The following is a 144,179-nucleotide window of genomic DNA, read 5'->3' on the forward strand; positions in this document are numbered from 1 at the left end:
TGGTGAACACACACCGACATCCCCGCAAGGCATGCTGGTCGTCAGCCGCCGCCCCGCCCACGCCACACTGCCCCCACCCGAGCTGTGACCGTCCCTGGTCACCATGACGGACTTTGTATTGGAGGCATGGGAAACAGTGGAGCCGGTGTCCACGAGCGCCCGCAGTAAGACGCCGTCCGGCACACAGTCGATGTAAAGCCCCGCGGGGCTCCCCAACCGTCCACCCGGCGCTAGGTTAGCGGCTGCTGGTGTACGCTGTCCCTCAGGCCTGAGAACGTTGAAGCGGTAGTCCGGCTGTCCCTCAGGCCTGAGAACGTTGCAGTGGTAGTACGGCGGTCCCTGGCCTCGGCGTCGTCGCGGAATCTCGGAAGCGGTGTCGAGGCCTAGCCGCGACGGGTAGCCCTGTTCCCGGCTAGGTTCACCTACCAAGCGCCACTGAGCTGCGGGCGGTCGCTCGGCTCTTTCGCCGTGATGTGCCGCCATTATGGGCTCAGCGCGCTCGACCTCGCGCAGCGCCTCCTTACGGTCACCCGCGCCGTCGCCTCGCCGCGAAACGTCGGAGAGCTGCTCGTTGCCTAGCCGCGACGGGTAGCCCTGTCCCCGGCTAGGTTCACGAACCGAGCGCCACTGAGCCGCGGGCGGTCGCTCGGCTCTTCCGCCGCGATGTGCCGCCGATATGAGCTCAGCGCGCTCGACCTCGCGCAGCGCCTCCTTGCGGTCACCCGCGCCGTCGCCTCGCCGCGAAACGTCGGAGAGCTGCTCGTTGCCTAGCCGCGTACATTTTGATTTGGAAAACAAGCAAGTCTTGCTTTACGAGCACCGAGTATCATGTATCTATTAAGGCTACTACTGCTAAGTTGAGAGGGCTGAAGCCACATGACACTGTGTCCTCACACTCGGAGGACAGTGCTATCTGCTCTTTTTGCTTGCGTGAGCTCACAGACGACCCTGATTGGCTGTAGAGCTGTGATTAATGTGGGAGCAGAAGGTACCCCTCATCCTTCCCCTCTGAGAGAGCTCGGTCAATCAGCTCTCTCTAGACCTCCGGCTACGAGAGGTTACAGCATCACCCGGGAACCGAACCAGCAATCTCCGGATGATAGGGCGAGCACTTTACCACTGCGCCACTCAGAGGCTCTCTTTACCACCTTTAGTGTGTGTGTTTGTGCACGGTCTCAAACTACGTGTATGCACACACATAAGGACAGACCCAAACACACACACACAGCGCCTGCGCGCATAAATGAAAACACTTATCTGTCGGGATTTATTATACTTTATACTTTTTTTAAAGGTAAAGTGCAGGTTAATTTGTTTTATTTTTACCTTATATTTTGTATAAATTTTTTTTCTGTATTTATTTTTTTGGGGTGTGGAACGAATAATTTGACTTTTCATTATTTCTTATCGGAAAAATCAATTTGGTTTACAAGTGTTTTGAAATACGAGCCTGTTTCCGGAATGAATAATGCTTGTAATCCAAGGTTCTACTGTATTATGTCTAGGAGCTCCATACTGCACTCAGAGAAGACTATATTGTTAGTTACAGTCACTATGTCTGTAGTGTAGGGCACTTTACATACAGTATAAAAAATGAAGAGAGCATGTCCCTTAAGGACACGGTGTAGATGCTGCATACTTGCACTTTACTGGGTGTAAGTGTACAAAGTGCACAGGAGACATTGTTCTTCATTGTTTGCAGCACGGCTATAGAGGAAGAATTGAACTAGATGTGTAAGTGCACTATAAAGAGTATGACAGTCATCAGATCGTGCTCAAGACCGGCTGTTACATCGTTCACACTCTTTTTATTCGGGTATCTTGTGTAGTGAAAAACGGGTGCCGTCCGTCCCTTTAACCTCAGTGCTTCTTGTTAAAAAGAAGAGAGAAGAAGAGAAGGAGCTGTGTAGCTGATTCGAGAGAAGTTCTTTACCTTGTTTCGCAGGAAGTGGGTGCTGAGAAAAAAAGAGAAGCAACATGTCGAGCTTTAACCGCAGGGCACAGGCCAAACTTTTCACCCCTCTAGTTTCGGCTTGCTGAACGGGAAGTGCTAGAGAAAATGAAAATGGCAGAGACACCAGCTCTGTCTGTGCATTCAATCTGTCCCAGTGTGTGTGTGTGTGTGTGAGATGGATGCAGTGCGTTTTCAATAATAATACTAATAAAAATGTCTGTAGTTCTCACTAATGAAAAAATATAATATTTAACCAAATCCCTTTAACCATCCATGATCAATGTAAACATTGTTTGTTTTTGTTTGTTTGTTTGAAACATACTAGTGTTGTTTATTATGTATGGGTGTCTTTTATTATTCAGAACAGCTCTACATACATATTACATAACACAGTGCAGATCTTACAAGGAGATAAGAGGAATAGGAAGAGGACGTGAAACAAACCAACAAGACGAGGCTACAGACAGACAGCAGCACTTTTTTTTTCTTTAACCCTGTGACTCTCATGTAAAGCAAATTGAATATTACAGAAATAACTCGGCTCAGCATGAACTCATCCGCCATGAATTTTCTCCGTTATAAATGCTGTTGATCAAACAGGCTGCCTTTTTAAACATGTGTTTGCTTCTTTAGTTCGGTTACATGCTTTTGTAGAAATGGTAGCGTATATCACTTAATAATGTTCTATAAATATCTGACTTAAACCACATTCATATCAAACTGTGTGATCTGACAGGTTTTCACACAACTCAATGAGGTCAAGGATACTGTATGCCACTGTAAAACTATTCTCTGAGATGTTCTATAAGCAGACGCTCATTAAAATAGCTGACTTGGACACACACATATGCATAAATCATTAAATAAATCAACACAAGAATGATTTTTCTAATCTCAGTGGATATCATTCTGTCCTCAAGTCCCCCCGCATTGCAAAGAGTAATACCTGAAAGTTTACTTATGACATTATGGAAATCATGTGAAGCGAGTATGCAAAGATGTTTTCGGTGAGATGAACTGGCCTTACTCGTTAGCTACGTTATCACTGTAGAATCAGTGCAGCACTAAAGAAGTAAATGTCACACATCAGACATGTGCTGACTGAAAATAATCATATGAATCAAGTATGAGAAAGAGAAATAACAAGAGTTTTAGAACAGATGCAGAATAAGATTTAAACTAACGTAAAATAAGAATCAATTAGAGTGAGATTCAGGATAAGAATCAGGTTCAAAATAAGAATCAGATTTAGAATAGAGTGCGTTACAGTTAAATTCAGACTAAGAATCAGATTCAGAATCAGTTAGAATCAAACACAGAGTATGAATCAGTTAGAGTCAGATTCAGAATAAGATTCAATTAGAGTGAGATTCAGGATAAGAATCAAATTAAGAATAAGACTCAGAGTCAGAATAAGAATCTGTTAGAGTCATATTCAGAATAGGACTCAGTCAGAATAAAAGTCAATTAGAGTCAGGTTTAGAATAAGAGTCAGAGTCAGAATAAGAATCAGTTAGAGTCAGATTCAGAATAAGACTCAAAGTCAGAATAAGAATCAGTTAGAGTCAGGTTCAGAATAAGACAGATTAGGGTCAGATTCAGAATAAGACTCAGAGTCAGAATAAGAATCAGTTAGAGTCAGATTCAGAATAAGACTTAGAGTCAGAATAAGAATCAGTTAGAGTCAGATTCAGAATAAGACAGATTAGAGTCAGATTCAGAATAAGACTCAGAGTCAGAATAAGAATCAGTTAGAGTCAGATTCAGAATAAGACTTAGAGTCAGAATAAGAATCTGTTAGAGTCAGATTTAGAATAAGACTCAGAGTCAGAATAAGAATCAGTTAGACTCAGATTCAGAATAAGAATAAGAATCAGTTAGAGTCAGATTCAGAATAAGACTCAGAGTCAGAATAAGAATCAGTTAGAGTCTTTTAAAGTAGAATCTTTAAAGGTACAGTGGTGTTCAAAATAATAGCAGTGTGTTAAAAAAAGCTCTTCTTCAAATTCTATTCTGAATCACAACATGAAGAAAAATGTGCTAAATGTATTATTAGTTTAATGTAAGTGAAGAAAAACTAATTTTAGCCTGTTCAAAAAAATAGCAGTGTCATCACTCATCTTTATGAAGTGATGAATTTACCAGTTAAACAAAAATGCTTGAAGTTTAATCTTTCTTGTGCATCTTTGAACTAATATTTAGTTGTATAACCATGCTTTCTGAGAACTGCTTCACATCTGTGACAATTGTACTACATGCAACAATTCCTCAGCATTTCTTGGTTTTGCCTCAGAAACAGCATTTTTATTGTCAGCCCACAAGTTTTCTATTGGATTAGGGTCTGGGGATTGGGCTGGCCACTTCATAACCTTAATCTTGTTGGTCTGGAACCAAGATGCTGCTTGCTTAAGGTGTGTTTGGGGTCGTTGTCTTGTTAAAACACCCATTTCAAGGGCTTCTTTGGCATAAGGCAACGTGACCTCTTTAAGTATTCTGATGTACTCAAATTGATCCATGATCCCTGAAATGTGATAAATAGGCCCAACACCATAGTACGAGAAGCCTCCCCATATCGTGATGCTTGTGCCTCCATGCTTCACTGTCTTCACAGTGTACAGTGGCTTAAGTTCAGTGTTTGGGGGCCTGACAAACTGTCTGTGGCCTCTAGACCCAAAAAGGGCAATCTTGCTTTCATCAGTCCACAAAATATCGCACCATTTCTCTTTAGGTCAGTCAATGTGTTCTTTAGCGAACTGTAACTTCTTCAGCACATGTCTTTTTTATTAACAATGGGACTTTGCGGGGGCTTCTTGCTGATAGTCTTCTAATAGTACCAGTACTCACAGGTAACTTTAGATGTTCTTCGACCATGCTGGAACTGATCATTGGCTGAGTCTTTGCCAATTTTGTTATTCTTCGATCTATTCGAATGGTAGTTTTCCATTTTCTTCCACATCTTTCTGGTTTTGGTCTCAATTTTTAAGCATTTGATATTATTTTAGAAGCCTATCGTTTTCTGCACTTCTTTGTGTGTTTTCCCATCTCTAATCAACTTTTGAATCAAAGTACGCTGTTCTTCTGAACAGTGTCTGAAACGACGCGTTTTACTCTGATTTTCAGAGGGAAATGCACAGGACAACCTTTTCTGCATTTGTCCTTAAATAAGGGGAACTTGTTTAACACCTGTTTTTTACAGAATAATTTACCTCTCTAATTGAACTCCACACTGCTATTTTTTTGAACAGACTAATATTTGTTTTTCTTCACTTATATTAAACTAATAATACATTTAGCAGATTTTTCTTTATTTTTTGATCCAGAATAGAATGTGCAGGTGGTCCAATGCATTTATGTGATTTAAATTAAGTGTTATAATACGAATATGGAGCTTTACTCACTTTTTTCATCACACTGCTATTATTTCGAACACCACTGTACATTAAACATGGCACTTTTAGGAGAATTTCCCTTTAGGGAGTGTTTAAGCAAGCTAACAAACTGGTGAAGACCTGGGTGAATGTATATGACGTATGTCTGATTCCATTCTCTATAAATTGATGTATATTAATAAGTAAAGAAAATATTTAAAAAATCCTGTCTTGTCATCTAGAGACTGGGCCGTTGTCGTGTTCTGAGTCGAGTTTACAGAAAAGTGATTAAAAATAAGACAAATCTGCACTTTCCTAAACGGAACTGAAGAATAACAGGATGTGCAGCTTCTCTCTGCAAAACATACTGAAGATCATTTTCTCTCTCTCTCTCTCTATTTCTTTCTAAACGTGCATAAAGACAGTTTAGCTGTATGTTAAATGACTAACAGCTTTGTCTGTCTGTCTGTCTGTCTGTCTCTCTCTCTCTCTTTCTCTGTGTGTTTTTTGATTATATACATCATATATTTATTTATTTATTTTTTAAAAGGTTTTATTCATACACGCCCATCGCTCTGGAATAGGGAGAGTATTATTCTGAATCTGCACTCACCAGACCACATGACCGTTTTTCATCCTTCCAAAGTCCAATCTTTAAGCTCCCTAGAAAGTCTTTCATTCTGATGAGTCTCACGAGTGGTTTTCTTAGCAACACACAGCTGTTTAGTCCTAATTCTGAATGTTCTCATCACACTGCGTGCGAATAGAAATGCTCTTACTTTCACTCTTAAACATAGCTACAGGCTTAATGTCCTTTTTTGTACTATGCAACTTCACCAAGTGTTTAAGTGATCACCAATTACGATCATTCATGTTATTTTTACCACCCCACTTCTTGCATTGGTCAGTTATTATTCAGGTTTCAGTAACTCTATAAATCTTTTTACTAGTTTTCTTGGCCTGATTCAGGACAATAATTTGACCCTTTAGAAACGTGACTGTTCTTTCAGTGTAAATATCCATGTTATGTTAGTGCACGCACATCATGAAAAGTTGAACTAGAGTATTTCCACAAGTTCTCATTTTATTTATTTCCGTCCGTCTCTCTGAGTCTCTCTTTCTCTGTCGCTTTTTCATTCAGTTTCCATGCCAACAGCGAGTGTGTGATAGTCATGTGATATTGAAGTTTAATGGATTAAAATACTTTGTGTGATCATGGCACAAGCAGAGCATGAACTTATTACTCATAATGCATAAACTTTTAATCTTCTTTTGGAGACCAAAACATGCTCATGATTTTTGCTGAATGATATGCGAACAGTATACAGGATGTTTAGCATTCCATAAAAGTAAAATATTTGCCTGGGGTCTTAGACCCAAATAAATTGAAATAGTTTTCTATAAATAAAACCTCAAATCTTACAAAATAAAAAAAACTAACTGGAAAAACAGCCTTCCTTAAACTGTTTTAACTGTTCAAATGTGTTACTGCAGCTAAGAGTCACATCACCGTGCTGTGCTTAAAGTCTTCTGTAAATATCAATCTTTTTTTTTTACCGCCTTTATTCACCAGAAATTTCATCACAAGTCCCGGTTTGACTTGAACAGCTCTTGTGAAATATTATATTTAAGTGAGGAAGAAAATAAGAAAATATTAAAAAGGTTGTATAAATCATTACTTTACAAGCATATAGTGCTATATAATCTAATTTATTATTTTATTGTTCTTGGATCAAAGGAATAACTTTAAACAGACACTTCCTCCTATTAGTATAAAGTCATGATGAAATGAATTAGTATTACATTCCTATGGTTTTGTTCACCATGTCCTACAAAGCATGAACGAAAGACAATTATAAAAAAAAAAAACCTTAACTCTAAATAAAAGGAAAAAAACAACAACAACTCCAAATCAATCATTAAGGTTTTTTTTTTTTTACTGCTTTTTACCTGTTCCTGTGAACGTCACCTCATCCCATTTTTATTACTTTACTTTTCCCAGAAATTAAAGATGCCGGGGGTTCCTCTTTGACCTCTCGTTCATATTGACACTTCTCCTCTCTCCATCTCTTTCTCTCTTCATCTCTGCCTCCTGTTCCCTCTCTCTCACGCTCCCTCCATCCAGGAGCCGAGGCCTGAGCAGCTGGAACGCCGTGGACGAGGGTCATAAAAGTGATGGGTGAAAGAGGAAGTTCAGAGGGAGCTCGTGAGTTATTGCCCCTTAATACACATACACACATACACACACACACACACACACACATATATATGGGGCATGGGAAGAGACGCGGTTCTCACCCGTTTGCCCTTGTCTGTGGACAAACAGACAGACAAACAGACAGACAGACAGACAGACAGACAGACAGAAAGACAGACAGACAGAAAGACAGACAGACAGACAGGGTTCATGAACTCTTGTTCATGAAGTTTCAAATGATCAGACATCAGAGGTGAAAAAAAAAATGAAAACATATATTTTAAATGGAATTGTATTATTTTGTTATGTGATTATTTTTACATTTGACATAACATAGTTTAAAAATAATAAATAAATTACAGAAGAATATTTGCATGCCTTTAAAGCAATGTATTACATGTATACAAGTAAGTATTACATGACAGATGAAGTTATGTTATGTTACGTTTGGAAATAGTGAATGGTTTTGTACATAATACTGTAGACATGATAAACTTATATATATATATAACAACACTTATACTAAAGATAATATGCATAAGACTTTTTCAGTGTACTGTACATCAGGGTGACTTTGAATTGTTGACCCCAAAACAATGTTGCAAATATAACCTCAAAACAACAGAGTTTCAACACACACGCACACACACACATACACACACACACACACACACTCAGTTGGGACATTTTCTACTTGTATTTCACTTTATCTATTCTGTACCTACTGCTTATATTCACTGCATGTCCATGTTACATAATTTGTTATGTATATATATATATATATATATATTACAGTATTTTCATTCATTTCTACTTTTTATTTGCATTTTTTTTATTCTACTTTCTTATAGTTAAGCTATTTATTTCATGTTTCTTTACTTATTTCTTGTTATTTGTTTTTAAAATTTATCCTGAAGTGCTCCTTCAAAACACCCCAAAGTGGCTCAATAATATTTAGATCTTGTGACTGTGCAGGTGATGGGAGATGTTTAACTTCACTTTCATGTTTATCAAACCACTCTGTCACCAGTCTTGCTGTGTGTATCGGTGCATTATTATCTTGATACACAGAACCACCTTCAGGATACGATGTTTGAACTATTGGGTGCACATGGTCCTCCAGGATGGTTCGGTAGTCCTTGGCAGTGACACGCCCATTTTACACAAGTATTGGGCCCAGGAAATGCCATGATATTGCAGCCCAAACCATCACTGATTTATCTCCATGCTTCACTCTGGGCATGCAACAGTCTGGGTGGTACGCTTCTTTGGGGGCTTCTCCACACCCTTAACTCTCCCAGATGTGGGAAAGACAGTGAAGGTGGACTCATCAGAGAACAATGCATGTTTCACATTTTCCACAGCCCAAGATTTTCGCTGCTGGCACCATTGAAACCGAGGTTTGGCTATAGCAGCCCGGCCATGTACTGTACCCTGTCGAGCTCCCGACGAACAGTTTTGGTGGAAACAGGAGAGTTGAGGTGCACATTTAATTCTGCAGTGAGTTGGGCAGCTGTGGTTTTATGTTTTTGGGATATAATCCGGGTTAGCACGCGGACATCCCTTTCAGACAGCCTCCTCTTGCGTCCACAGTTACTCCTGTTGGATGTGGTTCGTCCTTCCTTGTGGTATGCTGACGTTGCCCTGGATACCGTGGCTCTTGATACATATATTTCCACTTCTGGTAGAAGCTAAACTGCATTTTGTTGCTGAGTCCCTGTACTATTGCAATGACAATAAAGTTCTATCCCCTTTCTTTCCATTTCCTTCTTGATTTAAAGCTTTCTTAAAATGCTGTTGTGTTTTTTTTTTTTTTTTTTTACTTGAATGAGTTTTGTTGGACAGTTTTGCATTTGTTAGCAGACTAGCATTCAATGCTAGCTCCCAACACACACACATACACTCACACACACACTCTCACTGAACACACTCAGCACTTCGTACACAGGAGGGTCACTTGCTCGGACGGTGTGGTTGTTGTTGTTGATCACTGTGGGAGTGATTTTGTCGTGTGTATGCATGTGCTCATCATGCGAATGTGTGTTCGAGGTGTGTATTTTTAGCGTAGCCACGGTGTGATGTCGCAGTGCTGGTGGAGCGAGGAGCAGGCCGAGGTGTGAATACCAGCCGTAGCTATCTTTTGGCTGCCTGTGGTGTTATAGTACACCAATTAACCCCCGGAGGTGGGAGAGGGCAGGCACACACACACAGCGCACACACACATGCAGTGTGTTTCAATGGCGTTATCGTTGCTAAGAGGTGTGAAATGACTAAACACACTCGCCACATTACCTCAGTTTTTATGCTCTCCTGCTATTTTTCTCTTCCTCCACCCAATTTTAAGTCTTTCTTTGAGTCACACACACACACACACACACACACACACGAGAGCAAATGTACTGTGTGTGTGTGTGTGTGTGTGTGTGAGGCTGTGGACCGTAGCAGATTACTCTGACCTCAGTGTACTCCTGTGCCAGAGGGACCAGCAACTCATATCCAAAGAGGTCCCTCTGTATGTGTGTGTGTGTGTGTGTGTGTGTGTGTGTGTGTGTGCTCACCAAATGGCAAGTCTAAAGTGAAAAACCATATAACCACACTAACACATTTGTACAGTAACACATTCCACAGGCCACTGAGCCACTTGGTTTTATACATTATATAATAGAAAACACACACACACACACACACACACACACACACACACTGTGTTCTTGAGTGTGCATTGATGATCTGTGAACAGTGCTAAAGATTAGTGCAGGATGGTGGCGCTAATCCGTTTGTTCTGCGAGTTAATACGCTTGGAGCGGCGCTATAAATTCCCGCCGCTATAAACTTCTCGAACTCTGCATTCTGATTGGTCAGAAGGCTGTTGATTAATTTCCTGTGACAGCAGCTCTGACAGTAGCGCAGCTTCAAACCGCGGGAGTATATCGGATTACTCGTTTCTACACACAAACTCACACGGCGAAGTTTTCCTTGAGGAGACGTAACATTTAGGGAAGGAGTCTCCAGTGTCAGTACTGCGTAACAGCCAGAAACAAAGTTGTAACTGTAACTGCATTTTTTTGTCTTATTAACTTCAAGAGAAAACTCAAAGATGCTGTCGAGGAAGCGCTGTTTTGTGAACATTAAACATAGCCATAAACGTATAAGATTAATGTTGTGGTGTTGTTTAATGAATAAAAATTGTTTGTAAAGTTAGAGGAATAAAACTTAATCAACTGCAGTGTTGTCTAACATGTTGTTTATTTTGTATTGTTGTGTGTTAAGTATTAGGTTTTGTGTGAAGTGTTAAGTAGTAGATCTTAAGTACTATGTAAATGTGTGTTAAATGTAAATCAATTATTGTGATAAAGTTATTAGTGTACGTAATATGTTACCTGTTAATTATTGTCGAGTGTTAAGTGATTAAGTATTGTGTGCATGTATTCTGTGTAAAGTATTGTGCGAAGTGTTAAGTACTGCGTGTTAAGTATTGTGTGTTACAGGGTACTGTGTGCAAAGTGTTTTGTGTCTTATATGTTGGTATAGGTTATATGTTGAGTTTTCCACATGTATGATCTGTAATGTTGCAAAAGCAGCCAATGTAACAGCACACACAAACTCGTCTTTTCTCTTACCAGAAGTGTTTGATTTAAGACGTTACAGGTGTACACAAGTGCACAGCGGTTGGTGCAGCAGTGTAGTGCACAGGGCATAATTTGAGTTGGGCCTTCTGCTTTTGATGACCTCATCATTACCCCATAACCACGTACAGCATCATAGTACAGTGTGAGTGTTAGAGCGCGCCGGATCACACCATACACACACTGCTCTCTGCCCAACTCATCATTTTTCCCACGACGTAGTATAAATAACCAGCTCACCTTCTGTATGCGTGTGCATGTGTGTGTGTGTGTATGTGTGTGTGTGCGAGTGTGTGTATGACACAGTGAGTGAGTGAGTGAGTGAGTGTGACAGACGGATGGACAGGATCCCACACCCAGCAGCAAATTCCACTAACCTGCTGCTTGCCAAACACTTACAGGACGGACACACACACACACACACATATATATATATATATATACACACACCAGTGATTAATCTGTCAGGTGTGTGTGGCAATTAATGTTCAGTAATTGCTTCATCTTGTTTAGAATTGCTCTGGATCATTTCACTTAATTTTTCATTTTTATCTTTTTCTTTTCTTTTTTAAGCAAGCAAGACATGTATTTGTGTGGGATTTTTGTAGATTAGACACTCTGTGAGCAATCACATAATAAAGCAGGTCATGAATCATTACGCAAACCTGCAAACTGACATTTATGCACAGGTTATAAACATGAATAATGATGTATGCAAATAATCTCAGTTTCATTTCCCAAAAGCAAGTTTATCTTAAAGAGAGAGAGAATGAAAAAAGATAAAACTATTTCCTAGAAAAAGTTGTAGCTCAGCAGCTATGCTCATACGTACATAGGAGTAACATGAATAAAACCGTATGAGTCATGATTTCGGCCTCATCATAGCACAAAGACAGCGCTGGTTAAATTGGTAAATGACCTCTTACTTATCTCTCATCAAGGTTGTGTCTCCTTGCTTGTGTTGCTTGACTTTAGTGCAACTCTTTACATAAACGATCATACTACAACAGCTCTCTCCTGGCTTAGGCCTGTAGATGTAAATGGTGACTATTCTATGTCTATTAAAGTGAAGTTTGGCGTTCCACATGGTTCTATTTTAGGCCCACTGTTATTTTCTCTTTATTTCCTTCTTCTAGGCAACATAATCCGTAAGCATGGTATAAGTTTCCACTGTTATGCTGATAACACACAGTTATATGTCTCAGCAAGGCCAGACAAGTGAGAGATACAAGCTTAATAATGTTAAGGAATGTGTGAAGGACATTAGACACTGGATGCTTATAAACATCCTTATACTTAATTCTGACAAGACAGAGGTTCTGGTTCTCGGAAAACATGCAACTAAAGAAAAAAATCTATTATTTGTATTTTTTTTGCATTACCCAGTTAAGAAGCTGGGGTCAGAGAGCAGAGTCAGCCAGGATACAGTTCCCCTGGAGGAGATAGGGTTAAGGGCCTTGCTCAAGGGCTCAACAGTGGAAGCCTGACTGTGCTGGGGCTTGAAACCTCGACCACCTAATCAATTTTGCAACCCTATAACAATCCTATTGTAATGTCTTACTCTTTGGATGTTCTACTCAGTGCATAAACAAGTTCCAGTTAGTCCAGATTTCAGCAGTTTGTGAGCAAATTTGTGAGTTCTTTTTAAAGCCTGGAGATATGAGGACCTAACCTACATAGATCTTATCTACTCGTCACTGGTATTCAGTGAAATGTCACATTGATTTAAAAGTGCTACTATTTAACTTTAAATCTCTAAATAGGCTCATAACACAGTACCTGAATAAACAGTTTGTTATTTTATAATTTGCCAGGCCTCTGTCATTTAAAAGGTGCAGGCTATTTGTTGTACCTAGTATAATAAGGCAGCAAGTGGCAGATTTTTTTTTCCAAAAATGTGGACGTGGCAAAATGCTTTAACTTCAGTTACTACAATTTTGTCCCAATGTATAAAAGAAAATACAAAACCTTAAAATCCATTATTATCCTTTTTTTCCCTACCAGTTTTAGTTTCATTTAATATGTTTTTGATAACATCATCACCTTTTCCTACTACAGGGATAAACTGTATAAGCTCATTGGGTATTGACCTACTACCTATAGGTGTGAGGTCCCGTAAGGTTCTAATAGATTTCAGAAATTCAGAATTGAGAATGGGGGATAGTAGACATTACGAGGTAAAACAAATGCATGTATCATGTACTGTACAGTATGTAACCCGATCATGCATCTCCTGAGTGTGGCAGCATTATCTCTCTGCTAAATGTATTTTCTAAATATTACTACTGTATATATTAAAACGCATCATGGCTCAAAAAGACAGCAACATCAGTACTAGTTTAAATCTTCAAAAAGAAAAAAAAGCAGTAATTTTCAATAAAAATCTTGTGTTGTAGACTACCCCTGCTACACTATTGCACTAATCCCAGCATTTTACTAGAGCTTGAATGTTATCAAGGTATGATATGACTGCCTACTTCTTGTCGAAAATGCTGGCCTCCCAGGAACTCCTCGGAGACAAATTATCTGTGGATTTTCATGTATCAGGCGTTTCACTCTGAATGTTTACACTGACTGAGTCACCTCGGCCAGTATCTTTAGAATGTTTGCATCGTTTAAATGTTTTACTCTGGCTAAGAGTCTCATCACCGTACTGTGCTTGAAGTCTTCTGTAAATATCAAGCACCTTTACGCCTTTATTCACCAGAAAGTTCATTGCAAGTCCTGGTTTGACTTGAACGTTGCTCTGAGAACGGAGCAATTTTTCCTCTCACTCTCCTTCTCTTCCCCTGTCTCTATTCTCATGCATTTGCTTCCTTAATTCTTCACAACCACATCTCAAGAACTTCTATCTTCTGGTTACCACAAGCTTTTCCTCGGTATACCTCATTTTTCACACCACTCTCTATCTATCTATCTATCTATCTATAAAGTGTTACGGATGCTTTTTTGCATAGAGACGCAAGATCTCTGACGAAGGTCAAACTATAGAAATAGCAGTGAAAGTTTTGCATTTGTCTATTGAACACTGCGCAGAAAAAGAAAAAAGACAGGATGAATAAATGATTTATCATAATTTTTTTTTTTTTACATTCAGGTCATGAATCAGTAACTATGAATCATTCTGCGACAGCCGGTAACTGACGCTTATAACCGAACTCCTTGTTGTTGTTTCTAAAGCAGCTTTACAGTAATCTCATGACTTTTAAAATTAGTGTATTCGCAGTGGTGTTTCACATTCGAAAGTGTGTGTGTGTGTGTGTGTGTGTGTGTGTGTGATGTTATTTCTACCCATCTTTATCCAGCTCTATCCGGTCAGTGTAGTGTGGCACACACACACACACACACACACACACACTATACGCAGATTATACACACACTTCCCGCGGAAGTGTTAAGGAGGTCATATGGACAGAGATATAATCTGTCCTAAATATACCGCTGTCTCTTCCTGTGTCCCGCTCTCTTCTTTCAATTTACAAGGTGATGATCAGACAGTGTTTCCGGATGTCTGTGTATGTGTGTGTGTGTGTGTGTGTGTGTGTGTGTGTGTGTGTGTGTATGAGATGGGACACCGAGGATACCAGCTGTCCCTGTGCACTCAGCATCTTTGGAGAGTAAATATATACATTGACGTGCAGAATCAGGACAGTGAGGCTGTTACACTCAGGGTCTCAGGGGTGAAGATAAAAACATGTAAATGAGGGTCAGAATGTAACACTTTATTTACATTTATTAACAGCTGTGTGTGCGTGTTTGCGTGTGTGTGCATTTTCTTACAAATCTGTATGGACATGAAGGGACATATACATCTAAAAATGTCTGACTGTTCATCTGTTTCTCCACGTGTTTGCTGATCTTGCTATGGTTCCTGTTTATCTAACTTTCTGTTTGTCTGTCTGTCTATCTATCTATCTATCTATCTATCTATCTATCTGTCTGTCTGTCTGTCTGTCTGTCTGTCTATCTATCTATCTATCTGTCTGTCTGTCTGTCTGTCTGTCTGTCTCACTGTTTTTCTGCATGTCACTCTATCTATCTATTTATTCCTCTCTCTCTCTCTCTCTCTCTCTCTGACCCATAACTTCCTTCTCATAAAACTAAGGTGGTATTTCGGAGTCTCAACTTTCCCACGATATGGATGGAGGGACAGAGAGGGAGGTTGGTAGGTAACTGATGCTGTGTGTGTGTGTGTGTGTGTGTGTGTGAGGGAGAGAGTTAGAGAGAGAGAGTTAGAGAGAGAGAGAGATTGCTCTTTTGATGCCATCTAGTCGCAGTATATCACAGTTTTATCTGGCCCATGACACCAGTGCCATGCGTGATAAATCCCTCTAAACTCTGACCTCGTCACGCCAGCAGCAGAGTATTTACAGAGTCGTTACGGCTATTCACACACACACACACACACACACACACACACACACACTGCTGATGTTACAGACCACTAACTCCTAACTAAGCCAGTATCATACCTTGTATTATAAAAATCACAGTAAAACAAATCTGATTTAAAATTAAAATCTATTCTGCAACATTTCATCTCTCCAGGAGATCAAAAGGTTTAAAGGTGTAGAAATTTGAGAACTTTCTAGCAATCATAAGATATACAGCATATCATATCATGCGTATACATAGTGATATATAGTATAGTATAGTATAGTATAGATTTTGTGATGTATAATATTTTATCTATATCACAAACACAAGTAACACAACATTCCAGCAGAACTTTCTAATCTAAGACAAAGGTTTCTAAAAGGCGCAACAGAATTCTTGACATTGCTTCAGCCACCCGTGGCCAGGACTACAAGAAGGTGGGAGGGAGGGGCATACACACCTGTCAATCATAGCAACACTAGCCAATGACAGGCATCTGTGCACTCATGATTGAGAAAGTGCTTTGCTGCAAGTGTGAAAATAGATAAACCCCAGATAAACGTGCGCGTGAGGTGGTTTGGAAAAAAAAAATCATTCGGATTTTGTTGTTCAGAAACTTTAAATTACATTCGCCTAAATGTTTTGCTATCTAAGTGTAACTTTCTGACACAGATGGAGTTGTTAAATATTAATAGTGAAAAAAAAAGTTCAGTGCATAAGTCTGAGCAGTTTTGTCAGGTCCAGGTTAACAAAACGGCTGTAAATATAAATAAATATCATATTCTCCCTTTATACTGTTTAAAATGCCTAATCTTGTTTTTTTTTATAACTAAGACCCACACAAACATAAAGCATATGTCCATTTTTACGAAGGGGTGGCATTTTGAGATCTGAGTACACAACTCATAATTTCATCATGTGAAGGGTTTTCCCAGGCCACCACACACACGTTCAGAATGAAACTAGTAAAAGTATAATATCAGTTACAAGTTAAACCATATAACATTGTGAATTAATGTGGTGTTGTAATTTCCTGACACATGATCTGAGATCGTATGAAGAAATATACGTATGATATAATAACGCAAATCGTAAAGGTCGGCTCTCTACGAGTGTTTCCCTGATGACTGGAGTTACCGTTATTAGACGTACGGGGATTTCTGGGAAAAACTTTAGTTACCAAAGACTTTAGATGGAACTGAAAATTTTAAGCATGCTAATCCGCTGATGATTATGTTGTAATGTGGTTTCTCACTGTTTTGTAGGCTTAAGGAGATTTCGAAAAGATTATAAAATGGCAGGAAAGGAAATTGCTGACTGATGGGTTTCAGCATTAATATTAATGAGTCTTGATAATATCTTGTATATCACTATGGTCAGAGGATATTTATGAGCTTAATCAGGGCCTTCAGCTCAATTATTTCAAGGTTACTTTGTATAATAATATGATTAAACTGTGATGTCCCCATGTTGTTGCCGCACATAAAAAAAAACAGAGCTTCTCCAGATCTTGGAAACTATGCACCAAGCTGGGGTATTAAAATAACATCTCACGTCAGCACAAAGTTTTCTGCTTGGCAGCAGTTTGCAAACTGCAAAATGAATGCATTATCTACAGTTTGAATGATCTATAAGACACCAATAGGACAGATATATACAGTATATATGTGCGTGTGTGTGCATGTGTGTATATCTGTGTATTTGTTACAGTAATGCAAGTTAGTGCACGAGTATAAGCCTGTAAGGGTGGAGGGCAGGCATACCTGCTGTTTATTAGGTATTTTCCAAGAATTAATGTTGATACACGCACAGCATATTAGATCTTCCATGAAGACAAGAAAACCCCCTACAATTCCGTTTAGGATAAAAATAATGGAGGAGACGTGGGAGGCTCGATTCCCATCGTTAGCAAGCGAAAGTGATTAACTGTTAAGTCAGTGGCTAGGTTTGTGTGTGTGTGTGTGTGCGTGTGTGTATTTATTTATACTAGTTTCATCTACTTAATTTTCCATAATATGTGTACAGCATGCATGCCAATATTGTTCAAGTCAAACTGGGACTTGTAATGAAATTTCTGGTGAATGAAGGCGTGAAAGTGATTGACATTTACAAAGGACTTCAAGCGCAGTACGGTGATGAGACTCTCAGCCGGAGTAAAACATTTGAACGGTGCAAACCTTTTAAATAAGGCCGTAAATACATGAATGACATAAGTGACAAGCGATAAGTGCAATAGTGTAGCAGCAGATTATACAGAGAAATATAGGAATTTTTTACTCTCATCAACATATTCTGTTATTTGGAACAATCAAAGGTTATCTGGAACGCCCCTCAAATATACAGTATATCAATATACTGTCGAATCTAACAATTGCTCAAGCGACTTGACTCCCAGAAATTGCAGACTGTAAGACAAGGGAGGGGTTTCCCAATTTCTGATAAAAATTAAATATAGAAAATAGATTTTTTTTGGTGTGACTAATTTTGTAGTGATTTTAATCAAGTTATTTTATTTTAAGCTGTTGTTAGGACTTACAGTATAAAACACATCCATAATATTTTCCATGACATTTCTACAAAAACCCTTTACAATGCTAAAGATAAAATTTTTTGTTTAATGTTGATTTTGCTTCAGTTTGTTAATGCATTTTATGTAATCCCCTCAACAGTTGTACCCACTGTATATTTGTATAGTTAAACAACTTTCTACAGTATGTGAGACTTTCCCCACTAAATGTCCCTAATTTAAGCCTGTGTCAATTTAGAAAGCTGGCAGGGTGCCGGGTCTAACACCTCTGGAGTGTTAAGTGTGTCAAGTCTCCCAAAGAGTCTCCTAACACCAAAAGGAAGTCTAATGTGTTTATTTAGACCATCTTTTGTTTTAAAGCTGTTTAAATTAACCAAATGTTGCATGCCCGTCCTGTTATTTACTAAATGCAAATATTTTCAGAGTACATAATGATGTTTAAAATCTTAGATAAGACAGCCAGACATTTTCTCTCCCATTTATAATTTAAATATTATATTATAATGAATATGTTACTTGTTTACATATACTACAAGGATTGTTAAAATCAAAGTGGGACTTTTGAATAGCAGAAAGTTCTAAGAGTAAAAACTCCCTTTATTTCTCTATATAATCCCCTGCTACACTAATGCACTTATCCCAGCATTTCACTAGTGCTTGGACACCATCAAGGTAGAAACTTTTCTCTGTAGACTGCGCCATGATCAGACTGCCTGCTTCACGGCAGAAACCCCGGCCTCCCAGGAACTCTTTAAACATTTGAAAATGTCTTGGAATGAGGTCAGGACTGTACGGGGGATGAGGCAATAACTCCCAGTCAAGTTCCTGTAATGTGCAAGTGGTGTTGGTGAATGATCGTGTCTCTTCTTCATTACAAGTTATCCATTGATTTTCAAATATCGGGTGTTCCACTGGCTAAATGTTCACGGGAATGACTGTCATGTGCGATATTCTTTAAAACGTTTGCACCGTTTAAATGTTTTATTGCGGCTAAAAGTCTCATCACCATATTGTGATTAAGTCTTCTGTCGCTTTTACGCCTTCATTCAGCAGAATATTCATCACAAGTCCCAGTTTGACTCAAACACTATACACTGTAATTTCTGGGTGATAGTCAAGATTTATGAACTTGTTTATTAAGTATGATTTTTGGCATGACACATCCTTTCCACATGTTTGATTTTTAAAGACATTTTCGGCTTTGTATTTTGATTAACTTTTTCATTATGTATTTGTAAAATAAGCAAGACCATTAGAAATTGCTAGAAATTTTTGTATACTCAGTATATTATGTATAGAGAGACAACACACAGCACACACACAAATATTTATTTATTTATTTATTTTGTGTGTAGTCATCATTTCAGGAAGCTTCTGTCACTAAAACAAATTCCTTGTATGTGCAACTGTACTAGGCAATAAACTCTTTATTATTATGATTCTGATTTTTTTTTTATTCATATATTTATAATTTAGCTTTGGAAACTTCAACATCATCTGTTTCCTATTTTATTTTAATTTTTAATTAAACTTTTTAAATCCTACTTAAAGAAATAATTTGTAAAATATCATTCGGAGAAGTGGTGGGTGGTATTTTATATATATATATATATATATATATCCCGTCAACAGGGGGTGAACATTTTCGCGTTATATTTGAGTCATGGTTAAGGGTTAAGTCCCTATCAGCGTACTTCCCTACTAAACAGTACGTCACGTAGTGGGCGCTGTGGCGGAAGCAGCGTTGCGCCCTCAGCCTACTGTTTAGTGCGCTAGTATGGCGGATTCGGTCGGACTTGAAAATGAAGTAAAGGAAATTCCTCCGCCAGTCGTCTGCGACGGTATGATGTGAAAATACATATTTTCACGGTTTGAAGCGTGGTTTGAAAACAACCTTGTCGTGGTTTTTACCACAGACGAGTTATGAAATGTGTGAAAAATCGATTCGTTCGGTCGAAAACGTCGCGATATTTGCCGCACTATGGTGCCTGATGTGAACTTCGCGCGGAAGGATACAGCTCCTCCGCGCTCCTGTATGGGGAGTGAAGCGGTTTGCTCGAGGGAAGAGAGAGCGAGAGAGAAAGAGAGAGAGAGCGAGCGCGAGCGTACGTGCGCGCGACAGCGAAAAGTTGCGAGTTCTCTCAGAGAGCTGCTGCTTCATGGACGGAAGAAAAAAGTTTAAAAAAATCTGCGTTTGGATGGATTTACGCGCTCGAAACGGACACTCTGAGAACGAATGAGGGGTTCGGAACCAGTTTATAACATTTTCATGCAGAAAAGGTGAAGATTAGGTGCTTTTAAAAACAAATTTAGTCAGTCAGACGTTAGTCCTTGAGGTAAGGCTCGCCTCGCGCGCGAGACGCTTATGAGGATTTCTTACAGAGAAACATGGGCCGATTTCCCGGTGTCTTCTCGGGCAACGTCATTCTAATCATCGTTTCCTGGACTCATCTTTCACACGGTAAGTTATCTCGTTGTTTTTCGGTTGTTTCTTTAAAGTCGGAAGAGATGTTTTTTTGTGGTTTTAGGTCGACTTTAAGGTGAGCATCACCGTCATTACCGTGGTGTGCGCGCGAGCGCCTGAGTACTCACTAACTGTAACTGTAACCAACTCTATCTCAATCTGCACTTCTTAGGGGGTTAAAGAACTTTATATTTCACTTGCAAGTCCCAAAACTCTTAAAAGTAAACAAAATTAAAAGTAAAGTGTCTAACCTGCTAAATGTATTGTTTAGGTATTTGTATACTGTATATAAATAGAAAGGCTATATGTGGTGGTGTTGTTGTTTTCTTCCCCAGCCCATCTCTGTCCAGATGTTGATGTTCTTTTTTTTATCAGTTCATTTTAGTATTTATTTGTTTTATTTTCTGAATGTTCAATTGTACTTGATTTGCTAAAAAGTTGAACTTGAAACCCAAGACACGCTTTTATCATATTATATTCAAATCGCTTACAATTCTTGATTCTGGTCCTAATGCCTTACCCAAATTTGTATTTTTCTATTTTGTCCAAGTAAGAAGTTGTTTTTTTGTTTTTTGTTTTTGTTTGTTCGATCTTTATTTGATGATCTGAATGGGAAATGTGATTTTATTTTTTATTTTTTTATTTTTTTGGGGGTGGGGTGGGGGGGATTTCAGGAATCAGGATACCAACAAAACAAAACATAGAATGCAATGCAGATAAACAAAGATGCAACTCAACTCCTCTGGTTAGTGATTTAGATGATGATATAGCGTTGAAGAACGTTTGTGAGGTCTTCAAGAGTGTACAGATGAAGAGAGAGATGGTTTGTATAAGTTAAGGAACTAAAGCTCCGCTGCATTGGTGTCTTTAGCTAGAGTTGGGTGGAATGGGATTATGGGTACACATATTAATCAAAGATAGATTTTTGTTTTTTAGCTAGTTTTAATTAGCTAAAGGTGTACTCGTGAAATGTAGAAGCACTTGGGAATCATACATATTATCACGATACTTACTGTAGGTGCCGATTCTATCTGTATTGTGATATCATAAGTATCCCGATTTTATAAGTGTCGTAAGTTTATTCATTTGTTTTAGATTTTGTCACAATTCCAAACAAGTTTAGGAAATAAGTTGTTTTTTTTTTACCACAAGGGGCGCTGTGCTGCCTGCCAGTGTGTGTATAGTTTGGGGTGCATCGCTTAAAGGATTATAATGAACTGGAACATGTTACTATCTCAATTATACACGGATTACCTTACAAAATATTTGTGATTACAACCAGGCTTGATCCCCCCCTCAACCACCCCCATCTCGACTGTTTAGTATAAAGGCAAACGTTAACACTCTTATAAAGGTTGAGTGGAAAACAAAACAAGGATACAAACATAGTTTTGTTCTTCTTTGTAGCTTATGTGATAAGCAGATGTTTAGACTATATCGATATATTTTCAAAATACATTGCAATTTAACTGTTTAACCCCAACTGCAGCAGTCCAAACCAAAACCTTAAAAGGTCCGGTCAGATCCCAGACCTACGTTTGATTGAGAGTGTGCAAAGAATTGTTAGGAAACGTCTTCACCAGAGTTCTCCATGTGATCAGCCAGACTGAAAATATAAGAATCCAGATGTGCAAAGCTGATTTGGACCCGTTTCTGATGACTTGGAGCCTAAATAAAAAAAATGTGGCTCTAATGAGCGGAGGAAATATACTTGTTGTGCAAGAAGTTAATGCCCGCTTTTATGTTTTTAATTAAGTTTTGTGTCATGTTAAGAGGATACTTTGCAGCTTTAAATGTTTGAAAAATAGTAGAAATGTCAATACGTTTATTTAAGTTATATCTAGTTAGTAATATTTAGCTTTAATAAACTGAGTAAAGAAGAAAATTATTTATGTAATGCAAATCAGAATATCACTATATTTTTGTCACTAAATTAAAACAGGAGCTGTCATTTTTAATAGATTTTAATAGCTGGTTTGTTTTAAACAGGTCTGATGTTTTTGATCATTTTATAAGTACGACATATCCTGAGTTACAACTTTAGACTTTGCACGTGAGGAAATAAAGATTAAAAAAGCAAATGCTACAAGAACAAGTCTGAGGTTATTTACGAGTCAGTGGAAATGAAAATAGCTCTCAATGATTGTTAAAAACCAACATGTCTGCTTATGTGTGTGTGTGTCTGTGTGTGTTATGTAAATGTTCTTTGACTCTACAAATGTACCAGAGCAAAAACAGACATAATTATTTACATATTCAACTGACAAAAGGTTGATTTGTTTGTTTAATTGCGTGTTAAAACAAGACGTTTTAGTAACTGTTTCAGTTCAGAGGTGCTGCTTAAAAGAAAAAAAAAAGGCCCCATTTCCTCTGCAGACTTTTTGTGTCATGTGTGTGTGTGTGTGTGTGTGTGTCACTGTAGAGTTTCCACTCCCCTGCTGGTTGGTTTTGTGTTTTTCTTGTCTCGTCTGAGGACACGGACGGCGTCACGCAGCGCTCACGTTTACACACGTTTTACATTACTGAATCATGTTCTTATTATGGGATGTTGTGTGTGGATTTGCAATTTGTATTCCAACTGATCTGGAAATCTAGGCAACGCAGATGCAGCTGGAATGCTGCTGTTGGTGTTTCACATTCCTTACTCTCACACACGCGCTCAGCGCTGAACCCTACCCATTGTACCCAGTACACTCTGTTGCTTCTTGCTGCGCTGTATTAGATTTCCTCCCTAGAGGTAAACTCAAAGCCGTGTCTTTTTTTTCTTCTTTCTCCTCTTTATCTCAGCCTCTCTGTTTGCCGGCACACGACATTGCCTGGCGTGGGCCTCCACTCGCTTGTCTCTGTATGTGTGTCTGTGTGTGTGTGTATTTACTCTGGTGTGTGCTGTGAGAAAGTCGCTCCTTTGTCCCAGCTTTGGAAAAACGCAGATCTGCGGGGTGTGAAATGCGATTTCTCCCACTGCACCAAACACAACAGGACGATTATGGCCCTCCGACCTACACGCATGAAAATTCTCAAATATCCAAGACGCCATTTCTGAAGTTGTGTTTCCTCTCAGATTGATTTTTTTTGATACATCTAAGATTTATTGCAAGTATCGGTGCTTTGAAATCTGATTGAGTTTCTGATTTAATGTTATAGTTTTTACCAAACTATTAAAATATCTGTGTATATTAGAAATGTATTACATTTTGCAAAACAGTGAATCAGGTCCTGGAGAAAACATTTCAAATATTGGAACATGGGGAGGGGGAAAAATATATAAATAATATATAAAAAATATATATTTAAAATGTATTTTTGGTTTTAATAAAGGTGGATTTTTATCATCATTATAATTTAATACCTTGTGTGTGTGTGTGTGTGTGTATGTATGTATGTATGTATATATATATATATATATATATATATATACACACACACTACATACAACTATCAACAAATATATGACCTTTAGCACAATATTTAGATTTATTTAATATTTCTGTAAAATATCCAACATACTCCCGGACAGATTTTTTAAAAGTGTGGGTGTCTCCCGCTGCAATATACCATATATACAGAAAAAAACTGCCATATATTTTAATAAAAAAAAAAAACCTGTTCTTCAGTTTTAAGTTAATTTAAAGCATCACCACAATTTCTAATTGTTCGTTATTAAACTTTATTTACTGTATAATAATAATAATTATAATAATAGATATGAAGCATGGTAGCTCATAGTAAGTATAGTACTATGATATTTTGTGTTTTACGTCAAAATCAATCTTCATTGTTGACCAGAAAAGTGACCTTTACTGTTAATCCATTAAAATATAGTAAAGTTGTATAATATTCTTAAAAGTATTGTGATATTATATTTTAGCAATATCGAATATCTTTGTCATCTTTGTAGCAAAAAGGAAAAGTGTCAGCGGTAGGGATGTTGATGATGAGAAATCATGTTTTCACTATGGGGATTGAGAATAAGTGCTTGTGTGTGTACATGTGTCACTGCAACCATAGAAACACCCCGTATTAGAAAGAACAGGCACTACTACAGTGACCGAATAAACATCTCTTGACCAGTTGGAATTGAAAAGAGTTAAGGTTGATGCCGATGAACAGATTAAGTGTGTATTTGTGAAACATTCTTAGAAGTGTATGAATGCATAATTCACATAAATAGTTCAACACAGATGTGGTGTTGCTCGGTTTTGAGCTTTGACACGTGGTTTCAGTAAGAATCACCTTGTGTGATAAAACCTCATTTGTCTTGTCACATTGAGCCATTTTTGGGATTTCTTCTTTTTTTCTTTTAATGGTAATGTGGCAGACACGCGGGAGGCTCATGACTGTCGAGTAGAAGTGTTGCTTCAGAGGTCACGAAAGCAGAACGCTAAAGTGTGTCTGTGTGTGCGCAAAACAGCGATGACAGAGTGCTTTTAACGACAGTGTAAATATTACTATTTGCCCAAATCCAACATTTGAAGGTGGCATGAGATTTCAGACGTCACGTGCCTGGAATGAAGGACCGCTGGGTGAAAAAACAGAGTGGCGTACTTCGAAGTTAGAGTGAGAGAGAAGAAAAACAAGATTCTGTTGTTACAAAGAGGTAGAGCTGACGTGTTTCGGTCTGGTCGTCTTTCAGTACAGAGCGTCTGATTTATTTTGTTTACATGTGGTTTTATACAAATGAGTCAGAATCCAATCTGACGCTGATAATGGGTATATTATTATACCAGGTAGCCTGTGTGTCACATGCTTATTTGTATTTATTTGTCTATGGTTTTTGCTCTTGTTTCTAATGGTTTTATGAGAAGGTAATTAGATGAATAGGTTAGAAGAGAGAGATAAATGCGGAATAGACAAACTTGGACACTAAAATACTGTCGTTATATTCCATTTATTTATTATTATTATGTTGGCCATGTCAAGCCGGCCTCCTCGATTTTATAATCATTTTGTGCTTTTTGGGAAGGATTGGTTTTTGTATCTTATGCAATCTTATGTAGCTCATGCAATCCAGATTTAAGCCTTCCTTAATTGAGATATACTGACGACGATTAAAACCTGCGTTGCTACATCTACTACAGCCTAAGAACCACCTAAACTATGGTAGCAACCCAACAGCAACCTAGAAAAATATTGAAACCTGCTGGAAACAACTGGGCAATTACCTGATACCCCATAGTAACAGCATAATGTCCTGCAGGGATTCCATAGGAATCTCCTAGCAACACCCAGAGGATAGTGTAGCAACCACTTAGCGACATACTAACGGCATGCTGGGATTGGATAGCCACTAACTAGCAGCCAATTGGAACAGCATAGCAACCACCTAACAATTTAAAACATTTAAAATTTAAAAAAGCATATGTAAGCTTTGATTCTTCAACATTATAACCATGATGTCATTTTAAAACATTAAAGATTAATTACTGACATACTGTGGGTCTCTTGATGTATTTTTATATCTTTTACAAATAAAAGATAACAGTGACACAGTCTGGAAACCGACTTAATGTTTGTTACAGTGTATTTACAAATTGTTACATTGTATTGTCTGGCCTCTTACACAGCTTGAGCATGGTTTACACGTGTTGATAAAAATAATTGCACAATTAAAATGACGGACAAACCAAGTGCAAGAGAACAGAGTGGAACTATTGCTGAAATTGTTCCGTTTTTATCTTTTAAGTTGCCAAATTTAGCAAGAAAGTATCTATAAGCTCAGTATTAAAGAATATCAAGAACAGTGGATTGCACTGAAATGCTGGATTGGGAATGTGATCATTTTACAAGATAAAGCATGCATAGTACATAATTTTCCTGATGGTGCTCAAAGAATCAAGTAGCTTAGAAAAGCTTTTTTTTTTTCAATATGTTACCAACTTGCCACCTAACAGCATCCTAAAACCAAACCGGGATATAATATCTACCAACCAACAGTGTCCTAGCACCCAAACTGGCATATATTAGCTACCTAATACAGTATATCAACTTAAACATGAGGAAACGTACAGTTACAGTACTGCGAGTGTCTGAGATTACTCCTCAGGAAGTCTTGCTGTATTTTCTGTCTTGCTCTTTACTTTATTTCAATTGTAGGTCTTGGTGTAAAACCAAGCTCAATAACAGTTTCCTGAACCACAATGTTGCATTCAGAACTGATAATCTAGGATAATTAAAGTTAATCCTTTCACTCACTGGATTCTCTTCAGCCTTGTGTGGAAAATCGGTTTCTCGAACATGAGCGGCTCCGGCTCAGGGAGGGGTCGCTTAATTAGGCGCTTGTTCAGATTCCAGCGATTAGCCGAAAAAGCACAGAAATAAGTTTTTTTTTTTGAGAACAACAAACTCTGTCAGCCTGGTTCGTTTTGTTCCCTGATATACATGAAACATTTGTAACTTTATTGTAAAGAATATACACAGTCTGGCCTTTTTTTTTTTCTCTTGAAAGGATTGTGGAGCACGTGTGCCTCATAGTCATTTTGCTTGCTAGGAGGTGGAAAAAAAGGCTCATTGTGCAGCTGAAAAAAACACTGCCCTTTTCCAAAATGGTGAAATTGTCGTTTAGAAATTGAGGCTAAGTGCTACCAGGCTGTAGGGGAGGGAGAGAAAAAGAGAAAGAGGAGAGAAGGGGGGTGGAGATGTTGGGGCTTGTTAAAATCCGTAGATTAAGATGAGGGGGCTTGAGTTTGTCCTGCTGAGCAGGTTGGCAAATTAACACAGAATTAAAGTGCCTCTCATTCCTCTGTGTATGTGTGTGTGTGTGTGTGTGTGTGTGTGTGTGTAAGAGAGAGAGAGAGAAATCTTTCTTTGATAACAAGGCTGTATTCATACATAAGCGTACAAATTAGTTTGATTCTTAAGTGCTGATCTAGGCGATCACAAAACATGGGATTTTCTGATGTGTTCTCATCCTTCACACTGGTTTGTTTGCTATTTGAAAGCTTGCTAAGGGTTTGACTGATGCATTAACATTTTGAATCCAATGGATACCTGTGTGTGTGTGTGTGTGTGTGTGTGTGTGTGAAAATTGATGCATGTTGCAGAGTGTTATGTGTTGGTATTGGTTGTGTGTATAGACTGCGTTTACGTTGAAGAGGGAATTGATGATGCATGTTGTCGAGGGTTGTGTGCTGGATACTGTATGTGTGTTGGCGTAGGCTTTGTGTGCGCGTCGGTGTTGGTCAAAGTAAAAATTGACGTGTTGTAGATTGTAGATTATCTGTTGGTGTCATCATCGATGTGTGTGTGAGAGCGAGATACAGAGAGAGAGAGAGATGGTGTGACTGACGTCCTCTTAACTGAGACTAAAAGCGTATGTGTGTGTAAAAGCTCATTTCGTCAGTAAACCTGTCACTGGACCTCAGTCCATCTCAGGCCTTTAAACCCAATCCGTTCTAATCTCTTTGTTGCCTTGTAGATAGAGGCAGCGCCCCCTGTCGGTACCCTCCTCACACCACATTCAGCTTTTCCTGCTTTGTGCTTTTCACACTCAGGTTGTAAATAATTAAAGTGGGGCCCTGTACGTCGTCTCATGTTGTGTTAAAGGATGTTAAACGCAGGAAGAAGGCTGTAGTAGAACTACTTCAGGAAATGGAGAGACTTCCTGTTCCAGCATGAACAACTTCCTCTCTCCGGTTCAGCGTGGACCTGGGCCAGATCCTCTTTTCGCTTAGCAGTAGTGTGTGTGCGTTTGCTTGTGTAATTGCAAGCAGGTTTTTGTTTTCCTCTTTCAGTTGCAATTAGTGTGCCTGCGGTCAGACAGAGGCGCAGAGAGAGACAGACAGACCAGAGGGAGGGTTTTAAACATTTTAAGCAGGTGACCTGCTAACAAAACGTATAGAAGAAAGCGAGCTGAGGTGTCTAACTAAACTCTGAAAAGCAATTGCTTTCGTCTCTTATATTATTGCCTCACATTTAATCATTAGCCCTGTGGCAGAGAAAGTATTTTTTGGACAGGGAAGGACACAGTCGATTAGCCGGTCCTTTATTGTTGTCTGGAGGGTGGAATGGCTCATGTCCTTGTTCAGATGACCTCCCATGGTGGTTTGAATCAGTGCTATGATTCGATTTGATTTCTGGGCTTTACGATTTTTCTGTTCAATTTGATTTAGTCGCACTAATATTTAATTTCTGGTCTGTCTCAAGCAGCTATATGTCTTAGGGTTTTGGAAGGGTTAAAAGCTAAAAAATAAACTAAAAGATGACCTTGTGTAAAGTGCATGTTGTTGATTGTTTAAATGTCTTGTCTCGTACAAAGTGGAAATATATGTATCTATATATATAATATTTATATATATATATATATATATATATAATATATGTATATATATTTATTTTTTTTTCCTACCGAGCATCTGCTCCACACTCCAGTCCAGTAGGTGGCAGTATTGCACTGACCTCACACAAGAACTGAAGAAGAACTCAAGAAGATGCGATACTATCGCAAAATGAAAATATTTTTGGCGAGTACTTTTTGAAAGATGAAAGTAGTTTGTTTTTTCTGTGAAAGCTGTGGTATATTTTAAAAGTGTGAATCAAGTGTGAATGAAAAATAGAGGTGTAGTGAGACGCATATGCGAATTGGTATCATACAATTCTGTGCTCTAAAGCCTGGCTTAAACTAGAGGTAGCCGATTTTCTTATTTAACACGAATATTTTTGTTATTTACTGAGTAAGTACTGTGAGATACTGATTGAGTTTTCACTTACAAAGTTCAGTTTGTAAGTGTTTGTGAAGCTTCCCAGTCATCCAGGTGTGATGTTATCTGGCATTTGGGACTTTTTTCATGTTAGGTAATAACATTTCTCTACACATCCAAGTCTGATGGGGGGTTTACACATACATTTCGTCTTGTACTGTATTTCTTTAGTGTCAAAGTTTTTTTGGGTTTATTTTTATGAGTATGTAAGAGTATTTATGTACTCAATAGGATCAAATCTCTCTCTTGTACAGTTTGTACAGGTTTATATTTAAGCACATTTTTAATAAAATATTGATCAATTATTTGTAATTAAGTTTAAGCTGTCACCTACATGTTGGGCTGATCACAAACTCCTTATGCATAAAAGAAAAAAAAGGCATGGTATGGTAGCAGGTCGCTAATGACTGATATTATAGCCTAGGAAAACGGTTAAAATTTCACGTCAGAGTTATGGAATGTGTACATAGGTGAAAAGTCAGATGGACACGTTAATTTTAAAATACAGTGAAACCTCTGATTACGAGCAACGCGGTTTACGAGCGTTCCTCAAGATGAGCAAAGATTTTTAATACATTTTGACTTGAAAAATGGGCATTGTCTTGGTTTACGAGCACAGAGTATCATGTATGCGCTTCTTGTTTTGACACCGAGCGTCTTGTCATCACAACTGAGCCAACGTTTTTTCTCTTTCTTGCGCTGCGGAATTGTAGGTAATCGTCTCCCCTGCTGGGTGAATACACACACACAAACACACACCTTCTCCCCTTCTGGGTCTTAGTGCTTGCAGAGTTTCTGAGTGTGCGTTTGTGTCTGTGTAAGGCAGAGTGTGTGTGTGTGTGTGTGTGTGTGTTTGGAAACCTAAGAGGAGGGGGGCTGTACAGGTGAGTGTGAATGTGTGTGCGTGCCTATTCACTTACACCAACACACACTCTCTCTTTCTCGGCTTTATAGCCCCCCCCCCCTCCTCTCAGGTTCCCAAACAAACACACAGAAACTCTGCTTTGTCGCAATTCTTTTTAAAGGTAAGGTGCTGGTTAATTTGCTTTTTTGTTGTTGTTGTTGTTTTACTTTACAGCAGTGATTTTGTTAGTATGCGCTTCCGCGAGTGTGACTGGTGATGTTTCCTGCTAATTTTTAAATGGGTAATTTTTTTACGGTTTTAAAAATGGTCTCTGTTGGGAATTACCTCTGACTAAATTGGGGAGAATGTAAGGAAAATTCTGAGGACAAATTTAAAAAAAATAATAATAATTTAGTCTGACTGCACACTCCTATCTAACACAGGAAGAAGAGGCTTAATCTTTATGCCCCCCAACTTTAAGAACAGATTGGTCATTTTTAAGCACATAATAAAAAATTAAATAATTATTTAATCAGATTTATGATGATGCTACAGTATAAGCTGTTTAAGTCCCCCCCCCCCCCCAATAAAACCCTGACTCATCAAGTCATTTGATTGAATCGACCAATAAATGATAAATGTAATCACACAGCTGTTGTCTTAGTCTAACCATCGGATCAGAACACATCTTCACACCTGTACTTGGTGCTGTCTGCGTGCCTTCCCGTCACATGGGATACTTCTTATAATTCCAGGTGTGAAAAGAGCTTAAGGCGTGCGCAGGTAAAAACCCTACAGTTGGATTAAACTCTGTCCTGTTGCACTTTTCTCTTTGCAGCAAGAGAAAGAGAGATTTGATCCTCCCAAGTCGACCTAAATACAGGAAGTGAAGCAGACGTGCTGCGTTTTGGGTTGCAGATGACATTTTTACACAGAGCTGCTAAAACAAGGCACAGTGTCTAAAGGACAGGAAATGAAATGCAGGCTGGATGTCTTGCACAGCCGTTTTAAAAGCATTTTGTTCCACTGTCGTATGGCAAAAAGTTTGTGCACCCCTGCCCACCACGCCTGTATGTGTCTTTCTTTTTTTTTTTTTTAACAGCATGCGATTGTTTGTTAAACTTTATGTGCCAGCCGTTTGCAGGTGGAGGACATACGAGTGTGATTGGTGGGGCTGGGAGGGCAAAGTTTGTTTACACATACTTTTGGTCTTGTACTGTATTTCTTCAGTGTCAAAAAAAGTCTTTTTGGGTTTATTTAATGATTTACAGCAAGCAAACAAATGAACAGAAGTAACAAGCAAATAAAAGGTGTGAAAGGTTCTTTGGAGATGAATAGCGAGAGAGAGTGCAAAGGAGAGATGGAGATAAAGAGAGAGATTGAGAGATATGGAAAAAATAAACGTGACCTTAAATGAACCTAAATAAATACGGTCATGCCACTTCAGTAAAGAGAGGAAAAAACACACACACACACACACATATATATATATATATACACACACACACACAGACAAACACACACGTCCCCAGGGCATTGTGGGTATCCTATGAAGATGAGGCAGTGGTTTTAAGCTGATGTGAGACCGGCAGCTGTGTCCCAGCTGGGATGTGTATGTGTGTTTTCTGAAATCCAGTGAATTTTTTCACTCCAACGTTAGATTTTCCTCATCACCGACGAGCTTTAATTAAGAACACATTGCCGTGCTGTGTGTTTGTTCAGCTCTACTTCCATCAGTCTTTAATACTGAAACTAATCTAATCTCTAAATCTAGCCCAGTCTAAACTCTGAGGATGCTGAAGGGAGAAACAACCACAGCCGTCACCGGAGCACGTTTCTCTCAGGCCACCATTTTGTCCGTTTACTCGTTCTGGAATTTTTTTCTTTTCTTTTAAGAAGGCTTTAAGCTCCGCCCCCTCAGATCAGGTCACGTCATGTGTGTCTGAGACGCGTGTTTCCTGTTAAAATGAACACGTCAGTTTCCTTTAAAAAACCTTATAAACCACACATACTGCGCCTGGAAACACGTGAAACCACACTGTGTATTGTTAAACATTTTTTTCCCCTCATAAGATGTTTTTTTTTTCCATCTTCATAACCATAAAAAATCTCAGTTTCTAAAAGATTCCCATGTTCACGAAACTTAAATGTGAGCTGATTTTGCCTGTGTGTGTGAGAGAGAGAGATTAAACATGTACAGATAAACAGTATAATAGGGCGCCAAATATTTCCAAATATTCAGTGTTTTTTTTTTTTCTAAATCCGATGTAAATTCTAACTTAAAAGACTTTAGATTTGGTTTTATTAACTTTGGTTATATTTTTACATTTAAAATCAACTAGTAAAGGTTAGTTGTAGTATATGTCAAGAATGCACTGAAACCACTGTTTTTTTTTTTTTTTTAGTTTTTTATTTGGGCTGAGTACTTTTGTTTGGATACCAAGTACAGATACCTACTGTATATACCTGGTGTTGTTGTTGAACATTGAAGCTCCTTGGCATGTATAGCGCCTCTCTGTGAAGTAAACGCCTCGTCAGTACTCTCAATGTGCTTTTTTTTTTTTAATCCACTCCATCTTCCGTTTTCTTTTTAGGCTAAGGAAAATTGTGATTTATTACATGAAATTAAGTTTACCGGAAAAGCCATATACAGTAAATGGATTCTGTTAGCCTTTCCGTTTGTGATACTTCATTACCATGACAACATGGCCATTCTTTTAAACCACAACAGCACCACAACTTTATTGCCAAAGTCATGTGAAGAGAGACAATTGTTATTATACATAAAAAAATAGAAATCTATTCGTCAATGAAGAAGGACTTCCACTTGCCACCACTTTAAAGTTAGGACGAAGCGAGTTTTCACTCGTTTTGCTGCTAACTTTTGCAAGCTTATGAGTTTATAATGCCATTCTTCTGTTGTGAGTATTTGTGAGCTTTCCTGGGGGTTACTAAAAGATTGAAACCATAATCACTATGCCAAAACTTGCTCGAATCTAGATGAACCATGCTTACGGCCATTGCGCGAAACAGCACTAACTCCATGTTAAACAAGGATAAAACTGATTTTATTGGATTTGGAAGCAAAGATGAAGCTCTGAAGGTGAATGCATACCTTTACTCTAGGGGTAAACAACTAAAAACAAGTAAAGAATCTTGGGGTGATTCTGGAGACAAACCTTAGTTTCAGTAGTCATGTCAAAGCAGTAACTAAATCAGCATACTATCATCTTAAAAACATTGCAAGAATTAGATGTTTTGTTTCCAATCAAGACTTGGAAAAACTTGTCCATGCCTTTATCACCAGCAGGGTGGATTATTGTAATTGTCTCCTCACCTGCCTTCCCAAGAAGACCATTACACAGCTGTATCTCATCTAGAATGCTGCTGGCAGGATTCTGACTAGAACCGAAAATATGAGCACATCACATCAGTCTTCAGTTACTTACACTGGCTTTTCGTAACATATAGGATAGATTTTAAAGTACTTTTACTCGTTTATAAATCACTCAATGACCTAGGACCTAAATACATTGCAGATATGCTCACTAAATAAAAACTTAACAGATCTCAAATTGAACAATGCTCAAATTGTTAGGATCGAGTCAGTTAGAAATACCAAGGGTTCACACAAAACAAGGAGTCCGCTTTTAGCCATCATGCTGCCCGCAGTTTCCAGAGGAGATCAGATGTGCTAAAATGTCACAATTAAAATCTAGACTTAAAGCGCATCTGTTTAGCTGTTTATTTAATTAAATGAGCACTGTGCTACGTCCGGACTGACTGCACTGTATTTTATGTTTCTTATATTTTTAACAGTTTTATTTTGATTCTAAATCAAATTTTAAGTAGTTTTAAAAGCGTCATTACAAACTGTTTTTACTTTTCTTTAAATTAAAATTAAAAAAAAAACTTTTAAAAGTTGTTGTATTGCTAACATTTTCTATTTCTTTTCATGATTTTCTTCTCTTTTATGTAAAGCACTTTGAATTATCATTGTGTATGAAATGTGCTATACAGATATACTTGCCATGTAGGTGTGAGAGAGGTTTAGGGACGTTTTCACATTAGGGACAATTGATTTGTTGCATGTCCAGGAATGATTGCTCCTCACTCCCAACGTTGACATTATTTATTATTATTATTTTTATTATTATTATTCATTCTTGGCGTAAAGAGTGTCAGTACACATGCTATAAATAAATGAATTTCTGTCCACTTCGGTTCTGAGATAAAGTTGGCTTCCATATTTGATTCGTGGGTACGCCGGAAATAGGGGTATTGAGGGAAGAACCATTGTGTTCTCCCTGAACAAAATGAACCAGACTTTTGGGTTCAAGTGTTCTCAGAAAGCAAACCAGACTAGAAAGAGAGCTGCGCTGCTAAGCTAGCACAGCAAACTAACCCTATTTTTACTTGATTGTATTAAACTTGTAGAAGAGAAAAAACATACTGACCTGATTGCTGTTTTCGCAGTTTACTCATGTTTTCTTTTTTTTTTTCCTCCCCTATGTTCGTGACCAGAAAAATATTTTCACTTTATTCTTTCATCAAAGTAGGGCGATTTGTGTAGCGAGCGTCCGGCTATGCTGTAAAAGTGGTTTAGGTGCGGTAGCATCATAACAGTTTTACAAATACGAATAGATGAGTAGGATTGGGTACCGAAACCTGGTGCCAATATGAAACCGGTACCTAGATAACCAGTATGTGCTAGAACTGAATCAAAGCACAGATTTCGGCGCCTCACTTCAGTGCAACTGCACATGAAAAATTATTTACAGAGACAATGGAAATGAATGCGAGTCGGAATACAAATACAGCGTCCTCAAGACAATATACGGATACAGATACAGTGTCCTTGTGGCTCTTTTAGGCACATGGTGGATCCTTGTTTTAGACATGTTGCTCCTTGTGGCAACATTTAGGCACCAGTACCATTTTTAAAAGTACAGTGGAACCTTGGATTACAAGCATAATTTGTTCAGGAAGCGGGCTTGTATTTCAAAACACCCGTAAACCAAATAAAATTTTCCAATAAGAAATAATGGAAACTCAAATTATTTGTTCCACAGACCAAAAAATTAATACATAAAAATAATTAACACAAAATATTAAGTAAAAATAAAACAAATTAACCTGTACTCGCTGTCATAACAAGAAGCGCATGCGTGAATCATGGTACTCAGCACTTGTAAACCAAGACTTGCTCGTTTTTTAAGTCAGAATTTATTAAAAATCTTTGATCGTCTTGTGGAACACTCGCAAATCGCGTTCCTTGTAATCTGAGGTTTCACTGTATAGTTTTAGCACCGTTATTACAAAAAACACAAATAATGCCAACCCTAGGTATCACTGGCCATGACTATTACAATTTCTCCTTTGAATTAATAACATTATCTATCTGTCTATCCATCATATATAATTTTATGTTACATTATATTATAATGTATTACTGGTTCCCAAATTGAGCACCAAGCACGGGGAGAACATGCAAACTCCCCACAGACTCAATGTGCGACTGGAACCCTTTATTTTTTATTTTTTTTTATCTCTTGTAGCAGTATATTTTATCCTATATTTTTTAGCTTTTTTTGTCTTGACCAATTAACAATGTTAATTACTTATTAAAATGTAACATTTGTTTTGATCAGATATAAATTTCTTTTGGACAGTGATGTCATTTTCTGCAGGAAACCAGAAAACGGCTCGTCTTTATTAGAACCTGCGCTCCACATGTGACATTATGAGTTTCCTGTTTTTGTTTTTTTTATGTTTTGACTTCCCAGACTTCCTGGACTTTCCCTTCATCCTCGACTGATAGAGCGATAAAAAGTAAATAAAACAACTGATCACATGATCACTTCTTAAAGTCTGACTAAAATCCTGTCTCATAACACTTGACTTTTGGCTTTCTTTTTTCCCCACGAAGGTCAATTTATTCAAATCAATGTGTTTATTATTATTGTAATAAGTATTATTGTGGTTACTATTATTGCTGACATAATGGCTTTCATTGAATTTTTCTTTCCTCGCCTGGAAACCTGCGAAGCGAAAGAAATCTGTTCCTTTTTTTGTTCTTTTCTTTCTTTTTCTTTGCATTTCATGAGCAGCTGTTTGTAGTGATGCTGCAGAGCACACGCCCCAACAGAGGGCTGCCAACACATACACTCACACACACACACACACACACACACACACGCATGGATGAGGTAAAGAAGTTTTCTGGATGATTTAGGGACACACATGAGGTTTGTTTTAATTATTTTTTTTTTCATTTCACATCTGGATGCATTATTGCTGAACCTGAATCTTAAAAATTCCCTTCCTGAGAAAGAGAGAGTGAGTCATGGATGAATGGATGGATAAAGAAAGTAAACGAGAAACCCAGATGCAGTAAAGTAAATACATACCAGTATAAAATTACTGAAAGGAGTGAGTGAAGGATGTTCTCTGGACAATTTAATCACAAGAGAGTATGCAAGAAGAAAACTCAGATATTAGTGTAGCCCATTTGTTTGTGATAAAAAAAGGAGATCTGTTCTAGATAAAATATTGTAGAATGTCTCTTTTTTGGCCCAATAATATTTTGTTTAAATTTGATAAAATGACTGTAATAAGATGGATAAAGCACACTGACCTGCAGACACAAAGTGCATTAACTTTATTTCTCATTTTTAAGTTACTTAATTTTTCTCTTCATCCATTCACTCTCTTTTCCTTCACCTTTTTCTGCTGCCTCATTTTTTCTCTCTCTAGATATTCTTTCTGTTTAGTTCTTTTTCTTTTATTCCTCTGATTTTTCTTTTATTTTTCATTCATTCTTCTCTTTGCTTTGTTTCAGTCTCTGATTCTGATTTCTGCAAATAAAAATTTAGTGAGGGGAAAATTTTGTAATCACTTTAAAAAGTTCCAACTTTAAAAAGTTTTTTTCCCTTGTCATCTTTTTGCATGATTTTGCCCTAACGTCACCTCAACCCACACAAGCGTTTAGCCTCTATCGCACCATCCCCACCTTTTTTTTTTTTTTTTTAAACATTATTTGTGAATAATTTCTGGGTTTCTGGTGAAAAAGTTGTTCAGATTAGTTTTTTGAGCTTTTATTGCTGATGGATCTCCAGAAAGAAAGAAAGAAAGAAAGACAGACAGCTGGGTTAGGGTAGCTCAGTGATTAAGGCATTGGAATATGATTTAGAAGGTCGCAGGTTCAAATCCCACAACCACCAAGTTGTCCCCGTGGGGCCCTTGAGCAAGGCTCTTAACCCTGAAACGGCTCAGATGTATAATGAGAAAAAAGTTGCTCTGGATAAAAGCAAATGTCTAAATGTAAAGACTCGTAGCCCTTCCTCCATCTACCTTCATCAGTTAGATCGATCTCCTTTGAAAAATCTTGCATTGAGACGGAAATGGAGTAATCATCAGCGTCCCGTGCTTAAATCCTGTGAGGTTATTTCCCCTGGCACAGAGACGGTGTTTGTCTTAAGAGAGCTCATCAAACCTCTGTCTTTCTCTCTGCCTGTCTTTCATAATACTTTCAGTCTGTTCTGAATTATCCTTGCATTCTTTCCCCCCTTTGAGACTCTCGTTCTTTTTCTTTCACCCTCCCTCTGCCTGTCTTTCGTCCTCCTTTCCTAAGTGCTCTTGACTCTTGCTCTTGAGCACCCTGCTTTCTCTCCCTCCCTCTGTTCCTTCTCTGAACCTCAGCACTCTCTGCGTTTCTCACATGGCTCACCAGCCCTCGCCGACAGGTTTCCCACCAGAACCGCCGCCAAATGTGCTACGCCCCAGCTTTCTCGTTTCGCACCAGATTCCCCACACAGAAGGCAGTTTGATGACAGGACGGCATTTCAAAGCTTTTACCAACTGCTTTTTTTTTTTTTTTTTTTTGGAAAGGTTTACAGTAACTTGATTAATCATCTTTGAGAGAACGAGAGAAAGAAGAGATGTTGAGGTGACAATAAAATCAGTTTCTGGTTTTATATGGGTTATAAATACGGTGACGAGCCTCGCGTGTTTTTGTCTATCAAGCAAAAACCCAACCACAGTCCCGAAACTTTCAACCTTTGTATTGTGACAGATCTTTTGTTCTGAAGAGTACTTCCCTTTATGCTCTCCCTCCCTTTTATTTTATTTTTTCCCATCTGAACAGTTTGTTTCTTGTTGAAATAAAAGGGCAGAAAGGTCCAGCACTATTACCAATATGCAGTTATTACTTTCTATTATTATTAGCAGTAGTAGCAGTAGTGGTAGTAGAGGCTCTGCAAGATGTTGCCCGAGACCTTAATGCACTGTCTTTTGCTCTATTTTTTTTATTTATTTTTTCTTGGTCAAAGTGCAGGAAGTGAGTATTAGCGCTAAACACACTTCCTGTGTGGAGATGTAAAGCGTCTTAAAGTGTCTGCGCTGCTTTCAAATCATATGACCTGCCTGATCTGATGCCTCAAGAGGGAAGTGTGAAAAAAAAATCTTCAAATGTAAAACAAGTCTAACAAACACTTACTCGCACTTTTACAGTTTACAGCACAGCTGGAAACGTTGTTTCTGCTAGAGATGCAGGTTTATTTATGTTATTTATAAAACAGGCCAAAAACTATTCCCTGACCCTTGAGGGGTCAAACCTGCCTTGTGCTGCAATGAGTCTGACGTCTCTAGAGAAAGATTTACTGGGTCTGAACATTTAGAGGAACTCCCTCCTGGTGGCGCAGACAGACCTTTTTAGTGTTTGTAAACAAAAAGAAACACAAACAGCCTGACTCTGGTGTAATCTGAGGGAAGAATTAGTCAGGAATTGTATTTATTAGTAATAGACATTACTAGAGACCAGGGTGAAAATTGATTCAGTTATGAATCGTGATTTTTTTTTTTTAGCATGGCATCAATTAAAAAATATATATTTTTACATTTATACATTTGACATAAACAGAATGGAATGGTTTTCAGTCTGATCAGCCTCAAATATAAACGTTTCTGTACTAAGAAAAGAAGTATTTTTATGGCATTACATTATCAATAATTGTGCGTGTTAAAGGCCTTCGATCTCCAGTTTTCTCCAAACTTCTAGTTAGTGATCTAATTCAGTCTTTAAAATCTGCACATTACTTACACTTGCACCAGTTTTAAAATACAATGTGTTCTAATTAGTTTTGAAAATCCTAAACGTTAGAAGATGCACATCCCTGTGTGCTCGCAGCCGTTCAACCCGCATGCTTACTGTGAAGAGTTTTGAGACTTCAAATAAATAAATAAATAAATGTCACCATTTATTTATAATTCTACAGGTGGTGCACCTTGAACTTTTTACATGTTTTAATTCCTGGTATTTTATCTCCCTGCTTATTACTATAAATTGTATGGTTAAGTGCTTTATTCTGATTGGTCAGAAGTTTGTATGGATGCACAGCTTTGAGAAAAGTTCTGGATGCATCATGAAGGACGGGTTAATATTGCTCTAATACCTTATCGTTTCTGTAGTAACAGCTCACAGCCCGGGCAGCACATCATCTAAGATCGGACTTCACGTAATAGTAGAGTTGGGCTTTTTTTTCCCCCTCTTTCCTTTTTTCTTTCAAGCGCTGTTGGGTCTTATGTAGCATTTCAGCTATTCACAAAAGGCAGACAGTTAGCAATGATGTCCTTTATGTCCACACAACCAAGAATTTGCAATCAGACATGGGTAGATTTCTTTAGACTTGATCGTAGGTCCTGTAGTTTTCGGGAAGTCTGTAAGGTAATAATAAGCTATAAAATTTGAGGGAAAGACTTTTGTACTAAAATACTTGTGTAAGGAGAGAACTTAAAAAAAAACCCAAAACATTTAGATGTTTTAATTCTGCTAAACAATATTGAAAATATTTGAAAGAGCTTTGATTTTAAATATTTCTTTCTACAGCTCTGCAGTGCGTGGACCATGTGAATCCGTGTGTGAACAATGCGAGCTGCATCACCTACGCCAACGGAACGGGGTACTGCAGGTAAGAAAACCACTTGCTCTGCTTCCTCTCAGCATCGCCCAACGTTTTTACAAGCTGCAGGAAAGCTCGCAGCTCACACACACTCGTACACACTCGCATATACACTCTGTGTTTCTCTGATCGAGATGAACACACCTGACACAACACTCACTGCTTTCAGACGGACAGATAGACAAAATAACAGACAGAAAGTACACTGTTAGATAAGATTGGATGATTGACAGATGGATAGATAACTGGGTGTATGTGAAGATGAATAAATAGGTTGATCGCTATAGTAATGCATAAACAGAGATGGATAGACGGATGGATTTATACTGAGATGGAGTGAAAGTGCAAAGATGGATAGATGGAAATAAGATGTTTAGAAAGATGTTCTGAATGAAGGATAGATGGATTAGTGAATTGATTCATGGATTCCTGAATAGACAGACAAATGCATGGAATAGAAGCATTAGATAGATAGAAAGGTAGACAGACAGAAATACAGACAGACAGACAGATGTAGATACGTAAATGATAGAGTAATGGATGATTAATAGAGGGGATAGATTTATAGAGGTGTATAAATGGATGGATATATGAAAAGTGAGAAATAGAAAAACCAGTGGATGAATCAAGGTGGACGAGTAAATATTAGGCTGAGAAGATCAATAGCGTGATGATAGATCAATGAATAAATGGATGACTTTTGAATAGATAGATACATAGATAGATAAATAGACATTCAGATCAGATGTATTAATGGAGAGATAGACCAACAGGTAAATACGTAGATGGATGTATGGCTAGACGGACAGACATATACTTGATGGATAGATGAGTAGACGGACAAAATGAGTAAATGGAGATTGGGAAAAATATTTGTACAGACTGGTGATGTATAGGCAGATAGTTGGACAGATAGATGCATAGATAAAAGTGTAAAAGTATGGATAAATAGTAGACAACTGGGTGGATGGATGGATGGATAGATGGTTGAAAGGATGAATCCGAAGAGTTTAATTGATGAAAAGATAGATAGCTAGAAATATGAACAGATTCCGTTGGATTAATACATAAAAATGCATGAATAAATGGATGTAAACGTGTGCATACAGGGAGATAGATTGGATGAATCGGATGAAAGAGGGAGAGATTAAACTTAAATAATTTCCTTCTGGATCAATAAAGTGTCTGTCGATTTGTCTGTCTCTCTTATACACACTTTTTTTCGCCCCTCTCTTACACTTTGTCCCTTCCTTCTTTCCCTCTCCCTCACACTGTCTCTCTCCCACACACACTCTCTCTCTCTCTCCCCCCCCCACACACACAGACACAAACATGCACAGACACTGACTTTTCCTTTCACCTTTCATTTCACCTGAAATGCAAATCCTTTTTTGCAAATTGCAAAAAAATTATAAACTCGTGCAAGTTTTTGAGAAGGAAGTGTCAAATGTCAGAGTTCTTTAGTTCTTAGGTCTCGAGAGTGCACGCAACACCTTGCTAAAATTGCAGCTTTGAGCCGCTCTTGACTTCTCCGTGTGTAATTGTGCTTAAACATTAAAGCGCAGTGACACACCCGGATTCATCCACCAGAACAAACACCAGAGTTCTTCAGGACGACCTATCAGGTTGCCTTTAATATAAAAAAAAGAAAAGAAAAAATCAAACAACAACTAAAAGATCTAAACAGGTCTGTTCACTACTGCAGTTTGTTTAAAGACTTCAATTGTGATGGCTTCAATTCGATTCGTCACTGATCACTTTTTCATTTTTTTTTTTCATTTTGACAGTCATCGTTTATCTGAAAAAAGGAAGAATAACTACCTTATTAATCTAAACTAATACTGCTAAAATGCAAATTTAATAGGTCATTAGATATAACCGCCCTGATTTGCACTGCTGGAGCCGTAGCAGGCGTGGCATCTTGGACAAAGAGCTGTCTATCAAACAGCTGCCATTTTTTAAAAGCGTAAACAGAAGTACAGATAATATAGACAATTCTATAAATATCCAGATTTGCTGTCTGCCAGTGTGCGAATAGTTTGAAATGCACCACCCATAAGACTATAGAGAAACTGCAGTATTTTAAAAACCTCAAAGGCAAATGTATATAAATGTTAAAATTATATATATATTTTAATAATAAAAAATATATAAAAATTTGGAAAACCTGAACTGCCAAACAACGCTACATTACTACAATCTATTTTTTTTTCTTCATTAATTGGTGCATAGCTAGTTGTAGAGATTGATGAATAGTTGCTTCTTTAAAGTGATTTATAAATGGTTGGATGGATAGATAGAAGGACAAATGGATTGATACCTGATAGATATACAGATGAATGGATAAGGATAGATTTATTTGAGAAATAATGATCATTACATTGAAAAATGAATAAGCATAGATGGATAGACATGGATAGATGCATATATAGATTGGATGGTTGGATTGAATAAAAGATAAACATAATAGATAGGTCCTCGATAGATAATTGATGCTAGATTGATGTATTAATGGAGGGGTAATGGTTGAAGGATAATTATTAGAGATGGATGGATCAACAGATGATTAGGTGGTGCGAGTACATGGTGCATGGATGCATGTGGGGGTTTGATGGATAAGTAGCACCCGCGTGCGCACACACTCTCCATCCATCCATTTTAATCTTTATCTATATGTGCATGAATGTAGGTATCCATTCATCCATCTATATATATGCATCCTTGTACCAGTCCATCCTTCTGTCTATCCATCCATCCATCTCTTCATCCTTTTTTATATGTATATGAATCAGTGTACATGTACATATACATATTATATACGTATACATGTTATTTTTCTATTATTCAGCTCCGTTAATTCGAGACAATCTCTCAGTCACACACAAACCATGAAAATCGAAACATTTCCATATCCTTTCTGATCAACAGGAAGTCATGCTGATGGAATTGATTTGTTATTTTGTTTGCAATGTTGTGATAACGTTCCTCTTGGATTAAAATTCTCAGTCTAACATGATGGATTTTTTCATCATGAATTTTTTTTTGGAGTTTTCAGTTGTCTTAGAAATGATTCAGGTTCAGGTGTTCGAAAGCAACATAGACACTGTGACGAATTTAACCTGGTTAAAAACACTACGTGTTCACTCGCAGGTGTGTTTTCATGCTTTTTAGAGCAAGATGAAAAATCTGCAGTCCAACACACACTTCATAGACATGCAACAAGTAAACAGACATCGCTCATACCTCTTCTTAATATTGGTCATGGAGCTTCCGCCTGGCTGCAGGTACACGATAACCGAGCTGATGAAGGCGCTTTATAGCAGTTTGCGAAATAAAAAATTCTAAATCTTTCTGCCCCTTCTGAAGCTTAATTTTTTTAAAGCTTGTTCAACAGATCTTTGAACAGCTTTCAGGGCACTTTCATCAGCTCTTGACTGTTAACGTTTTTATTCTAATTTTTTTTAGTATAACATTTTCTTTAAACTAAACTATAATTTTCTTAATGTTAGAAAAGGGCATTTTAAGTTGTTTTTTATATTTAATAAGGATTTTATTCATTTAATTAATATATAATTTTTAATATAATTAAATTATATAATATAATTATTATAATTATTATTTCTAAAATATTTTATACATAATTACATTTGTTTGTATTTTTTATATTTTATAAGTTTGTATATAATTCATTTGTTTATTATTTTCATCTTCCTTTTTTCAATTTTTTTCCCCAAAATCTTTTGTTAATTTATAATAAAATCTTTTAATTTACATTTTTTTTTAATGTTAATTAATGAATGTATTAAATTTTTATTTATATATACACACTACTCACAATAAGTTAGGGATATTGTTATTTACAAGAGTGCTTTTCTTATTTGAATAAAATAAGTAAAAGTTCCCTTTGAGATTACTAATAATGTATGAGAAGAACCACTTTTTCATTAGTTTAATATTTATTATCCCAAAAATTTGGACAATAACAGGGATAGCCCCAAATAACAAAAATTTACAATGTCAGTAGCGGGTGATTTTACCATTTGCCGCATTGACAGCGCCGTCTCATGTTGTTCACTAGCCTCATGATGTTGTTCTGAGGCAATGCGTTCCACTCTTCCACAAGTCCTACACGCAGTTCTGCCAGGTCACGTGGGGGTGGGGTACGATCATCCAGTCTCTGCTTCAACTGGTCCCAGACGTGCTCTATGGGGTTCAGGTCAGGGGACATTGATGGCCATACCATATGAGGCACTCTAACTTCCTGAAATCGAGCTGTGACTATTCTGCCACGATTTGGTGGAGCTTTATCATCCATGAACAGAAAGTTGGGGGTATGCTGGCGGAATTGGGGGATGATGATGGGTTCTATGATGTCTCTGAGGTAAGAACATGCAGTGACTGAGCCATGTACAATAACCAAATCTGTTTTGCGCTGACTGGTGATGCCTGCCCAGACTGCTGCACCTCCTGCACAAAAGCAAACCCTGGGGACCATGTTGACCTCAGTGTACTGCTCACCTCGCCTTCTTCATCAACGCTGACGACAATCATTTCTGTACATAGGACGGTAGACCACTGCTGCATTGTCCACGTCACTTGGTCTTGTGCCCACTACAAACGTTCACGGCGGTGTCTTCGTTTCAGTTGAGTCACCTGCAACGGTCGTCTGGCATTCAAGCCAAAGCGGTGGAGCTGGTTGCGAATGGTTTGTCTGGAAACCCTAGTACCTTTCGCATCTCGTAAACTTGCCTGCAGCTGTGTTGCATAACGATGTCTGAGTGCATAGGTCCTTAGGTACTGGTCATCGTTTTGGTCTGTCACTCGTGGGGCTCCACTCCTGGGCCTGTCATGAACTCTGCCAGTAGTTTTGTGTCTTGATGCAAGTCCGCTGATGACACTTTAAGACTCGCCAAGTTCACGAGCAACATCTGACTGCCTGCCACCATGGTCCACCATGCACCAAGGTGCGCCATGGCCGGGTGGCGCTGCTCGTCCATTAAGTGACGTTGTGTGTTCATGGCTGTTTGAATGATGAACTTGGAATGACTTACTGACAATACCAGCTTTTTATACCCACAGAATGTTGAAATTGATGCCACATTGAAAAAGGTTGTCTTTTGGGATTGGCCCCAATATAAGGCACACCTGTACACAATGAGACTATTACATGGAAAACTGAAAACTACACAAAATGAGGTGTATCTATCACCCCAATACAATTGATGTCACTTCCTGTAGGAGCAGTAAAGAGCAAAGACAGCATTTTAAAACCTTGTGTTTCTCAAGACATAAAATGTTTTAAAACTCAAGAAAAAATGGGGGAAACGAAATAAATAAAAATAAATAAGCTAAAGTTGACAACAGAAGTGTGGATTATGGAGTGTGTGTGCGCGTGTGTGCATGCGTGTGTGTGTGTTCTCGTTGGAACAAATGAACACATGGGTGTCTGTCTGATTATTTTTTTCTCTCTCTGTGTGTAGGTGAGCCGACACCTGAGAGCACCAACCTGTCTTATCTTTTTTTTTCTTTGCTGCCAGTGAAAGCTTAGAACAGGAAGAGGAGCAGTGTGTCAGAGGGTGTGTGCGTGTGTGTAAGAGAGAGAGGAAAAGAGGGTGAGCAGCAAAACCGGTGCGACTGCAGGTCTATAGCCAGGGTGTGCGAACCAAGCCTGTGTGAGTGTCTGTGAGAGAGATATGAATGTGTCATCTGCAGTGACATTATGAGTGTGGCATTTCGATAGAGTTTTGCAAAATGGCACAATCCATGCACAAACCAACACCATGTAATCTTTAGAAAGGTTTTAGAGTGTCCAGGAATGTTCTAGAACGTTAAGGAATGTTCTGCGATGCCGCAATAACAATATGGGATTTTTTCATGTTGGTGGTCAATTTTTTATTTTTTATTTTTTTGCACTTTTTTTTTCTATTTATTGGTTGCTTGGTTACATAAATACAGTATTCGAGATTAGCTCTAGGGGACGAATACTTCTGCACCGACATATGCAGCGTTTCGTTGGCCAGAACTTTTTTTCCCTCTCTTTTATCCTTTTCATTTGTCCGCCAAAAACAAACCGGCGTTGTTCTCAGACTGAAGCACTACTTTAAATCGTTATTAGTTGAGAGCCCCCCCCCCACCCCGTTCTTATACTCGTTCATCCTCAAACAACTCGCTCCTCTCTCTCCATCACACTCTCCCTCCTTCTTCTTCTCCTCCTCCCCCTCCCCCGCTTTTTCTCTCCCCCCTTCCACCCACGACTGAGAGAGAGAAAGGGGAGTGAGTAAAGGTTTTTGTGTGATCTGACATGTAGAATTTGCCTGCAGGATAGATAGATAGATAGATAGATAGATAGAAAGAGAGAGAGAAAGAGAATGTAATATGAGACAGGATGTTGTTGATGGAGGGTTTTTAGGAGAGACTCAGGAATTACCCTGTCACTGCTTTCTCCCTTTATCATTCTGTCAATTATCTCTCTCTCTGACTTTATGCTGCCCTTTTCACTTAATTGTATTTTCATTTTTTTAAAAACTATTTCTGTCCATACATCTTTCTCTTATTAACTGTCGATCTGTCTGTTTTTTCTCTCTGACTTTGTATTTCCTATTTCCTTTTTTTATTTTCTCATGCTCATTCATCTTTTTAACTTCATCTCCAACTTTTTTACTCACTTTTACTCTTTCTTTCTCCTTTAACTCTCTTCCTCCTTTTTCGCTACCTCTTGCTTTACTCTCTCTATTCATCTATCTCTGAATTGTTTCTTTCTCTATTTCTGTCTTTTTTAAGTCACTATCTATCGTTTGCTTTTTTCAACCCTGTCTTTATCTCTAGCTTTTTACTTCCTCTCTCTCTCTCTCTCTCTGACCTTGTTCTTATTTTCTGTTTTTTTAAAGTCTTTATCTATCTTTTTGTCTTTTTAGCTGTCACCATCTCCATATAAATCTCTCTCTCTCTCCTTTAACCCTATTTTTAATCCTTTTTAAACTTTATTATGTCAGTACGTTAGTGTGTATAATAAGATGGGGTTGCGGCTGGAGCTCGCCTAGCCCATTGAACAATCCCAGCGTACACTCCTAAGGAAATCGGTTTACTGATCGCAGGTCTAACTCCACTACCATAGGTGGCGACGGTGCTCTATTTAAGCTTGTTACTGTTGGACCTGTTGCATCAAAGACCGAATTAACATAAAACTAGTTAGCTAGTGGCAAACTTTAATGTAAACTGCTTCACAGCACTGGACGTTTCGTAAATGATGTACGATTACGCTTTACTTTTATATAAACTGTACAAAACTGTCTCTGGCGGTTCTGGTGTTTATCTGGAGGCGGATAAAACGCTGTAATGTTTGCGGCTCCTTCTTTTGTGTAGCGTATTTTGTTCGACTTCCAGGTCAAAACCTAGGAGCTGTGGAGCGCGTGCAGATCATCTAGACCGATCCCTGTGTCTGATTGCGGCGCACACACACACACACACACACACACACAGGAGGAGCTCGACTCCCAGCCGTTATATCTGTGTGTGTGTGTGTCTGACTCGGAGACATTTGATTTAGTCTGGTTTCAGTCAGACTAACACAACACAACGTCACGTAAACACACTGAGTGTGTCTCTCTCCCTCTGTATCTTTCTAAACTCTCTCGCTTTATCTGTCTTTTTTTTATCTTGCTCTCTTTCTATTTCAAACACTTCTCTGTTTTTTCTCTCCCCCTTTTTCTCGCTTTTAAACTCTGTATTCATCTCTCTCCAACCATCTCTCTCCATCTTTTTTCTGTCTGATTACAACTGTCTCTCTCATTTTATTCTTTTTTCCCTTCTTTCTTTAGATCTCTCTCTCTCTCTCTCTCGCTATCTTATTTCTGTTTACTCTCACCGTCTATTCATCTCTTCATCTCGCCGCATGGTTCTTTTGTTTTACAATTATTTTCTTTCGTTCTCTCTTTTCTTTGTTTCTTCTTTTTACACAGATGTGACTTTAGTACAGAATAAGTAGCAGGGGAAAATAAAGAAAGAGAAAAGTGAGTGTGTGTGTGAGAGGAGAGCAGAGAGAGAGGGGTGCAGTGCAGTGGAGCGTGCAGGGCCGAGATTTACTCAAGCGCAGAAACACACTCGCACACACTCACACACACTCGCACACACACGCACTCCACCCTGAAATCCCCGCTATTTTTCCATTCTCTCTCCCTCCTTTTTGCTCACACACACTTAATATAAACACTTTAACCTTGAACAGACACTGCATAATTCCCCAACACACACACACAGACACACACACACATTTCAGACTCTGCATTAGAACATTGCATTACATTGCTGCTAGTTACGCATTTCTAGGTGTGTGTGTGTGAAAAAAATTCACAGAGAAAGTTACTCATTGTTGCCAGAGTCCTTGGGTAGTAAGACCCACCTGCCTGGGGCAGCCCCATTTTAAATTCCTGAAACTCTCTCTCTCTCTCACTCACACTCACACACACGCGCGCGCGCACACACAGGCGGAAGCCTGACAGACTGGTGGAGAATGTAGCGAACATACTCTAAAGCCACAGAGCAGTGTGTCAGCTAGTCTGTCACAAAGTTGGGCTAATCGCTGGTAGAGTGGAGATGATCTGTCTCACACACACACACACACACACACCTCGACTGGGACATTCACACCATTCGTGAGTCTGTTTCTTGCCTTCACCTCTTACACACCCTCTATGTGTTATCACTGCTTCGCGTTTTGTTGCATTGGTTCTCTTTGTGTTAAATTATGGCTTGCAATCCACCTAGGTCCATACTGCCACCTGCTGTTTCGGAGAGTGAAAACACACGTGTAGAGGCGGAGCAATTGTTTGTGGGGGCGGTACAAATCACTCGTGCCTAATGTGAAAACGTCGTGGCACTCTTAAGACAACGACTTTTGTTCTAGAACTTGGCCAGCACGGTCACTGATGTGGAGTTCAAGAACCTGCCCAGTTCAGTCTTCTAGAACCCCACCGGTGTCTTCAAGTAATCTTCTACCTTGGCTTGGTTCTAAAATTTACCTACCAGGTTTCTTTAGGAGTTAATGATAGTTCTAGAAATCGAGCTAATTCATTCAAGCAGAGATGCAGAACTTTTAACCTAGCTGTCTTCTAGAACCATGACCTGTTGTTCTTGATTGACTTCTGCATAAAGCAGGTCAAGAGTCTGACACTGTGAGTGGTGTTCTAGGTAATTGAAGTGGAGTTTAAGAATCTGACTGTTCCTGACTTCCAGATCCCAGTTTTTGCATTCTAATGGAGTTCCAGCACCTGAATGTTATTGTAGAAAATAACCTGTAACCATTAACCTATTGGCTTTAGTCAGTGTTTTATCACATGATCATTGTTCTAAAACAAGTTTAGGCAGAGTTCTAGAACTTAACCTTTGTTTGTCAGAGTTCTTACTTCTAGATTTAGTACTTCTTCCAGTTCTAGGTCATAACAAATTTAAGCAAAAATCTTCTATAAGTGCTTGAAAGTTGTTCCAGAACTAAACTACAACATTTAATTGAAGCTCTGGAACCACAGAAATCAACATTCCAGCACATTCATTGGTGCAGTGCAAGAACCTGCTCATTCTTCTAGAGGCTTACCCGGGATTTGTTCTACAATTCAGATGTATGTTGTTCTGTTGTTGAGCTTTGTTCTAGAACTTGACTTGGCTGTCAATCGGGACTTTACTTAGTGCATTCATTCGTTTGGTCGTTCTCTCATATGATTTGGCTCATTCAAGTGGCGTTTTAGGATCCTGATCCTTGTCCTAGAGCTCACTTGATCATCGTTCTAGTTTTATTTTTAATTGGTGCGTTAATTAAGTGTACATGGCTTTTGGTCTAGAACTACACTTTTGCCTAAAGCAGAGATCTAGGACCCAGCTCTTGTCCTAGGTTTTTACTTAACGGGAGTTTTAGATTCTAAACGTTGGTCGAGATCTGAGCTCACTCTATTTTTCTTTTTTGTTTGTTTGTTTGTTTTTTAGATACAAGCAGTAAATATTTCATATTTAGTTTTATATTTAAAAAATAGGCTATTATGAAATAATAATTAAATAATAGAATTTTGACACAATATATTTAGCATGGAGACAGGGAAAAAAATATTTGGGATGTAACTGTTTTACAGTTTTAAAGCGTCGGTGTAAGTTTTAACATTAGCCTCTTTTGTTTAATTGATATAAACAAAATTACTACATTCAGATTTTATAGAAAAGACTTTTGTGCAATTGTGTTTGTGAAAATTATTTTCTTTGTGTCTGCATCATCGACGGTTGCTTACCCCAAACCTTCTTTCTCACTACCTCTTTATCACCATTTTTTTATCTATTTTGTCACTCTTCCTTTTCTTCACAGTTTCTTCCTGTTTTTCTCTTTCTTAATTATTGTTTCTCTTACTACCTTTTTATCATTATTTTAATTTTTTTTCTTTTTTTGTTTCGTTGTAAATAGGGTTTTTTTCACTTGCTGTCTCATTTCTCCATTCTTCTTGCTTATGTTTCTTCTTCTTTTTTTCTTTCCTCTATTCCCTCTTTGGTTTTAATCTTTTCTTTTCTACCCTGCTTTTTTTTTCTCCCCACTCTGTGTTTTCCCAGTCGTGTTTTTTTTTTTTTCTTCTTCACTGGAAATCACAGAAAGTAAGGAGAGGGGAACGGAGGGGAAGGAGGGAGGGAGAGAACGAAGGAGAGAGGGCACTTCTAAAAATAAGAGCCTTTTGGAGAAACAGAAGGGAGTGAAAGAGAAAGACTTTGACTTTTCTAAAGGCCTTTAATTAACCTTTTTTTAGAAAGAAACTTTGTGCAGCTTTGAGAAGCAGACTTTATTAAAAGCTAAAGAACCAAAAGGGAGGGAGAGAGAGGAAGAGAGAGAAATGGAGAAAGAGAGGTAAAGCGAGTGGAATTTATGCTCAGTCATGTTTGTCGTCCACTTTTGTCCTGAAACCTCAGAACCTCCTCGGCTTTTAACATTCACAGCAGTGTTTTAAGTGCTGCTTGACTTTCAGATGTGATTAGATAGCCTGTGTGTGTGTGTGTGTGTGTGTGTGTGTGTGTTTGAGAGAGTGTGAGAGTGTGTGTGTGAGGTGGCATGGCTTTTTCAGATTTCAGGTCTAAGGGAGTTAAGAAGGTGGAGGAGTTGACGTGAAAAGAGTGAGACCGAAGAAATGCAGGATGAAGAGATTTTTTTCCCCCTCCTACACGCCCCACACCCACTGTGGACATGGGGAGGTCAGGGAGAGAGAGAGGGAAAGAGCGGGAGAGAGGGAATGATGAAGGAACGAAGTAAGAGAAAGAGTGAGAATCAGTGGTTGGGGGGGCTAACGAGAACCATCTGTAGAAATCTGACACCTAGAGAGAGGGAGAGAGAGAGAGAGAGAGAAGGAGAGACATGGGGAGAAATTTATGAAGGATAACAAAGAAAGCCATAGATGAATTTAGCTGCTGGTTCTCCGTGCCAGGTTTCTTTTCGGTCGACAAATGTGTGTGGTTAACTCTCTCTGTCTCTAAAAGTAAGAAGGGAAGGCAGAGAGCAGAAAACGCAAGAAGCAAAAGGAAGGAAGGAACGAAGGATGAGTCTGTAAAAACTAAAAGAAGGAAGAGCGAAAGCAAATGACTTGAGTAAAAAAGCAAGATAATGAAAAGTGATGGAAAGAAAGACAGCAGGAAGTTAGAAGGACATCAAAAGAAGAGAGACAGAGAAAGATGCAAGAAACCAAAAAGGGCAAAAGCAAGGAAGAGAGCAGAAGTTATGGAAAGAGGAAAGTGAGAGAAACAAAGCATTAAAAGAAGTGATTAAAAGTAATAATGAAAAAAGAACAAAAGGGAGAAAGGAAAGGTAAAATTGTGAATGGGGAAAAGAAAGGAAGAAAGATAGTGAAAGGATGGCAGAAGAAGACCGACAGATGTGATTTAATAAATATATAGATGGAGTATTTAAGTTTTTGTGTGTGTGTGTGTGTGTGTGTGTGTGTGTGTGTGAAGCAGTCTCTCCCACCTGAACCACTCTTGGCGTTATGTTGTGTAAAGTTAGACGTGTCGAGTCGTGTGTTAACGGTGAAGCTCTGTGTGTTTGATCAGGTGTGTGTGAGCGACAACTCGGGTTAAGGCGGCTCTGATTTCAACTCTCACAGTTCCTTTATCTCTACCCCCATACCGCCTTAAACTTCATCACACAGACACCACTCTGCTCCGTCTTGTTTATTTATTCCTTTGTTTGTTTATTTCTTATCTATCTATCTATCTATCTATCTATCTATCTATCTATCTATCAGGAGTATGTATTTATTTGTCTCTTATGTTTTTATTTATTATAATTCAGTTAAAGAAATTAAATACAAACAAACAAGAAAAGAATAAAAGTGTGTATTAAATGTATTTATTTATATTTTGTTGGTTATTCATATTTCTTTTTTATTATTTTTTTATTTTGGTTGTGTTTATTAGTTAATTTTTACTTTTATTCATCTAAATGTTTATTTTTTTATTTATTAAGACAAATAAATAAAACCAAAACATAATACATAAAGAGATAAAGTAATCAAGTTACTTGTGTGCTTATCTGTTTATTTATTTGTTTATCTATTTATTTATATGTTTATTTTTATATACAGTATATATTTTGTATTTATATTTATCTACTTATGTCATTTAGATTTATGTACTTGTTTTTATTTACTTATAATAAACAATTTGTCCATTTTTATTTTTAATTAATTGTTTTTTTATACTTGATTATTTATCTATCTATCTATCTATCTATCTATCTATCTATCTATCTTTTACTTTTATTTACGTTTAATTATTATTGTAATTATATTATTTTTATATTATTTAAAATTATTTTTTAATCATTCACTTTAAGAACTATTTACAGATGCAAAATAAAATATAGCTGCATCTGTTTATAACGTAGCTTCAAACAGATAACGAACCATAAACGAATTTGAATCGCTGTCAAATCACCATCAGATAAGAGAAATAAAACATTCTGTGTAAGAATAACTCCGCATCTCAGTGAGTGTTCTCTTTCTTCCCAAATTAGCATAATTGTGATTTAAAGACTAGAATTAGACTAGATTAGAAAAAGTCCTGCTCTAGCCAGCCAATCAGAGATGTGTGTGTCTGTGTGTGTGTGTGTGTGTAGCTTGTGTGTATTTAATGGTGCACAAGGTCAAACACTTTCCCAAATGGTTTTATTGACGCTCACGCTCACAGCATGTGAGTATGTGTATTTGTAGGTGTTGAGTGTTGTTTATTCTGTTTCCTAACACCCGAGAGGCGTGTCGGCCGATCTGGTTTGGCAATCACGGCGCAACAAAGCAGACAGATGTGAAAAAATGTGACTTTACGAGCTTCTAATGCCTGCTTTTGTGATTAAATCCCGAGCCTCGTGCGTCTTTAATGGACCTCAGCTAACGCGGCCAATAAAACCAGTTAACCACAAAAGGCGAAGTGTGGATGTGGATCTTCCCACGAGGCGACCGTTCAGTTCTGCTGCCTATTTCAGATCACCGGGGGTGTGTCTGAACCCTGCAGTGGGACACCATGGCTCTACACACACCCACACGCAGACAAGAACCGTCATGCTTGTATACTGGGACTAATCCTAAACAGACCAATTATACTGTGCTTTGTTATATATGTGTGTGTGTGTGTTTGTTTCTCAAGGGGAGGGGTGTTATAACTTTTAGCGACAAAGAAAGTTCAAGAACAAATCCTTGTTTACGTGAGCACACGCCCGCACACACTCAAATACACGACATATATTTGGTGTTGTAACGTACGTGAAGTCTTAATATTAATAATGCTCCGCCACGCCCCTAATGGTAATCATAGTAATGTTTTTGTTTAACCGCAAAATCAGTGTGTTCTTGCGTGTATTTTTATCACATCTGGATAGCTCTAAAGTCTGCTAATACTATACACTCTCATGCTAGGTGTTTGTGTGTGTTATTTTGTGTGTAAACATAAAAAAAAAAACGTATTAGGTGTTTATTCAGAATAAATAGAGTTAAATGTAAGCAGGACATTTTACAGAGCAGGACATTTCAGTGACAGCAAGTTAGCAGACTGGCGCGGCATTTCTTGTCATTTTGACTCATCATACGGGTTGCATGACAAAACGCTGATTAAAAATAAACTTGACACGAGCAGTGGCTCGCAGGTGAGCGGGTATACGCGCTCTGGTTTTATTTTATGTCATTCAGCGGTTGCTGATGTTTTGATGTCGCGCTAATCGTCTTTCTGTTCCTCTTTTACATCGCTTGTTTTTTCCTCTCTGTATGTTTTCTCAGCTTCTAAAGTAATACTTAAGTAAAGCATGCTCGCTCTTCCCTTTTTACTGGAATGCTTAAGTAATAGAGGTGGAAAAACGTCAAAGCTGAATGACTCAGGGAAAGAAAGAGAAAGGGAGTGAGGGAAATGTGATAGAGGGACAGGGTAGGAGAGAGGGAGATTAGTTAGGGACAAGGAAGGGAAAGGAAAGAGATGAATGAAAAAGGGACATGGACAAAGAGAGATATAAATTAGGGATTGAGGGGGTTACAAGTGTAGGTTGTAGAGAGACAGCACAGATAACGATATCTCTTTATCCTGCATTTCTTCTTTCTCATTCTTTTCACATCAACTCCTCCACCTTCCCAACTTCCTCAAGCACAGAAAGCGAGACATGCAGGCACAGGAGAAGAGTGGGCCAGAAATTGATGTAGAGGAAGAGAGGTTTGAGTGAGGGATGAGAGAGACGCTGAAGGAGAGATTAGTTAGTGTAGATTAGTCAGAATAGAAAGTGATTAAAAGAGACATGAGGGTGAGAGATGGATGTAAAGTAAGAGTGCTGTAAGGGGCCAAAGTGAGAGAAATAGAGAAGGGGCTGGAGTGAGAGAAGGACGAGGGACGGGGGGGCAAAAAGGTACAGGGAGAGAGATAGAGAGAAATTGTACTAGATGTGAGGAAGGTGAAACGATTGAGAGAATGATAGAAAATGTAGAGGAGAGTAAGATGGATGGAGGGATAGAGAGAGAGAGTGGCAGAGTTTCACCAGTGCAATTTTGCAATGCTGTAATTTCTCTTTTTTTGTGTCGCGCTTTGGAAGGTCTTCCGCGAAATAACGCAATACAGATACACGTCCTGCTGTGACCTTACAGGAAAACACACACACTCTCTCTCTCTCTCTCGCTCTCTCGCTCTCTCTCTCTTGCTCTCTCTCTCTCTGTGTTTGTGTGCACTAATGTCTGGGAAACGCACAGGATGATTTTGACACAACTTCAGACAGACTGGGTCACGCACACACGTTTACACACACATATTTACACACACACACACACACACCGTTTGACCTCTAATATATTTTTCTTTCTGTGTGTTTCTGTAATTCTGTCATGAACCCTGGGTGTGCCATGCACACACACACACACACACACACACAGCTGTTATTTGATGTTACTGAAAAGAAGAAAAGGATCTGTGACAGTTCAATAAGTAACCTTTTCTGTGGTGTGTGTGTGTGTGTGTGTACAGGTGTCCTCCAGGTTACCTGGGTGAGTACTGCCATCATAAGGATCCGTGTCAGCCGAGGTACTGTTTGAACGGTGGGAGCTGTGTGAGCAGTGGGCCGCCCAGTGCCCCTTCGTGTTTGTGTCCTCTGGGGTACAGCGGCCCTCTGTGTGAAAAACAGGACAACTCGTCATGTTACCCCAACAACCCCTGCCGCCATGGGGGAACCTGCTCGCTCCTGCACAATGACCAGTACACCTGCCAGTGTGCTTCTAAATGGACAGGTATCATACACACCATCTCTCTCTCTCTCTCTCTCTCTCTCTCTCTCTGTCTCTGTCTGTCTGTACTCTTTTTTCTTCTGTCTACCCCTTTGTCCCTCTGTTTGTTATTCTATTTCTGTTTGTCTCTTTCTCCTTCTGTTTGCCTATTTGTCTCTCTGTCTTTGTGTCTGTCTCCCTGTATTTCTTTATGTCTCCCTGTCTTCTGTCATCCAACTCTGCCTCCGTCTCTCCTATGCCTCTTTCCTTCTATTTCGGTGTCCTCCTTTTTCCTGGTCCTTTGTTTCTCTGTTTATCTTTGTCCTTGTGTCTGCTTTTCTCTTTTTCTGTCCTTGTGTATGTTTTTTTTTATTATCTGTCTCTGTCTTCCTGTGTATCCTTCTGTGTCTCTGATTTTCTGATTGATCTCTGTCTGCGTATCTGTCTAACTGTCTGCTTCTCTCCTGCCACAAGTCTTTCCTTGTCTCTCTTTTTTTGTTTCTTCTTTCTATTCTTCTATCTGTCTCTAGCCATTTGTCCGCCCCTGTATCTTTGTGCCAGCGTCCTTTTTTATGTCTATTCATCAGTCGTTTTTGTCCATATTCATTATGGATACATTAATTATACGAAAGTTTAAAGTGTTTTTAAAAAAAAACTTTGTTTATTATTTTCAATAAGTTTGGATGATTTTATTTTTGAATTGTGAATTTTATTCGCCCTCTCCCAGGTACACAGTGTGAGCAAGAGGACAGCTGCACCTCCTCTTCGTGTTTCAACGGAGGAGCCTGTACGTCTCTTCCCAATAAGACTTTCTCCTGCACGTGTCCTCCGGGCTACGACGGGTCGCGCTGCCAGAACGATGTGGACGAGTGCGCGAGGGAGCCGGCTCTGTGCCTTAACGGAGGAACGTGCATTAACGTTCCAGGCTTGTACCGGTGTAACTGCCCCCCGAGGTATACGGGGCCCAAGTGCGAAACGTCATACGTCCCCTGTTCTCCATCACCATGCATGAACGGCGGAACCTGCAGACAGACGTCTGACACCAGCTACTCGTGCCACTGTCTTCCAGGTGAGAGAGAAGGAGAGACAGGTGATTGATGGGTTGCTTATACCATTGCAGAGAAAATTAGTGTCATGGGTCGAGTCCGATTTGCTCACAATAGGAAAGTAGAATGCACAATTCACAGACAAATCAAAAACAGTCCAAATTCAACCATCAGGAAGTAAAAACTAAAATTCTGAGCGTTTCTATGATTGTTTGGATCAATTTGCGCACGCACTCACGCACGCACGCACAAACACATCATTGACGAACTAGTAAGTATTGTTCCAGATGAGAAGACATCAAAGAGACCAATCAGAGAGAAAGAAGAAAAAAGTATTCCTCAAATCACATATTTCTTATCCAAGGTAATTTTGTGAAAGATAGATTTTAGAAATTAGTAAAAACGCTTAAGACCGGAAATATAAACTGACTCGCAGCTACTTATAGTGCCATTATTTGCTTTTATAATTATTTTGTTTTTTTTAAATTGATATAAAAGAGTTTGGATAATAAACTGTATGTTTTTAATGTTTAAATATCGCAACTGCAGGACGTGTCGTTATAATCACAATGTCAATTTTTAATAGAATTGTGCAGCATGACAAATAAATGGTTCACCTCATTGTTTTATTAAAGTCTAAGTCTTTAGAATAGTGAAAGGAAAAAAGAAGAGAGGAATGCGGGGAAAGGAAATAAATGAAAAAACAAACAGGAGAGACAACAGATGCTGAAGCAGGGCTTTTAAACATTAACAACATTAAACGTTAACAACAGTAAACACTCAGCAACCACAATAATAATTTTATCAGTAGTATTTTTATTATAAAGAGATAAAAAGAGATTTATTATAAAGAGATAAAAAAAATATAACCATAAAATTGTCTACTAAGAGGAATATGAAAAAAATTTCATTAAAATTCTGCTTATTATTATGATGGAATAGTATGTTTTATAATTATTAATAGTAATATTCTTCGTATTCTTCTGTAACTTAGTACTGATTGGTTTCAGTAATATTCCTTTGATTACTAAGTGGAGTTAATATTTTCAGTAATTTACCCTTTTGTATTTTTTTAATGTACATTTTTAGTAGACAATTTCATATATTTCTATTTAAATAATATTATATTGCAGTTTTCTAAAGTTGCCGATTTGTTAATTGAAACCCCACAATTTTTTATATATATACATATATATATATATATATATATATATATATATATATATAAAATTTTTTTTTTTTTTTTTTGACTGGAAATCCTATCTTTTTAAGTGTTTTTTCTGCAGTGAAATTGTTCTATCTTTGTATTTTGTCTAATATTTTCTTTTTAGGTCAGGGACAGTTGTGTCAGAATGTCGCTGGATATCATACTGTGTATGGTTGTCTACAGGACAAAGAAATATTCGGAATTAATTTAATGAGCAGGTGGTGTTAGTGTTTTCAGTAATAGCCGTAGTTTAACTATTATTACTTTTGTTTTGAGATATTTTTATTACCACTTTTAGTGTTGGTTGTAGTAGCAGTAGTGTTATAACTCAGGCTTTGTGTCTTTTATGTTTGTTTGTTTGTGTGTGTCTTCTTGTATCTTTTCCTGTTGTGTAAATTGACTCAGGGTACGATGAAGGTGCTACATCTTTTTTTTTTCCCCCATGCTGTATTATTTTTATTCGCAGTGCCCACATTCTAACCTCACTTCCTTCTCCCTTTATCTCTGTGCCGAGCGTCGCCTGGGTGTTTGGAGTTCAAACACAGACATTCCTTTTACGAGGTTCGAGTTTAAAGGCGAGTGCGTTGGCACAGAGAGGCAGCAAGCCGTGACCGGCGTCTCCCCCGAGGCCGAGAACCTGAGCTGTGGGAAAGAGATTTACCACAAAAAAAAAGATGCCAGAAAGAGTGATGAGTGATTAAAAATGTGATTCCGATAGGAACTGCTTGTCAGAAAAAGTGAGAGAGAAAAACATTGACGGAGCCAAACAGAGGAGATGATAAATCACTGAAATATAAGAGTTAATTACAGGATTTGTGTTTGATGTGATTTATTTCTTTAATGAATCATGGGTTATTTCCGCTCCTTTGTCTCTGTCTGCAATCAGGTTTTAGCGGCACAAACTGTGAGATGAACATCGACGACTGTCCGGATCATCAGTGCCAGAACGGAGGAACCTGCATGGACGGTGTCAACACCTACAACTGCCAGTGTCCTCCCGAGTGGACTGGTACATATCTGTTGGATTTAACATAAAATAAAAAACCTGAACAAGCATTTAACCTGTTTCATTTAGTTTGTGTGTGTAATGAAGTGGTGAGATGGAAATGATGATTGACGGACTCATGACCTGTATCTTGTTAAGCCCGGTTTTTTTTTTTTTTTTTTTTTAAAAACGTTTCTTTAGGTCAGTTTTGCACAGACGACGTGGACGAGTGTCGCCTGCAGCCCAACACCTGTCAGAACGGAGGCACGTGCAGCAACACGCCCGGCGGCTACACCTGCGTGTGCGTGAATGGCTGGAGCGGCCCAGACTGCTCTGAGAACATTGATGACTGCGCCGCTAGACCCTGCTCGGCTGGGTCCACCTGCATCGACCGCGTAGCGTCCTTCTTCTGCAGCTGCCCCTTCGGCAAAACCGGTGAGAGTCTAAAACCGAAACCCTTCTCTGTAAAACTCTTTCATTACTTGGAAATTCTAAAATGTAAAAACCATGTGTCTAAAAATTGAGTGCTCAATAAATAATTTGATTGATATCTAAAAAATATAACATGACCATACGAACTTTTGAAGATACGAACAAAATTTCACAGTGCCCTCCCGAAAAGAAGTGATAAAATTAGCTGAAAACCCTGTGCTTGGCCAAGTTTGGGTATTTCCTGCCTTTTTAAAGGTTCATCATGAACTGAACCACATTTCTGGTTCGAATGTGTCTCAAGCCAAGGTATATGGTGCTGTTTTGTTCCTGGGTGAAAAACTCGCTCTTCCTCCCCTCAATATCACGGCCTTGTGCTTGTTCAGCTTGGTACAGGGTTTTTTAAAGTGCCAGGAAAAAAGACTGAAAGAAGGTAATTTCTGACTAACTGGTGTTGTCACATATGTAACACTGGAGCAGGTAAAGCGAGCCTATAGCTGAGTTATAGAGAAAGACAGTTTCAGTGTGTGTGTATATATAAAAATAAATAAAATAAATAAAAACATTTCATCACGACACATTAAGTGTGTCGTGATGCGCAAATGCTGTAGAAAAGACATATTTGTATAAAAGACATTATATATAGAAAAGATTTGGCTATAAAAAAGTACAGAGAAGTGGTGTCTGTGGGAGCGAGGCCTGCTCGTGCATGCTCTAATAGATGTTCAAACTGATAAGATGACGAAGTGACATCATGCTTTACCGTGACTGTATCATGACTCTGTGTTTGTGTTTCTATGTCGTTCCCCACCTCCCCCTGCAGGTTTGTTGTGTCACATTGATGATGCCTGCATAAGTAACCCGTGCAGGGAGGGCTCCCAGTGCGACACCAATCCCGTAAATGGCAAATTCAACTGCAACTGCCCTTTTGGATACAAGGGCAACACATGCAATGACGATGTCAACGAGTGCACCATTGGTGAGAAATCATACCTTCTTCTTGCCTCTTTATCTGTTTTTTTTTTTTTTTTTTTTTTGTTAAACCCTGCTATCTCCCTCTCTCTCCGATACTTTCTCTCACTACTCATCAGTATCTAAGTCATTATCTTTAAAAAATTGAGTATTGAAAAAATTTTCACCTCCGTATGAACCTCTTGCAATCAGATTCAGGAGAGATAAATGCTTCCTGTAGCACATGGCTTGCCATTTAAGGAATAATCAATCATCTGCGAACATGTTTCGCCGAACTCAGGGTTTTAAGAAAGTCCTGTTTGTGACACATTTTTGCCAAGAATGAAGTGTTGTTGAAAATATATGACTGTGTAACAGGACGTCTTAGAAGTTTGATTTAGAAAGAAGATTATATTTATTTAAGATTTGTTTCTATATTGAAGCCAAAAAACACATTTGCATGAGAAATTTTATTTGAGATTTATCTCAAAACTCCTTTTTTAAATTCTGGATTCTAACTGTCTAAGTAAATTATTATTATTATTATTTTTTTTTTTTTGTATTTCTATTGTGGATTGAGCGTCTCCTGTGTGTTTCGTGCAGGGCCAAACCCGTGCGAACACGGTGGCACGTGCGAGAATACGGCAGGCTCGTTCACTTGTAACTGCGCACGTGGATATTCGGGTCCCCGGTGCGAGCAGGACGTCAACGAGTGCGGCTCGAACCCCTGTCTGAACGACGCCACGTGTCTGGACCAGATCGGTGATTACACCTGCATCTGCATGCCAGGTGAGAAACACAGACACTCACACATGCACACTTACCCATTCACACTTTTGAATGCTCGTTATTTTAAACACTGATTTTTGTGTGTTTGCAGGTTTTGTGGGTGTCCACTGTGAAATTGAAGTGGACGAGTGCGCCAGTTCACCCTGCCTCAACAACGGAAAGTGTCAAGATCAGATCAGCCGCTTCGTCTGCGAGTGTCCTCCAGGTGAGAAACCCACGCACAACACACACACACACACACACACACACACACAAAATGACACCATATGCTAAATATCCACATTTTTATTCTGTGTTAAAACTTAAAGTATGGTGTGGCCCAAACCAGGAATTGAAAAAAAAAAAAAAAAGGTTTGATATTGTGTGTGATGTGCTTTAATTAAGCGTGTCTGTTTATCAGGTTTCACAGGAGATACGTGCCAGATTGACACTGACGAGTGTGCGAGCACGCCATGCCAAAATGGAGCCAAATGCATCGATCAGCCCAATGGCTACGAGTGCGAGTGTGCTGAAGGTACCGACATACACAGCTCCTCCACTGTCACGGTCCGCACACACATGCACCAGGAACTGACTAATCACTCCTTATTACCCTTTCTCTAGGTTTCACTGGACGCCTGTGTTCGGAGAACATCGACGACTGTAACCCAAAGCCGTGTCACCACGGCGTGTGTAAGGACGGCATCGCTATGTTCACCTGTGAGTGTGAGCTGGGGTGGATGGGGCAGATCTGCAACCAGCAATTTAACGAGTGTACAAGTGACCCGTGCCAGAATGGAGGGCGCTGCCTTGACCGCGTCAACAATTACCAGTGCATCTGTCAGCCCGGAACCTCCGGTAAGATAAACAAACTCTTACACTCATACAGTGACGTCTGCTAAAAGCAGGCACAAGCAAGATGGTCATGCTAGTTTAAGTATTGATACAGATACTTTGAGACAGATCATTACTTTAATTATCGGTACCAGTATCAGTTTGAAATTGGTGCATATCTATAAATTATAAGAATTAAAAAGTCTACAAATATTTAGAATAGAGATTTTAGTAGGAACAAATCAAAAACGTTTATATGGATTAAAAATATCTTGGGAATTTTAGAATAGAGATTGCAGGGATTAAACCAGAACTTTTTTATGTAGTTAATGTGTGTAACTAAGCCTAACATAACTAACTACAGATGACAGGCCTGATTTTTTTACACCAGCACACCTGGCCCATGTTAAGGAAGCTAATGACGTTATGAAATGGCTTGAATGACCTCCTCACCTCTACCGTCATTTTCTCAAAAAAAAAAAGAAAATGAAGAAAGATCTATTGTGCTTTTTTAAATTTTTTTACTTCCTCCCCAGAACATGTTTTATTACTTAATCTGTATCCGAGTCTACACTTTGGCTTAAACTATAAATCTTACATCAGTTTTAAGCTGAAAGAAAGATCATCATTTTTAAACTATGCTTTAATATACTTGTGCTTTTGTGTGCTCATGTAAGTCTGTCTCTCTCTTTTATCTGTGTGGAAAACTAGGTGAGTTTACTGTGGTTCATGTTAACGGTGTTTAAAAATGCACCATGTATAACAACCCCCTAGTGGATGTATTTAGTATTGCACGAGTACTCAATCCTATTCAGGTGTGTTAAAACATTTAATGCAGCTATTTGACGGGATAAACATGTCTCGTTATTTCAAAAACAGGAACAGTATTATGGGTCGAGAATTAAATGTCATTGTTTTATATAGCAGAAGGAAAGGATAGATCTAAAATAGAAATTATCAGGATACTATTGGTTTAAAACTAATACATGAATGATTAGGGTGAAAGTCGTGTATCGAGGTGGAAGAAATCTTGTGCATGTGTGTACGTGTGTGTGCCGGCGCATGTGCATGTAGACTCTAAAACAGGTCGTTCAGGTCTCTCCACTCGTCCGTCTTTAATCCGATGTGAGATTTACGCCTCTCTGTCTCTCTGCAGGTGTGAACTGTGAGAACAACTATAACGACTGCATCAGTAACCCGTGTCAGCACGGTGTGTGTGAGGACGGAATTAACAAGTACAAGTGTGTGTGCGATCCTGGATATACAGGTACACACACACACACACACACACACACACACGCGTGTATACAGTTACAGTTTCGCATTTTATTCATAGCGCACATGCCACTCATTCCATTGATTAATCAATCCCCCTTTCTCTCACACACACACACACACACACACACACACACACACACACACACACACACACCATCTTTTCTTTTTTTGCCTTATTCCTCTCAATATGTATCTTTCTTTAAATTTTTATCTTTTCTTGTTTATTTTGCTCATACTATTTTATTTTTTCTTTCTTTCCTTTCTTGTCCTTCTTTTTTAATTAACCCTTTCCTTTTCCTATCTTAATTTTTCTCTCCATCCATTCACTCCTTCTCATTCCTGTTCTCTTTTTCTTCTCTTCTTTTCATCTCCTCTTATTTTTTTATATTTGTCTTACTTTCCCTCTCTTTTTCTAACCTTTCCTCATCTTTATTCTTTCTTTTTTCCCTTGCTTATCCTTCTTTTGCTGATCTTACTCTCCCAATTGCTGCATTTCTGTCTGCATTCTCTCTTTCTCCCTCTCTTTCCATCCTCTGTATCTCTATCTCCTGTTTTTATTTCATGTGCTTCCTACTTTTTGTTTTTTTCCTTCTTTCTTTCTCTATCACTATCTCTTTGCCTTTTTTTGTCCTTCCCTTTTTTGGATACTTTGCTTTTTAACACTCCTCTAAAACTACTTGTTCTTTCTTGCTCCATCTCTCTCTTTATTCGTTCTTTTTAATCATCTTCCTCTGTATTCTATTTCCTTTCATTCTCCTTTAATCTCCTTCCATCTTATCCACTGCTTTCCTGCATCTCTTCCTCTCACTCACTCCATTCGTTTTATTACGTATACCCACATTTCCTGTCCTTTTTTTCTCTTGGTTTGTTTTTCTTGCCTTATGTCTGTTTCTCCCTCTCTCTGTTTTATTCTTCTTATCACCTCTCTCTTTCTCTCTCTCCTCACTTCCACCCATCCTGTTCTTCTCACTGTATTCTCTCTGTCTCGTCATCGCCTTGTGCCCGTGGTCCCTTTAGGTGAGCGGTGCAGCAAGGAGATAGACGAGTGCAGTTCGAACCCGTGTCTCAGCGGAGGGACGTGTGTGGATAAAGTCAACGGGTTCGAGTGTCAGTGTCCAGCTGGGACTCACGGCCTGCTGTGTCACTCCGGGGCCGATCACTGCGCCCCTCAACCCTGTCACCACGGGAGATGCGAGGAGGTCCAGAACGGGTACGAGTCTGATTTCTTTCCCTCTCTTTATTCCTCAGTGCTTCTGTAACCGTTAATGAGAAACAAGTCTTGTTCTGTTTTTATTATTGTTTAGCTTTATTCTTTTCAGTTTACTGAATCAGCTGTTGTGTGTGTGTGTGTAGGTACCGTTGTGTGTGTGTGCCTGGGTATGAGGGTCAGAACTGCGATCAGGAGAAGAACGAGTGCGAGTCCAGCCCCTGTCAGAACGGAGGACGCTGTAAAAACGCTGTGAACAGCTACACATGCAGTTGTCTGCTGGGATACACTGGTGCGTTTGTGTGTGTGTGTTTATTAAACAGTGCGCAATGTTGCATGTGTGACCCTTCAATTTTAATTGCATTACTACCCCCCCACCTCTCTCTCTATCTCTCTCTCTCTGTTTCTGTCCTTTACTCATTCACTCGCTTTATCTACCTCATGCTCTTACTTTTCTCTCTCTCTCTCTCTCTTTATCCATTTCTTCCCCTTCTCTCCCTCACCGCTCCCTTCTCTCTGTTTCTCTTATTCATCTTTAACTCTTTTTACTGCCCTCTGTCTATTTCTCTCCATCTTTCATTCTCTCATTCTCACTCTCTGACTGTCCCTCTCTCCTTTCTCCCTCCATTTATGTATTTTTCCCTTTTTTGTTTTTTAATCTGTATTCTTTTTTTTCTTTGTTTCTGTCCATCTCTCTCTTTCTTTCCCACTTTTCTTCCTTTTTGTCTCTTTCTCTCTCTCTCAGGTGTGAATTGTGAGATAAACATTAACGAGTGTCAGTCGAACCCCTGTGAGAACAAGGGCAACTGCATCGATGGAGTTAACAGCTACACCTGTAACTGCCCTCTGCCGTACACAGGTAAACACACACACACACACACACACACACACACACACACTATGGTCTTCTGCTATCCTCACATCTGTCCCTCCTGTCTTGTAGGGAGACACTGCGAGGAGGAATTAATGCCGTGTGCGTCTCAGCCATGTCAGAGAGGAGGTGTGTGTCGGCCCTCACCGGATTACACCTCCTTTACCTGCAAGTGTCCTACTGGGTGGAAAGGTGTGTGTAGGCGCTGACTCTCATGCAACAATCTTTCATCTCGAGTAGATTTGTATAGGTATTAAAGCATGTGTGTGTGTGTAGGAGCCCAGTGTACGGAGGACGTGGATGAGTGTAAGAAGAAGCCGTGTTTGAACGGCGCTCGCTGTCATAACACTCAGGGCAGCTACTTGTGTAGTTGCCAGCCCGGGTACAGCGGCGTTAACTGTCAGACCAACATCGATGACTGCAGCTCCAGTGAGTACACTCGCACGTGTGCGTGAATGGCCTGTTTACTTAATCAGATTTAAGTCTGGACTTTCACACACATGCACACTCACATATACACACCTCAGAGGCTTTTAAATCTCAGCTTATTGGCTGTCTGTTATCACGTTATGCCAAAACTCTGAGAGATCTTGGTTCTGACTGGTCCGAAGGTGTTAACTCGCGAATACATTGTCATTTCCATGGTAACACTTCATTCACTGGGGCTTTGTTCATCAGAATGCACATAAAGAAATAAAAAATATGTTTGTACGGTGAAGTTTAAAATGTTCAGCAATTCTAAATGTACCAAAAGTATGATGTCACAGAGTAACACTAACACTTGTATTACTAGATCTAGTTTTTCTTGTGGTATAAAAGAAATAAAACACTTCAGTATGTTATAGAAAAATAAAAACTTTTTGTTTGTTTGTTCATTTTTCTTTCTTTTTTCTTTCTTTCTTTCTAAGACCCCTGTATCAACGGAGGCTCATGCGTGGACAAAGTGGGCCGCTTCTCGTGTGAGTGCAGGCCCGGTTTCTACGGCGAGCGATGTGAGGAGGAGGTGAATGAGTGCGAGAGCTCCCCTTGCAGGCACGAAGGAACTTGCACAGACTTTGTCAACAGCTACACGTGCCAGTGTCAACCTGGTTACGACGGCATCAACTGCGAACGCAACATCCCCGAATGCACCGAGACGTAAGCGCTGTCGTCTTTTTTTTTTCTTTTTTTTTTTTTGCTTTGTCCCTGTAATGTGGGTTTTTAATTATTTTATCATCTAATATAAGATATTTAGTTAATATTCACTAAAAGTGTTCCTTGTGATGTTTATTAAAAAAAAGCAAAGGGTTTTATCCAAGTATTTATTTTATTTTTATTTCCTAATGTTTCCTGCTCTTTATAGTATTTTATTTTTGATGTAGAAATGTTTCATTTAATTTTTTTAAGGATGCCTATGGCAAAGCAGTATTTTCTCCTTGCTGATTTATTTTGTATATTTGTCACACTTGAATGATCAAAAAATAATTTATATTACACAAATATACCCAAGTAAATACAAATGCAGTTTTTAAGTAAATGATTTCATTTATTAAGGGGAAAAAAACGGTCCAAATCTACCTGGCCCTATATTTTTTCTCTTAATAAATGAAATCATTGTTTAAAAATTGTATTTTGTATTTACTCGCAAAATATCCAAAGAAAAAAAACAGGAAATACTTTTTCCACAGCACTGTAAGTGTGTATGTATCTACGAATGTCTGTATGTATGTGTACAACTTGTGCAACTTGTGCAACATTTCAACCATAAACGCATCTGAATCTTATTCTGGATCTTTATGGTCACATCGTCTGATGAATTTGTTGAAAATATAAATGCTTGAGTAATTTTACAATAGTGAGTACATTTGAACAAAATAAATTGCAAAGATTCTTAAACTTAAATAAAATTCCAGATCTTCTCTCTCTCTCTCTCTCTGGTTTCTCTCTCTGTTCAGCTCCTGTCTGAATAATGGCACGTGCGTGGACGGCATAAACCGCTTCTCCTGTCGGTGTCATCCTGGATTCACCGGCTCGTTCTGCCAGTACGAGATTAACGAGTGTGAGTCGCAGCCGTGTAAAAACGGAGGCACCTGCGTAGACGGCCTCGGAACGTTCCGCTGCATCTGTCCTATGGAGTACACGGGACGATTCTGCCAGGTACACACAATTACACACACACACACACACATACACAGAGTATTATTTACTATTATCTTGCATAAAAATGGCACACTTCATCATAATTTTTCCTTTTTTTTTGTAGTCAATGGAGAATCTATGCAAGAACATCCAGTGTAAGAACGGTGGCGAGTGTGTCCAGCAGGAGACGACATGGCGCTGTCGGTGTCCACAGGACTGGAGCGGGCTTTACTGTGACATCCCTAACCTCTCGTGCCAAAACGCAGCTGAAAAGAAAGGTCCGTCAGACTCTCAATCTAAAATGTCCTTCTTTTTTATTCTTTCTTTTTAAAAACAAAACAAAACTATGCTTTAACATTAAACTGTCACTGCTTCCCAGAATACACACGGTGCACACAATTTAACGTTTCGTGTGATGTTTTAAAGTGTTGTCCGGTCAACGCCCCAAGCGACTCTCATATAACTAGTGTTTACTAACTAGTTTTTTTAAATGAGCTTTACAAATGAGCAGTAAAATTATTAATAAGGCACATGAGCTTTTGTAACTGAGGAGATCCCAGATACTGACCTTTTATGACAAAAATATAAGCAAAAGACGTATAAAGAGTTTATTAGTATGTGTGATGCTACATAATTATTTGGATGTGTGTGTGTGTGCATGTGTGATGCTTTTAGGTGTCCTAGTGGAGCGTTTGTGTATGAATGGCGGAGTGTGTGTAAACAAGGATAACACACACTCCTGCTCGTGTCAGGTGGGCTGGACGGGCAGCTACTGTGAGATCGGGATCGACGAGTGTTTGTCCAATCCCTGCAGGAACGGAGGGACGTGTGTGGACTACCAGGCAGAATATGACTGCCAGGTAAAACAAATAAACAAACAAGTAGTGTGTATGTTAAAATAAAAATGGTTCATGATATTGGGTGTACGATAGTGCATCTCCATCTTTGTCTTGCACTCTTGTCTGTTTGTTTGTCTGTCTCTCTTTCCGTTTCTTACTTTCTTCCACTCTTTTTCCATCACTCGTTTGTTCTTGTTCTCTTTCTTTTCTGTCTGTCTTTCTCTGATACGCTCTGTCATTTTTTCTCTTTTTTTCACTCATTCCTTCTCTTATTTTGTTGGTCTCCATCTGTCTTGTTCTCATTTTTAATCTGTCTTCCTTTTTTTTCTCTCTCTTTCTGGCTTGTCTGTCTTTCTCTCAGTGTAAGCCTGGTTATCAGGGAGTAAACTGCGAGTATGATGTAAACGAGTGTCTGTCGAACCCGTGTCGTAACGGAGGCAGCTGCATCAACCTGGAGAATCAGTTCTACTGCGCCTGCCCACCTGGAACCAAAGGTACCGGATACACACAAACACAGATGTATTAGATTCGTCTAAAGAATGTGTTTGTCGCTTACATACCGTTGTCTCTGCCTGTCAGGTGTGCGGTGCGAGGTGGACGTCGACGAGTGTTCCACCGAGTATGGCTCGCCCTGTCTGAACGGCGGTCGCTGCATGGACGGTATCGGTCACTACAAGTGCACGTGTCCTCCAGGTTTTACCGGTGATCACTGCGAAGGCGACATTAACGAGTGCAGCTCATCTCCGTGCAACAAACTCGGCAGCATCGACTGTGTCCAGCTCGCCAACGACTACCAGTGTCGCTGTCGCCTCGGTTACACCGGTGAGACTGCTTTCACGTTTTCTTTTATTTAAGTAGTTTGAGAGACGAAAGTTTGTTGTTTCTGCAAAACATAAGCATTCGACACAGCTCATCAGAAATAAAGGCAGAAATTTAATGCAGTGTTTAGCAGCAGGGAATGAAAATGGGAGGAAGGCCGGGCGTAGTGCATTTTCAGTTTAGTAACTTGTGTGAATGTGGATTTTTAGGTTTGCATTCAAGTGTTTGATCCATGTTTTGATTCATTTTCCTGTTTAATTACTTGGTGTGACTCAAAAACATTCAAGTGTGTGACGTTATTTTGTGTGTGTGTATGTCCTGTAGGTCGTCATTGTGAGTCGATGGTTGATCTTTGTCAGTCGAAACCGTGCCACAACGGGGGCAAGTGCTATATGAACACGAGCTCAGTCCATGGGTACACCTGCACCTGTCCACCTGTAAGTACAGAAGTGTTTGAGTGTATGTGTGAGAGAATCGTGATTTTAGGGTCTCTGGGAAATGTTCTTCCTCACTCTTGCTCATATTCTTGCTCTGCTTCTCCCTGCCTTCTGTTTATAACACATGCTTTTATATCTCACTTTTTTTCTGCATGGTACAAAAATGGCTTCTTCTCTAACCACTGCTTGTTCTCTCCTTTTCCTCACGCCTGCACTAAAATGGAGAGACAGCATAGATCAGGTAAAAATAATACAAAATGGTTAGAGTTTTATCTCGAGAAGCTCTAGTCCAGCTTCTGTTTTTCAGAAAGCTTATGCGCCTCACCTTGGTGTGAGTTCTTAAAGATGTATTTTCTATCAGGTTGCTTGTATTTTAGTTTGTGTCTTGGAAAGGTGAAATATAAAAAAAAGATATAATTGTCTATACATTGTAGGTTTGATAGCTGGGGTTGGAGCAATATGGCCAAAAATATCGTATCACAATACTTGAAGACATTTCCACGATACAAAGTATAGGGGTTTGCTTAATAAATAAATAAATAAATAAAGGCTGCCACCTATGAAAGTGTAAAAAAAAAAAAAAAATAAAATATCGAGAGTTTTATTTAATGGTTACCAAAACAATGTTTCGAAACTAAGAAGAAAAGAATAGTAACCATGTTAAAATCAGATCATAAAGGATGGGGTCTAGCAATATGACAGTATATTTTGAAGCATCTTTTTTTTATAGATTATAAAAATTCTCAGCTTTTTTAAAGAGTTGATTTAGATATTCTTAGAATTATGTAAAATGACACACTTATGTTTTCTTGTCAATTTGTTAGCAAACTGTACAGTCCATATTGTATCACAGAAAGGTCTTCGAGTATCGGGCCAGATGTTTTATTAATATTTCTCCACTCCTAATTTTATCTGGTGATAATAATAATAGTATCAGTCTTGTATCATCATCATCATATTGCCCACTCTTAGTGTTAGACTTAACTTTGTGAAATTTTTATTCTCTAAATATAAGAAATCATCCATGCTCTCCAGGTCTGAAATACATTTCCTTTACTTAAATTAATCTGTAAACATTTTAACCACAATGTCTCTCAGGGCCATACGGGTTCTAACTGCGGTGATATCGAGATCTACACTTGTGCCAACCTGCGATGTCAGAATGGCGGATGGTGCCGGTTGTCCTCACTCCGCCAGCCTGAGTGCGTCTGCCCATCTGGCTTCTCCGGTGCGCTGTGCGAAAACCAAAATCCACCCTGCTCGTGCCAAAACGGCGGCGTATGCGTGAAAGGTCCGCACAAATCCAACTCGTTCTTTTGCCACTGCCTGGCTGGCTACAGCGGAGAGCACTGCCAGATCAGAGACAGGACTGCGTCCTGCCCTTACGTGGAGTGTCGGGAACGCCGTGGCGACAGGGTGTGTGACCCACAGTGTAAAAACGCAGAGTGCGACTGGGACGGAGGAGACTGCACTCTGCACCGGCTCCGCCCGTGGGAGAACTGCACAGCCTCTGTACCGTGCTGGGAGTACTTTCGTAATGGACGCTGCGACCCAGAGTGCAATAACGCAGTCTGCCTCTTCGACAGCTTCGAGTGCCCGAAGACCTCGCCGTCCACGCCTAGCGTGTGCAAGTACGTATCGCAGCGCCACCCTGAGACAGTCAGACGGATTTGAGCAAATGATCAATGACAAAAGTGTAAATGTTTTAAAGTTCCTGTAATTAAACTCTGTAACAGGAAATCTGTCGCTCCCTTATCCACCTCCACCTCCTTCTCCTTTTGCAGGTATGACCTGTACTGTCGTGACCACTATCAGAACGGCTACTGTAACGAGGGCTGTAACAACGAGGCGTGCGGCTGGGACGGCTTAGACTGCTCCACCGACAAGCCGGCTCAGCTGGCGGACGGCACGCTGATCATCGTGGTGCTGCTGCAGCCCACAGAACTTCTCGGAGATATAAACGGCTTCCTGCGCTCTCTGGGCATGTTGCTTCACACCAACCTGCGCGTCAAGCACGACGATCAGCAGCAGCCCATGGTCTATCCGTATTACGGCCCCGACCACAACAACGCGCACGTCGACTCCGCCGGCGCCAAGCGAATCGGCAAAAGGGAGCTGAAGAATGAGGTCATCGGGTACGTTTGATGAAACACAGTCGATAAACAATTTCGCCTAAAATATATCCGTTTGCGTGTGACACTAACATTATGCTTTGCCGGTCACGTGCAGGTCGAAGGTGTATCTGGAGATCGATAACCGTCAGTGCGCTGAGACGACGCCCAGTGAATGTTTCGCCAGCACCGACCAGGCCGCCTCGTACATCGCAGCCGAGTCCCTCAAGGACGAGCTGCATTATCCCATCGTCTCTGTGGATAGTATGTCAGATCTCCTGTTTTGTTTTGTTTGTTTAAGAACAAACTGAAAGAAAAGCCTTTGAATAAACTGATGTCCTTAAAAGATGTTTTGTAGATAAAACGATACCGCACCCAGCATTGATCTTTTTCCATTATCCCCCAAATTTTTATTTAACATTATAATAAATTAAATAAATATAAACAATGATTGTTCTCATGGTAATACTCCCTACCCCCAGGTCTTCCATCTTATCCACCGGATAAAAATCCTCTCCTCTACCTGGTCGCTGTGGCAGGTGGCATCATCCTGCTTATCCTGATTTTGGGCGTTTTGATTGCCAAACGTAAACGCAAGCACGGCATCCTCTGGATGCCAGACGGATTCCTGGCCAAGAAGGACAGCAAGCGGAGAGAACCAGTAGGCCAGGATGACTTCGGCATGAAGTGAGTCGAACTGATATAGTCGGAATTTTTTTTTTTTGTAGTTCAGGTTTTTTTTTTTTTTAACCAAAACAGTAGTGTAGTTGTTAGCCTTCAGGACTGTGTGTGTGTCTGTGTGGAGTTTGGAGACAAAATGATTTAGATAGGCATGTTAACGGCATTGATTTTTGTACAACAAAAGTAAAATAAAGATCAGTGTACTTTTAATCTGAACCATGGCATTTCTCATTTCTTTTTCCTGGTGGTTTGTAGGAATCTTCAGAAGTCACAGGTTGAAGGACTGATTGACGGCAGTGCTGGACATCACTGGCCGGAGGAGGAGCATCGGCCAAAGAAGCCAAGGGTGAGAAAAAGTCTCTGTCACACATACAATTGCACGCACTCACACACACACACACCTTTGCATTTAAACACATTTTGATGAAGATAAACTAACATATATATATATATATATATATATATATAGTATAGAGACATAAGTGTATTTAACATTCTCTCTTTATCTTTTTTAACGTTTTTTTTGTTTCTCTATATGTTAGTTGGAAGACAAGCCGTTGTTGGGAGTGGATGCAGGAGTGGATCGCAGAGAGTGGACTCTGCAGCACCACAAAGCTGCTGATATCACCCTTACCCCACCTCAGGCTGATATCGACATGGACTGTCTGGACGTTAACGTGAAAGGACCTGGTAATGACCCGGTTAAAGAAGTTAACTTGAGGGGAATTGTTACGTGAACAGAAAAATCACAGAAAATTTTTTGATGATTGGGGGGTAGGGAAAATTGGGTGACAAAAAAAAGATTTTTAAATGCATATGATGTTAAAACATAACAAAAAAATTATACAATACAAAGGTCTAGTAAGGACGACAACTGAAACAGTAGTAAGCAAAAAAAAAAACATGCTAAGATGAATGTGGATTAAATAATGGAAATATACTCAGCAAAAAAATAAACGTCCTCTGACTTTCAACTGTTTTTACTTTCAGTAAACTTAATGTGTAAATATTTGTATGAACACTAAAAGAGTGAACACCATAAGACATAAACTAAAAATGTTTCCCAATGTGTCCCTGAATGAAGGGAGGCTTAAAATCAAAAGTACCAGTCAGTATCTGGTGGCCACCAGGTGCTATAAGTCCTGCAGTGCATCTCCTCCTCATGGACTGCCTATTGCGGACAGTCTGAGCACTGATGGAGGGATTGTGTGTTCCTGGTGTGACTCGGGCAGTTGTTGTGGCCGTCCTGTACCTGTCACGTGGGTGTGATATTCGGATGTACCGATCCTGTGCAGGTGTTGTTACACGTGGTCTTCCACCGCGAGGATGATCAGCTGTCCTTCCTGTCTCCCTGTAGCGCCGACTTAGGAGTCTCACGGTGCGAACATGGCGATTTATCGCCCTAGCCACATCAGCGGTCCTCATGCCTCCTTGCAGCATGCCTAATGCACGTTTACGCAGATGAGCAGGGACCCTGGGCATCTTTCTTTGGGTGTTTTTCACAGTCGGTAGACAAGTCTCTTTAGTGTCCTGCGTTTTTAGAACTGTGACCTTAAATGCCTACTTTTTGTAAGCTGTTTAGGTCTTAACGACCATTCCACAGGTGCATGTTAATTAATTGATTATGGTTAATTACACATGCATGGAAAACATTGTTTAAACCCTTTACAATAAAGATCTGTAAAGTTATTTGGATTTTTACAACATTATTGTTGAAATACACAGTCCTGAAAAAGGGACTATTCTTTTTTTGCTGAGTATAGTAGATATTTAAAAGTGACAAATTTTTCACGTTCAGTTACTTGTGAGGCCTTTAAAAAAATTTAATACATGCTTTTAATTTATTGTGCAAGATTGTGAGATTTTAAGAAGGATAAGATGTATGATTTTAAAGAATTTACCACATAACAGGTTATTATTCTTCATACATCATTAAATATAGGAACCGTGTTTTTCAAATTAGAGCCATGTGACACTACTTTACAAGAACAAAAGTGTTGTAACATGTATAGTTGTTGTCTTTCAGATATTTGCAGAAAATAGATATCATAGGTAACAAAAAAAAAAAACCCTGATTTTCTTCTCTCTTTCAGACGGTTTCACTCCTCTGATGCTGGCGTCTCTGCGGGGTGGCAGCAGTCCCGAGTGTGTTAGCGTCTTAGCCGAAGAGGAGGAGGAGAGCGGAGTCGATGAGCCTGGCACAAACATGATCAGTGACCTGATCTCTCAGGGTGCCACACTCAACGCACAGACGGAGCGCACAGGCGAGACTGCTCTTCACCTGGCCGCCCGCTACGCCCGCGCCGACGCCGCCAAGAGGCTGCTGGACGCCGGCGCCGACCCCAACGCTCACGACAACTTGGGTCGAACACCTCTGCACGCTGCCATTGCCGCCGACGCACAGGGAGTGTTTCAGGTTAGAAACGGGTACAAAGTACGCAAATTTCAAACTAGTGTTGTTATCTGGTTGCTTACTTTAAACACTGCTCTGTTTTAGATCCTGATACGTAACCGTGCCACGGAGCTGGATGCGAGGATGAACGATGGAACGACTCCTTTAATTCTGGCAGCTAGGTTGGCCGTCGAGGGCATGGTGGAGGAGCTGGTGCACTGCCACGCCGATGTAAACGCCGTGGACGATCACGGTATGACACAAAGCACGAATATCTTCTAAATAATTAAAATTCCACTTTATGATGTCTTAACCTAAACATGATTTACTGACCTGGGCAGGTAAATCTGCTCTGCATTGGGCTGCTGCCGTGAACAACGTCGAGGCCACACTGGTGCTCCTGAAGAACGGCGCCAATCGAGACATGCAGAACAACAAGGTGAGCGTGGTGTTCAGGAAATATACTAATTGTATACTCATCTTTTTCGAATTTTAATTCCTATGTTTTTATTTGTATTGTTGTTCAGGAGGAGACTCCGCTGTTCCTGGCGGCACGTGAAGGCAGTTTCGAGGCAGCTCAGGTTCTCCTGGATCACTACTCCAACCGTGACATCACCGATCATCTGGACCGGTTGCCACGTGACACAGCACAGGAACGGATGCACCACGATATCGTTCGCCTGCTCGACCAGTACAATCTCGTGCACAGCCCGCATTCTGGACCGAACCATGTTGGAAACGGTGGGGGTGGACACCCCTCCATGGTGTGCCCTGGTAACGGGGTCATGGGCATGCGACCGGGGCAGCAGAACAAGAAGAACCGGCGTAGCGGTGGTGGCGCCGCCAAAGTCGGTGGCCCTAATGGCCCTGGGGGTGGAGTCAAAGATCTGAAAGAGATGAAGACAAAGAGGAGGAAGAAACCAACCGGAGGAGAAGCGACAGGATTGGCGGCTACATCCAGTGGTACCATGGTAACCTCAACCGTGACTGCTAACACTAACGGCACCAAAGGAACAGCAGGAACACCAGGCACGGGTGTACCTGAAAGCTCGGTCACGATGTCGCCGGTGGATTCGCTAGAATCGCCACATTCATACACGACGGATGTGGCAGGAGCTGCTACCATGGCAAAATCCCCTCCGCTGATGACCACCGCCTCAACCCGCCCCCTCCTGCCCCCTGTCAGCCACATGCTAGGGCAGCAGCAGAGCTGGGTGGGTGTGACTAAGCACGGCTATCCCTCCCCGCACGTTTTTGGCCACATGGTTTCCCACCAGATGCCGCAGGCGCACTCGGGCCTCCCGCAGCACCACCCCGGCCAAGGCATCCTCTCGCCCGTGAACGTGAGCCGAGAGCAGCTTCCGTCGATCGTCACCTTCCAGATGATGGCATCGAGAAACCAGGCACTTCTCAAACCAAACCAGCAGGGGGCCATGCAGATGAGTCAAACCCAACCCCAGGGTCTTAACCACATGCACTGCAGCCCGGAGATGATGTATCCCATGCAGGATGCGAGGCTACAACATGGCATCCCACACCTTCACAGCCACGCCCATAACATGGCAGAGCCTCAGGTGAGACAGGTGACGCCGTACCATCAGCAGCTACAGAGCCCAGTGGATAAATACCCGACTCCTCCCTCGCACCGCAGCTACACCAGCGGCGCCGGGTCCGAGGTGGTGACGACTCCGGGTCAGGGCTCTGAAGTCACAACACCGGGGCATGGAGCTCCACCTTCTAGCGAGCACCCGTACCTGACTCCGTCGCCCGAGTCACCAGATCCCTGGTCCTCTTCGTCTTCGCCTCACTCGCATTCAGACTGGTCTGATGTAACCACAAGCCCGCACGGCGCTTTGCACACACATGCGCACCCACACACACATGCACACACTCACGTTCCAGAACAGGCTTCTCTGCTGCAGCCGCAGCCCTCACAGCCAGCGCAGCCGCCGCAGCAACAGCAGCAACCGTGCAGCAGCGTGTACGCGTAATAATCCCCTTTAGTTGTGACTGTGGTGTTCATTTGCAAATTACCTCCCTAAAATGGAGCTTAATCAGCATAAATATGTCACTTAAAGATACTCTCTCTCTTTCTCTCTCTCATACACTCCTCTATCGTTTTTATGCACTATGCAGAAATTCATCTGTGGTTCTTTATGCAATTTGAAATCCTCTTACATGCAGTGATCCTGAGAACGAAGCGTTCTCGTGATGCTCAGCGACGTCACGAGTCTGGGATCTGAATCGGATTGTGGGAAGATGATGATCACGTGTGGACTGAATCATCTCCGGTTGATCGTCTGTGGATTCGTGCTGGAAAAAAAGGAAAATCATTTAGCATGTCCGATCTTTTGTACTTTGATCAAACAGAAGTATTTCAAATGAATCTCTATGTAGACAATTCATATACCTGGCTATACGTTTATGTCTATATACAAATATATAATCCTGATCAAAGTGTAAAAACGGCGTCTGTTGATGAATGAATTACTTCATCAGCAAATCGCCCATGGAATGGCGTCTGTGGACAATCGTTTGTTACAATTAAAGACAATGAGCTGGACTTAAAGTTTTCAACGTCGTCGCTATTTTGCTTCAACTTTTTTTTAAGCCTTGAAGGAAATCAGATCGCAAATAAAATGCAACCACTCAACTTTTATTGTTTTATTTTTATTTTTTAAAGCGGTCTCCAAAGCTTATATATATATTGTTTAACATGGACTTACTAACCATTGTAAATGTTTTTTAAAATGCAATGGGTCGTTGTTACATTTGAGCTAAAACTGCCTTTTGTTATAAAATGTCGTATTTTGTATAATTTTTTTGGTCCTACACCACTGTGCCCGTCTCCAGGGTCTGTCTAACCGTGACGCAACTCCTTTGTTCAAGTTACAGCAACAATTCTTGAAGCTTCTGTTTTTTGTAGGTTGTACAGCAGCCTGTTGGCTCGAATCTAGCCGTCTCGATGTTACGCGGGCTCTGATTTACCTTTTTTTTTTTTTTTTTTTTTTTGGTTTCAATGATAAATGCCTTAAGATTGTGATTCACTCTTGGAAAATTTTTGATAAGCATGATTATAAATTTTAAAACGTGTTTTGAAAATATATCACTAACTCACTCTGTTCAGGAGAAACTGCCAAATGTAAATGTGTGTGTATATTGTGTGTGTACTCGGATAAAGAAATCCCTCGATTGTGTTCGTTCGTTCTAGCAAGCGACAAATCCGCATGGTTCACTCCAAAAAAAACAAAAACCAGCTTTAATCCATGGTTTTACATTATCGTCGCCCCTTAGATTGTCGATCAGTCATTTTTGATTTCGTGAAGCGACCAGGAGTTTATTTTTTTTTAAACACCTTAAACAAGACTAACACTATTCATCATACACGTGTATTTCATGATTTTTAGAACTAGACCTAGTGTTATAAAGTGCACTAATTTTAATCCCGTAATGCATCACTGTGAGAATCCAAGTTGTCACGTCATCACGTTACATATTTTCCAAATCTAGAGTTGGGAATAGTTAGTAGAAAAGCAATTAAACACTCCAGAGTGACTGTTACCGCTCACAAAAGTGACGTTTTTTTTCATATTACAGGACATACCGAAGAGTTTTATTCTTCTTGCTACCTTTTTAAAAAACATTTTTCTTTATTTATAGGTACATTTTAATGTTGTGTAAACCATTTTAGCAGCAGGCAGACTTCATGTTAACGCAAAGCTAAAAAAAAAAAAAAAAACTTCTCTTAAGAACTGTTACAAAGCACTGACACCGGGGACGGAGAGAAAATTTTTATTTTGAATTTGAAACTTCCTCCATACCCGGCACATAAACGTCTATTCACGTCGTCTAAATCCCTGTCAATCAGCTGTTACTATAGAAACACTTGCGCATCGATGAATATATACCAAACACCTTGTAAACGTAATCAGAGCTCCTGTTATAGGAAACTTATTAGCACAACCCTCTGACCCATCAGAACAAAATGTGAAGAGTTAAACAGGCCACGCCCACATACCCACAAACCGGAGTGATGTCAGCAATTTGTCTCTTTCTAGTGATGATCGAAATTGGACGTCGCCTCACAGCAGAAGTTAGCGTGAGTGAGGATGTTATCGTGAAATCTGTGGTTAGTTTGCTGCGATGTTTGAGTCAAATTTTAATCTAAAATCAGTGATAGAATTAATCGATCAGTGATGATAATCCATGCAGTCTGTTTCAGTATTTTATTAGCGAAGGAGATAATTCCGACGGTCATCTTTAATTTGGTGAAAAAATAAAAAATGTAGTCGTAGATTTTCAACGTGCCTTCAATTGTACAGTTGCTCATAAATATAAATATATATATATATATATATGTTTTTGTTCCTTCGATTTGTTTTTTATACTAGGTTTTTTTAGTTCTAAAGTTTCCTGTTTTAAATAATGTTACTTTTTTTATACTTCCTGTCTGTCATTAAAAAACTGCCTTAATTTTTTAAATCTAAATTTTTCTTTGTTTAAGCAAAGCTTTATAAACCTGATGAATACAATCATAACTTTGCAGTTTTTACACATCATAGCCATTTAGTATCCTGAACACCAAATGACTTTTTTTATTTTTATTTTTTTTAAATAACCAAAAGTATTTTTTTTTTTAACCAAATCTGTCTTCCTGGTGATTGACATCATACGCCTTTCATTTACAGGTTTGTTACAGGTTATGATATCATCATTACATCACACTCACTGATACAGAATGTCATATCACACTCGACCTCTTTATAGCACTTAAACACTCAAATCTCTCTCTTTCTCTCTCTCTCTCTCTCTGCTTCTTGAATAATGATGATTTGATCTGAACTCAGAGAGCAGCATGTGATACTGTGGGTAAACATTGTTTTTTTTTCTTCTTCTTTTTTATAAATAAGTGCTGTACATAGATTTTTAATGTGTAATGTACTTCCGCTCTGTTCATCTAGTACACGCCTACACTGCTGTTGCTATACAAAGTTTGTAGCCTTTCATCTTGTTCGTAGAAGGATGTTTTTTTTTTTCTTGTTTTTTTTGTGTATACCGAACAAAATGTGTGTAACTCCAACAAAGCAGACATGCAGATGATGCCAATAAACATGAAATACGCCATAATTACGCCTTTTGTGATGTTTTACTTTCTTTAGACGTGCCATCGAAATTAATTGTCCATGTGTTCACTTTCCTGGGGGTGAGACACACACAGGCCACACCTCCTTCACTAACATTGACGGGTACATCACTCACACTGAAACTAACAGGTACCCCCTTCACTTAGACTGACAGCTACAGGGGTCACGCCCCCTTTATTCCCCTGAGATTGATAGATACAAAGGACACGCCTCCTTTTCTTTGCTTAGACTGACAGTTACAAAGTCCATGCCGCCTTTATTTTACTTGGATTGATGGGTATGAAGGCCACGCCTCCTTTATTTCACTTAGACTGGCAGCTACACATGCCATGCCTCCTTACCTTCACTGAGACTGACCGGTTCAAAGGCCACGCCTCCTTTATTTTACTTAGAAGGTACAAGAGCCAGGCGTGTAAAGGCCTTTACTTCGCTTAGACCACAGGCCATGCCTCCTTTACTGTGGAAGTGTGTGTCCTGGACTGTACCACTGCACGTCCTTCACTCAAGGTTATGTCTATATGTATAGTGCACATAACACACACAGAGGGGCGTTGTTTACGTCAGGTTTTTATCAGCTGTGCAAGCAAAGTCCGCACAGAGACACACACACTTTGCTTGCACAGCTGAAGAGGCATTGTCACAGCGGACTGGCTCTGTCCCAAATTACTCCTTAATCCTTCTACATGTGCACTAGGTCTGCAAAAAAGAAAATTGTATATACAATGCAAAATCATTTCGAATAAGAGTTTTGATGAACTATTTCCAGTTATGATGGACGGTAATGTTTCAGATTCCTGATTAACTTTACACAAACCTCCAATATCGTCATTAACGGTGATTTAAAATGATTTCCCCAAAATAATTTTTTTATTCTGTAAAGCTGCTCTCCGATCATGATGCTGTTAAATGCACTACACAAATAAAACTGAATTGAATTGAATTTTGCTCAGGGTCAAACCCGTTATTATTTCTTTCTTTTTAAGTGTTACAAGGACATCACATGCACAGGTACGGGTAGCATGGGAAGGGAAACATGGAGAACTCCACACAAGCAGTAATTATTAATTAATTACATGATGATGATTATTGACTACCGTTAGTACGCATCGTTGACGGTTAAAGAGTTTGTAGAAACAGTTAAAAGGTTAAAGCTAAAAATAATCTGCTGATCTTTAAAGTAATCAGTGATATTATTATTATTATTATTATATTTGAGGTTGAAGCCCACGTCCATGTCTGTGTGTCTCTCTGTACAGCAGAACTCTCTGTCTAACTTATTAATACAAAGAAATCCCATTCTGTAAGGTTGAGTATCTTACGCCTTGTTTACACTAAGTTGTGCTTCTTTGGTGCTCAGACAAATACACTCCCTGTTCGGTAATCGGAGAGTGAATCACAGATGAGAAATGGAAAAAGTAGATCAAAGGATAAAGATGAAGTTTTGTCTTAAAACCACTCCAGCGTGTTAAAATTCACTTATACCACTTCAGCGCTGTTATTTCAGCCAAAGTGAAAATATGAACTAATCCCAGTCAAAATATTCACTTTATCTTTTCTAATTAATATCTATTGGTGCAGGTGTTTGTTTACATTGAGACAGTAGCGCATTAGGAGATTATTTTAAAGTAGATTATTAAATCCCACACATAACTGTTCATAACATCACTTTTACTCAACGTTTAGATTTTACTGATGGTGCAGATTAAACTTCAGGCAGAGATCTAAGGACTGCAGGAGGTTTAGTCAATTCTGTAAAAACTTGCGGTTTGTGATCTGGAACATACTGTAACTTCATGTCTACTTACTATTTTGATTTCATTTGGTGCCGGTTTAACTTCGGGTACAAATAAATAAAATCAAATACCTAAAACTTTCATTAAATTCTGTTCCAGTTTTGCTTGATGCTGCGACAAAATCTGGCTGGACAGACATTGAAACAGACATCGAGACAGACAGACTGACTGACTAACATACAGACAGACATCGAGACAAACAGACTGACATTAAGATAGCTAGACTGACATACAGACAGACTAACATTCAGATAAATACACTGACAGACAGACGGACATACAGGTAGGCTGTTTTTCTTTTTTTGTCCTCCAATGTGTGAGACGTAAAGATATAATTGTCTTATATATATATATAAGATATATAAGTCTGCCAAATGCCCAAATGTAAATGTATAATTGAGTGAGCGTGTTGTGACCAATGTACACACAAAACCTTCTTTTATTTATACAGTTATACTAATATTATACAGATATTATTATTATTATTATTATTATTATTATTATTATTTATGATAATTATTTAATATTATTATTACTGTCTGATCATTTTGTGATAAACCCCATAAGCCCTACACCCTTCCTAGTACACTACAGCCCTTATTTCGGACTCGACCCGCCTCCGGATCAGCAGGGGTCGCTAATGAGCTGCAATGAGCATGAATGGAAAAACACCAGGAAGTCTCTGTCACACACACACACACATTTACACACACGCGTATAAAGGAGTGCGCGAAGAGAAGCAGGTTTTAAAAGCCAGCGCTCGGCGGCAACTTTGCTGCAGGAAAACATTAAAGCGAGAATCAGGAAGCGAGAAGAAAATGGAGACCGGAAGTGAGATTAGCGTTAGCATAGCGTTAGCACGGAGAGAGAGACTGAGAGCGCGGTTTAACTCTCCGATTTAATCCCGTGGTTCGTTTCATTCCTCCAGTCAGAGACACTTAAACCCGCCGGTGGAGTCTGAAGGAAACCCGCAGGTTGTTTGTTCCACTTTTTGCTGGTCATCAGTCGCCAGTCATTCACTTCCGGGTTTGTTAACGCAGAAGAAGACTTCAGCTTCAGGTGAGTTTATTCACTCATCACGTTCTGTCGGAAAGTCTTTATCATGATGTGTCCAGTGGTTAACCTGTTGTATTGCTTCAGGGATCTAAAGGAGATTTATTTAGGACAAATAGCATTAAAACTGGTTTAATTTTGATCCTTAGGTAGATGAGTGCCAAAACTTTAGTGCACTGCTTGTGTGTGTGTGTGTGTGTGTGGGGGGGGGGGGGGGCATCACAAACAAAAAACATTCCCACATTTTTTTTTTTTTGCTCCCCCCTTTCATTTTTTTAATGTTTAAACAAGCCAAATAGATTTTCCCTGATGTGACGTCATATAAGTATCAGCACAGCCCCTCCTCCTCCAGCTTGTTCCCATGCTCTGCTGTTGTCTTTAAAGGGGGCGTGGCTTACCAACAGCTCATCAATATCTTCGTTCCACCCAGCCGAATTTGCGATCGAATCTACCTGATATTGTCGTGTCCGTCAGCATTATGAGGAAAATTGGAGCATGTTTAAATAATATGATTGGCGCCTCGCGACTGAATATTAAATTAATGCCTCTGTTATTTTAATGATTTTTATCAATGATTCTGTTGCCGATTCTTAAGCAGAATTCTTGTCCGCTCCCTCCGCCTGCACGAGCTCACAGACGCCCCTGATTGGCTTGTAGAGCCGTGATTAATGTGGGAGCACTAAGTACCTCTCATCCCTCCCCCCCCAGGGGTTCGGCCAATCAGTTCTCTCTAGGCCTCCGGCTGTGAGAGGTTACAGCATCACCCGGGGATCGAATTGACGATCTCCGGATGATAGGGCGAGCGCTTTACCGCTCGGAGGCCCCCGCTGTTGTCAGTTTTTAAGCGCTGTTAACGAGTCATTATCAATTCTTAAGTACCGATTCTTAAGTGCTGTTATCCGGTCGTTGTCGAGTCGTTATGAGTTGTTATCGATTCTTAAGTGTTGTTATCGAGTCATTATCAATTCTTGAGCATTAACAATTAACATCAGCTTAAGAATCGATAACGTGATTGTACTGTCAATAAGGAAATTACAATGAAGACACTGAAGAAGTTTAAAATAAAAAATCTTTCACCTTTACAAAATGTATGGAAGAAGTCTCCAGTGTCGGTTAAGTTTTTTCCATTTGAAAGTCTCAGAATGGAAAAAGTAGTTTTATCAAGGAATGAGTGTTTATTGCAAAGAACAGGAACTAACTCCGTTAGTTATTATCGTGTCCAGGTGTTAAAGTTTAATTGTTGATAAACTGCTGTGGTGTAAAAGGTGTAGAATTCATCTGGACAACATACAGCTATAGGAACGTAATAACGCTACTCCATCACACGTTGATTCTTTTCTCATATCTGCACAGCACACACTGTTTTGTTATTATGTATTTATTTATTTATTTTAGTCCCAAGCATGTCAACAGTTTTACAAACTCTGGTTAAAGTTGCGTAAGATGTAATTGCATAAGATTTGTGTGTGTTTGTGTGTGTGTTCTATCAGTTCTTTCAACTCAATTTTCAAATTTTTCTTTCTCTCAAGAACCTTTTTTTTTACATTTCTTTGTCTGTTTTTTTTTTTCGATTTCTGGTAATGGGATGGATCAGTGACTGGATAATCAGTGACTGTAGCACACATTTAAGTTTTCCTGCATTTTTGTCTACATTTTATCCAAATCTGAAGCTTGAGTTACAGTAGACAGGACTTCAAATGTTCAGTGTTTGTTTTTTTTAATACCTTTTTGTTGGGTTTTAAAAAGCGTGCTCAGATCACGGATAATCTTCTCAGAACTTACTGAGAAACCTGCCGCTTTTGGAAACCTAACCTAAGCTTTTGGAAAGTAACAATTAATCGACTTGACCTTTATTTGAATATATATAGATAGATAGACAGATATTAGAGTATATATTAGAAATTTGGGCTACTTTTTATCACATTGGGCCAGGAAAATGTGGGTTGAGTGGGTGATAAAATATTAGACCTATTTTACAGTAGTGCAGAACCAGGCAACAGTCTGTATTGATCTTCTACATTCTACATTTTTTTCAAAACTTCAAGAAGTCATTTGTTATTTTTGTTAACTGTTCTGGAACAATTCTTGCAAGAACATTATTAACAAACAGCACCTCAGATTAGAGCCGTTATGAAGCGTTACAGAATTTCAGCCCTGTGTGTGACGTGTGTTGAACGTTATGCGCCGACGCCTTTATTCCTCCCTCAAACAACAGAAACACAGGAGTTTTGTGCCAACACTGAACTCCTGTGATCCCTTTGTCGTCCAATAAGGAGTAACCTAATATTTATTTTTTTCTGCACTAAAAAGAGGTGTGGCCGAGGGGGCGGTTCACATCCTGGTACATGATCTCCGTGTCCTCCTTCTGCAGAGCCTGAGTGTGTGTGGGGGGTAAATGTTACAAAAGTCTTAGGAAATCCAGTCAAGGTTTAGGTATCTGTTGTTGCTGTTGTTTTATTCTCAGACCATGTCGTCGTAAAACGTCCTCCTCCGCGAGCAGAGAGAGAGACACAGAGGTAAGCTCGACAGAGGTGCGGGGCACACTTTTAATCAGGAATTAGAAGTTTGAGTCCGTGTCATTACTGTAACAGGGTGTTGGACAGGTGTGTGTGTGTGTGTGTATGTGTGTGTGTGAGAATATTTTATCATGTTACTGTAAGTAACATGATAAAATATTATAAATGTTATATACAGTAAGTAGGTTGGTGTGTGTGTTTATATATAATTCAATTCAATCTACTATGTTTTATTGTTAAAGGTTATTTCAACCAAAAGCAGACTTTTTTTTTTTTTTTTTTTTTTTTTAGTTGCAGCTTCAGGTTTTGAATCTGGATTTTTTTTTTTAGACGTCACTGGCGAAGAGGAATTTTTAACTCGTGCCACAGGTTCTCCGAGGTATCAGTGGCTCTGGCTCTTGAAGCTCTGGCTTTGTTGATCAGAGGGTTGTGGGTTCAAGCCCCAGCATTACCAAGATACTCCTGCTTGGCTCTCGAGTAATCATCTTACTGCACACTTTTTTTGTTGCAATATATAATTTGCCTTTTTTTGTTGCAATATATAATTTTTCATGCGTTTTAACGCCAAACAATTAAGAACAATATGTTATTTGTTTTATTTAATATTTTATAATATTAATGTAAATTTAGCTAAATTTTCTATTTAAATATAACACTGGGTAATTTTTTTAATACTGTAGAGAGAACACAAAGCAACCGTAGAGGAAAAATGTGGCTTGTGACGGTGAATTATGACCGTATTTACCCTACAGTACTGATACCAAAGAAAAGGCGGTTGGATGAATTACGGTACATACAGAGGGGTGACATCTGTGTTTTACATTCGAGCGCTGCGGGTGAGACAGCAGTATAAAACTGTACAGTACACGGGTTTTTCTTTACATTTTTTTTTTTTTTTTTTTAGGGTAATGCATTAACCCGAGTTTTAAATGACGATGAAGTGTTTTGGGAGAATATTTGGGGTTTAAACAGACATTAATAGGCATTTTTTTGACCACGTCCAAAATTTGCGCTTTTTCAAAATTCACGGGTGCTCTAGAAACGTGACCGCCGCAAATTTTGGGGGCCGACTGTACATAGACAGGGAAAAGTCATCCCAGTTCCTGCTGGTACAAACCATTTTTATAATATGATGCTTCAACCTAAATGTTTCACAGCTGGGATGCCTTTGTGGTTGTTAACACAGAACACAAGAACTATTTTTCCACTCCATTTTCCCACTTCTGTCTGAGTCTCTGCCAAACCTTTTTTCAAGCTCAGGTTTTTTTTCCCCCCCTGTCTCATCACTTTTGCGAATCTCATGGCGTTGCGTGTCCTGTCTCTTCCGTCTGAGCTGTGGATCCTCACCAGCCCCTTGACAGTTCTTTCCTCTAGGTTGCTTATTTTTCCCTTTATTAGATGATCTTCTGTAGTCTAGTCTGTCTCTTCATTTACTCTAATCTCATGGAGTTATTTTATGTAAATTTGCACTAATTTCTTATAGCGCTTCACAGTCTAGTAAATATCAAGCGCGACGACGACTTCCGCGCGGCACTGTGTACGTCTACGGTCCTCCGTAATTAGTTGTCAGTTGCTGAAATAGACGTGAGGAAATGATTCAGCGTTGCCTGGCGTCCTCATTCGGTGCACTAGCGAGGAAATGAACTCGGCAGGATTTCAAGCCTTGAAGACACTTTAATTCAGCTGATTCATGTGCTGAAATTCTCTGGCCATTTTCCAGGAAATGACCTCAACGACCTCCTTTTAGATTTGCTCTGAGGATTTCTGTCGCACTTTCCTATTGTAGTGCGAGTTACAATAAACTTAGTGTCCATGATCGTCTCAGACGTGTGTCGTGATTTATGACGCCATATTTGTTAGTGTTACTGTTTGTAGTGGTTTAAAGTTTTTTTACTGTTAGGTTTGTGCACAAATATTCGGTTACTCAGGTGTGCGTTTTCCGTATGTGTGTGTGTGTGTTAGACGTGGCAGGGATGTGGCTAAATGAAAGTGTATCAGATGGTTTTCTCTTCTTTCGTACATGAAAGTTGCAGAACATGAGAGAGATCGATGTTACACCAGAAACGACACCTTGTATCCATTCTTGAATATTTTTTTACTTACTTTACACTCTTTAAAAGAAATTTAAGGGGGAATTTTATGTCTAGATCTCCAAAAAGCCCCAGGTGTTGGAAAAAAAAAAGCATCACACTCTGATGTCACATGATCGTTCATATGATCGCTCAGTGCGATGTCACACACAAAGTTATTAACCACTTTTCGGCATAAGTTTAAATTTTCCGGTCACTGATATACAGTGGTGTGAAAAACTATTTGCCCCCTTCCTGATTTCTTATTCTTTTGCATGTTTGTCACACAAAATGTTTCTGATCATCAAACACATTTAACTTTTAGTCAAAGATAACACAAGTAAACACAAAATGCAGTTTTTAAATGATGGTTTTTATTATTTAGGGAGAAAAAAAATCCAAACCTACATGGCCCTGTGTGAAAAAGTAATTGCCCCCTGAACCTAATAACTGGTTGGACCACCCTTAGCAGCAATAACTGCAATTAAGCGTTTGCGATAACTTGCAACGAGTCTTTTACAGCGCTCTGGAGGAATTTTGGCCCACTCATCTTTGCAGAATTGTTGTAAATCAGCTTTATTTGAGGGTTTTCTAGCATGAACTGCCTTTTTATGGTCATGACACAACATCTCAATAGGATTCAGGTCAGGACTTTGACTAGGCCACTCCAAAGTCTTCATTTTGTTTTTCTTCAGCCATTCAGAGGTGGATTTGCTGGTGTGTTTTGGGTCATTGTCCTGCTGCAGCACCCAAGATCACTTCAGCTTAAGTTGACGAACAGATGGCCGGACATTCTCCTCCAGGATTTTTTGGTAGACAGTAGAATTCATGGTTCCATCTATCACAGCAAGCCTTCCAGGTCCTGAAGCAGCAAAACAACCCCAGACCATCACACTACCACCACCATATTTTACTGTTGGTATGATGTTCTTTTTCTGAAATGCTGTGTTACTTTTACGCCAGATGTAACGGGACACGCACCTTTCAAAAAGTTAAACTTTTGTCTCGTTGGTCCACAAGGTATTTTCCCAAAAGTCTTGGCAATCATTGAGATGTTTTTTAGCAAAATTGAGACGAGCCTTAATGTTCTTTTTGCTTAAAAGTGGTTTGCGCCTTGGAAATCTGCCATGCAGGCCGTTTTTGCCCAGTCTCTTTCTTATGGTGGAGTCGTGAACACTGACCTTAATTGAGGCCTGCAGTTCTTTAGATGTTATCCTGGGGTCTTTTGTGGCCTTTCGGATGAGTTGTCTCTGCGCTCTTGGGGTAATTTTGGTCGGCCGGCCACTCCTGGGAAGGTTCACCACTGTTCCATGTTTTTTCCATTTGTGGATAATGGCTCTCACTGTGGTTCGCTGGAGTCCCAAAGCTTTAGAAATGGCTTTATAACCTTTACCAGACTGATAGATCTCAATTACTTTTGTTCTCATTTGTTCCTGAATTTCTTTGGATCTTGGCATGATGTCTAGCTTTTGAGGTGCTTTTGGTCTACTTCTCTGTGTCAGGTAGCTCCTATTTAAGTGATTTCTTGATTGAAACAGGTGTGGCAGTAATCAGGCCTGGGGGTAACTACAGAAATTGAACTCAGGCGTGATAAACCACAGTTAAGTTATTTTTTAACAAGGGGGGCAATCACTTTTTCACACAGGGCCATGTAGATTTGGAGTTTTTTTTCTCCCTTAATAACGTAAACCTTCATTTAAAAACTGCATTTTGTGTTTAATTATGTTATCTTTGACTAATAGTTAACGGTTTTTGATGAGCAGAAACATTTAAGTGTGACAAACATGCAAAAGAATAAGAAATCAGGAAGGGGGCAAATAGTTTTTCACACCACTGTATATATTTAGAAAACCCCTTCCAGGATGACCATGTTTAGAAATGTACTTTTTAGTGTTGACGTGTGACAGGATGTCACATGTCCCTCCCCCCAGGCTCCTCATTGGCTAACATGGCTTTACAGTTAGGGTTATATCGCCCTCTGCTGGTAGTTCGTGCTTTGATGGAATTCTGTTGCCTTTGGTGGACGAAGAATTGTTTGCGGTTATTTTTGTATTTTGAGAATGGAGGAGGGGATAAGTAGGTGCTTTGTTTTTTTGTTTTTTGTTTTCCCCTTTCATGATCGACTCCTACTGTACTAATGTAGTCTTTTTTTTCGCTTTAAATTGAGCAATCATTATTCAAATTCATACACAGTACGATATGCAGTGAAATGCTTACAATGCAGTAAAATGCTTATTTGTTATATTGACAGTTTTTCTTTCTTATTTGTAATTTTTTTTCCTTTTTCCTCATAGTTATATAACTATTTATATATAATTTTGCCTTCTCTCTGTTCACTGCTGACAGAAATCGTCTGTTATTATATCACCACTGGTTTTTGTACCCCAGGACGTTAATACTTGACTATAATCTGTGAGATCAACGTGTCCTCTGTCCTCACCACGAGCACTGAGAGATTAGTAAATTATTTCTGCTCTTCCTCTTTTCCACAGGTGGCTCAGCTCGGCCCTTACGTCATGACGTCGACACGGCTGAAGTACCTGTCCCTGGGCGTGCTGGTGTTCCAGACGACCTCTCTGGTGCTCACCATGCGATACTCGCGCACGCTGCAGGCCGACGGGCCGCGTTACCTTGCCTCCTCCGCCGTGGTGCTGGCCGAGCTGCTCAAGATCCTCACCTGCGTCTGTCTGGTCTGCAAAGATCACAGTAAGATCACACCTCGGGTTCCTCAGCCAGAGTGCTGATCCTGATGTGATATAAAACACACTAAAGACGCTTTAAATACAAAGTCAGTATTGGGTAAAATGGTTTGGGTTTAATTTAATTCATTCACAACAAATGATAAAGAGGTCACACCTTCATCCCACTAATAATTTCGCCGCTCCCGTCGTCAATGTCGTAGCGTTCTATCCGCTATCCGTTCTTTCCCCGAGGTCAGTGAGAAGCGCGTCCCTGCCGTCTGTGCTGAGATTTATGTCTCGTATTTATCTGCCTGTCAGTATTGTAACGTCTCGTCCCTGTCTCTGTCCTTGGCGTGATCAGGTTACAGCGTACGTGCTCTGAGCAGCGTCCTCAGGCAGGAGATCCTCCACAAGCCGATGGAGACGCTGAAGCTCGCCATTCCCTCAGGAATCTACACACTGCAGAACAACCTGCTGTACGTGGCGCTGTCCAACCTCGACGCCGCAACGTACCAGGTACCAGGAAGTTAACGCATTCCTCTCAACATTCATACATCCACCTATACATTTCTCATTTCAGTAATCCATCTGTGTATCTCGTATCCCATCCATCCATCCATCTATCTATCCTTTTATTATATATATATTTTTTCATCCATTCACCCATTTGTCTTTGCCTCTTGTATTTCATCCATCTATTCGTCTTTATCTGTCTGCATGTCTCTGTGCATTTTATTCATCCATCTGTTGGTGTATCTGGCATCTCATCTAGGGCTGTAGCTATCGAATATCTTGGTAATCAAAAAAAATTATCGATTAATCGAGTAATCGGATCAAATGTACTTTTGCTCAATTAAACAGCAATGCATAATGTATAAGAAAAAACAGATTTATTGGTTTTCTTTTTAGAAAAATCTACTTTTATTTTTTAAATGCATACAGCATTTTATCAAAACTAAACATTGTCATTATTCACAATACGATAAGAATAATACGAATAGCTTAAAGTTGACTGAGATGAATTAAGTGCATTACAGAGCCATGCTTCTTATTTTAAAGCCTTTTCTCAGATGCAAAAGCTAAAAAAAAAAAAGCTATTTCTAATGACTTTAAGTATAAAAAAAAAATAAGGCAAACATTAAAATAAATAAATATACAAAAACACTGTTGTGCAACTTAACTTTCAGGACTAAAAGTTTAAAAATTTACAGCTCTTGCTATCTCTTGCTATCTCCTTCTCTTGGCTCGCTGATATTTTTTCCGCTTCTTTCCATTTTGCAGCGCGCAACAACACGCTCCATCGAATCAATACGCAGTAACTGTTTGCGTCTCCTTCCGCTTTTTGGGTGACGTAAGCTGCTGCTTCTTCCGGCGGCTTGCATCCGGAAGTGCGCTGTGTCACGCCAAACAAATAATTGCGCAAAAAACATAACGCAAGCTTTTTAAAAAAATTAATTAGCAGCTTCGAGGCAAAAAATTTCTATAAATTTAATTGAAGTACTCGAGTTACTCGAGGAATCGTTTCAGCCCTAATCTCATCCATCAGTCTATGAAATTTTTCTATTTAATTTTTCTATTCGCCCAACCATTTATCTATGCAGCTCGTATTTCATCCATCCATCCATCTTTTAATCCTTCCTCCTGTCTGCACTTCTTGCATTTTATTCAGCCGTACATCCAACTGATATCCATCCATCCATCCATTTATACATTTTCTCATTCCATTCATCCATTCACCTGTCCATCTTTCCACACATTCAGACTCATTTTATCCATTAATCTGTCTACACATTTCTCATTTCTTTCATCCATCTATTTGCGCATGCGGTAACTCATCCATCCATCCATCCCATTGATCTATAACTTTTCATGTCATTTATCTACTTAAAAGATTTATCTACTAGATTTTTATCTCTCCAGCCATCATTTCATTCATTTATTCCTCTTTTCATCTACCGACACATCCCGTATCCCATCCATCCGCCCGTTCACCCATTTGTCTACACATATTTATTTCATTTATCCATTCACCATCTGTCTGCAATTGTCCATCTGTCTTTACATTTCTCATGTTATCCATCAATCCATCCATCTATCTATACATTTCTCATTTCATTAATCCATCTGTTCATCCTTCCAGCATTTCACCTACACATTCATCCAATCACCCGTCCATCTACATGTTTCATTCTTCCATCAATGTATAAATTGGTTTATCCATCCATTATTATAAATATAGAATAATTCATCTTGCGTTTCAGAGCGTCATTCTGTAAATCTTTTTCCATCAACACTTACATTGTGACCTGGGCATTATTTAAAGTAAAAACAAAAACATTTAGTTTCATGATGTGTCCTGGCAGTACTGTTTGCTCAGTCTGTGGGCGTTTTCTCCTTGAGGACCAGCTGTGTCTCCATTTCACCCGCAGCGCGACAGCATCCTAATTACCCTCGAGGAAACCCGTGATTAAGGCGTAGAGGAGGAGCCGTCTACACGATATACATGATGTCTGGCACTTCTCCAGAGCTGCGATTAAAATGTTGTGTTAAAAATAAAAAAATAAATAAATAAATAAAATCTACGCTGTGTAAACAGTCACATTATTACTGTCATTAAGATTACATTTATTACCGTTATTACTGTACATGCATCATCGTTCTGTCACTATCATCAGCGGTAACGCTGCACAGGAGGCGGGGCTTCGGCAATTAGTCCTAAACAAACCTGTAGAAAATGTTCTAAATAGTAATTTATCATTTAATAAAAAAAAAAAAAAAAACCTTATCATATATAAAAATATATATTGTGGTATAATGGCTTTGTCGATACAAGCTGAGTTATAAAATATCGGTTTATCTACAGCACAGCAGTCAGCCAGTGATTTATTTCAAAGTGTGGCATTTTAAAAAAAAATTTTTTCTTTAGTTGCATTTAAAGTCATGCAGTATCCTTAAATCACTTTGTTCTCACTGCCATCCTGTTTGTCCTCTCCCGCTCACTTCTACACTGCCACGTTTCTAGGTGACCTACCAGCTGAAGATCCTCACCACCGCGCTGTTTTCCGTCTCCATGTTGGGACGCAGGCTCGGGCTTTATCAGTGGCTCTCTCTCATCATTCTGATGACTGGAGTCGCTCTCGTGCAGGTAATAACAAAAAAAATCGCAAAATTAGTGATAGTTTTTTTTAGTAGTAATGCTGACTTTAGGTTTATTTATTATAATTATTTTTTTTATAAAGGGTTTGTTTTTTCTTGTACAATGCCAGGATTATAAACTCTTTCCATCATAATGATGATAGTCTGCCTCGCCTGTTTTTTTTTTTTTTTTTCACAGTTGAAATTTGGATTGCGAGTAACTTGATCTATGGGTGTTTTGCAAGACGAGCAAAATTAATACAAAAATTTATTAGAACTTGATAAACGAGCACTACGAGCAGTACGTATATGCTTTTGATCACAGCTGAGCCAATGGTTTTTCTCTCTCTCTCTCTCCCTCTCTCTTGTGCTGTGAGATTGTGGGTAATCGTCTCTTATGCTCAGTGTGCGTGCGTCATATAAGAAATTAATTGGTTTTCTTTTTAAAAAAATCTACTTTTATTTTTTAAATGCATACAGCATTTTATCAAAAATAAACGTTGTCATTATTCACAATACAAGGAATTCCTTATACCCCTGTCTCACCTATGGCAAATAAGGAAAAGTGATGTGTTGTTTGGAAAATTTAAAAAACAAAAAAGTGTCTGAGTGGCTACTGCTGTAGGTAACTAATCAAAAGGTCAACGGTTCAAGGTTGTCACTGTTGGGCCCTCAAGCAAGGCGCTTGACCTCTGACTCCAACCTTCTACTGTGACATCCTGTGATACGCAAATAAATAGGGAAAAATAAATAATTAGTGTTAAAAATATGAACGTCTTCTTGTTTTATTGCAAGCAGATTGACAGTTTTCTGATTGTGTATGTGTGTGTCTTGCGCAGTGGCCCACAGACTCTCCAGGCTCCCCCGAGAAGCAGCAGCAGCCCACCACAGGGTCTCCGTTCGTGGGTTTGGTGGCCGTGTTGGTGGCGTGCTGCTCCAGCGGCTTCGCTGGCGTTTACTTTGAGAAAATCCTTAAGGAGACGAAGCAGAGTGTGTGGGTCAGAAACATCCAGCTCGGTCAGTACCTACGTGTGTGTATTCTTATTATGAGGGGTGTTCAAGTCAAACTGGGACTTGTGATGAAATTTCCACAGCTCTGACCTCACTCCAAGAGATTTCTACATGTTAAAGGAGTTCCTGGGAGGCCGGTGTTTCACTCTGATCTTTGCTGCGATGTACAGACAAAAATGTCTATTTGATGGTGTCCAAGCACTAGTGAAACACAGGGATAAGTGCATTAGTGTATCAGGGGATTATATAGAGACATAAAGGGAGTTTTGACTTTATTCTGCACAATCAAAAGTCCCGGTTTGACTTGAACGCACCCTGTTTCCAGAGAGTTACTTATCTGCTTCTGAATTTCCATAAAATTCTACTCCACCTTCTAATACACAAATTCATTTATTTTCATTTTGTTGAATGAAAAACAAAGCAAACCAAAACATGAGATTATCTTCGTCCTTGACGTCTTAAAATTTAGTCTAAAATATGTTTTTATTCCATTTGCAGTCGTAACTTGTTGTGTGGTTTGCAGTTGATTTAATTGTTTTATTGTAGTGTTTAACACTGAAAGTGTATCATCTATAAAAATGTTTTAATACCAATAAACGTGTACAACTTATTTTTTTCCTTTAAAGTGTGTTTTTCTTCACCGCGCTCGTCCTTCTCCAAACGAAGGCTGCTCCCAGCGGAGACGTAACGATTCCTGTTTGTCAGGAGGAATGACGTCTTTCGCGCTTATTTTTATCAAGACGTGCTCTAATAGAGTGTTTGCAGCTCCGCTTTGTGTTTGTTCTTCTTTAACAGAACGTGAGGTTCACGGCTTCTTCTGTGCAGTGGGCCGACATAACTTTTATACCTTCACACACTTTTTATTACAGTGGGGTGATGACATGTTATTCAAGTCCCCCCCACCATCCCAACTTTTATCATTACGGTGTAGTTTAAGGTTTTTTGTCTGTTGACGTGAACAGAACCCAGATCATGCATTATTACACAATCTGTCCAAAAATGTCCTGAACCTAGAACAGGCTTCCTCAAAGATGGTTTTGTCTTTCATGTTTGTGACCTGTGTTTGTGTGTGTGTGTGTGTGCATGCTAAAGGTCTGTTCGGTCTGGTTTTTGGCCTGTTTGGGATGCTGCTGTATGATGGAGAGAGAGTAAAGGAGCACGGGATGCTCCAGGGCTACAACTCCATCACCTGGACTGTCGTGTCTTTACAGGTGAGATTTAAACACACACAAACACACCCACTAATTACACAATTAGACAGTATTGTATTAAAACTTGTCCCTGGGACTGTCTTCACAACAGCAGCCATATTGTTCAATTCCAGTATTTTTGGATTTGTGTGTCATGACAGTTCACTTTTTGTCCGACTCTAACGTGAACACGTCTGTCCTCTGAAACGGTACACATGCGCACACCCAAAGGTCTTTGCTCGCCACATTATATCATATTTGTGCAACCGCTCGTTCATTTAAAACAACAGAATGAATGTTTGCAAAACTCTGTATTAGGTCCTGTATTTGAGGTCCAGAATAAAGAAGAAAGACTGACATAGCTTGCTAAAGCTGCTACAAAATCCCTGCGCCGCCGGTGCTAACTGATGACATCATCGCGCGACATATGCATGCGCATAGGCAAAAAGTTTCATTAATTCCGAAATGTATTGTATATACATCAACGAGTGTATGTGTATATGTACAGTGAAACCTCGGAAACCTGTTCCGTAAGACTAGCAAAGATTTTTTTTAATAAATTTTGACTTGGAAAACGAACAAGTCTTGGTTCACGAGTATCATGTATCACGCATGCGCTTCTTGTTTTGACGCTGAGTGTCACGTGATCACAACTGAGCTAACAGTTTTTCTCTCTTGCGCTGGGGAATTGTGGGTAATAGTCTCCCCTGCTGGGTCTAAGTGTGCGTCTCTTACTGGTATAATCAACATCTGTGCACGTGTGTACTGATAAATAAAGCAAAAGCAAGTCTCATTAGAGAGGTTAAAAATAAATTTTCTCTCTCTGTATTAGCCTGCTCTTTGTGTCTGTGTGCGCGCGCGCGCGTCATTGGACACCGTGCCGCACACACAGACCACTCCTACTTTCGCCTTCACAGACAGACACACACACACACACACACACACACACACACACACACTGTCTCTCTGCTCTACACAAAAACACTGCTCTACAGTGACTCTTTTTAAAGGTAAAGTGCAGGTTAATTTATAGCAGTCATTCTGTTAGTGTGTCGCTCAATCGAGTTTCATTAGAGAGATTTCTTGTTTATTTTTCCAATAAAACAGTGTTTCAGTTGTGTGCATGCGTTTGTGTGAAAAGAGTGGAGAAAGGGTAACTGTAAGACGAGAAGGGGGAGGGGGGAGCTTACTTTAGCTTCACACACACACACACACACACACACACACAGCGCCTGCGCACAAACGGAAACATATCAATTATGTCAATTTATTTGTACTTTTTTTTTTAAAGGTAAAGTGCAGGTTAATTTGTTTTATTTTTCATTATATATATTATATTTTTTTTTTTAGATTTTGCCGATTTTCTCCCTAATTTAGTCGTAGCCAATTCCTCCCCGTCACTAGGGGGCTCCCACATTAAGGCTACTACTACCACTCAGCCAGGAGGGCCAAAGACTATCGCGTGTTTCCTCCGAACCGTCAGCCGACCGCATCATGCACCATTAGGGGCGGAGTAACACACTCGGAGGAAAGCGCTAGCTGCTCCTTCTGTGTGCGCGAGCTCACAGATGCCCCTGATTGGCTGTAGAGCCGTGATTAATGTGGGAGCGCGAGTACTCCTCATCCCTCCCCCCTGAGAGAGCTCGGCCAATCAGCTCTCTCCAAACCTCCGGCTGTGAGAGGAAAACAGCATCACCCGGGGTTCAAACCAGCGATCTCCAGATGATAGGGCGAGAACTTTACCACTGCGCTACTCAGAGGCCCATTTTTCATTTATATTTTGTGTTAATTATTTTTATGTATTTATTTTTTTGGGCTGTGAAACGAATAATTTGAGTTTTCATTATTTTTCATGGGAAATTTAAATTTGGTTTACGAGTGTTTTGGAATACGAGCCCTTCCTGAACGAATTATGCTTGTAATCCAAGGTTCCACTGTATATACAAACACACACACACAGACACACACACACAGACAGAGTCAGCCAAAAAAAGTATCCACACTTCAGGAAAAAACTTGTATAAATATTTTAATACTAAATTTATTGCTATACATTATATTTATAAATATTAAATTAAATTATTATATTAATTTAATATGCATTATACTATTTTTTTTTTCCCCCTTGAAGTGTGTATAAATTCTTTTGGCTGACTCTGTATATATCCAGTCTAGGAGCACAAACAGATATTCACACAGCCCTAAAAAATCTGATCCATGTCACATTGGGATAAATTAAAAAAAAATTGTGATCACGTTAAACACGGAGGAGCTGCGTGGAGTTCTGTTTGTCTTTACTCTTCTTCACTTCTCACTTCACGCGGCTGAGTGATTTTTAACCCTGTGCTTTGTTTAAAGTGTTCCACAATCCACAGCTCTTTAACTACTGAGTAATAATAAACCTGATTACATGTTAATCATTATATTTATTATTACTTTTGTGTTTTTTTTTACCCCTCACAGGCATTGGGAGGTTTGGTCATAGCTGCTGTCATTAAATACGCAGATAACATTCTGAAGGGTTTCGCTACGTCGCTGTCCATCATCCTGTCCACGCTCATTTCCTACTTCTGGCTGCAGGACTTTGAGCCGACGAGGTAGAGATCCGAGTCCAGGTTTAATCTCAGGACTAAATATTAGGTCATATTAAATAAAATGACTTGACTAGTGAAGAGACAGTAATGTAGGGTGTGTTGGTATGTTGAGAGTCTAAAGATGCAGTAGGTTGTTAGTTGATACTTATAGCTGTGCAGCACCCCCTAGTGTACGGTGTTTTTATTTATTTATTTATTTTTAGCAATAGTGCTAACAGTTTATTGATGTTATTTATTTATTTATTTATTTATTTATTTATTATTATTAATTTATTATCATTGATGATAATGTTTGTCTAATGATGAACCGCTAACCCGTACTGTTCCGTGTACTGTTCCTCTGTCTCTCATGTAGCGTCTTCTTCCTGGGAGCCGTGCTGGTCATAGTCGCGACGTTCCTATACGGCTACGAAGCCAAACCCGCTTCCAACCCGAGCCGAGCATGATGGGAAGCCGGGGACACCAGAGAGCGGACAGAGGTCCAGGATGGAGCTGAAGAGTCGGAGGGAGACGCAGGATCGAAACGAGGAAGGAAGTGTGACGGAGATGTCTGACGTGGCTCGTTAATTGAGCGGGAGTGTGAACTCGTCTGTGAAATCAGAAGCGCAGCGCCGTGGTGAGCCGAACGAACCCCAACCATCACTGAACACGATGAGGAAACCACAAAAAAACACTATTTTATGCCATGAATCAAATACTTGAGGAAAATCCTGGGGTGCCATTCAGTTCTCTCTGTGTGTGTGTGTGTGTGTGTGTGTGTGTGTGTGTGTGTGTGTGTGTGTGTGAGTGTGAGAGAGGCAATCTGAACTATGGGATAATAATATAAGATTGTGTGTGTGTTTATGTGAGATTATAGCCATGTGGATCGTTTCACCCACGAACAAACTGCAGACACTGAAAATGCAAGGATTAATAATCTGTTCAAACTTGAAGTAAAATTCATATTAAATCATTTTTTTCTAAGTTTGGAGTGTGTGTGTCTTTGTGTGTGTTAATGGAAGCAAAAATATAAGAAAAAGCCGAGTAATAAATCCTTTGATAATTAAAATGCAAAAAGAATTAAAATGAAATCATTTGTTTCCACGGCGATGAGCCGAGACGTTCTGGATTTCTGAACCTTGCTAACAAATAACAGAAGCTTATAGCTACGAGTGTAGCATCTAAATACATCCCACGATGTCATTTCCTTAGCAGGCATAGCTATATACAGTATAGAAGGAATGTTCAAGTCAAACTGGGTTTTTTAATTTTCTCTTATTAGGGAGCGCATTATTATTTTATAACAGATTATTGTGTTATAAGAACACTTTATTTCTCTATATAATCTCCTGCTACACTAATGCACTTATCCCAGTGGTTCACTTGAGCTTGGACACCATCAAGGTTGAAAGTTTTCTCGGTACACTTGAGCCATGATCAGAACGTCTGCGTCACGTCAGATTTGCCGGCCTCCCAGGAACTGCTTTAACGTGCCAAACAATTGAAAATGCCTTGGGGCGAGGTCAGGACTGCAGGGGATGGGGCGATAACTCCCAGACAAATTCCTGTAACGTGTAAGTGGTGTTTTTGGTGAATTATTGTGTTTACAGTTCACAAAGACAGATGCCTCTCTTTCTTCCGCAAGTTGGCGACAAGTTACCTGTCAGTTTTCAAGATTCAAGGACCCCGCTCACGTGGACGACAGCAGTGGGCTTCGAGCCACCTTGACCGGGATCACTCATTCACGGGTGCACGTTCTTCCATAAAATGTTTATATATATGATAAGGGTCTTATCACCATACTGTGCTTGAAGTCTCCTGTTTCATGCTATTCAGCAGAAATGTCATCACCGGGACGGTTTTGGCTTGAACTTTTCTTATAATTCTTAAGAACTTAACAAAAAAGGGGAAAAGTTAAATTTAATCTCTCAGTAACACAGATGGAGTCCGTTAGGGAGCGTCTAAAAAGTGCATGACCAGGCTTTCATTTTACATAGATTAAAAACGTCTACAGTACTGTGCAGGATATCTAACCCACTGCAGTATTAGGATACAGTATTAATACAGCATTTATTTACTTTTGTAGCATATATATTATTTTTTTTGGTTATTAATCGATTCATACAAATTAAAATAAGTGATTAGACATAAACTCATCGTGCCTCTTAAAACTAGTCTTAGCAACTACAGCAAGGTGCTGTAAAAAAGTTTTTATTCCCTTTTTTTCTACAATCAAATAAATAAATAAACCTGAACTGATTTTATCATTCACACTACTCTTTTGACCAAACAAACGACTCGAAATCTCAAAAATTCTCCAGCTGCAGTGTCTCACAAACTAATAATAACTTTCTCCCCAGAATTATTCTAACCCAGTTTTTTTTTTTTTTAGCCTTAGGAGTCTAGTGCCTCTGCCTCAGACAGATGGTGTCAAAATTCTCGATGGTATTGAAACCAAAATTTTGGTTCATCGCATCACATCATAAATTATTTTCCTGTAACAATGTGTTTAATTATTTGTCCACTTAATTTAATTCTTCCTTAAAAGTTAATGAACATTTTAACTCTACAATCATCAAAGAAAACATCAAAGAGACCACAATAGGCAGGTTTTCATTTCAATCTTTGTTTGTTTATTTCATATAAACACTCGCTCCTGAAGATGTTCACCTCAAAGTGCTTCAAGAGTGCAGAGGAAACAATAACGCTGTTCACGGTGACATTGTAAACAGTCTGTATGGAAAAACATGAGCAAGGCTCACAGATTTCAGCCCTGTAATGGATCTTTCTGATGTGTGGATGTGAGGGCACGAGTGACTCTTCTCTTTCTTTCTTATATTCTTTTTTTTTCTCCATCACAATCCTGACATACTTATTTTTATCTGTAGTTGTTTATTAAATGTGCATTAGGTAGCGTTACTCCAATGATAATCCTTCTCTCATATCTCTTATATCTATATGATAATACTTTTTATGTTTTTTCTTTTTTCGAGGCTTTATATAGGCTTTTTCTTTTCTTTTCTTTTTTTTTTTTTTTAGCATTTTTATAAACCGTGCATGTGTGCAGAGTTGCTTAAAAGACTGAATAAACCTTTATTTTCATTTCCTGTTTGTCTAAAGCTCAAACACCTTCAGCTGAAACCCGACATCTGCAGGGTTGTAAACCAAAAAGGAGCTCAGATTAAAGCCACTTAAACCTTCACACCTTCATCAGCTTAGTTTTATGCTCTGGTTTAGGGCCGTGTTTTTTTTTTTTTTTTTAGAATTGTTTGTACTTTGAAAGACAAAATCTCCAGCAAAACAACAACAACTCCCAAAATCAAAAATGTAAATGATTCCATAAATCACTTTGGTGTTAAGATAGTTTTGGATAAAAAAAGATATTTTGTCTGTAGTCTTACACAGTGGCCCTGTAAATTTGTATCTTTATCTGAACTAAAGATAAAAGAGAACTAGAGAAGATCTAGAAATACTGAGAGCAATATAAGCAGACGACCAAAACATGGTATCGGTGCTAAAAAGTGTCTCACCTACACATTTATATTTTTATTATATAAAAAGAAACATGTTCGCTAAATACAGTTTCATGTCCTTTTATGTTTTAGTGTCCGGAACTTTTTAAAATTTAAATCTTTCAACGATCTTAACTGTCATTCAGATGAAACTTGGCCAATTTAGATTTCACATGAAAAGACATAAACCTGAAAAAGTGTATTCTTTTAAAATGCTAAACTGCCAAGATATCACATCATTAATTTGACATGGTTACGGACACTACAGATTTCTTGCTTTTTAAGATTTTACTAAAAAACGATTTATTTTACTGTTAACTATTTAACAGCTTTTACAGGTTATATGCTTCTAGAAGCTTACACCAATTATAGTATTATAGAAATAATTTGCATTTTTTAATGATTATTGTTTGAAGTGAGACAGTATAACGCTGAAAATTGGTATTTTTGGGACACATATAAAATCATCTCTTCAAATCGATTTAAGTTCGCAACATTTAGGGAAGCAAGATTGGTCACTTTCATGTTGCATAAACTTCAGAAGGGGCTTCTTTGGCACACACACATTTTCTGTGTATATATATATATATGTATATATATATATATATATACATATATATATATAACATAAAATCAGCACCAGCATTAGGTTTTGGCCGACAGTGTGTGAATTCCAGCTCTCACAGTTCCTCAACCTCACCTACATCACTGTTTTCTGTCTTTTCCGCAAAAACATAGCACAGTTAAGAGTTTGTGTGTACCTGCCTAACAGATGTAGTTATATCTATTTCCCCAAAAATCTAGTAGCCTTATTTAAACCATGTTAACCCTGAGCAGGCGGTTACTAACGATGGTGAAACAAACAGTGTGAACATGTCTCGCTCACTATTTAAAATATAAAAACGCTCTGAATGTCCAACTGTTCTTTTGTATCCATCAGGATGTCAGTTCTGAGAAAAGTCTCAAAGAAACATTTTGTGGGCCTCCGGGTGGCGCAGTGGTAAAGTGCTTGCCGGTTCGATTCCCGGGTGATGCTGTTACCTTTCGCAGCCGGAGGTCTAGAGAGAGCTGATTGGCCGAGCTCTCTCAGAGGGGAGGGATGAGAGGTACTTCGTGCTCCCACAATAATCACGGCTCTAAAGCCAATCAGGGTTAGCTCATGCACGCTGAAGGAGCAGATAGCGCTGTCCTCCGAGTGTCGCCGCCCTCAACGCTGTATGAGTAGTAGTAGCCTTAATGTGGGAGCCCCGTAGTGACGGGGAGGAATTGGACACGACTTAATTAAGGAGAAAATCAGGTGATATTAATAATAAAAAAACATTTTGTATTTCACCCACAAATTCAGCGCTAAGTGTGCTTTCAACAAGCTTGTAGCGTTCCACTATCAGAGCAGACGTGGAGTTTACCCTAACTCCATCAGAACTTCAATCTTCTACATTTACATCATTCAACTAAACGCAGCGGTCGGCTCGGAGCTCTCTGTCTCCCTAATTCACTCTGAATGTCCATTTCTCACTGAACATGTGCTTAACTGAGTTGTCTTTAAGGCCCACCTCCTCGCTCCAGAATTGGCTCTAGAAACTTAACCAATCAAAGAAGCAACGATTTCCTGCAACCAATCACAACGCAGGTTAACGAAGGCCATTTTTGCATCTTTTTGCGCCTCTGATCGATAGAATGAACAACGATGAGCCCTTATGATCAGAATTAATCTCAGCTGAAACTTCAGTTCATTGTTTTTGATGCGCTCTAGCTTAAGCACTAAGTGCTATCTGTACATCTGATCTCTACTCTGTATCAGATGTCAGTGTGTTAGCTGCTAAAAGTTTGCTGATGTTTACACCTCACACACATCACGTCTCAACGCAGCACACGCTGTTCCACAGTTCGGGGAGCGGGGAGGCGAGTGGTGGTACCCCTGGTCAAACCCTGCCGCTAAGTCAGGTCCTGGAATAAAGACGAAGGCTCTGTGTATCCGATTTGGTTGTGATGTGGATGTTGCTAAATTTTGAAGCACATGGTTGTTGTTTCATAAAATCTTTTTCATAAAACCGAGTTTGTGTGATTTATGTTGAACTGTCACGAGCAGCGGATGAACTGATTAGACTTGGGAACTGATCCAAATAGGGTCAAGGTCACAGCAAGGTCAAATGTCTAAAATAGTTTTTTGTTTAAACAGATTTCTTGGTGTCTAGGAATTTCAGACATGCACGCTAATAACAAGAGGGACTGGTCTCTCGATGGTTAAATTAAATTATGTAGTATTTGTGTACTAGATGATAAGAATAAACCGAATGTATAGTATTTTTAAACATTTTTGTTTTGTTTTAATGCCACAACATTTTGCTAATTTTAAGCATATATATATATATACTTCTAGAAAGAAATAGAATAAGAATTTAAAGCTTCAAATTAGTAAAAAAAAAAAAAAGCTAGAAATATACATAAAAATAATAACTTTATAATTACAATAATTTCTTGATTTCTTTCTTGTTGTTGTAAAAAGAGAAACACTAGACAAATGTTGCCGCATTCAAGATAAAGTTATTTTCTCCTGCAGCGTGGAACAAACTGGTGTTAGGTTTGACTGGTTTTTGCTGGAGGTTTTGTTTTTGAAATACCTTTCACACACACACACACACACACACACACACAGTGATCAAGTTCAACAAGACGCATGCACCCCCCATCCCCCCGTTCAGTCTGAGAGAGACGCACCGCTCACGGCACTCGACCCGTAACATGACTAAAGTACTATATTAATTAATGGTAAGGTTTATGATTAGCTTTATTTTGATCAATATATCCTGTATTACAGGATTTATATGCAAAAATTTTTAACATTGTGAATGTTGTAAATATTCATTTGAACAGAAATCTGATAATAACTGCAGGTGTGATGAAGTCGGCTAGCTGCTGCAAAAGGGCTTTTTTAAATTTTTTTTTACTAAATGTGTGTTTAAGTATCGTTTTATGTCTTTTAGCACACATAATGAGTATTTATTTTCTTCATGCTGCAGAATGTTCTTTAAAACATTATATTACCAGGGGTGTTCATGTCAAACCGGGACTTATGGTGAACATTTCCATATATTTGAAACTTCCTTAAATGAGTTCCTGGGAGGCCGGCGTTTTAAATGATCATCTGAGAAATCTTTCTACCTTGATGGTGTCCAAGCACTACTGAAACGCTGGGATGAGCGCATTAGCGTAGCAGGAGATTATATAAAGTAATAAAGGCAGACGTTACTCTCAGAATTGTGTTCTGTTAATTCTGCACAATCAAAAGTCCCGGTTTGAATTGAACACCCCTCGTATTTGTGTTTTGGAGATATTTTTCTGTAATGTTTTTCTTGTGCACTTGTGACCTGGTTAATGCTAAGTTTCTTATTTATTTATTTATTTATTTTTTATCAGATACACTACAGAATGCAAAAATCTGCTTTTAAAACGGCTTGACAATGAAATCGTGATAATCCAGTACGTTGAAAAGGAAATGTCAGAATGTGCCCTTTGGGTGTGAAAACTTTTGCACTCATCCTTATTATATTAAAAAGGTGTCAGTAATTCCACATGCAGAGGAGGGCAATTAAAACGTCCATTATTGTAATGTTTTCCTACTCATCTTCATGTTGCTGCAAGCGTTTAAATCATGAATTTAAATGAAAGTTTTTATGCGTAATATTTCTAAAAGCTCAATTTAAAGGTTTCCTGTTTCTTTTCTTTCCAGTGTGTGTGTGTGTGTGTGTGTTAATGCGCCCTCGGAAATAACTCTCAGAAAATGCATGCTTTTGTCAAACCTCAAACTCCCTCTGTTTCACTCCTTTGTTTCTCTCAGTGTTTATGTAAATACAGAGCCACGCCCATTCAACAGAGCAACAAGGTGGGGGAGGGGATCTCCTTATATGAGGTCACATTAGAGTCAAAATCTAATTGGATTGTTTAAGCCTGGGCCAATACAAAAATTGGACAAAAAGAAGAGGGTTTTTTTTTTCTTAATTTTTTTGTTTGCACACACACACACGCACACACACACACACACGCACACATATACTAGAGACCCATATGTAGAATCTCCAAACAACAAACAAACAAAAAACATTTTTGCATACGAGATCCCCTTTCAGTGTGGGTCTGTGAGTGTTTGTGCACACATCCATTTGTGAACCTGTGTGTGTGTGTGTGTGTGTGTGTGAGTGTGAGTGTAGGAATGGTTCTTGTCTCACTAATGAGCAGCATTGGGATTCACTGTTTGTATTCGTTCTCTCTCAGGTGACAGAGATCGAGCGCTGCCTTTTGTTCCCCCTCTCTCGCGCTCTTGAATAAATACCGACGCATCACGCTTTCCTTTCTAGGCGTAATTATTCTACACGGACTCTTACTCTTGGGTTTTGAGGAACTGAAAACTGAACTCTGACCTGTAATACGGTTTGAAGTTGTTTGTGCTCTGATGGATGTTTTACACCAACAGATTGCTGGTAGCCAATTAGAAAAAAAAAGAACAAAAAAAAACATTTTTGGATTTTCTTTCAAAAGCCTGAGAAATAACCTGAAATCTTTCTTTTGTGAAACTGGGGCCGTTTGAAAGGTTTCTGGGGAGCGGAATCAGACCTTGGAGAGGAATAACGTGTATGTACAGTACATTTGTCTCATGACTTTTTCCCCCTCCTCTCTTTCAGTGTAAACGGCCAAAACATGGTATTGGTGCTAAAAAGTGTCTCATGGATCATATAACACCATTTTACACTTAATGCTTCTCATCTCCCGATTCATCCATCTTTGTTTTTTTGTAAATATGCATACGCATTCATCTTTATTTCAGATAAAAAGAAACACGTTTGCTAAATACAATTTAATGCCCTTTTATGTCTGTAGTGTCTGTAACCTTTTTTAATTCAAATCTTTCAACGGTCTGACCTACAGTAGGGGAAAAAAGTCAATTTTCAGGTAGGATCATAGAACACAATTTTTTAAAATACTGAATGCTTTTTATCTCCTGATCCAGGCTTCATTTTCTGTTAATATGCTACACATTTATATTTTTATTATATAAAAAGAAACATGTTCGCTAAATACAGTTTCATGTCCTTTTATGTTTTAGTGTCCGGGACTTTTTAAAATTTAAATCTTTCAACGATCTTAACTGTCATTCAGATGAAACTTGGCCATTTTAGATTTCACATTAAAAGACATAAACCTCAAAAAGTGTATTATTCTAAACTGCAAAATTGTTAAGATATTGCAATATATGCATTTGACATGGTTACAGACACTACAGATTTTTTTGCTTTTTAAGCTTCAACCAAAAAAACACTTAAAGCAACAATTTTGTTTTTAGGAGAAATTGCTTCTAGGAGCTCACGCTAATTTTAGTATCAATACTCATAAAGAAATATGAATAATTTGAATTTAAATGATTATTGTTTGAAGCGAGACAGTATAATGCTAAAAAATTGCCATTTTTGAGGCTCATCTCTCCAAAACAGCTGAAGATAGGGAACCAAGATTGGTCACTTCCATGATGTATAAACGTCAGGAGGATCTTCTTTGGCCACACACATTTTCTGTATTATATTTATAACATAAAAAATAAAATAAAATAAAATCAGCACCAACACTGTGTTTAGGCCCAACGTTATTCTATTCCCAGCCAATACCCAAACCTAAGCCACTGTATGCTGTGCAGGTCCCAGACGTGGACAAAATGGGAGGGTTGTGTCAGGAAGGGCATCTGGCATAAAACCCAGGCCAATACTTCTATAAAGTTAGCTACATGAAACATACATTGATCGATTTTAATTCGCATAAAACAGCTTCAAACATTCTCCATTTTTTTCTTCCTAGGGTTAAATCAGGAGTGCTACATCAGGACATACTGCTGGCAAGAAAATCGAGTCGAGAACCAAGAACCGGCCAAAACTTCCCGCAGGTGAGAGATGGGATATGAAGTGGGCGGGGCTTCCTAGGGTGTCAGTTTATATGTAAGAAACACCTTTGCGGCTGTCAATCATGCCAGATTTTTGTACCTATTGCTGTTTTGGCGGGAAGGTTATCAGGTCTGCAAAGTTTTATCATTAACTTTATCAGCATGCTAAAATACAAGGATGGAAAACTTTAAACTATGATTCAGTGGTCTAAGAAGGAAACAGCGCTTTAACCATGTGTGTGTGTGTGTGTGTGTGTTTGTCAGTGCTGTGTGAAAAAACATGTCCTCAAAGCCAGATATAAAAGTCATACTTTTTTTTTTTTTTTTCCTGCAAACTCGCACAGCCGAGGAGGTAACTGCTCATGTGAACTGTCTTAAAAAGGTTTTGCTGGTTTTCCTGAACAGCACCGAAACTGTATCGAAAGAGAGGAGTATAGCGCTTTTCCGCTCAGTTGTGATGTACTGTATATATATATATATATAATATAATACTCGATTTTTTACTAGATGAAAGGAAGTGGGCTATGACTTGCGTGTAAAGACTGCCAGGTTCTTAAACCCCATCCTGTATTCTTTCCATCTCTGCTTCTTCTCAACTTATAATCATTTTAAACCACGGAGGGTATTGAAAAATGTGTTCTAATACAAATTATCGAGTTGTATCAACAGTGAGAACCAAACCTCAAAGCAAAACTTTTTTTTCTCTCTCTCTCTCTCCAACTCCTACACCATTCCTGTAGGTATCACATTCCCGTTCAGTCTCTGGTACTCCAGCTGTGAGCTGGTTTTAAGGCGGTTCGCTGTTCCGTACGTTGCGTCCCCGTGCCTCACTGGCGCCCTCCGTCCGGTTAAAGGCAGTAGTGTGGAATTAAGGCAAGTGGTCCTGTCTGTGGTTCTAGAAAGTTTGGCCCCAGAACACTGAAATGGTCACCACACTACGATGGATGCACAAGCTTTGTTTTTGGGATTTTTGCATTTAAATTTTTTGCTGTTTTTTTTTTTTTTTTTTTTTAAATCTCGTGTGTGTTTTTGACATAAGATCTATCAGCACAGTGGAAAATGCCCTACGTGACCAAAAGTATGTGGACTCCTGACCATTACACCCATATGTGCTTTTTTTTTCCCCTCTCCAAACTCCTAACACAAAATTAAAAGCACACAGTTATACAGAATGTCTCTGTATGCTGGAGCGTTAAAATTTCTCTTCACCGGAGCCAAGAAACTCAGACCCGTTCCAGCATGATGATGCTTTTGGGCAGAATACCAGCTCCATGAATATACAGTGTGCTGTTTGAAGGTTGCATTGGAAGAACTCAGTGTCCTGGACATAGCCCTGACTGAACTGGAGCCTCCTTAACAGGCTAACACGAGTGCCTAAGCCCATGAATGCTCTTGTTGCTCTTGTAATTAAAGACAAATCCACATAACCTTAGAGTGGAACATCTTCCCAGAGGAGTGGAGCATATATAATAATATAATAGGAAAAATGGAAAATGTGATGTTTAACAAAGACATATGGTAGTGATAGACAGGGGGGCACAAACTTTTGGCCATTAGGTGTATGTCAGATCTGATCTAAAAACCAATCCAGAGATTGTGACCAGTAAGGCCAAAACCAGAAACAACTTATCGAATGGACCGTTATTAGTGTGGACAAGGCCGTACAAATGGAGCCGGGGCACGCATTACATCAACAGAACTCTGAGCCGTCACGTCCCGCTTGCCCTGCTGTAGGTATTCTCCGAAAAAGGTTGATTCAAAAAAACAACCAACCCAGTGGAAAAGACTATCGTCCATCCACACTTACTTTTCTCAGAACCAGCTACTTTGAGGGGATCACAATCAACGGCGTTCCCCTTCTGGGCCGCCACATGAGCACCTGGGCATCGTTCGCGTTGGGTTTGCCCATGGCGTTCTGCGGAATGGGTTCCATTTGGGTCAGGATCTTGGGCTGGTCCTGGTGAAGAGGTCCGACCAGCCTGGCCCTGGAGCCCAGAGGCATCATGGGATCAACGGCGATGTCCACTTTCATTCTCCACTTGATGGTTTGCAGCAGGATCTTCTCGCACGTGCCGATGTTGAGCGCCACCAGCCACGTGGTGAAGCTCTGGTCACGGGTGATGTGTGTGAGCAACGGTGTGTTGTTCTCGCTCACTGGCACCGCCCACGTCACACTCGGGTAGAAGTTGTCGTTCATGCTGACGATGAGGCGTGAAGGTTTGGATGTCGGGCCTGAGATGGTTACTGTCTCTGTTGTGTTACCGTACCACGGGTAGCTCACTCCGTCCGAGTCGCTGATCGCACTCACCATGCCGTCCCTAAGCTCCGGGAGCTCCCAGCTCGACCTGAAGGGTGGCAGACAATGAAAGATTTGACAATGAAAGGCAAAACTGTGGCATGCAAGCACTTATTCAGTTGTATTTTATTTATTTTATTATTATATAGCTCTTGCATTTCACCTAACATCTAAGCTATGACTGCAATTCTGTAACTAATAAAGAAATTCAGAATTCATCAGGTACAGGAGTGGTGTAAAGAGCTAATATGTCCCAATAATGAGGTATTACTTATAGCTAGCTAGCCAGCTATATTATCCAAATTGAAAGTGGTCATGTGCAGTGGCGGCCGGTCAATAAGGCGCGCTGGTTATCCAGAGAAAAACGCTACTTTCACATGTAATAATTTAACATAATATTTTTTTATTTTAATAATGAAATAAAGTCAATAAGTCACAATATTCCGCTGTATTTCTTATTATAATTTATTTACAAAAAAAAAAAATCTAAACTGTATTACGTTCATTTGTGTTTGTGTACGCAGGCCGCCAGACAAACGAGTGTCTATATAGGCACGTACATTTTTGAACAGCATGTGATTTGAGGCTGAGCTCTAATTGGATTTTTTCAAATCATCCCTGGGGCGCAGCACTGTGCGCCCCAAACCCTCCCACTTTTGTTCTGAGTAAATCAATACTGTTTTTAAATATTTGGGCTCATGTGATTGGACCATTCTAAACGAGTCTTATTAACGTCAGCAGATTAGTTAGTTAATGTACTGAATAGTGATTGACATGGAAGCAGCTAAATATAAGAGGAAAATCTGTAATTTCTTTGCTAAAATACCCCTTCGCAAGGCGATCGGATGAAAAAAGAAAAAAAATTAAACAGCTTGGACCAGATCGACCTAATCTTCTAATTAAGCAGCAGTCAAGTGATCACGGCCGAGCTTACACTCTGCGCTTTTCCAGCACTTCTTATGGCTATTTACAGGCGATTATTAAATGTTTATTTTTCATTTAGTTTTTGCCCCCCCAAAATTTTTGCACCAGCCGCCGCTGGTCATGTGTCACCTACTTGGTTATGTGTTTTTATTCTAAGATTACCTAGCATTAAAGTATAACTAGTGTTTATTGTTTCTAGATTAGATTAGATTCAACTTTATTCTCACTGTAACTTAACCTAAGTACATGTACGAAGCCAATAAACTGCAGTTAGTACCTAGCGAGAAGTTAATATAATAAGTGGTCTGTTTTTATGAGTAAGAAAAAGGTTTTTAAACTCACTCTTTTAATGATATCTTTACGATTCATACATTGGTGGACCCTAAAGGCTCATCAGTCCTGTTTCATGCCAACAGTAAAGCGTCCTGAGACCATTCATGTGTGAGGTCACTCCTCAGCCAAGGTAGTGGACTCACTCACAATTTGTCTAAGAACACAGCCATGAATAAAAGATGGTACAAAAACATCCGCCGAGAGCAACTTCTCCCAACCATATAAAAACAGTTTGGTGATGAACAATGCCTATTCCAGCATGATGGAGCTCCTCGCCATAAGGCAAAAGTGATTACTAAGTGGCTCAGGGAAGAAAACATCAAAAGTGTGGGTATATGTCCAGGAAACTCCCCAGACCTGAATCCCATTGAGAACTTGTGGTCGATCCTCAAGAGGCGGGCGGACAAACAAAAACCCACAAATTCTGACAAACTACGAGCATCGATTATGCAAGAACGGGCTGCGTCATCAGTCACGGTGTAGACCAGGAGTTGATTGACAGCATGCCAGGGCGAATTGCAGAGGTCTTGAAATAGAAGGGACAACACTGCAAATATTGACTCTTTGCATAAACTTAATGTAATTGTCAATTAAAGCCTTTGACACTTATGAAATGCTTACAATTATACGTCAGTATACCAGAGTAACATCTGACAAAAAGATCTAAAAACACTGAAGTGCAGACTTCATTCTCAACACTTTTGCCAGGGATGTACTTCTTGTTCAATAAAGGAAGTGCCACCTTGTGCCATTATTAGCCACAATCCAACTGCTTACTGCCTGCTACAGTTTACTGGACTGAAATACTGAGAAACAAAACACTCTGAAATTACAGGCAAAACCCGGGTTACGACCAAGATCCATTCCCAAGTCTGGGATTTAAGTTAAATTTGTAGGTATGTTGGTACAAGTAGATGAACACTGTATAGTCAATTCTTTATCTAAGTACATATTTTATGTTTTTGTGCATGTAAAACTAAAAAAAAAAAACACACTAAAAAATATGATACCACACCCATGGTGTTTCACCTCTTTTCACACACACGCTTTAGCATTTCCACTTTACAGTACTTTTAATCATAAAACAAAATTCAAGTCAAATACAAAGATAACGCACAACAGGGTTTCACCGGCAAAGTAATCCCACTAATAATGGAGGTGGCATTTTCCTTCCTCCACATGACGACTTGCTGAAGCCATGCAGTGTTTGATTAGCATCACAGTGTAGTGAATCCTAACTTTCATACTTAACTTGTCTGTTGAAAACTATAGGCTTTATTTATTTATCAGTTCCTCGGGACTGTTTATAGCTAAGAAACGTGAGGCACGAAATGCTAAATCTAGCTAGCGTTGGTTTATTATTAAACGATCTTGCTAGCATTAGAACATAAGTTTGTCACTGGAACATGTTAGCTAAATTTTAATTGTTAGCTATTTAATAGCACAATAAAGGTTTAGGTTTTAAGTTTTAGTAGCTTCTTGTGTTATACAGAGACATTAACATTTTGATAAGTTAATGAATAAATAGCTAGTTTACATAGTAGTTAATTCTCTATTGTGGAACAGTTAATGCTAGCCGAACAGTTATAATTTATACATATTTACTTAGCTTTTTTTTTTTAACTTATTCCCATATTTTTGGATTCTGTACAGCTGCTTTGTGAGAATTCCCATTGTTAAAAGCGCTATATGAATAAAATTAAATAAAATTGTTAAAAACTAGTCAGAAGATTTAATAATGCTAGCTAATTCATTTAACTTTTTTGTAATCCCCACCTGATGCTATCGCTAACATAATGATACAAGAGTAAATCGTTATCTTATGTGATTTTTTTAAAAGCCCTGAAAAAATATTTTTCCATGACATAACACGAGGCTGGAGCTGTTAGCAATGTTGCTACTCCTTCAATGCAGTCACCGTTTAAAGTTCGCATGAGTAATTCATTGCATCAGAGTCATTAGTTAGTAATGAGTGTCTGTGTTTTCATAGGCCAGGTGTATATATATATATGTATATGTGTGTGTGTGTGTGTGTGTGTGTGTGTGTATTAGTTAAAAGATTCAGTATCAGAGCACGTTTTTTTCAGCAGGAAGTGTCACTTGGCGCAAAGTTCTGGCATCTCGTTATCAAATCTGCTCCATCTGTCACCCACACAACCTCCACAGGATTCTACTCCCACAAACACACACACACACACACACGCACACACACACGCACACACACCTCCACATGAACAGACCCTGCGTGGAGGAACCCAATCAGGCAGTCAGGGGTGTAGGAGGGTGTGAGAAGATTTCTCTACCTCGTGTTTGCTCTCTGTCAGCGCACGAGCGAAAGAATGTCGTCATGCTCGTTATTCATCTCGTGCTGAAAAAGGTGCGAGCGCTCTGAGTCGGGTTTCTGAATGGAAAAAGCTGCTGCAGAGCTTTTTATGTAGGTGTTAGCTAGCTGGCTAGCCCCTTGTCTTTAGCTAGCATGCACCATTGATGTGTAAGGTTAGCGCACTTCAGCCCGTCAGTTAGATTTAGCAAAAAGATACCCAGCTTTCTGTTTATTAAACCCACGGCAGGCTGCAGTAGTTTATTACTTCCCTCAGTGATAGTTGTTTTCCAACAGCAGCGCATCCCCAAGACTTTTATATCATTTGCACCACAGCAAATTGCACCTGGTTATTCATTATTAATGAAATGGATTCTTATTCTAATGCTTTTATAGTTATATTTAATGTTGTGAAACAAGTTTCTTCCTGTTCTCACTTACATTATTGCAGCTAAAAACTCTAGACCAGGCATCACTAAACGGTGGATTGTGGTCTGAATCCAGACTGAATGACGGTGCCCTGATATCCAAACCCTGATGCTTTACTGATAAACAAAAACGATTAAAATACCAGTAATCTAGTGATTTTTTAAACTTTTTTACTAGGTAGGTGTGGCTATATGCGTCACTCAATAGAGCCAATCAACAGAATAAGAAACATACTGTAAACAAAACACATAGAGCAAGGCTTATTTAAAAAAAAAAGTAAAGTAGAAATAAACAGTAAACCTAACCCTAACCCAAGAATGGACAGATCATTATTTGTTTATTCTTACATATGTTCCCAAACCGAGGTGGTAATAACAAGCAGCAATTTGAAGTGCCACTATGAGTCGTTAGAGCAAACATATCCGCAGCAGTCCAAGGTGAGGTCATGTTAAATACCCGAACTAAGAGCCCGGTTCATTTACAGCCCAGCAGTGTGCAAATTAAGATTCTCTAAAGACTGGTTAAAGATTGTTGTTTGCATTCCAAACAAATAAAAGGAAATATACAAGAAATCATGTTTACAAGGCCAATCAACCACATGTTTAACGCAGTTCATATTACTGAAATGCTATGGAAATTTTAAATAGCTTTTTGTTTATAGACTTACAATGACTGTATATATAGAGATCTGAATCCTAACACAAACATAAAGTTGGACCTCGGCTCGGGGAAAAAATTTTATTGACCAGAACTTATTTTTTTTTAATTCAGGACCCCTGCGCTATAAGTTGATATGCACAAAAAAATTCAATATCTTTTCTAGTTGCTAGAAAACCTAAAATTCCAGGCTTGCCTCTGACACTGGAGACTCCTTCTGTAAATGTAAACAATGTAAAATATTTAAGTATTTAAATAAGCAAGCACATTCATAAAAAAAAAGTTTATAAGCATGTTATTCCGTTTCTTAACTTACATGCCAATGTCTCCGTAGGTGTTGTAGAATTCCATCTGAGTGCAAGCCTGGATCCATCCAACCACCCAGGTCTCGTGGCGAGGGATGGGCGGCATGACCACACGGGCCGAGGCCTTGAAGTACGGCGTCCTGTAGCGCAGCACTATGGGCGAGTTCTCCTCTATCACCGTGGGGCATTGGTCAATCGTAGCTGACATGTCACACACGGTGATATTCTCGCGTTTGACGCGCGACTTACAGCTGAAGCTCTGGACGCAGCCCATGGTAGAGAGGCGCGCTTTGAGCTCGACCAGAGAATTCGCATCAGTGTGGGTTAGTTAGAGATGGAATCAACAGATATCACAAATACCAAGCTCTCTCTTTCTCTCTCTCTCTCTCTCCTGGGACATGAGCGTTCATAGCGGAAAGGTAATCACAAAGCAGCGTGCACAGTGGTTTGCTGAAGACCACTTCATTACCGCGCATCTCCTCAGAGCAATCCGACCTCTTAATTAAACTTCACACTGAGCACAGCTGGGTGGAAACCTGCATCAAATCCTAAACAAACTCCACAAGATGGATCTTTAGTGGCGGCCCTTAGAACCTCATGTGGTTCCTGTGGGTTCGGTCCCAACGCTGCAGGATCAGAAATCTTTTTTTTTTTTTTTTTTGCTGATAATCCAAGATGAAAGAGATACAGAGAACAAATTCACAGCCTTTACAAAATCCAACCGGTGCAAATCATCCTAGTCTGTAATCTAAAGCCTGCTTAAAAAAAACAAACAAAAAAACATGACAATGCACATCACTGATCTCTGAAGGTGTATTTTGGTGCACTGGGGGGGAAGAAAAAAAAAAGGTGTCCCCCTTTTTTGTATCTTCAGCCCTCTTCCTTTTTTTTCCTAGTCCGAGTTTTCATGTCACTAACGGGAGACCGCGGCACGAGGCGCTGCTCTGGCGGTTCTGAGCCTCAGACCTGCAGCCTCAGCCGGTTTCATCTCCTCTGATGGCGGTGAAGCAGCAGCAGAAGATGAAGAAGAAGAAGAAGAAGGAGAAGACCGCAGTAGGGGCTCTCACGGTGATGCTGTCGAGCCCCGTGTAACGATCCGGCTGCACGGTGGATTGGGGCGGGAAAAAAATAAAGCATCCGTCATCATCATCATCATCATCATGCACCTACATAAAGCTTAGGAGGAACTTAAACGCGCCAAAACAGAGCGCGTCATCCCGTTAATTTCCTCTAATTAGCGCGTATTCCGAGTCCGCCGGTGATCGGGCGCTGTTCACTTCTCCGTGGTGCTGAAAACGCGAGCAGGAGGAAGAGGGGGAGGAGGAGGAGGAGGAGGGCCGCGCGCGTGCGTGAGCGTGCGTGCGTGTGTGCGCGTGCGTGCGCGCGTGCGCGTGTGTGTTCTCCTCATCCTGTCGGCTGCAGTCAGATTGCAGCTTCATGCTTGCTATGCGTGACGTCCCTCCAGATTGTCGGAGATCCATCTTTATCATCATCATCATCATCATCATCATCAGCTGTGGAAGTGACTTCCATAAACAGAACTAGTTTTTAAGATGATATTCAATTTTCTAAGCAAAGCAAAAATCCCACGTGCGCCATAGTCCACTGTACGTTCCTTGCGTATTTGCTGCCATAGCAACAACCAGCCATGCCAAGGATTAATATGATGTAATGCGACTGCTTGGTAGTTTTAAAGGAAATAAATAAATAAACAAATATAAGATTGATTGCTAAAAGCTTACACTGAGGCATTTGGCGGGACGGTCTTGTCCAGAGTGACTTACAAAAGTGCTTTGAAGTTTCCATCCTTTTATAGGATAGATCCTTACACTGCGTTACCAGGTTACTAACTATACGTACCATCAGTTAAACATTTCCACGTCCAGATATCCCAGGCATTGTACCACACTGTCAGTGGTCAGCACACATCCAGGGTAAGAGTTCGATTCCCACCTCGAAGTCTGTGTGCATGGAGTTTTTGTGTTCTCCCCGTGCTTGGTGGGTTTCCCCGGTGTTCCTCCTGCAGACCAAAGACTTGCAGATTATTCTAACTGGCATTCCCAAATTACCTGGAGTGTGTGAGTGTATGTATAACTTCCCATCCTTTATTCTCTCCACTGGTTTCCAGTACATTATGGAATCGGTTTTAAATTATTGATGTTTGTTTTTAAAGCCCTGCATGGCCTGACCCCGTCTTATTTAACAGATATCTTAATACCTTGTAACCCTGGTGATCTGGTCAAATTCTTTTGGAAGTGCCAGGATCGAGATGCAAATGGTTAGGTGATCGAGCGTTTGCTGTAGTGGCTCCCAAACTATGGAATTCATTACTACTTGAAATTCGACTTTACCTTAAGGCATTTGGCAGACGCTCTTATCCAGAGCGACTTACATTTTTTATCTCATTATACATCTGAGCAGTTGAGGGTTAAGGGCCTTGCTCAAGGGCCCAACAGTGGCAACTTGGTAGTTGTGGGGTTTGAACCTGGGATCTTCCGAACCGTAGTCCAATGCCTTAACCACTGAGCTACCCCTGGCTACTGACTTGTTGCGGATCTGACCTCTTTTAAATCCAAATTATCCTTCATATCCTATGTTGATCTATATTCTTAATAATCTGTTTTATGCTTTCTGTTTTTAATATTCATCCGGTTCTTTCTTGACTTCCTAATTTTATGTGTCCATTTTTATTTTAACAGCTTGTAATGATTTCATATTTTTTCTGTTTTATTGTTTGTCTTCTTTATTTGTTATAGTGCAAAGAAGCACTTTGGTCAACTTAAAGTTGTTAATACGTGCTATGTAAATAAGCAATTTGCTCTTACCTCAACATCACATCCTAAAGTGTTTATCCACCTAAGCCAAGGGGGTTGTAGATACCTGATCATCACATAAGTGGCTTAGTAGTATGCACTGCTACTCAGGGTCTGGGTTCGCTTCCCTTCTTGGGGTCCGAATGCATGGAGTTTGCATGTTCTCCCCATGCTTGCTGGGTTTCCTCGAGGTAATTTGGTTTCCGGAGATGATGATCAGGTGTCCAAAGACATGCAGATTAGGCTAATTGCCATTCCCAAAATACCTGTAGTGTGTGAATGAGAGTGTATAAATGTTGACTGAAGGTCCTACCATTGTGGTAATCACAATGGGCCTCCACATTCCTAGTTGGGCTGTAGTAGTTCCTAGATGGATAGATGTATCATCACATCCAAATTTGATGCTGGTTGAACATCCAATTCCAGATTTATTCCCCTTTTGCTATTATATCCTCCACTCTTCTGAGAAGGCTTTCGATTAGATGTTGGAGCCTGAAAGTGGGGATTTGTCTTCAAGACCATTAACTAGCTTAGACACTGAAGTCTTCTTACGTCTTTGTAAATCTTTGTTGTCAAGTAACACATTTTTGTAAGTCTTCCTACATCTATGTAATCTATACATGTAATAAAACTGTAAAGTTGGCGAGTCTGTGCGTTGAAGATATTTGCAAAAAATTATTTGGGGAGACATAAGAAGAGTAATAGAACACATCAAGATGTTTGTGTGTTAATTTATGCACGCATCAAATAAAAACTACTAAACCAAAATGGTGCTGTAGATTTTTCAAAACGCGCTTATGAGGAATGAAGTTGTGAGCACATCTGAATAAGTCTCAATGATTGAACACAACAACTTATGTTGACTTGAGAAGAACTGTTTAAATCTGAAGACTTCTGAAGACTTCTTGATTGAACACAGAGTTACAAAGACTTGAATAAGGAGGACTCATAAGTCATAACTCATAAGAAGAAGGGCATAAGGGCAGGTGGATCAGGGGAAGGGAAAGACTCTTTGTAGCTGCTATAGCATGAGTAAGAACAGAAACAACTTGTTCCATGGACGTTTCACAACAATACATAAAATTATAATTAGATAAAAAGTACAGCGTGTTGTTTTTAGGTAAAAATTCTAAACATTGGGAAACATTTTGCACTGTAACATCTGTTACCTGACTGCTAAATATAGGAGAAAATGGTTTTTGTAATTTTTTACAAATAGAGTGTTCCATCATCTTGAGTCCTAGAAAGTAGTTTTGTACAGTATAACCTCAAATTTATCCACAACCTCAAATGCTTCAATGTTCCTTCCAAAGCCAAGCGCTAAAAACACCTGACGTGACTCAACAGGCTTTGTCCTGATTGGCTGATTGTTGGTGTTTGACATCAGTTTCAGCTTTTACTCAAGCCTGGGGTATAATTGAGACTGGAGTTTCTCCATCTAGCTGGTATTTTACTGAGATCCTTACCAAATACTGTACAACAAAGGGTCTGACGTAAAAATATAAAAACAATAACTGGCCTCACCCTTAACCCCATGTTTTCTTTTAGCAAATAGCTCAACACTGTCTCTTTAATTAAAGTATTCAGTAGTTCAGCTCCTCTAAAATTGATTTTCAATGATGTTCTGTAGTCTGGATTTAGTGCCGCTAATATAACAAATGTTTGGAAAATGTCAGAAACACACTGGTGGTGAAGACTCAAAGGAACCCATTTTAATCGGTTACTTAATTTCCAATACAGCGTGTGATTTCAGCAGCTGTGAGCTCACAGCATGGCACCTGGAGAAATGTCAGAATCAGACCGACCTCCCGGGGCTTAATTCCCATCCCATTTCAGTCTCGAGCATAAGGACGCGATCTGTGCCTTAATTGATGCCTTACCATGTAACCATGACAACTGGTAAAAAACTGACTGTCGTCACGGTGATGGAACTCGTGTCAAATTTCTCCCCTCTTGTGTCACACTGGCACACAGTGGCAAAGAATTTCAGCTGCTACAAGCATGTGGTGTGAGTTTATGCTTGTTTTACTGTATGAAGGTTTTTTTTATGTATATCGTCGGCGTCCAGAACAGAACAAGCTTCAAGGGATGTCGTGTTGAGACTGATGTGCAGCTACACATATTTACATTTTAGCCTATCTGTATTTAGCTTAATATATAATATGATTATCCATATCCAATCTATATTCTAGCCAATGACAATGTTGGCCTTTTAATAATTTCTTTGAATTGGTTTTGGCAAAACGATTGCACTGCATACATCTTTAATAGGCAAAAAAGCCAAATTTTTTTAATTTAATTATAATTTAGGGTTTTCTGATATCATCATAGGGACTTAATCATACCTACTCCAGCTTGTAATTCTGATGGACTCCAGCTTGTAATTCTCTGTGCAACATAAAAATGGATTTTCTGACATACAGTACAATTGGAAAGTCCAAGGAGGTCAGTGCAGATCTGAGAAAGAGGATGGTAGATTTACACGAGTCAGGAACGTCTCCCAGACCGACTTCTAAACACCAGCAGATTCCAAGATTGGTTCAAAATATTTTACATTAATTACAAGCTATTGTGAGGTGAAGCTGCTATGCCAAGGTAATCTCCAGTGTCAGAAATCTCTTAACTGTCAAGCAAAGTTAAAAGGAAAGTAGTTCTGATGGTCAGGAACAACCCAAACCAAATGTTCCATTGCCATGGACTGAAAGGCTTCAGTCCAAAAAAATCCATACCTTCAAGCTGGACTAAAGTTTGCAGCTGACTGCATGGACAAAGTTTCAACCAGAGGTACGTTTGGAGGATTAAAGGAGAACCATATGAGTTCAATGTCAACATTACTGATGGTGGTGATGGTAGCAACGTGCTCTGAGGCTGTTTAGCATCCAGTGGAACATTCCACAAAGTGGACAGGAGAATTCACATCAGAATTCTCAAGCAAAACCTCAAATAATCAGCCATATGGTTGAAACTGGACATAACTGAGTGTTTTGACATGAACTTTGCTAATTTTGTTAATTTATAGTGTTATGTAGTATGTAGTCTGTTGTATGTAGCACCCCCTATTGGAGGAACTTTACTGTACTGAACTATATTTGGTTAAAATGACAATAAAAGCCTACTTGACTTGTCTTGAACACACATCGAGGCTGTTTTTTAAAAAACAAAATAAAATATGAAATAAGAGAACATTATACAAATATAGAAAACTTTAGCTGTATAAGTTATAAGAAATAGAAGTGTATTAGATGTTAAATGTATGGGTTCTGCAGAAAAAGTGCAGTTGGTCCTCATTTGTGTGATAGATGAACAATGTCCAGTCACAAGCAGAACACTTTGCAAAGTGCGAGAGGTGTGTAACTGTGCAAATGTGCAAGGGTTAAAACACTTGAGGGTGTGCTGTTAAAGGAAATAATCAACATCAACATAATGTGATGAAAAAGAGTTCCTCCTAACACTCCTAGTCGATTTTAGATTGCTAATCCCTGCAACACTGTTCTATCATTTTGGACACAGCAGGCTGCACTTTTCACTTTATACCACCAGGGGGAGCACTTCACTGATGTTTACTCTGCAATTGTTTGATGTACTCAAGATTTATATTAAGATCATAGCTGCAATCTTAATTATTTTTTTAAAAGTCTATTTTAAAAAGCAGCACAAGAATTTATTTTTCTGCACTGGGCAAAATGCTATTAGTTTCGGCACCCCTGGCCATGTTATATGCTTTTTTTGTTTTTGATGTAAAAAGAAGTAAACACAAGAATGCTTTGTAAAGATTATAGTTAAAGTTGCTTCCTTTATAATGACATTGAAACATTGTGGTGTGTGCAAAAGTTTGTACACCCTGCTCTCTAAATCTTTCTCTCCTTGACTTTTTACGCTTGTTCAGTATGTTAAAGGTCTAACCAAAAGATTTTTAAACAGATTTCAGTCGTGGCAGCATGAGGGCCATTCCCATTCCAAATGTTTCAGGTTCACCTCTCTTCCCCTAGGATATGGGCAGATCAGGAAGTTCATGAGCATACTGGGTAACCTGAAATGTAGTCACTGACTAAAAAACATTTCAGGGTTCTTCATGACGTGGAGGTCCTTCATACTTTTGGGGAATAAATCATAGAGCATAAAAAATGTATACAATTTAATTTAGTATTTAATTATAAACATTCCTTTATCATGCTCGTGGGTCCAGGCCAGTAAATGGCCTCTGATACTTGTGTTACTCGACCTCAGTGCAGCTTTTGACACTATTGATCATAGTATTCTCCTTCACAGATTAGAAAATGTAGTAGGAATTAAGGGAACGGCACTCTTATGGCTCAGATCCTATTTGACTGATCGTTATCAGTTTGTAGATTTAGATGGTGACCATTCCTCATGTTCTTAAGTTGAGTTTGGTGTTCCACAGGGTTCTGTTTTAGGCCCACTGCTTTTTTCCCTTTACATGCTTCCTCTAGGCAACATAATTCGTAAATTATTATAAGATAATGGTTATGAATGCTAGGGATCCTGTACAATTGCCGAGGGTCTCAACAGACTCAACCTATATATGTCACAATTTCAGCTCATGATTAGTCAAGAATAAGGCTAATAACTGCTATGGTTTTACTACAAACACCACATGTGCACTCATAATCAAATGGTCGACACTGGCCGTATTTAAAGATGGAACGATGATTCCCTACTAATTTAGCGCTGACTAATTAGTCCAAGTGTCTCCATTTCAAATTGACATGAAGTGCACGTTGTAGGGAGGTAGAATGCTTTATTTCCACCAACAGTGTTGTGTGCTGCAGGATTAAGCGATCGGAAGCTCGGCCATAGATCTTCCCTAAGTGCTTATTTTCCCCTAGCTATGCTGAGATAAAGGAATTAATACAGAAGGAATTTTAACACCATCTGTATTTAAAATGTTAATAAGAAGGATGTCCATAAGCAGGAATACAAATCAGGGTGATCCAGGTCGGTGTAACAGGTGGGCTAACACTGTGAAAACGGGTTGCTTTTCATACTGCATGGTTCATGTCAAGTCTTGAGAAATTGTAGAAGGTTAGCGGGAAATCTTAGCAGTTCTTGACAAGTCTTGAAAATTCATAGAAAATCATACGGTAAGAGTTTGTAATGAAAGATGTCAAGAAAAGTAACATTTAAGTAAGAGTATTGTAACATTTAAAATGCATAATGTGTGTGTGTGTGTGTGTGTGTGTGTGTGTGTGTGTGTGCGTGTGTGTGTGGTCAAAGTCTTTGGAGACTTAACAACAGCAGATCCTACCTGTTCACTCTGGACACACGGCTTAACACAACAATGGAGGGACAGGCAAAGTGGAGGGGTGTGTGTATGTGTGTGTGTGTGTGCTCTGTAGTTTAGCTCAAGCTGTTTCACTGCGTACTCTCAGCAAGAATGTGAAGATGAGAACTGGGAGTGATCTAGCCGGAGTAGTCTGGTTGTCTAGTCAGCGACTAACCAAAAGATCCGGCTGAAGCTAATCCAGGCGTGCGACATCATCTCCATTAGAACGCTCTGAAGCGTCTCTTCTGTCAGCCTGTTTACACGTAAAGACAAAGACGTGGCTTAGAGCTGATGTTAGTTGATGCTTTATGATAATTACAGTGATGCATTAAGAGAAATTCAACATGACGTTATATCTCGTATCGTATTTCTGGCAGTGTACGGTACATACTACACACTACTACGTTTACTTACTACATCATTATTACGATCGATTTAAATGTCATGTTCAGGTTTGTTTGGATGCTTATTTATTGTTTATGATTATTGTTGACCTTGTACGCCACATTATGCTCACTGTCAGACCCTGAACATATCCACATCAGTACCGGTGCTGAGAAAGTTCTAAAATGAAGAACAGCTTCAGGGAAAAAGGCTCGAAGTTTAACGCCTTGGCTGTTAGTGACACTCTTCACACTCACACGTCTACTTTAGGAAGATTTTTTAAACAGCATTACAGCAGAAAACATTCACCACCGTGTGTGTGTGTGTGTGTGTGTGGTGAGGGGAAACAAGACAGTGAGTGACCGACTCGACGAAACTCTTCTCTCTCTGACCTTTTCTGCTTTAATGAAATTTCACTAAGATAGAGATTAGAGTAAGAAATGTCTCTCTCTCTCTCTCTCTCTCTCTCTCTCGTCCTGTCTCTGAATAAAGTCTCTGAGAGTCGGTATGTCTTTTTCAACCCCTCTCTCTCTCTTTCTCATTAAGACCTAAATGATCTCTGAAAGTCTGTCTCTCTCTCCCTCTCTCTCTCTCTCTCACCCTAATTAAGTACTGAATGATCTCTGAATCTCTCTCTCTCTCTCTCTCTCTTTCTTTCTCGCCTTTCTTTGAATGTCAGTACATCTCTCAGCACTCTCTAATGCCCAAACTCTCAGAGCGCACCACAGGTCTCATTAAAGAGGTGAAGTCCTTCGTCCGTCTCTCAGACGCCTCCAAGTGTGACTCGAAGGAGCTCTAATACACCTGTTCATTACAAACATATCTGACGTCCTTTAAAGCTGACCTAAAGAAAAATTCAGCAGCCTCTCTTCTCCTTTGCTCAAACAAATACACGAATGAAAAAATGTTTGACATCTTCTGTAATCGCTCACTACAGGACACTACAGGAAGTTCCAGGAAAATAATGAACCTCAGGACGGTCTCGGTGACTCGGTGCTTCACCTCGCCTTCCTACAACAGCGTGTGTTTTATTCTTCATTTAAAATGAATAGAGAGAGACGAGGGAGAACAGGAGGACAAGTGCACTGATCAAAGAAGGAGGAGGAGCGATAATCATTTATATCTCAGAACGTGTCAGGAATTCACACGTCGTTCTTCTATACAGAAACAAATGGAGCTCGTCCCCCTTATGATATAACATCATGTTACTCTTGCACTCTGCACAATGCTGGACTGCTGACAGACAGAACGCCGCCAGCTGAAAGAAGCTCCTTGTGTGTGGCGAGTTCACCTCGTCTCCGAGCCCTCGACCACTCTGACGTGCGACTGCGTCACTCTGAGCCTCGTTTCATCCATGAAAATATGAATATGAAGAATATACAGTATGTTGTTGTTTTTTTTACAACATCACAGCAGAACAGTTTTGTTTCAGAGCGATCGGTTTGAAATCCCAGCCAGCATGTAAATTTGTTTAAATCGTATCTGCAAAGGCCATTTGTTTTGCGTTGTTATTTTAGCGGGATTACTTATAAGTACTTCATTCTTTGACAATTGAAAGCTGGTATATGGATTTCTTTTAAAGGGCACCTATTAAGAAAAAGTCACATTTTAGTAATTTTTAGTCATTCAAATGGGTCCCCACTGTGAGACAAATCACATTTTGAAGAAGAAATAACATTTTCTGCTGTTTGTAGTTTTTTTCAGTTTTTGCGTTAGCCGGCCTTTAAACAAGCAAACCGGATTTTCCCCCAGTTGTGACCTCACATGGGAAGAGATCCTGCCCTTGCTCAGTGCTGAGTGCTCAATACTCCATACTCAACTCCACCCAGCTCTGGAGTTTTTAATCCCTTACATAAACAAAGCTTAGCTAGCAGTTAGCCGCTAACCACTACCAGGTCATATAGCCTTCTTGAGCTCTTAAGAAGGGTTTTAGCAGTTAAACTATCATTCTTCAGTCCTTAGTTTTGGGGTAAATTTTTTAAAGTGTGAATTAAATTGTGAATTAAAACTCTTACGTATATGTTTGTTTCTTTTTTTGTAAATAAGAAGAAAATGTGAGAAAAGCCTGGTGGGAAATGATAATTATAAGGTCCTAAATGTGACTGATGGGACTGAGTTAGTAACCTAGTGAACCAGTCTAAGGATCTATCCAGTGCCGAAAACTTCAAAGCACATTTTGTAAGTCACTCTGGAGAAGAGCGTCTGCCAAACACCTAAATGTACAGTAAATGTAAATTATTATGTTTTATTGATCATTTAACTATACAGTGTATAGGGCTCAGGATTGTGCAGGGTAGCGTGACATATCCCTTTTTTTTAGATGATGAACTGAATTTTATTTAATTTTAACCAACTATACAAACATCACCTAGCAAAATTTTTTAAAAAAAGAAGAAAAAAAATAAAAAAGAAATAGCACAGATACACATGATTACGTGTCTGTGTGGTTGTTTTTTCTGCAAACAAAAGTTAAAATAATATACAGATTTGGTGAGTTTGACACATTTTTGTGATGGCATTCCCATAAAGCAGTAAAATTAACACATTTTAAAAGTGATTTTTTAAAATTTATTTTATAATAGTTTCTGCAAATTTGAAGAACCAAATGTACTCCTTGTTGACACACACAGCAGGACTTCCAAGGAGAAAAAAATGAGGTTGAACTTGTAGTTGCAATAGTTTCTGAGTTTTGCCTGATTAAAAACTGGGGTGTTTTTTTTCTTTCTCCTGTACATACAGTTTCAGAATGATTAAGATGTTTAAGGTTTATTATCTACCAGGAAAATGAAAATGCAGCAAGACCCCTTTTGAAAGGAAACACTTAGTGGTAGGGTTCTTTATGGAAATTAAAAAAAAAAATCTTACTCCTGCAAGTTAAAATAAAGTAATATAAATAGATAAAGTATATTTTTAACAAAATGAAAATATTGCTTTTATTGCTCATTTTGATGGTTATGTTTTTACATTGTTTTGTGCATTTAAAGCAATATCAAAATTAAAAAAAAAATTTTTTTTACTGCAACACGATGTGTAGTTCCTCTGAACGCTCCTTGTGCTGCTTCTCCATGTCTCAGGTGTGAGTGTGCACTGATGTGTGGCCTTGCAGGACTAAAATTTGAGAACTGTGCTTAAAGAGCTTTGTTTGCCCAAAAGACACCAGCCCACACACACACACACACACACGTACACACCGGGACACTCTTAATCAGCCAGTTGTCTGAGCCAGTGAACAATACAAGAATCCCAGCTGTAACCCACAGACTATAGGAATAACACTCTTTACATCTTGTCCATCTGCTCGTATCATCAATTGGGAGAACATTGTGTCTCTGACCTTTAATGTCATGAACCAAGAAGTCACACTTCTAAATCCCCCAGCTATGACTGTTTCCAGCTATTATTGGTGACTATTTTATTAGTGTATATCAGATAAAACGGCGAGTCAGTATATAAACAGTAAAAGGTGGGGGTGGAGGTGGTGCTGATGGTGCTCAGGATGGTGCTGATAGTGTGGTGGTGTTCAGGAGGATGGAAGCTTAAAGATGATTTCTTTAGTGTGGTGGTGTTCAGGAGGATGGAAGCTTAAAGATGATTTCTTTAGTGTGGTGGTGTTCAGGAGGATGGAAGCTTAAAGACGATTTCTTTAGTGTGGTGGTGTTCAGGATGGTGTAGAAAGTGTTGTGGCGATCGGGATAATGAGGTGGTGTTCAGGACGGTTCAGATAGTGTTCTGGTGCTCAGGGTAAGAACGTGGTGTCAGGATGATATATTATGGATAGTGTTGTGGTGCTCATGGGGATAAAGTGGTGTTCAGGGCGATTTGGTAGTGTTGAGGTGCTTTTTATGCTGATGAGATGGTGTTTAGGATGATTAGGTGGTGTTTGGGATGATGTGGAGGTGTTCAAGGGGAGATAGTGGTGTTTACGATGTTGTGGTCGTTTTCAAGATGTTGTGGTGGTGTTTGGGAAGACATGGTGGTGTTTGGGATGAGGTGGTGGTGTTTGGGATGAGGTGGTGTGAGTGATGTCACAGTAGGTCTCAAGGCTTTGATTTACTGATGATTATAAGCTTACAGACAACATTGTCTTTAACCCTGGTACTTTTAAAGACAAATGATGTGAATGATAAAGAATGTGTGTGTGTGTGTGTGTGTGTGTGTGTGTGTGTGTGTGTGAGAGAGAGAGAGAGAGATGCATGTGTATGAATGACAACTGAGAAATGTGTAGTTCAGCATATAATGCAAAGCACACTGATAAATTCTGGTATATGTGTTGTTGAGTAAAAACTACATGTGTGTGTGTGTGTGTGTGTGTGTGTGAGAACCACATTAAGTTGCTTTACTGGAGCAGTGTAGCGTGTAGGGCCGCAGTGAGCCGAGCTGAGAGACTTCCACTAGTCACTAATCCCCAGGTTTTCAGGAGCCCTGGCCCGTACTTGATGAGACTGGGCAAGAAAAGAGGGAACTATCTCTCTTTCTCTCTCTTTCTCTCTCTCTCTCTATTTCTCTTTCTTTTTCTCATCCTCCTCCAAAACACGCCTGGAGCCAGTGTGTGAATGAGTGGAAACTAAGTGTGTGTTCAGCAACTTGCTTTCTGTCTCTCTGTCTCCTGTTGTCTCTTTCAAACCCTTGTTCTTACTCTTTCTTTCTTTGTTGGTTTTTATTTGTTTATTGTTTATTATTTATTTTATTTGTTCATTATTATTATTATTATTACAACTTTATATGAAAACAAGAAATATTTCTTAATTGTGCTTAAACACATCTTTCTTTCTTTCTGTCTTTCAGAGAAACCATCTAGTCTCAGTATAAAAAATACCCCTCCAATGTTTATCATTTCTTTACTTTTATTAAAGGTTCTTTTCTTTTTCTGTCTTTCTGATGGAACAGTTGTCTTTTATTTTTCTATGTTTTTCAAAAAAAAATTTAATTGAATTTGTTCTTTCTTTGATCTTGACATTATGTAATGTATGTAATGTACTTTCTTTCATTTCTGTTCTTTCTTTCAATCCTTCTTTCCTTATGACCTGGTTTTTCACGTTTTTTTTTTACCTGCACACAATTGTTTTTCTTTCTTTCTTTAATTCTGAGCATGTTTTCTCTCTAAAAGAAGCCATATGGTCTTTCATAGTACAAGTAAAAGTACTCCTATTTGTTGATTTTCTTATTGTACTTTTATTAAAGGTTATTTTCTTTTCTGTCAATTTCTTACTTTCTTCTATGGGTTTTAATTTTTTTGATTAACTTGTTCTTTCTTTTATTTTGACACTATCTAAGAGAAAACAACTGGTCACCTTTCCTCTCCTAGCAATTTGCTCTTTCTTTCTGATAGAAAACAACATTTAAAGAGCATATACATACAGTATTTGTTTCTATATTGTTTAAAAAATTGAGAATCTTAAGAATTTCTTTCCTTCCTTCTTTGCTATCTTGTTTTTACCATGGTTTCTTTTTGTTTGTCATTTTTTCTTTCCTGTTTGATTTTTTTATTCGTTTACACTTCTCTTTCTTTCTTTCTTTCTTTCTTTCTTTCTTCATTTCTTTGTTACTTTTTTCTTAGAGAGAAAACAGTTTGGCTTACACCATTACTTTTTACTTTCCTTTCTTTATTGTTTTCTATTGGATTTTTTTTCCTTTATTATTTCACCAATTTCTTTCTTTTTTATTTTTCTTCCATGGTTCTTTTTTCTTTGCTTTATTTGACCATATTTTAGATCTAAGTGTGTGTGTGTGTGTGTGTGTGTGTGTTTGTGTGTACCATATGAATGTCCAACTCAGTCATTAAAGTCATTGAGTTAAATAATAATAGCACAGTTCTAAAGTGTGGTGTGTGAGTACACACTGTCAGTCTCTCTCGAGTGTGAGCAGAGCTGCAGATTTCTCTCAGACGAAGTCGAGAGTGTAGGCATAAGTTAAGTATTACACAGATTAACAGGTCCTCTAGCCCTGGGGGCTGTTGGGATGATGGGGGGGTAGGTGCAGTTTCCTGGCTGTAGCTTGTGTTTGTCCCACCTGACCTGGCGGCTCATAGAGCAGATCGCGCTCAGATAGTGAACCCCCTCCCTGATCCCACGCTTGTCTGAAAGTGTTAGCCGTTAGCTGTGAGCGGCTCACTGGACCTAACGCGTCTGGGCCGGGGGGCATTGTGTGGAAGTGGACATGTTGGGAAGTGGCAGGCAGGTTGTGGGTTATGACTCCGGTTTGATTCATCACACTGTTTCTTTCACAGCAGTGAGGGAGAAAGGCTGGATGTTGGGTCCTGTTGGTTTAACCTTTGCTTTGAACATGTCCACTGCTGTCTGTACACAGTCTGCCTCTGCCCACCTCCACCCACGTCCTTTCACCCTCAAACCCATTTCCCAAAAGCTCCTCTCTCCTTCTTTCTTTCTCTCTCATTCTATTCAACCAAATTGTTTAATTAAAATGTATTCATTCATTCACTCATAGACATGTAGAATAGACAGCATTCGCTTAATTTTTCTGTCAAAAGGAACTACAGTGTTTCTGTCTCTCTGTCCTTGTCATTTGTTTGAACCCCTTTTTCTTTCTGTTGTTTTTCAGTTGTTGATTGATCTGATCTTTCAATTGATCGTTCTTAAATGTTTTAAAAACATTTTTTTCTTTTTCTTTCTTTCTTTCTTTCTTTCTTTCTTTCTTTCTTTCTTTCTTTCTAATGTACTCACATACTTACATACTTACTTACATACTGACATACTGTTTTAAATTCACCTTAATCTCTCTCTCTCTCTCTCTCTCTCTCTCTCTCTTTTCAACCAAATTGTAATGACCATGTCATCTAATTTATTACAAATTGTTAATCATATCAGAAAAACTACAGTTTTGTCTTTTTATCTTTAAAGGAGAGTTAGAAGTAGCTTCTATAACATAAAAAAACAAGAGTTTTTATAATTTGCAAATTACTTATATAACCAACTTTGGGGTGGTAATAGTAATTCCGCCTTGCTTTGGCTTGCTATAGTTTATTTCTTTATAAGGCTCCCATGTTTTGTCCCTTACTTATTAAAGAACTGATTTGATAAAAATATACTGACACAAATTTCATTACTCCCTTAAAATATTCCAAGCAACTTTCTCTACAATCTGTTTTGGACTTTTGTTGCACACATTCTGTTATGTCTAGAAGATGCCATTAAGATTTTTCAGTGAAAATGGTGCTGCATAAATGCAACTTGTAGTTGACATTATTTAAATTTCACATCTTTGCCTTCAACATTGTTCCAAGGCAGAATGGAATTGCTTGTTGTAGCTTATGAATAATAATAATAATAATAATAATAATAATAATAATAAAGAGGAAAATGTCTAATACTTAATATTTGTTGGCTAACAGACTGACAAAGTTTTTTTTTGTCCAATTAATTTTCATCCTTTTTGTCAAGCCATATCCTTTCCCATATAAGGAATTGGTGCAATGACAGTAGATTATAAACACGCCTCCCATTTGAGTAGCAGCCTAAAGAAAGGACTATTTATATTTACTTTGTGGTTGTAAAGCTCTGACAGTTCAATTGCTGTTTTCAGAAGGTTGTTATTATTTTTCAATTGCTGGATTGAAAGTTGAGTTCGGCGCTCAGCTATAACCTCTCTTGCTGTTGTTTCTAGCCCAGATCCACAGCTGCAGCCTGAACAAACTTCCAGATACAGAGTGTGTGAGGGAGAGAGTGGTAGACCCAAGTGATGAAAGATTGACCATGCAATGAGTCCAAGTGATTTTGCACAGATTTTATCTAATGTTCAGGCCTTGACTATTAGAAAGGCGGTTTTAGCTGATAAGTTTTAAAATTTTTACTTTTAACGTTACACATAGTCTAATTTTATAGGAAACTTGTTTTGAATAAATATTTAAATATTATTGATTTTGTTATAAGTAAAATAAATCTGATTTCTTTTAACTGAGCAGACAGCCATCTCCTGTAGGTATGGCACTGTGTTCTAACTGCACAATAGCTAAAAGCACAATCCTTTTCCTAAATTGTTTCCTCCTTCAATCCATCCCTTTTAATCCGTCCCTGTTTAACGGAAGTCTTGGCCTCACGGCCTGGAGCCATTCAGACCCAAGAACTTATCTAAAGTCAGGATCTCAGGTGAGATGTATATTCTGCATGCCTGCAGGTGCAACTTTTCTGCCTGGTTTTACTAGTTTAAAATGAAAGATTGCTTATATGAGGATTTTATGTACAGATATTTGGCTATCGTTTTATTATTTTTTTCACACATTATATTTTTGAGGAAGATTTATATTTAAGAAGGAGAAAAACACTGTTTATAGTGTAAATATATATTAAATTAATAATATCAGTAGAAGAAATGCTTGAATGCTGAAATGCTTCCACTCCATGCACAATAACAAAGTGAAGAACTTTTCAGGGCTGTAAATTAATCATGAATTATTATTAGCTGTCATTATATGTGTCTATTTATTAATTATTATAATAAGTTCAGAAATGGATGAATGCAAAAATGGTTCTAGTCTCTCAGGAACAAACTAAAGAACTCTTCATGGCTGTACATGGCGATTTATACTCACTCATCATCATCTATACCGCTTTATCCTGTATGAGGGTTTCAGGGGAGCCTGGAGACTCTGACAGGAGAGTTAAGGCATGATGGTGGGGTGTTAATCCATCGCAGGGCACACATACGGTACATACACACATGTTATTAGATGTGTTGGTTATTAACTTAATAGGTGTTAAAGTTATTTGGAGGTGTTTGCTCTGGCTGTCAAAAACACACATGGTGACATAAACTTTGGCTTTTTCTCTCTAAAATTCTTGCTTGTTGTTTACTTGTTGTATGGTTTGTGAACTGACTGCTGTAACGATACAGTTTCCCTTTAAAAATAATAAAGTTCTCTCTCTCTGGTCCGAATACGATCGGGATATATACCAGCACATCCCCATGTCACTGGAGATAGGAGTAGCTATATCCAGTGCGCTCTGGACAGTTTGTGACGTCATCCCTCCCACTTTATAAAGTCACACACGCACTCACCTGGTGAAACAAAACACGCGCACAGAGGGGGCAGAGACAGTAAAGTTTCCTAATCTGGATACATAAAACACTTTTTTTTTTTATGAATCTGGCCGATTTCTCGTACTTCTCGTGCAGCATGTCACCGACGGAGGCGCAGCCCACGAGCCCGGCGCCGGCGGCAGCTGTGTCTCCGCATGTGAGCCTGGATTCACCGTCACTCAACCATCATCATCATCATCATCATCAACAATCAGGAGCTAAGGACGCTGTTCGTGTGAAACCGGAGCCGAGGGAGGGCAGCCCCCGGGCGGAGCTGGAGGACGCGGTGTCTGCGGGTCACCCAGCCGGCGGCCGGCGCAGGAAGAGGCCGGTGCAGCGCGGGAAACCTCCGTACAGCTACATCGCGCTCATAGCCATGGCCATCGCCAACTCCCCGGAGAGGAAGCTCACGCTGGGGGGGATTTACCGCTTCATCACGGAGCGCTTCCCGTTCTACCGAGAGAACCCGCGCAAGTGGCAGAACTCCATCCGGCACAACCTGACGCTCAACGACTGCTTCGTGAAGATCCCACGGGAGCCCGGGAGACCCGGCAAGGGCAACTACTGGACGCTCGACCCCGCCGCCGAGGACATGTTCGACAACGGGAGCTTTCTGCGCCGGAGGAAGCGTTTTAAGCGCTCGGACGTCAGCACGTATCCTTCCGGCGCGTTCACGTTCAGCCCGAGTCCCGCGGCGCGTCAGCAGTACACCACCAACGCCTTGTACCCGAGTGTGACCCCGGCAGCATACAGCAGCTCTCCGTTACCCGGCTCTCCTCACGGAGCCGTGCTGCATCCCTATCAGCCGTCGGCTCACGCTCACCTCCAAGGACAAGGCCGGATGTTCAGCATAGACAACATCATCAGCCAACAGCAGTCCGTCGGACCCGGAGCCGAACTTCACATCGGCCTCAGTGCTGGAGATCTGAGCTCAATTAGCGCGACGTTACCCGTCACCGACCCGACCAGCTTTCAGACTCTCAACCACACGAGCCGGAACAGCGTCTCCATGGCGCATGGGTTCTCATCCTCGGCCTCTCCTCCGCACCTGACCCCTGCCTCGCCGCCAGGTGGCTTCTCTCCCGGAGGTTATTGCACCGGAAGCAGGATGGCGCGGCCCGTCTCCTGCACCGAGCACACCGAGCAGTTCCTGGGACTCACGGGAACGAATCTGAACTCGTACAACAATTCGTATGTGCGACAAGCAAACTTCGGACCCTTCATGTAACGCACAACTCCTACCCACGTCACTAGACAAAATAAATATGTTTTATAAAAGTTGTTTTAAAGTTACTTTGTGTACTGGGGTGGTCCTTTAAAGAGTACAACTTCCGTACCTATAATACAAATGAAATGTTTTAAGATGATTAATCTAAATGTTTTGTTCCCTAAAACTTTAAAAGCAGACACCTTTGTAGACAAAAGCCACACACTAAAGGTACAAAAGCTGTACCCCAAAGGGAATCAATTCAGCAACAAGGCATGAGACTGTTCAGCAAATATTTCTGTGTGTAACTTTGTTCTTTATGCATGTTGTGAGCAGCATGCTCATTTCTATCATTTTTCTGCTGACTGACCATCAGAATTGCTTTAATTATCCAATCTCACTTAATTAAATTAATTGATTTTAAAACCAAATGAAATACAAGTAAAATTAAATTCATTACAGCAAACGCAACAACAATGAAGCAAAAGCTGGTGTAAGCAAATCCTGCAGTTAGTATTTAATATTTCTTTAATATTTATAAAGATGTTGTGCTACTTAATGTTTTTATTGACTTCTACACTTTTTTGATGTGTGGCATGCCAGGCTAATAAACTGCATGATTTTCGTTGCATTTTGACTGTAACATGGAACACAAGTTATTGTGTACACTAGTGTTTGTTTACTCCTTTTTATTTTTAAGCATAAAGCTTGTAAATATTAACTAATAAACGGGTTTTGTAAAAACTCGTGTTTTTTTTTCTTTCTGTTGTTTTCATGTTTCCCCTGTCGATTATTATCATTATTATTATTATTATTATTAAATAAACTGGGCACATAAAAAATAAAGTCATAAAGGTTATTTAAATACAATTATTTAGTAGTTCTGATCTTTAAATATTTTTTACATTATAAAATTTTATTCACTTGGCAGATGTATCTTAAGAGTTTTCAAAGTTAAGCACAAGCAGTGACTTAAAAAGTGACCAATAATAGCGCTCCTGCCCTAGTCATGTTTATCATTCATTCGTTTGTTTCTGATAGCCTTACTCAAAATGACAAGCTTTTCTTTTTTAAAATAGAAAATAGAATATTAATTGATATAGATTACACAATTAAATAGTACAGTGATTTAATGAATATTTTGTTCAGTGAGAGTTTAGTTTGGGCTATTAATAAACCAGGTTCAGTGACTTTTATTTTAATAAGATTTTTTATGTAAATTATAACTCTATGTTTATCTGTTCATCTTGTTAATGCATTAGTTTAAAATTCGTTTTAGATTTTTAAATACTTGTTTAATATAGTCGTGGCTCAGATCAACGTACTTAATTAACTATACCAATGTTTGTAGCATATTACAAAAGTTTCACATTCGATGCTATAAAAAATTCTAATTCCCAAAAAAATGTAAATAGGAAAAAACTTGAAGCTTATGCAAATTTAAAAAGAGTTCAACATTGATTAGGTGAATAAAAACCTTGAAAGATTTGCCGAAATTGCATCGGTTTATTACCGCCCTTTGTTTTTGTTCATTAAAGCTAATCCATGTATCTTTAACATTTATATAAAGAAATAAACTATAATTTTGGCTACTTAATTTAATAAAATTCACTATAAGAAAATACTACATTTGTTTTCTCAAGTAGAGGAACATAAATTCAATCCCAGGCCAAATCTAACACACATGATCCAACTAATTAAGTAGATTGATCACCTGGTGTGTTTAACGTTCAATCAGGTTAAAGTGAAGGAAGAATATATACACGGATATGGAGGCCAAACGTTATGTTCAAGTGTGTGAGTTTCACAAACCTTTCACACTTTGATCACACTTTAGCAACTATTTTAATGGAAGTTTTCCCCCCCAGTGTTTTCTATTTGAGACGCAGCTCGAATACAAAAGGTGAAAAAGTTTTGGTGTCAAATTTAATGTCAGGCTTTTAACACTCCTGTCGAAAAAACTCAAGCATCACCTGCATCTTTAAAAGAACAACTTACAGCTTATGTATAGTCCATAGTCAGAGTTTAAGGTTTTAAAGTAATTTTGCTAATCTGCAATACATTTAAAAATGTGTTCTTTCTGTATCATATGAAAATAAAATAAGTGCAGTCTCACCCAAACTGGAAGATTTAATACTGGAGAAAAAACAGATCGTGATTTACTAATCCCAGACTTTCATAGTGATTATTCGAAATGCTAAATCCTTGTTGGCTGCTCAAACCAATCTGTCCATTTAACTCTGATGTCTTTAGTGTCTTCTTAAACTCGTCTGGCACAAATAGACAAGGAATGGATCTTTAAGAAGGCCAGAAAGCCATCTCTAGGACATTTCGGAAATGTGGACATCTGCTGGAAACACAAGCATTGACTAAAGTGGCAGCGGTCACCTCCGGCGGCTGCCGTTCCATTCCCAGTGGAACCAGTGTGTAAGTTTGGTCTACAATTGAAACAGTCGTTTATGGCTTATTCTATACTCCAAATATGCTAGCAGAAGTTTCCAGCCCTGGTCCTGGAGAAACCAGTGTTCTGCACATTCTGCTTCTAATCAGTTCATTCACATCTATCCTATCAGCTCTGTTAATAAATCAATCAATAAATAACAGTGCAGGTCAGAGGTCCTATGGATTGAACCAGTTTTTGTTGTAGAACTGAAATGCCAATATATGCTTCCTCGGGTGTACAGAAACGGGTTATGAGGGCTGATTTGTAACACAGTTTTGCAGTTTGACATTAAAGTAGAAATTACATCTTCGAACTGGACTGAGACAATGGCACAATGTTCAGGTTTTGACCCACGTGTGGAATTTGACCGGTCCGTTTGGACCCAGTTGGCATGCTGTCTAACAGAACTGTTTACATTTACACATCTATGAAATTCAGTTGTAGAATTTCTATTCTTGAATGAATCCTAAAACCTGCTAATCAGTGGTTAGCTAATGGTTAGTTGCTTGCTTTTTCAGGACAAGGGTTGGGAATCTGTAGTCCACAGCATCACATCTTAACACTCCACGCCAACTTTACAGAGATGAGTCGACCATGACCCTGTTAGCAGTAAAGGTGCGACACCCAATGGACACCGACTTGTATGGTGTTTTCATATAGATCAGGACACTTTTCAAACATCCTAATTGTCTAAGTTTTTTATTTGCCATAAATAAAACAGCCCATATTTCGGAAATCCTCAACGTGATAACACACTATTCTGATTCTGTTGATTTCAGTTGTCTGCATTTTCTTTAATGTCCACTAGATGGAAATAGAAGACTAGGATCTAATGTGCACTAGACGGTTCATTTCAGTCTGCTCCAGCTCATTAAAATATGGTCATATTATCTATCTATCTATCTATCTATCTATCTATCTATCTATCTATCTATCTATCTATTTATCTATCTATCTATCTATCTATCGTCACATATAGTATATTGATAGCATAAAATTATTAGTATATTTTACCCAACATGAATATGAAATAGCCTAAAAAAGTCTGATTGTAAAAAATTAAAGGGCAATCCCAGTATATATCCATATTCAGCCCAATTATATGATATGCCTCTTTCATCTAGAAGGGTTTATATATTGTAATTAAAGTTTTGCTTTCATTTTTTATTTTCCCTAAAAGATTTTAAATGCTCACCGAATCAACATTTCCAGGTGAAATTACAAGGTATTACAAGGTACAAAGGATAAACATACCAAATCAAAGACAAGAAAAATACACAGATATACCAGGCACCGATTTATGTTCATGCCATTTGATATCATTCAAATAAGGTTCGGCTCCCTGTGGTGTCTGTTTTTTCCTTGTCTTGCTTATCGAGGATAATCTGATAGCTATAATTTATACCATATCTTTAAACATGACCACTGTTAAAAACACTATACAATTTGAATAGAAATTGAAGACAAGTTTTTTTTCTGATAAAAACAATCCTATTGCTTTATTGATAGGAATAGAATAGATTACCAATTGTCCGCTAGATGGCGCTTTGTTTGCCAAATAAATACTTTTTTCTGACTAATATTCATTAGTCAGAAAAGATTTGCAATATTTAATTTTTCTTTTTACGGAAATATAAACAGTACCCAGGAACACATACTAAAAACAAACCTGATTGCACAATGATTTTTTTTAAAAGCTTAGATGTTTCCTTGCAGTAAGGTGACACATTGTTAACTTTCTGCATTTTAATTAAAGGTTTGTCCCCAGGGTTAGCAGACTTGAAGTTTCCAAAATATATAACAAAATTTTTGTAAACAGATGTTTGAATAATTTGTCATTGTTAGATCTAAAAGTGTAGGGAATATATATATATATATATATACAGTATATATATGTGTGTGTGTTGTTTATACAACCATTCTTCTAATATCCTTTTAAAAATGCTGTATTTATTTTTAGATTATGATATTTGTCCGAATTATGTGTTTTTCTCGAGTTAAGTGGTGTAGTGAGAATAATTATTGGATCACGGTCCTGAGCTGAGTGCAAGTATTTTATGTGCTTACTGTATGGATCTATTTTTCTTTCTGTTACTTAGTCGTGTTTAAATGGAACAAACCCCTCTTTACTTTTTGTCTCCCTCTCTTAATATTTGTATTTGTTAGTTTATTGATGTATTTATTGCACTGAATGTAAGGATATTTGTTATAGTTATATAGAAGAGTGATGCAGTAAATGTGAAGAATTTTGGATGTTTTTTTTTTTTGCACCGCTCAGGACTGATTGTGTTTTTTTATAAGTCATGTGACAAACTAGAGCAGGAAGAAGGATACATGGGCTGTGTGTGTGTGTGTGTGTTGGGAACGTATTTAAGCTGTGTGAACAACGCAGACGGATGGTGTGTGTTGAATTGTGATGACGGGAAAACGCGAACCTGTGCGAAGTAATTAAAAAAATTACGGGAGTGGAAAAGCGCCGAGTGAACAGCCTTCCTATTAATAGCGACACACTAAAAATTGTATAAAGAATTGTATTTATTGAATATTTTCATTTATTTTGTTTTAGTTTTCATTTATTCAACCTTACGATTCAGAACGAGTGAAAATGCGTTATTCTTTTTATTAAAACTAGTCCATATATACATTACCATCCATAACGTAATAACGAGATGCGATTTATATACGAACTTTATAGGCTAGACCTCCATTTTTAACAACCATAACTCCATAAAGAAAAGTGGATGTCTCATTGTTTCCATGACACTAACAATAGCTTATTAATTTTGCATTCCCACCATTCTGCTGTAGTCTTAACTCATTAGACATCACTTGACAATAAATTATCAGGTCTATGTATAAGGCTACTAGAGTGGATTGTTAAAAAAACAAATAGGTAAGCTTTATATAAATAATTGAATTTGATTTGACAAGTGAAGGATTTAAGTCAGTGAGAAACATGTATGACAGATCGTTTTTATTTCAAGGTTAAGTTTAGGCCGCAGTTTCTAAAATCGTTTCTAAATATGATACGAAAATAAAATGTAAAAGATCCGAATGAACATCGATAGCATTTACAGCAATATTAAGCATTTAATACCGTATCTATACAGATACACTGCAGCTCATTGACATAAACTGACCTGATTTATGTACAGTTATCATAATTTATTTTTAAATGTGAAATGAGGTAAAAAAGAATGATATGCAAATAATACATTAACATTTTAAACAAGTTAGCAGGATAATTTGTAAACATGAATAATTTTTTCAAGATACAGTTTTCTGCACATTTATTCTTTTCGTTTCAGAAAAAACACCTCAGTTTTTATTTATCTGAGAGCAAAGCAGCGCTTTGGGGGCAAATTCGTCGTTTGAGTAACTTTTGGTTACTTTTATTCGGTGAAGTCAAAGTGCGCACACACGCACACAAACACGTCTCTGCCTCCTCCCTTCTCCAGTGCTCGCTGCTATAAACTTTGGTTACTGACACGCCGGTCACGTGACCCGTGGGATAAATAGTTTTTGAGGGGCATGAGGAGGGGGTAATAGACTGCAGAGCTTGTGCGGGGCGCACCGCGCTGCCTCCGTGCGTCATCATAAAAATACAAATTCTTTAAAAAAAAAAAAAGAAAAATGAAGCCAGAAAGACGCGGCGGTCCGGTCCGGACTGATTACTGACCTCAGCAGTGCGCGCTCAAGGAAGACTGCATTCGAGACCTGGACGGGGAAGGAGTGAGAGGACTTAGAGGAGGAGGAAGAGGAGGACAGTACGAACCCCCCAGCATGACTCTGGGGACGGACATGTCGGAGAGTCCGGCGCTGTCCGACGACGTGGACATCGACGTGGTCGGCGGCGACGGCGTGAGAGATGGGAAATATCTGCGCCACCAGCGCATTTTTCACCCAGACCACGACTCCGACGACCCCCTGTCTTCCCATGAGGCCGGGGAGGGCACCGCCAGCGGGTCCGAGTGCCCCGATGACGACCGCGTCGTGGCTCATGGCGAATCCGGAGCAGGGACTGACCCATTAATTGGCGACAAACCGGTGAAAAACGCGCTCGTAAAGCCGCCGTATTCATACATCGCATTGATCACGATGGCCATCTTGCAGAGCCCGAAGAAACGCCTGACGCTGAGCGAGATCTGCGAGTTCATCAGCAACAGGTTCCCGTACTACCGCGAAAAGTTCCCAGCGTGGCAGAACTCCATCCGGCACAACCTATCGCTCAACGACTGCTTCGTCAAGATCCCACGCGAACCAGGGAATCCGGGAAAGGGCAACTACTGGACGCTGGACCCTGAGTCGGCCGACATGTTTGATAACGGCAGCTTTCTGCGCAGGCGGAAGCGCTTTAAGAGACACCAGAACAGCGACGTGGTTCTCCGCGACGCGGGTGGATTCCTGCCGGGATTCGGATACGGCCCTTACGGCTGTTACGCCCCAGGTGCCGGTGGCGCTGGCGGCTACGGACTGGCCCTGCAGAACTTCCACGCGTACACCCACCACCACCATCACCACCCAGCTGGGACGTTCCCTTTCCAGGGCGCGCCGTGTCCCCTTCCCGCCGTGCCCTCTTCCATCTTCTCGTCGTCGCCGCACACCGTGCCGCCCACTCTGCTGGGAGCAGATCTAAGAAAGCCCTTCTACCCGCAACTCGGCCCCGCACTTGCGCCTCACAAAACGGACACGAACGTGTCGCGTCGCCCGTCTTTCTCCATAGACAACATAATCGGCGCGACCAGCTCGCCGCCATCGGCGCCTTACAGCGCGCAGTTACCGGCGGGCCAGGCGCAGATCCTGGCTATGATCAGCCCACCGTCCTCAAACCACTTGAACCTCTCTCCGGAAACCATCGCACCCAGCTCGTGCGCGGACTTTCTCCGGTAAACCGAGGACGACAATTTTTTTTTTGTTCTAGTCATTTTCCATGGCAAGCGAGCCTGAATGCGCCGCGATCCGTTTATAAAATTCGACATTTTGCCAAGGTAGGAACTGACTTTTTGTGAGGCTAAAGTTCTCTCTTTTTTGTGGAAATTTGGGAGTAACAAACAAAGAAACAAACAACTTAATTAATTACGTTATATTTATGAACTGTAAATATGTACAATTTTGATAAACATTATGTGCAGGCAGAAATGAACATCTTAAAAAAAAAAGAAAGTTAGTCTGAGGATAACCTTTGACCTTTGATCTCCCGTCCAGCTATTTGAAACAGGAAACTATTCAGTTAATTTGATATCATTGTGAACTGTGGGTTGTCCTGTCGGCGCGCTTACAGATTGTTATTGCTATTGTTATGGTTTATATATATTTTTGTGAGTTTTGTGAAAAAAAGAAAGCACTGTTTAATAGTAGAGAGACCGAAAATATCGACTCAGGTTTACGTTTTTTGTTTTTTTGAAAGCACATTGCCAGAGACAGTGGGGTTTCTGCCCGGACAGCGGTATATCAGTGTCAAGTATAACTGTTTTCAATAGTTTTTTTTTATGTGGCGTTGATGTAACTCGCATTACCTCTCCTCCTGTCTGACTGTGCATACATTTTTCTTTTTATTACATTAAAGATAATCTGTGAAGAGTTTGTCGCTATGTTGTAAAGAAAAAAAGAGGCAAATAATAATAATAAAAATAAACACACTCCATGTTGATAGGTCATTTGGTTGTAATGACAAGAAAATAAATGTTGGGAATTTTAAAGCTGTTTTTCTTCGTTTCATTTTTGTACCTCCCTAGAGACAGGATTAAATTAGCTGTAAAAATTATACGTAAATGAAGATGAATTTAAAGTGCTCGCGCATTTGACTGCTGCAACTTGATTATTTGACTGCAACTTTACAGATGTGTGGTCTAATAACTGAGTATGTTTTTGTAAATAATTGAGTTCAATTGAAGTTTTAAAGTAATCTCCCTTTTATGTGGGACCTCACACACTTTTATAGTCTTCTTTTGCTTTTTAAATCAAACAGATCTAATGAGCACTACAATATTTAATCCGTTTGATGTAGTCTTCTTATTTCCTTACATTTTCGAATATAAAGACTTGTTCGGCATAAACTCCAAGGGTGATAATACAGTAACCAGCTAAATTGTGAATGACAGCATGGCAGGTTAAATATCAGATTGTACACGCGAGTAAGGCCTGGAATGATGGATGTAAGAACTGAATTTACCAAAACTGGACCGATTTGCAATAATTATTGACTGACACTGTAATGTGTTCAGCAGGTTAGAACGTTCCCCGGTGTTCTAAAATGTGTCAAATAACACATTTTATGTTAAATAATAAATTTTAAGTAAACAGTTAATACAATTGAATTCGGCATTTTTAAGTAAAGCTGCTTTCACAAAATAATAACACGCATCTTAACATTTCTATAACTGAAATGTTTTCCTATGTGTTACTTATTTTTGTACTATTCTTTTTTTTAACGTGGTACATTTACACCTTTATTAACCTATGAATGCACCTTGAAATAGGCGTACATAAAAAAAGCAATTTATTGCTTAAATATAATTTCTTTGTCAAACCAACCGGACAAAATAAAAATTTATTTTTTAAAATTTTTTGCGTTTTAAATAATTTAACAAAAGTATCAAAACTTATAAATAAAAAAGCCAACCAAGTTAGCTATTTTTGTTTTTTAAAAATATTTATTTATTTATCTATTTATTTACTTTAAATAGGCGCTATTTTTTAATGGTGGTAACACCAGAAGAACATACCATTTTGCATGTTTTAAATTTTTTTTTACATCAACATGTAGATGCGAATGAACATGCCGGACTGAATTAATCTTTTTGAATGTGAGTGTTTTGCTTTCGGTTAAATGTCTTTAATCAACGCTTTTCATGTTTACAAAAAATTGTTGGACAACAATGAAATCTGTCAATTTTCACTTCATCATTTTGATAACCTGACGCTTAATTCAATTTCAATTTATTTGTCCGATTATTTAGAATTGGAAATCTGTCCTGAGAAACATCCCAGATTTTGGACTGATATAATGAGCTGATAAAAATACCCTTTTTCCTTTTCAAAAATGCTTTGCTCATTTTTATTTATATATTTGCCATCAACAGGATTTAATTTCAAGCGGCTCATATTTAGGTTATTTATATTCCTAAAAATAACCTGTAGATGTTACATATTGTATGAGACAAATCTAAATATGCTAATAGCTCTACTGAAATATGCATGAAGATCAAATGGACCGCGCATGCGTGGCATTATGATTTTAGTTGCTCTGTCAAATGACAAAAAGGAGCTTAATGAAAGGGAGAACATCAGGGTTTGAAAGCCTGTAACTGAATATGAGAAGCCTTATGGGAGATCCATTACTAATTAGCCCATTCTTTTTTATGTAGCATATTTCATTTATTTCTTCTATCTATCTATCTATCTATCTATCTATCTATCTATCTATCTATCTATCTATCTATCTATCTATCTATCTATCAACATTTTTGTGGTTTTGTTTTTGCTTGTTTGTTGGGGACGATTTTGTTGGTCTGCTGGATCTGAATAAAAGTAAGAACAATGTGAGCATACACACACACACACACACACACACACACACACACACAGTGGGGGACCTCTTTCTTCTTGTGTGTGTATATGTATGTGTCTGTGTGTGTTTGGGCAACATGAAGCTCAACACAACAACAGCAAAAAGCCCAGATCCTCAAATCTGTTTGATGCTGAACCCGAGCAGCATGCATGGCTGGGAATGAAATCTGCTCGGGTCGAGCGTGAAATGGATTTGAGGATCTGGCTTTTTTGTATCTTCTGTGTGTTCCTCTTTTGTCTGGTCTAAATGTCTCCCCGAATCTCGGCGACTCCTTGTGAGGTTTCCGAAAAATCAGTTGAGAAGTTCACAAAAGGTGCTTAACTCTCTGTTTATCCATGGGCAAAACAAAAACAGCTTTAATTTAAAGCTTGTTTATTTAAATACAAAAATGTGCGTTCTTCAGGTATCCATTTAAAAAAATGATCAAAATCTTGAAAATGGTCGATTTCTTATTGTTTTATTACGTATACTTAAAACATAGCTCTAAACCTTAGAAGATTATTTATAGTTATTCATATTAGTTTTTTAGATTTAAATATAATTTTGTATCAAGTTTAAATTAGCTAATACTTTTTTATTCTTTTGTTTTTTTCTCCCTGATTAGCATATAGAAATGATTTATGCGTCTGCGTTTTTTAAAATATACATTTATGTACGTAATACAGATTATTTTGATGCATATATTGATTGTAAATTTATACATGAACAATTATATATGCATTAAAATAGAATTTCCTCATGGGGCCTAAAAAGAAACGTTTTATTGGCATATCAATCATAAAATAAATACGATTTTTAAAAATACGATTGATTATTATTTTACTTTAACATATTATTAACATTATTATCATTATTG

At 39.1% G+C, this 144,179-nt stretch overlaps 5 protein-coding genes across 6 annotated transcripts; 4 read left to right on the forward strand and 1 right to left on the reverse strand.

Moving 5' to 3' along the window:
* Positions 1 to 20,132: 20,132 nt before the first annotated feature.
* Positions 20,133 to 79,849, forward strand: notch2 (notch receptor 2). Its single transcript, XM_053503189.1, has 34 exons — positions 20,133 to 20,510; positions 39,940 to 40,021; positions 55,514 to 55,773; positions 56,477 to 56,818; positions 58,889 to 59,011; positions 59,189 to 59,422; positions 60,240 to 60,395; positions 60,971 to 61,156; positions 61,248 to 61,361; positions 61,557 to 61,670; positions 61,760 to 61,993; positions 63,126 to 63,236; positions 64,265 to 64,457; positions 64,601 to 64,746; positions 65,200 to 65,313; positions 65,398 to 65,517; positions 65,602 to 65,754; positions 66,234 to 66,462; positions 67,260 to 67,461; positions 67,568 to 67,721; positions 68,119 to 68,303; positions 68,644 to 68,776; positions 68,862 to 69,104; positions 69,426 to 69,538; positions 70,637 to 71,169; positions 71,323 to 71,673; positions 71,768 to 71,913; positions 72,132 to 72,336; positions 72,586 to 72,676; positions 72,873 to 73,020; positions 74,424 to 74,746; positions 74,828 to 74,975; positions 75,064 to 75,161; positions 75,250 to 79,849. The coding sequence occupies exons 1-34, from the start codon at positions 20,438 to 20,440 to the stop codon at positions 76,711 to 76,713; spliced, it is 7,521 nt and encodes a 2,506-aa protein (XP_053359164.1). The 5' UTR covers positions 20,133 to 20,437; the 3' UTR covers positions 76,714 to 79,849.
* A 2,485-nt stretch (positions 79,850 to 82,334) lies between these two features.
* slc35a3a (solute carrier family 35 member A3a) lies at positions 82,335 to 98,669 on the forward strand. Of its 2 annotated transcripts, none has more exons than XM_053504824.1 (8): positions 82,335 to 82,718; positions 89,790 to 90,003; positions 90,340 to 90,494; positions 93,001 to 93,123; positions 93,953 to 94,130; positions 95,217 to 95,335; positions 97,778 to 97,911; positions 98,264 to 98,669. In XM_053504824.1, exons 2-8 carry the CDS (start codon positions 89,814 to 89,816, stop codon positions 98,352 to 98,354), a joined length of 990 nt encoding a protein of 329 aa, XP_053360799.1. In that variant the 5' UTR covers positions 82,335 to 82,718; positions 89,790 to 89,813; the 3' UTR covers positions 98,355 to 98,669. The 2 variants fall into 2 exon arrangements, with proteins under 2 accessions (XP_053360799.1, XP_053360800.1); XM_053504825.1 differs by lacking the exon at positions 82,335 to 82,718 and adding an exon at positions 85,133 to 85,228.
* A 10,473-nt stretch (positions 98,670 to 109,142) lies between these two features.
* Positions 109,143 to 114,899, reverse strand: fam78bb (family with sequence similarity 78 member Bb). Its single transcript, XM_053504615.1, has 2 exons — positions 114,601 to 114,899; positions 109,143 to 109,670 (listed from the first exon to the last, which is right to left on the reverse strand). The coding sequence occupies exons 1-2, from the start codon at positions 114,861 to 114,863 to the stop codon at positions 109,148 to 109,150; spliced, it is 786 nt and encodes a 261-aa protein (XP_053360590.1). The 5' UTR covers positions 114,864 to 114,899; the 3' UTR covers positions 109,143 to 109,147.
* Positions 114,900 to 132,164: 17,265 nt separating this feature from the next.
* foxe3 (forkhead box E3) lies at positions 132,165 to 133,351 on the forward strand. Its single transcript, XM_053504690.1, has one exon. The coding sequence runs from the start codon at positions 132,165 to 132,167 to the stop codon at positions 133,329 to 133,331; it is 1,167 nt and encodes a 388-aa protein (XP_053360665.1). The 3' UTR covers positions 133,332 to 133,351.
* Positions 133,352 to 139,296: 5,945 nt separating this feature from the next.
* foxd2 (forkhead box D2) lies at positions 139,297 to 141,725 on the forward strand. The gene has a single exon (XM_053503393.1). It carries the CDS (start codon positions 139,537 to 139,539, stop codon positions 140,641 to 140,643), a length of 1,107 nt encoding a protein of 368 aa, XP_053359368.1. The 5' UTR covers positions 139,297 to 139,536; the 3' UTR covers positions 140,644 to 141,725.
* The last annotated feature ends 2,454 nt before the right edge of the window (positions 141,726 to 144,179 follow it).

The sequence above is a fragment of the Clarias gariepinus genome, chromosome 9 (genome assembly GCF_024256425.1).
Source record: "Clarias gariepinus isolate MV-2021 ecotype Netherlands chromosome 9, CGAR_prim_01v2, whole genome shotgun sequence".
In the NCBI taxonomy this organism is placed as follows: Eukaryota; Metazoa; Chordata; class Actinopteri; order Siluriformes; family Clariidae; genus Clarias; species Clarias gariepinus.

Excerpts from the sequence above, each read along its gene's own strand:
- fam78bb (XM_053504615.1), bottom strand. The coding sequence starts at position 114,863 with ATGGGCTGCGTCCAGAGCTTCAGCTGTAAGTCGCGCGTCAAACGCGAG. Across the intron at positions 109,671-114,600 it reads ACCTACGGAGACATTGGCAT|GTCGAGCTGGGAGCTCCCGG; the intron begins GTAAGTTAAGAA and ends GCCACCCTTCAG.
- foxe3 (XM_053504690.1), top strand. The coding sequence starts at position 132,165 with ATGAATCTGGCCGATTTCTCGTACTTCTCGTGCAGCATGTCACCGACG.
- foxd2 (XM_053503393.1), top strand. The coding sequence starts at position 139,537 with ATGACTCTGGGGACGGACATGTCGGAGAGTCCGGCGCTGTCCGACGAC.
- notch2 (XM_053503189.1), top strand. The coding sequence starts at position 20,438 with ATGGGCCGATTTCCCGGTGTCTTCTCGGGCAACGTCATTCTAATCATC. Across the intron at positions 68,304-68,643 it reads AGGCAGAATATGACTGCCAG|TGTAAGCCTGGTTATCAGGG; the intron begins GTAAAACAAATA and ends TCTTTCTCTCAG. Across the intron at positions 71,170-71,322 it reads TCCACGCCTAGCGTGTGCAA|GTATGACCTGTACTGTCGTG; the intron begins GTACGTATCGCA and ends CTCCTTTTGCAG.
- slc35a3a (XM_053504824.1), top strand. The coding sequence starts at position 89,814 with ATGACGTCGACACGGCTGAAGTACCTGTCCCTGGGCGTGCTGGTGTTC. Across the intron at positions 90,004-90,339 it reads TCTGGTCTGCAAAGATCACA|GTTACAGCGTACGTGCTCTG; the intron begins GTAAGATCACAC and ends TGGCGTGATCAG. Across the intron at positions 97,912-98,263 it reads CAGGACTTTGAGCCGACGAG|CGTCTTCTTCCTGGGAGCCG; the intron begins GTAGAGATCCGA and ends TCTCTCATGTAG.